Genomic DNA, 122,447 nt, shown 5'->3' on the forward strand with positions numbered 1-122,447 from the left:
AAAGCAGAGCACACCCTCAGCCCCGACCCAGGGAGGCACGGCTTCTGCTGCTTTGGTGCCAGGACACTGCCTGCCGTGCCCACCGAGTCCCTCCCACACCTCCGTCTCTCCTGTCTTCTCTCCCTTCCTTCTGCTCCTGCAGGGCTGGGGGCTTCACTACTCACTACCTCCCTCCTGCTTCCTCAGGCTCGCTCATCCAGGATGTGCCCTGACCGGACAGCCTGAGGCCTGGCCTCGGAGGGCAGCCCCACCAGCTCACCCTGCCCTCGTCAGAGCCCCAGTTTCTGTGTGCTCTGTCCTGGCCAGCCTGTCATACCTCCTTCTCAGCCTGGCCTGGCAGTCACCTGGAACTCTGCCCTGCACCCTGACTTCTCACTCACGCCCTGCCTCTGCTTGATTCAGGACCTTGGCTCCAAAGCCCAACTCCAGTCCTGCCTCCGATGACCGGGCTGGGCATCGGTCCCAGGCAGGCTGATAGGAGGACAGCTGGAGCACTGGTTTCCCGTGCAATGACAGATTGGGTCGTTGTATCACCCACGGTTTCCCTGCCCCTGGAGGATGACGGGGCCGCAAAGACAAAGAGACAACAGCAAGTGAGAGTTCACCGACTGTTTGGAAGCAAATGGAGGCAAGATGACTGATGTAATAGCACCGAAGTTTCACATAAGGGCCTGCAGAGGAAGACGGCAAGGTCAAGGGTACCCCACAGAACAGCTGACGACTCTCACAGCACTTGGAGCGGGTGGAACCACAGAAGCCTGCTATGGGAAAGAGGGGAGTGGTGGGAAGTCTTTATTCGGGGAGTTGGACCCCCAGTGAGTATCCCCTGCCATGTAGTGAGGAGACATCCCCTCCTGTCCACGGGAGGCCATGGAAAGAGTCTCTGGAGAAAACTGAGCCCAAGAGGCCCAGGCTTGGAAACGGGCTGGGAGGGCAACAGGGGGGAGGGGGGACAGACTGGGAGCACATCCAGGTCCCAGGATCAACCTGGCCAGCCCTTGGCCCCTCCCTTTGCTTCGCCCCCTCTAGCAGATGCCATCCAGGTTCCACACAGATGCCCCGGGTCCCTTGGACTCCTTCTGGATGCCCCTCCCAGGCGTCTGCTCCTTGTGCTTCCCAGGGCTTGCCTGGCAGCTCACCTGGGAGCACCGGCCTTGGGCTCCCGAAGCCACTTGATGGGCATTCGCTCAGTCCCCAGGGTGGCCCTTGGCCAGTGACTAGCTGGTGACCCAGAAACTTCCCTCTGAGCCAACTCAGCTAGAGTGAGCACAACCCCGTCACTGTGGCTTGGATCTCAAAGAGCTGAAGTGCTCCCTAAGGGCTCAAGAGCTATGGCCACCAAGGCCATCATCCCTGATCCCACATGCTTACTTCTTTATACATGTCACTTCCTCTTCTCAGGGGGCCACCTTCTCTTTTAAATTGGGTTACTTCTGACAGCAGTGAGATGATCTGTTCTGGCCCCTGTTACAGTCCAGCAGCACCTTACTAGGAGCTCATCGTACGGCTTCTCTTCTCCACGAGAGTGTCCCTTCGCTTCCCTCCGTATGTCCAGCCCGCCCCCACCCCCTTGCTGTCCCCATTCTGAAAAGCCTCCAGTGAACACCACACTCCATCTCCTAGGTCCCAGCCCAGCCCCCCAGCAAGACAGGCATACAGACAACATGCCACAGTGCTTGGCACAGGTAGCTGTTCGAGAATGATGTGTTGAGTGCATAGATACGTGGGTAGAAAGCTGCCTTTGGGGTTTCACAAGAACCATACCTTAGTTTCCCTGGTCTCTGGGGACCTTTAACCTCAGTGCCCCCTGGCTTCCAGGGCATTGCCCAAGTTGGTCTGATCACTAATGTTACCTCAATGGCACACCTTCCCCACCCCATCCTTCACTGTGGAAGTGCCCTGCACCCTCAGGGCCTCCTTCTCGTCCCACATGCCCCGAGCCCACATCCATTCCTGGCCTGGCAATCACTTGCTGCTCCCTGTCTGCCTGACATGGGCGAAAACCTCTTCCCTTGGCTCAGCCTATTGTCTGGTAGAAGAGAATACACAAATAATCACATTTAAAAGCACATTTCTAATCACGTGGCTAAGCTTCTAGAAAGTCAGGGGGTGTTACTGAAAAGCTTTGGGGGTCAGGCAGGAAGACTTGAATTTGGGACCAGTGGGGCACCTGGGTGGCTCAGTCGGTTAGGCGTCCGACTTCGGCTCAGGTCATGATCTCACGGTTTGTGGGTTCAAGTCCCGTGTGGGGCTTTGTGCTGACAGCTCGGAGCCTGGAGCCTGCTTCCGATTCTGTGTCTCCCTCTCTGTGTTCCTCCCCTGCTCGCGCTCTGTCTCTCGCTCTCAAAAATAAATAAACATCAAAAATTTTTGAATTTAGGATCAGTCCTCCCCCCCCCCCCCCGCCCCCACACACACACACTGTGGTTTCAGGTCAATAACCTCTCTGCCTCCATCAGGTCCTCAACTGGGAAATGAGAACACCTGCCTGCAGGGTTATCCTGCAGATCAAAGATAATCCATACAGGCTAAGTGCTCAGCATAACTACCGCACTGAGGGGGCCTTGAAAGTGGCAGGGGTTTTTATTACTGCTCTATTATTCCTCCTGCCATAAGAGTTGCCACACTCCCGCAGGTGGCCTCGGATGGGATGTGACCCCAGACAACCAGCCATGGGGCTGATATGCAGGCGACATCTCAATTTCAGACACTCACCAATGTCCCTATCATCGTCCCATGTCCACCTCAAACATGCACTCTTTACTTGCGGGGTGACCTTGGGCAGCTCTGGGATCCCCTCTGGGCCTCAGGTCCCTCCCCGGGAACCACAGAGTCACAATAGTGATGAGGTCTCAGAGATCCTGGACCAGGGAAGCTGTTTCTACACGGGACAGGTCTCTGCCAGTTTTCATACCAGCGCTGGGGGCCCGGAGGGTGGGCCCTCCAAGGAGGTTCAAGCGCAGAAGTCTCAGGAACGCCGACAAGGCAGCTGGGAGAACTTTGGGGCACTGTGGCCCCTGCGGTTTCCTTGTGGTTTCTGTCACTGACACACGACACGGGCTGCTGCATGAGACCCTCGGCTCTGCCTCCTGAGGTCCTCTCCCAGGACAGGACCGAGGAGCTGACGTCACCAAGAGGCCACAGGATACAGCAGGCAGTCCTGCCCCACCACGTCCCGGCTGGGAGACACTGAGCAATTGAACTCAACCCCTCTGCAAAATAAAACAAGCAATTCCTGCTGTGCAATTCTTGTTCAGGGGATTAGCAACGCGGTCTGTAGTGAGGAACACAGCACCTTGCACAAAGATGCTCAGAAACAGTAGCTGATGTTCCCTCACCCAAGAAACAGAATAACTAAGAAACAAAAGCCTCCCACGCAGGCCACAGAGTCCCCCTGATCCACCCAGAATGGGGGTCGCCTTAACTATCTCCTTCCTCTAGCGAATCCTGCCTGGACAACCCTTAGGATCCACGGGTGAAAACCAGGGGCTCACACAACCCCCAGGCAAAGGTCGCTGGCTTCTGGGAGCCAAGAAAAAATGGACACAGACTCCCCGGGGCCCAGCTTGGCGACGCTGAGGAAGGCTAGGCTGCCCAACCCCGGGGGAGGGGATGGGGTGTGCAGGTGTCCCAGCCCGGATTCCCCCGGGGGGCTGGCTTGGGAAAGGCGCAGGGCAACCCGGCAGGTGCTCACGTCCGCAGCAGGTGTCCTGACTTCACCCACCCCAAGGAAGCGGATTATGGGAGCGGCCGGGCACGACGGTGAAACTGAGCAGACAGGCCGCTCTGCGGCTAATGGGCGTGGGGGGCGGGGGTGGGGCTCACGCCCACTCACACGCGCATGCGCGCACACGCACACGCAGCCTCACCCACACGCTGACTTCGCAGTTTCCCGAGCCTCTCGGGGTTCACGGCCGCTCCTCTCTGGGGCACGAGGACGCTGGTTTCCCTGTGTATGCGCTTCCTAGCGGCAGGACTGTGTGTCGTTCGGTGGTGACTCTCCTGGTGCAGCTAGATGCCCAGAGGAGGCTTGCTGCGTGGACGGAGGGGTGGGTGACTGGGTGACCCGGGGGGATGGGGGGGGGGGGGCTGGGTTAAGGCAGTGGTGACGCCGCTCTAATGAGGAACTTTACTTAGAGACGCTCTTGGTAGTGACCGGAGACCCCCCCCTCCCAAGAGCCCCACTTCATGACCTTTTAAGCAACCGCCAAGTGACAAGCAGAATACCTAACAGTTCGCCCCCTCCTTTTCCCCTAGAAACCTTGAAGGGCACGTCTAACGTGAATATTTAGGAACATAACATTTGAATGTGGTGGGAGTGGATTTTCTCTTCTATTTCAATGAAAACGTTACGGGTTTTGCCACGCAGAAAACCGTGTGAATGTCTCAGAAGTCGTGTCATTGATTTTCACAACAGGTACCCAAATCCCCCTCCCCAAATGTTGGGAGGGCGCACGTGCTCTCTCTCTCTCCCTTTCCCTCTTCTCCCCTTGGTCACGTGTTTATAGTTGCAAAGCTGATCAGGCAGCCAGAAGCACCAAATTCTGGTCCTGGCTCCCGATCTATTAGGATGTGACTTTGGCAGCTCATTAACCACCAATGAGCCAGTTTCCTCTTCAGTTAAATATACCTGCCTCCCTGGGTTCTTATGGGAACTAAGTGAATTTAGGTTGGTTTATACTTTTCCAACTGGGCCGCAGATTCACTTGAGAAAGTTCCAGAAATGTATTGAAGGCTCATGAAGCCATAGGATAAACGTGTCCCCCCTCCAGAAGGTCAAAAGATCTGAAGAAATACTATTTCATATTAAAACAAACATGAATTTGTAATAGAGAATAGTGTTAAACAGACAGTAATTTTTAAGATTAAAAACTGGGGCTTCGAAGATACTCCACATCTGGAACTCCTGGCCCCATCTCACCCCAGCAGAGTTTCTTCCCTATTATGGGTTGAGTTGTGCCCCCCTGCTCCTGAAAGACAGGTTCTTATCCTGTGAATGGGACCTTATTTGGAATAGTAGGGTCTTCGCAGATGTAGTCCAGTTTAAGGTAAGGCCATTAAGGTGGGCCCTTAATCCAGTATGACTGGTGGCCTTATAAGAAGAGAAAATGCCATGTGAAGACAGTGACACACACGGAGAATGGCAGGGACTGGAATGACACAGTTACAGGCCACGGAGTGCCAAGGATTGACGGCCATCAGCTGGCAAGAGGCAAAAAAAGGGGTTCTGCCCAGTCTCCGAGGAAACATGACGGACAGACACCTGGATTTGGGTGGTCCAGCCTCCAGGACTGCAAGGGGTACATTTCTGTTGTTTTAAGCCGCCTGGTCTGTGGAACCTTATGACAGTAGCTCCAGGAAACTAACACCACCACCCCCCACCCCACCGACTTCAAAAAATAGGAGAAGCCCGGAGGTTGGCCAGAGGGAGCGGGCAGACCTATTAGGAAACCAGGCATCGGCCCCCATCAGCTGTGTGACCGTGGGCAAGTCATTTGACCCCTCCGAGCTCAGTTTCTGTCTCGTGTGTGTCCGGCCTGTTCGGGGCAGATGCTCTGCCTGTGTCCTTATTAATGTTTGCTGCTCCTGTCCCGCTGTTACTGTTTGTAACTGTACCGGCAGCATCCAGATCAGGCCTCACGTGGTGGCCGGGCCTCAGTGTGGCAAGTCATCCCCTTCCCGCTTGTCCTGGGGGAGGGATGGCAGGTCAGGCTTCTCCCTCAGGTGCCTGGCAGTGAGGCCACAAGGATCTCATGGCCCAAGAGCTCAGAGAAGGTACTGACCACACTCGCGGGGCCTTTTGCCTGCCTCAGCCACCAGAACGGAAACCGGCGGAGGGGGCTTCGGATCAGACCCCAGAGAAGTTTCTCGTGCGCCCTGCCCGTGGAGGCGGCAGTGAGATGTCTAGTCCACCTATAGGTGCCACCGGGTGCTGGTGCCTCCCTGTTCTCAAACCAGCCAACTACACGAGTGGGCAGGGAAGGTGTTCTGGAGGAAGTGGGGTTCAGCCAAGCCAAGGAGGGGTGGCTTCACTGATGGCATCTGTTTACTTGTGGGCGTTCTCTATCGTCACTGTACCTCAACGCAGGGCCTAGCGTGGAGTCAGTGACTGGTGAATATTTGTGGCGGTGAATGAAGCTCGGGCGAAGGAAAGGGAAGGCAATTCCTCCTGCAGGGATGGTTTCAGTGAAGTCTAAGTGGGAACAATCCAGGCATCATCAGTAGGAGCAGTGCCTGGGGGTCGGGGGGGCAGAAGGGCTGGGGGGCCGAGGGCCTTCCCCACCCCATCCTGATGGAGGCCCAGAGGCACTCTGAGACGGTGCCCCCAACACTGCCATGGCTACTGGCTAGACGAGGCCTCACTCTTGCCCTGTGGAAGGTTCTGGAAATGATCCCGCAGAAAAGGGTATCTGGGCGGCCTGGTGCTTGGCAAGGCAGCTGGCGCACGCTGTGGTGGTCTCCCAGTGGCCTTAGTCTGAGGGCAGCGTCCCCAGGGAGGCCGGCCACGTGTGGTCCTCCTCCTGGTAGGAAAGACTCCAGCTGCGTGGGCTGCGCTCTCTGCCCCGAGGATGCGTCTGAAGCCACAGCCCAGTGGCCCGTTGAGGCTTCCTGGGAATGTCTGGGCGCCATGGCAAAGGTACCACGACGAGGGTGGCGTGTGGCCTCACACGCCCGGGGACCCCCTTCCTCCAGAGACCTGGCTTGGCCCAGCCATCCCAGTGACCCCTGTGGTAAAACTTCTGGGGCCTTTGAGGCCGGAGAGCCCTGTGGCACAGTAGGTTTCCGCCCCCCCGCCCCCAACTGCCTCCTCTTCCAGATGGAGGCAGAAGGCTCTTCGGAGAGATGCGGAGAGCAGACTGGAAGTGGGTCTCCTTTTTTTCCAGACTGTTCTGGAACGAATCCCCGGTCACTTTTGCCTGGAGCCCACGCAGACCCGTGAGCCCTTCCGGCCAATCTTCATGGACTGTAGCTGGTGAACTCCATGGATGCAGGAGTTGTCTCGCAGTGGCGGTACAGCGCCCTGGTCCCTTGGGTGGCACCTCAACACGCAAGTCCTCCTGAGAGAAACCTGGGGAGTCCCGGCCGCCCCACTACCGCGCTCACTGACCATCTCTTAGGAGACCTGCAGGCGAACTTCTCATCCGTTTGGTGCTGGCCTAACAGCTCCCATGGCGGGACGTGCCTCTGACACAGACGGGTGCCTGGCGCTGTGGAAGGTGACCTTGTACCTGCCGCCGACTATCTCCCCGGCTGGGAAGGGCGGCGACCACATCAGTGATGAGGGCGCCCACGGAGGGCGGTGCCCCCAGACAGGGCCTGGAGAAGGTGCAAGGCTGCCATTCAAGTTCATAGTGTTAACAGCTGCCATTTTTTGCAACTATTAGGCGCCCAGAGTTTACATCCATATCCCCAATTCTTAGGGCATACATAATTATCTTCTTCTTTCAAATTATTTTTTAAAATGTTTTTATTTATTTTTGAGAGAGAGACAGAGCATGAGCAGGGGAGGGGCAGAGAGAGGGGGAGACACAGAATCGGAAGCAGGCTCCAGGCTCCGAGCCGTCAGCACAGAGCCCGACGCGGGGCTCGAACTCACAGACTGTGAGATCGTGACCTGAGCTGAAGCCGGACGCTCAACTGACGGAGCCACGCAGGCGCCCCAATTATCTCCTTTTTTAAAAAGATGAAAACCCGAGGCCCCAAGAAGTCAAGCGGTGTGCCCACGATGGCAGAGCTGGTCACCTCAGGCCTCTGTGGCCCCCAAGCTCACCCTCACCCGCCACACCACACTGCATCCCAGCAGAGCAGCGTTCTGCCCAGCCCCACTGGGTGGCCTCAGAGTTAGTGAGACCCTGTGGGGAGAAAGGGGAGGGAGAGTCATACATAATGTGTAGGAATAGGTCAACCGGGACCTTCCCCTTCCAAGGGCGAAAACCGTCTTTGCCTGGAAGGAGGCCCTGGGCACCCCCAGTGGGCTGTCCTGGCAGGGGTGGGGTGTCGGGACAGGCGGGATGGCAGCGTGGGTCTTCCCACCCGAGGTCCTGGGCCGCCAACCTTTAGGATCAGCCCATTGGTGGGTCAAGGGTCTACATTTGGTGCAATGAGGGCTCGCGGCCACGAGGTGGCGCCCGCACACCTCCCCCACGGCCAATCGAGCCCACTGGAATTCCACGAGGAGACTGGGGTCTCCTGGAGCCTTCCAGAACGCGCCTGGCTCAGTGAAGCCCGGGATGCATGCGGAAGGAGCCGTTAAAGCGGAGGGAGCTCTGTGAGCACTGGCAGGTGAGGAAGTGCATCTTGCAGACAGCCCCCAGCCCTGCTGGGCCCGAGCCTGGATTTGTGGGAAGGGTCTTAGTTTTAAATCACGGTTCTCTGGTTGTCACGATACCTCGTTCTTGTCATTTCACACGCCCCAATATTGTTGTTCAGAGAATACGGGTAGGTCTGTGGGCGAAACTGGAGGGACAGGTTTCTGAAGAGTCAAGCCTTAAAAGCCAGGATAAGGAGTTTCTTCAGGACTCAGAAGACACAGGGAGCCACGGAAAGGGTACGTGTGAGGGAAGGATGGAAAGAAAGAAAAGGCAGGTAGGTGACTAGGGAAGAGGCCGTGTTCTGAACTAGGGCCTTGGGCCTAGAGACTCTACCACTGCCCCTTTTTTGGAAGCTTTTGGTCTGCCCGGTGCCTTCACCATCTAGCTCCACATCCTTTTCTGGATGACCACCCAAGGACACATCCTCCCAGATCAATGCCCTGTACCAGCCCTGAGCCCAGGCTCCGTCTTCCTATCAAGGTGTATCCTCCTTATGTCCCATTCTTTCAAAACTCTGCTAAGACAGAGTGGATAAGCCCACCAGTCAGTCTGTGCCATTGTAAAAAAAACAAAAAAAAATTTTTTGTTAACGTTTATTTATTTTTGAGAGAGGGAGAGAGACAGACAGAGTGTGAGCTGAGAAGGGGCAGAGAGAGAGGGAGACACAATCCAAAGAAGGCTCCAGGCTCAGAGCTGTCAGCACAGAGCCCGTTGCGGGGCTCGAACTCACAGACCGTGAGATCATGACCTGAGCCAAAGTCCAGTGCTTAATTAACTGAGCCTCCCAGGCGCCCCCAGTATTATATTAGCAGGTGACGTGTGTGCACACAGCACTATCTGGTGACGGTAGGGGTTTTAACAGGAACCTCCTGGATTCAGTGTCCTAGTCCAAAGCAGTGACCCATCGTGAATTTCAGGCCGAATGGCAGGCCCATATTTGAAGATGACCAAGTATGGGGGGGGGGGGGAAGCCTTCTGAAGTGCCTCAAATCATATCAGAGAAATAGGCCCATTGTAATAACCAGTAAGATCAGTTTCCTTTGACTGTGGGACTTTTCTCTGGTGCTCAAGGCCGTCTCCTGCTTAATTCACAGGGACGGCAAGTTGACCGGCTGGTCTGGTATTAACATTCAGCTCTGCCCTGTCCCAGATCCCTTTACTGAAACTGGAAGGTGGCTACAGTTTGAACTCAGAGCGAGGGACCATCTTGTGGCTCAGTGAGATGAAATCAGGTATACAAGGTTCTGTGATAAACCATGACAGCCAGCTCAGAACTGTGTCTGTCTAGCTCTGAGACTGATGGTATATACACATATACACATGTATACATACCTATGCATATATATATACATGTATATATATCTGCCTTTATAAGAAGAAGTCTTACTGTTATTTGCCGTAATAGTTTCAGAAAGAGGAGCAGATTAGCTCAGTCCAGAATTACTGGCATTTGACAAAATCTAGTGAGGCCGGTGTTCTGTTGGTGAAGGATTTAACTGGGATGCTGTTAATGCTTAGCCATTGAACACTTCGAACATAATCCAGATGTAGTTTTAAAAACTGATAAATCTAGGGCGCCTGGGTGGCTCAGTTGGTTCAGAGTCTGACTCTTGGTTTTAGCTCAGGTCATGATCCCAGGGTTGTGGGTTCAAGCCCCGTGTTGGCTCAGTGCTGAGCATGGAACCTGCTTAAGACTCTCTCTCTCTCTCTCTCTCTCCCTTTGCCCCTCTCCTCAGCTCATGCACACTCTCTTTAAAATAAAATAAATAAATAGACAACACTAAAAACAGAAATCCAACTACATAAAAGCTAAAAAAGAAAGAAAAGAAGCTTTTCAATGTCGACATGACATGCTGAGGGAAAATATTTGTAATATACATCAAAGATAAAAGACTAATATGATTGACATTTGAAGAACTCTTTAACACTTGGAAGACAGACCAAAATTCCAATAGGGACCTGGGCAAAAAGACCACAAACATATAATTCACAATGAAAGAAAATGGCCCTGAAACGTATGAAAAACATGCTCGCTCATAGTGAGAGAAATACAAATGGTGACGACGCTAAGGTGGCACCGTCACCCATCAGATTGGCAAAAATTCCAAAGCTTGACAACACGCCATATTGGAGAGGCTGTGGAAGAATTGGCATTCTTGTACCTTGCGAGTGGAAATCCAACGGTAAAACCCTACGGGGACTTGACAAAACCAGACTAAATTAGACACGCATTCCCCTAGCCCAACCCATGCCCTAGCAATCCCACTTCCAGGAATTTATCCCGAACATGTGTTTCCAACACCATGAAAATATGTATGTACGTGGATATTCATTGTAATATTGTACGTAACAGCAAATTACTGGAAACTGCCCCAATGCCCATAATCTGAGACTGCATGAATTAGAAGTGGTACACCCATAAAATGGGGGGTGGTAGGCAGCTGTAAAAAATTGTGAAAGAGCCCAAAAAATTGTTACGGAATGATTTCCAAAATATATTAAGTAGAAAAAAAATAAAGGGCATATACGACATGCTATCTTTTGTGTAAGAGAAACGAGACGATATACATAAATCTGCTTATTTTTGCAAAAAAGAAACGCGGGAGAGGTAAACTAGAAACTAACAAAACAACCTAAAGGAGTCGGTGAGCATGGATTAAAAGGGGAAGGAGAGAGAAGGGTATTTCTCTGATTGCATCTTTTTTCGCATAGTTTTGACAAACTTTGGAACCTTGTTCACATGTAACATGTTCAGTAAATAAAGTCTAGTCAGTATGAATGGGGAGGTCATCTGTAAAATTGAATAAAGCCTAAACGACAAAACTAAACCACGTATCAAATGGATAACACAACCACACGCGAGAAAGAACTAATGCAAGTAACTTTGAACACAGTACTTTATATCCTCAGTCTAAACACAAAAGGAAGTGGAAAAAAGAAAATCTTGAACTTTACTTAATAATTTTGTGGCTGGTAGAGACATGAGTGGAATGATTTTGAAACAATTTCTGTGTATCTTAAGATGGAGAAAATGGGTCCATACATTGATATTGGGAGCCAGTTTTCACTGTGAGAGAAGAGACATAAGTAAGTACTGGAGAAAGGTCAGTGGGTCGTTTCCCAGGCACAAACGAAGTACCACAGACTGAGGGGCTTAAACAGTACACATCTACTGTTTCACGGTTCTGGAGGCTGGAAGTCCAAGATCAAGCTTGGGTTGGTTCCTTCTGAGGGCTGAGAGCAGGAGACCATTCCGGGTCTCTAGCCCAGCTTCCAGTGGTGTACTGGCAATTGTGGCATTCCTTGGCTTGTAGAAGCATTCCTTTCTTCACACGGTATTCTCTCTGTGTCTGTGTTGACATTTCCCCTTTATATAAGGGCGCCAGCCATATTGGATTAGGGCCCACCCTAGTGACTTCATACTAACTTGATCATCTGCAAAGAGGCTCTTTCTAACTGACGTCACATTCACTACTGGGGTTCGGCACTTCAAGCATCTTTTGGGGGGAAATAAACCCATAACAGTGGTGAAAAACTTCATGGCATTGTGTAGAGGTGTTAGAATGAGCTTACGCTTCAAGAAAAAAATAATCCATTTCCACGCTCAACTTCTATGTCACCTCTGCAGCACCAAGCACCACAACGTCCAGATCTTGGTTCTTAAATACCATTCTCCATTAAAAGGGACCAGGATTTCTTGGGGGAAGTAGGTGATTTCAGGGCTGAGAAAGGAAAAGTACAAGATGAGACAGCTTTTTGCTACGCCTGAGAGTAAAGGAAGTGATGTACAAATGATGGGGACATGTCAAAAGCTCAGTGAGCACGTCCGCTTGGAGAGGACGTCCCTGGCCAAACCTGGGACAACTTGAGCTTCAAGAAGGATGACGACAGCCATGGATGATGGCACATCGAATCAACAAGAACGCACGAGTTCTAAAAAACGAAACATACACGTAAGTTGGGGGAGATGGGAAAGCTTTTCTTTGCAGCAGAAAGACGACAGATGCAGACACACGGGAGCTCGAAAAGAAACATTTCACAACCATCACTGAATATCTGATTTGAACAAGGATTCTAAAACCATGGAGTGAAAGAGTGTTGGATACCAGATATTTACAGTCTCAAAGTATCTCTGCAGAGATTACTCAGTAACTACAAAGAGACAAACACCATGATCTTGGCCATGGAAAAGTCTGGAGGGCACCACCTTCACCAAGTGCTCGAAGTAAACATGAATACAGCAGGACGGTCTGACGTGATGTGCCTCCTGGTGTAAGGCCTGGAGAACACAATGTCAGTGAGGTAGCATTCTTGCCAAAATCATGTAATCTGAATCAAATCTTGAGGAAACGATCCCACAAATGCAAATTGAGAGACATTCTCAAAAATAGCAGGTGTGTATCCTTCAATATGTTGGTGTCATGAAAGATAAAAGCTGAGAAATATTTCCAGGTTAAGAGAACGAGATTTTTTTTTTTTTTACAGCAGCTTATAAATTTACTTTAAAATTTACCTAGAAGTATAAAAGCTCCTGGAACAGCTAAGTTAACTTTTAAAACTGAAAGGAAAGGTTGACCCTACCTGAAATTAAGACAGGCTCTAAAGCCATTTTAATAAAAATAGCACTAAACAGACCAACAGACCAAGGCAAAAGAACGGGGCAGACAGATCCCTGAATAGTTAGCAACTTAAAAGAAGAATTTGGCATCATTATCAATAGGGAAAAGATTATCTATCTATCTATCTATCTATCTATCTATGTAGGTAAATGGATTGGGAAAATTGGCTCCTCGTATAGAGAAAAAAATCGGTTCTTACCTAACGCCATATAATCTTTTCTAAAGAGAGCCTGGCAGTTTACAAGAAAAAACCCAGAAAGGCAGGCAAACATACTCTGCTAAATTCATCAGTAATCAGAGAAAAGGAAACCAGAACAACAAAATGTTGGTTTCCCACACCACAGGGCTGAATAAACCAGGTGCCGGGAAGGGGCAGGAAGTGGGGAAAGGCCCCTTATTCTGCGTGGTGAGTGTGAATTTGTGTAGCCATCCTCTGGAGTGATCTGGAAATTTTTAATTGAATTCCTTGACCTAATAATTCTAAGATTTCTTTTTTTTTTTTTTATGTTTATTTTTGAGGCAAAGACAGTGCACAAGTGGGAGAGGGACGGAGAGAGAGGGAGACACAGAATCCAAAGCAGGCTCAGGCTCTGAGCTGTCAGCACAGAGCCTGATGCGGGGCTCGAACCCGCGAATCGTGAGATCATGACCTGAGCCGAAGTCCACGACCTGAGCCCAAGTCCGCCGCTCCACTGACTAAGCCACCCAGGCACTCCTCCTTAACCTAACTGTAAATGAGATTAATCCAGTATATGACCCAGCGATTCCACCCCTCCACATGGACAAGGATGTTCTTTGTGGCCTCGTTTGTGGTGCCTTCCACGGGGAAGCTCATGATTGATTTCAGGTCTAGGTAGGTCAGACCAGATTCACAAGGAAGCAATTCAAGAAATCAGTCATGTTAAAGGACAGCATCCAACCTGAAGAAGACTCTACAGGCCAAAGATCGGGCAATCTGAGCATTAATAAGGTTGATGACTCAACTGATGAAAACAATCAGATGTGTTTATGCTCATGAGTTTGCAATGATACCAAAAGAACAAAGAAGCAAAAACAGCATTGGTTACTCCTTAGACGACACTAGGAGACTGCTGCATTATTCTGAAAGTGGATAAATAAGAAGTAAGTATGTTTCCTGCTTTTCTGGTATGAATCGTACCTCAGAGTTAAAGCAAACAGGTGACGAAGGAAAGTTTCTGTTTACATACATATTCCAACTAATAAACAAACAAGGAATGATAGAAATGAAAATATCTGTGTTGTGGCCTGAATTTTGCCTGCCCCCAAATTCACATGTTGGAGCCCTATCCCCCTGTGTGGAGATAGGGCCTCAAGGGAGGTCGTTAAGGTTAGATGAGGGCATCAAGGTGAGGCCATCATCTAACAAGGAGAGGAAGAGACGCCAGCCATTTTTCTTTTATCATGCTCAGAGAGGGAAGGCTGTGTGGGGACGCAGTGAGAAAACTGCCATCTATAAACCAAGGAGAGAGGTCTCACCGGAAACCAGCCTTGCCAGGACCTTGATCTTGGACTTCCAGTCTCCAGAACCTTAGAAAATACATTTTAGTTGTTTAAGCGACCCAGTTTGTGGTATTCTATTATGGCAGCCTGAGAAGACTAATTAATACTCCCAGTATTTTGCAACTCTTACGGAGTAACGGATCTGGGCAATGGCCATCATGGCTGACAACACCGCAAAGGAGAGAGAACCAGGTATGTGTACCTCCAAATGGTCTTCCCCAAACTAACAAAAACAAGAAAACAAAGCAAAACAACCCCGAGTCTGTAAAACTTTTAGATCGAATCAGCAATTTACAGGAAATCCAAGGGACAGAGGGACATGTGAACCAATACCACAGGAGGCAATTAGCAGAATCCAGAGTGTGGGAAATTTGACAAGATCCGGTTTCTTCCACGAAAAATTACAAGGAAAATAAAATAGAGGAGACAGCAATAGATGAGACGAGATGACAAAATATAGCAAATAATCACAATGTAGGAATCTTTAATAACAATTTAACAAAGAAAAAAAATTTCAAGTCAATCAGGGAACTATGTACATTGACTAGGTTTTTAATAACATTAAGGAATCGCTTTTTATTTTGTTTCTGTGTCACAATAGTATAGAGTTTGTTTTTTTCTAAAACGCAGTTATCTTTTAAAGACACATACTGAAATATTATGCCTGGGATATGTCTGGGATGAAATAGTATGTCTGTGATTTGGTTCAAAGTAATCTAGAGGGTTTAAGAAGTGGGAGGAGGTACAGATAGGGTTGGTCATGTACTGGCAATCGCTGAAGCTGGGTGATGGACATGTGACATGTACGGGGCTATATTATTCTACTTGTAAAAGTCTAAACATTTCTATAATAAAAACAATTTTGTATGCGGAGTATTGTCAAGCATAATAAGCAAAATGAGATTTTTTTTAATTTTTTTTTTTTTTTTTTTGCTGATCCCACTTAGGTAAGTTAAATATACACAAAACAGCACATTTAGACATTCTTTAATGTTTATTTATTATTATTTAATGTTTATTTATTTTTGAGAGAGAGAGAGAGAAAGCACGAACAGGGGAGGGGCAGAGAGAGGGAGACACAGAATCCGAAGCAGGCTCCAGGCTCTGAGCTGTCAGCACAGAGCCTGACTCAGGGCTCGAACCCATGAACTATGAGATCATGACCTGAGCCAAAGTAAGATGCTTAACTGATTGAGCCACCCAGGTGCCCCAATGTTTATTTATTTTTGAGAGAGGGAGAGAGAGAGAGAGAGAGAGAGAGAGAGAGTGCGAGTGGAGGAGGGGCAGAGAGAGGATCCAAAGCAGGCTCTGTGCTGATAGCAGAAAACCCCATGCAGGATCTGAACGCACAACCTTCAAGACCATGACCCGAGCCGACGTCGGACGCTCAACCAACTGAGCCACCAGGTACTTCAAAACAGCACACGTCTGACAAGAGCACAGAATGATAGCATCTAACATGCAACAGTAGGAAATGAGGAAAAAGGGAATTAATTAGTTTTAGTGGGTTTTTTTTTTAAGTTTTTATTTAAATCCCAGTTAGTTAACATACAGTGTAATATTAGCTTCAGGTGTATAATATAGGGATTCAACACCTACATCCAGTACAGCCGGTGATCCCGATGACAAGTGCCCTCCTTAGTCCTCACCACCTATTTCACCCATGCCCCACCCCCTCCCCTCTGGCTGAGGGATTCTTCTCTATAGTTAAGATCTGTTTCTTGATTTGTCTCTCTCTCTGTTTCTTTTCCCTTTGATCATTTGTTTCCTGAATCCCACATATGAGTGAAGTCATGTGGTGTTTGCTTTCTCTGACTTATTTCGAATCCTAAATGATGCTAGAGAGGCTATTTAGAAATTTTTTTGAATGTTTATTTATTTTTGAGAGAGAGACAGAGCTCGAGAGGGGAAGGGCCAGAGAGAGAAGGAGACACAGAATCCGAAGCAGGCTCCAGGCTCCGAGCTGTCAGCACAGAGCCCGACACGGGGCTCGAACCCACAGACCGCGAGATCATGACCTGAGCCGAAGTCGGACGCTTAACCGACAGAGCCACCCGGGCACCCCTAGAGAGGCTATTTTAAAGACTACAGATGACTGCCTACCACAGACCGAGGAGTGGATTAATGCCAAAAAGGTAAAGAGGGAAAAAGCACAAGGATACACAAAAAAATTCCTGTGGCCCCACCCCCCAGGAAGAAGCATCGTTAACGTGTTGGTGTTTCCTTTCTAGTGTTTTCTCTACACTTACAGAAAATGACCCTTTCCTTTTCGCTCATTCCCGGGCTTCAGAGACACATAGAAATGCGTCAAAATTCTGGATTGCCCATTTTCTTAGTGGTATGTTGTTGGGCAAGCTGCTTCCTCTTATCCAGTGTTAATTTTCTCATTCCGAAAAGCAGGAATGACCATAACCGGCCTCTTAAGGTGGCAGGACGATGACATCAAATTAAGGTGGCATGACGATGACATCATTGACACGAAAAGCATCTAACATCGCTGGGAACCCAGCAGCTACTCAGTAACTCCAGCCACTTTTAGCCCCCTCCAGGATCACGTGGTGGCTCCCCCAGGGACTTTGCACCCAGTCGCGAGGACAGAAGCAGGTGACAAGTATTTGTCACATCGGAAGGCACTGAGCTGTGAGAGAGCCAGGCCTGGCGGCTGGCGTTTCATCTCAAAGCATCTCCCTCTTCTGCGGGACGCAGACACCAATAAAAGACAGGCTGTCGCGCCCGCTGCGTTGTTCCCCGTGTTCTGCGCTCTCGGTTCCATGTGCGGCGACAAGAAGCTCACTTGTTGCCTTTCCGCCCCGTTCACATGGCGCTGGTGAGGCACCCCCAGAATGTCTTTTGTCATCTGCTTCGTTTTCCAGGGAAGAGTTCAAAGATGTGGGAAGTAACGGAAATACTGTGAAAAATATTGAAAAAGGCTTCCTGGCTGCAGGGAACGTGGACTCTCACTCTTCAGAACCCAAAGGCTCCCCTGCGATGTCCCGCTTTCAGAGTCTCTGTTTCATGCGAGCTGTCCCGAAGCCACCCCACGCGGTACTGTGCCATTTTCCTGACACACTATTGGGTGGCTGAGCACAGAGCTGGGGACAGGTGCCCAAACCCGCCGTGACCCCGGCGTGGCTGTGGGGCTCCCAGGCCTCTGTAGCTAAGCTGTGCCTGTGAATGTCTTCAATTCTGGTGTTTGGCACCTGTTGTTAGGAGAAGTTGTCCACTCTGTTGGCGTTTGTGAATCTGAGACTTTTAGAAGTTTCTAGAACATAGGCCTTGTGGGTCTTAAGGGCCTGCCTGACATCTGGCTATGATGTGACAGCACGAGGTCACAGAGGCAGGGGGGGCACAGGCAGGTCCCCGCAGGCAGAGCCCCCGCAGCAGGGTACAGGTTCGGGCACCAGAAAGCTGAGCTGGTAGGAGTCAGGGACTCCTCTTTCCTTCCCTCCCAGAAATCCAGAAATATCAGGATGGGCCGTGAAAGGAGCTCATTGGCATCTATTGCCTCGATCCTGTTTAGTCTTTTGTTTTTAAGTAGGCTCCACACCCAGTGCAGATTCCTACCCGGGGCTTGAACTTGTGACCTTGAGATCAACACCCGAGCTGAGATGGAGCGGGACTCTAAACTGACTGAGCCACCCAGGCATCCCAATCCTTAAAAGCGCTGATGGGGATGTTAAAATCTAAGACCCCTGGAGCTGGAAGGAAACTGGTCCAGTGTGTTCACATTGTTGATGGAGAAACTGAGGCCCAGAGCGAAGAAAGAACTTACCCAGCGACACGGGGCTCTGGTGGCAACACTGGGGCGGAATTCTGGTTTGCAACTCTGTATTTTCTCCCACATCTTGCCGCTGGAATGAACGTTCCAAGAGGTGCTGACTGTGATCTACATGTGTTCATTCCGGGCACACAAATGCTTCACCCTCTGTAGTATTCTTAGTTAGGGTCTCGAATGCAGTTCAAGGAGTTAATGCCTGCGGTTGGTTATGTGCCTTAAACTCAGGACCACCTAATCTTGGTGGCTTAAAGAGATTATATTACATATTACTATTATTTGTACATTCACTTTCAGATGTCGCCTGTTTACAAAGTACTTTTTCCTGTACGATCTTATTTAATTCTCTCAGCAAATCCACGAGGTATGTATTATGCTTTCCATCATCAGGACCTGAAGCCTTAGACAGATGAATTAGTCACTCGGCCAGTAGTGCTTGACTTCCAAGGGTCTTTCCCCCCAGCCACAGAGGCCTCGAGAGCCCAGACTCCTCTGCCGTAGGCCAGGCGAACGTCCATCCTGGAAGCAGCGGACACACTGGGCCCCCTTGTGCAAAATTGTTTTGTTTGGCCTCAGATTGTCTTAAAACATTTTAGGTCGGCCTCTTAAAGTCCAGAGACTTCTGTAAAAGTGAGAATTTCTGATTTTTTTTTTTTTTTTTAATCTTGGGGCGCCTGGGTGACTCAGTCGGTTGAGCGTCCGACGTCCGCTCAGGTCACGATCTCACGGTCCGGGAGTTCGAGCCCCACGTCGGGCTCTGTGCCGACGGCTCAGAGCCCGGAGCCTGCTTCGGATTCTGTGTCTCTCTCTCTCTCTCTGCCCCTCCCTGGCTCAGGCTGTGTCTCTCTCTGTCAAAAATAAATAAACATTAAAAAAAATTAAAAAATCTGGAGGCTCTGGCAAGACCGGAATCTTCTCTCTGTTTAGCAGGTCTTTCTTTGGTCTGTCTGTCGCTTGGTTCTCATCATTACGACTTCCACGGTTGTTTCTACCTGTAATAGAACCGTGATGGCCAATGTTTGTAAATCACTCCAGAGCTTAGAGAGCCCTGGTCCTAAACGGATGGCTCCGTCTTTCCGAGTCCGGAGAGAATCTCTTCTGAGGTCGGTCAGTAGCTGGATGTCAAGGAAGGAGACGTGCTGATTCATGCTGTGTTCCCGAACACTCGTGGAGGACCAGCGATGGCCAGGCTCTGCTTAGTGCTGAGGGGTGTGGAGTAGAGTGGGGATTCCCGCTTTCCTAGAGCAATCTCAGCCGAATCAAATAACAGCCACGTCAGCTCTAGTTCCAGTGCTAACTAGTTGTTGCTAACCAGGATGTGCCCTTGGCAAGCCACTTCTCTCTGGGGGCTTCGAGGACCCTCTGAGGAACGCGAAGCTGGACTGGACCGCTCAGGTGGCTTCCCTCCGTCTCTCCCACAACCCATCCAGTTGATAAAGGCCATGGCCGCAGAGCCATTTTCCGTGCAAATGTTGCTCCGGCCTCTAATTTCCTGTTTTTAATAACACAGAAGAGCACCCAGGGGCTGTGCTGGAGCCCAGTGATTGCTAGCCCAGTGCTAGATGGCTTATTAGGGCTCCCGAGTCCTGGGGGACAGCAACGGAAAATCAAATCTGGATGAAAATCATAGGCTCCCCGGAGGACAGACCTTGATCCGGTCCCAGTCTACTGGTGACATTTCAGGATACAAAGAGATTTTTGCTCCATTTTTGGAACAGCTGGGAGATTTAAGTCAATAGCCGTTTGGTGAGTGTCACCTCTGGTAGATAGTTCGGGGTGACTGAGCCGCAGCCTCGTAGGGGAATCAGATGCGACGTGCACCGGAAAAGCGCTTTATAGTTTACGGGGCATCGTCACGTGGTCTCCGTTAATCGTTGCTAGAGCCCTGGGAGGAATCAGAAGCTCAGAGAGGTGAAGTGATGCGCCAAGCACAGGCCAGAGAATATAATAAGAAATATATTAATATTATTTTTTTAATTTTTAAGAAAATGCTTTATTTATTTTTGAGAGAGACAGAGACAGGGTGAGAGCGGGGAAGGGGCAGAGACAGGGAGACACAGAATCCGAAGCAGGCTCCAGGCTCTGAGCTGTCAGCGCGGAGCCCGACGTGGGGCTTGAACTCACGAGCCATGAGATCAGGACCTGAGCCCAAGTCAGATGCTTGACCACCTGAGCCACCCAGGCGCCCCTTATTGTTATTCTTTATAAAAGGTTCTTGGAGGGGCGCCTGGGTGGCGCAGTCGGTTAAGCGTCCGACTTCAGCCAGGTCACGATCTCGCGGTCCGTGAGTTCGAGCCCCGCGTCAGGCTCTGGGCTGATGGCTCGGAGCCTGGAGCCTGTTTCCGATTCTGTGTCTCCCTCTCTCTCTGCCCCTCCCCCGTTCATGCTCTGTCTCTCTCTGTCCCAAAAATAAATAAAAAATGTTGGAAAAAAAAAATTAAAAAAAAAAAAAGGTTCTTGGAGGTGCTGACATTTGATACAGGTTTTAAAATGAGTATCGGGGCGCCTGGCGGGCTCAGTCAGTTAAACGTCTGATCTCATGGTTCGTGAGTTCAATCCCCCATGGGGCTCTCTGCAGTCAGTGCAGAGCCTGCTTCGGATCCTCTGTCTCCCTCTCTCCCTGCCTGTCCCCTGTTGATGCTCTCTCTCTCAAAGATAAATACACATTTAAAATGGGTATGGATTCTTTCTCCTTTTCTACCATGTGAATAAATCATTATAGATTTGGAAAGTGTAATAAAATGCAAAAAAAACCCCACCAATCTAAATGAACAAAAGATCGATAATCCTAATACATAGGTGCTGCTGCTGTAAATCGCATTCCGGTTCTCTCTTTCCATTTTTTTCTTTAGCTAGTTGAAATCATGCTCTCGATACAGTTTCGAATTGTTTTTCTCTTTGCCTTATATTTTATCACATACATTTTGAACAGGTTGAACTCCAGTAGGAAGTGAGGGTGTGTGATTAGACAATTCTGTGCTAAGAACTTGCCTGAGGAAAAGGCGTGGGACAGGAAAAGGCAGGACGTATTCAGGAAATGGGAAGTTAATTCTTCGAGGCTAACCTGGTGATTCTATGTGGAGTTGCACAGAGAGTCTACCAGAGTCTAGAGAGACCTTCAGTGTTAGATGGTGGAGAGCCTTGAAGAATTTGTATTCTCCTTAAAAAATGTTACACTATAGGGGCGCCTACAGTGGTGGCTCAGTCGGTTAGGCATCAGACATCAGCTCAGGTCGTGATCTCACAGTTCGTGGGTTCGAGCCCCGCATCGGGCTCTGTGCTGACAGCTCAGAGCCTGGGGCCTGTTTCAGATTCTGCGTCTCCCTCTCTCTCTGCCCCTCCCCTGCTCACGCTCTGTCTCTCTGGCTCTGAAGAAATGAATAAACCTTTAAAAAAAACTTAAAAAAAAAAAAGGCTACTGTGATCAGAACATGAGTGGAGGCCCTGACGCCTACTTGACCCTATAAGACACCCTGACCCCATTCTGAAAACCACTGTTGCATAATGTCATTTTTATGGTTGCGTGGTAAGAATACAGCATCATCTAGTTAATCGGCCTGCTCAGTTGTTTCCAATTTCTCCCTTTGTAAATTGATACTACATTCTTTGAGCATATCCCATAATTATTTCCCAATGAAGGTTTTTGAACACGGGTGTGACACAATCAGAGGTGTTAGTGTGAATGCCAAATACAGTAAAATCTTACTTAACTGGAATACAGTTAACCACAATCCTTAATTAGCCAATTTTCTTTTGCTCAACTTTGGGAAACATAGAGAAAACTCCCTCCCACTCTCCCTCCTTCTTTCTCAAACACACACACACACTTACATAGAGAAAAAGAGAGAGAAAATTATGAAATAGGGATAAATTTAACAAATATTTGCAATTACCATACTCTGCAAACAACAAAACATTACTGAGAGAAATTAAAGATGAATGTAAATGCTGACATATACCATATTCATGGACTGGAAGAGCCAATATTGTCAAAATGCCAATTTTTCCCCTCCTCCCACCAATGCCGATTCTCCCACAAATTGATCTGTAGATTAAACACAGTCACATGAAAAATATTAGCAGGGTTGTTTTAAAATTCAGTAAGCAAAATTTAAAATGTATGTGGACAGACACCTGGTGGCTCAGTCAGTTGAGCATCTGACTTTGGCTCAGGTCATGATATCACGGTTTGTGAGTTTGAGCCCCACATGGGGCTCTGCACAGAAAGTGCAGAGCCTGCTTGGGATTCTCTCTCTCTCTCTCTCTCTCTCTCTCTCTCTCTCTCTCTCTCCTCTCTCTCTGACCTTCCCCCACTTGTGCTTTCTCTCTCTCTCAAAATAAATAAACTTTAAAAAAAAATTTCAATGTATGTGAAAATGGGAAGTGTATAGAATAGCCAAAACAATACTGAAAAAGAGAAAAGTTGGAGGACTTACACAATCTATTTTCAAGACCTACCATAAAGCTAACAGTAATCAAGATAGTATGGTCTTGAAGTAAAGGTTGATATATAATATAGACCAATGGAACAGAATAGAAAGTCCAGAAATAGGCCCCTGCAAAAATATGGTCAACTGATTTTCTAGCAAAAATGCCAAGACAATTAAATTAGGGAAAATGATAATGTCTACAAGAAAAGGTGCTGGCATAACTGGTTGGCTACATGCACAAAAATGAACTAAAACTAGAGACTTTATTTTGAAAAAATAACAGAAAGTCTTAATCATCATTAGGCCAAAAAATTTTTTAAATAGGGCACATTTAAAAATCAATAATTTGGACCATCAAAATAAAAAATGTGTGCTTTTTAAAAAAAATATTTGAGAGAGAGAGCATGCATAAGCAGGGGAGAGGAGCACAGGAGGAGGAGGAGGAGGAGGAGGAGGAGGAGGAGGAGGAGAGAGAGAATCCCAAGCAGTCTCCACACTCAGCATGGATCCCCATGCAGGACTTGATCCGACAATCCTGGGATCATGACCTAAACTGAAATCAAGAGTCAGATGTTCAACTGACTGAGCCACCCAAGAGCCCCAAAGATGTGTGTTTTTTGAAAGCACAATTAGGAAAATGCAAAAGCAAACCACACACTGGGAGACTATGTTTGCAAACCATACATAAAATAAAGGACTTGTGTTCACGAGATATAAAGGAATTCTCACAACTCAATAATGAGACAAGATAATTAAAAGTAGGCCAAAGATTTGAGTAGACATTTTATCCAAAAATACAGATGCCAAACAAGCACATGAAAAGATGTTCAACATCATTAATCATTAGGGAAATGTCAATTTAAACCAAAACGAGATTCTACTACATACCCACTGAAATGGATAGCACTTAAAATGTTGACAAGGCCGAGTTTTGGCCACAATGTGAAGCAATCCTTTAGCATTTACTTACCAAGTTAAACATTCACTTACCATATGACTCAGAAATTCTACTCTTGGGTATTTTTCAAGTGAAATGAAAACATATGTCTGCCACAAAGATTTGTACATGAAGGCTCCTGGCAGATTTGTTCAGAGTAGCTCCCAAACTGGAAACAATCCAAAAGTCCATCAGTTGATAAATAAAGAAAATTCTATATGTAAATGGAATACTACTCAGTAATTGATAGGTATGAACTACTGATACATGCAACACCATAGATGAATCACAAAAGCATTACTAAGTGAAAAAAGCCAGATACAAATGACTCCACACTGTATGTATTTATATGAAGTTCAAGAAAAGTCCTAGAAAATGCAAATGGTGATGAGAGCAGATCAGTGATGGCTAGAGGTTTGGGGCTTAGAGATGGGAACTGACTGCCATGTTCTAAATCGCATTTTTGAGGGGCGCCTGGGTGGCTCAGTCGGTTAAGCGTCCGACTTCAGCTCAGGTCACGATCTCGCGGTCCACGAGTTCGAGCTCCGCATCGGGCTCTGGGCTGATGGCTCAGAGCCTGGAGCTTGCTTCCGATTCTGTGTCTCCTTCTCTCTCTGCCCCTCCCCCGTTCATGCTGTGTCTCTCTCTGTCTCAAAAATAAATAAACGTTAAAAAAAATTAAAAATAAATAAATCAATCGCATTTTTGATAGCGGTTGCATATACTCATGTATATTTAAAATTGGAGAATTTCATTATAAATAAATTATACTTCTACTGGCATTTGGATTCATCTTTGTTTACCTTTTTTTTTGTCATTTGTCATTCTTCCAGCCAACTTAGTAGCTTCATATTTAGGGGTTCAGAATTGCAATGTCTTCTAACGTCAAGGATAGAGTTTGTGTTTCTATTTGTTGTTTTCCTTGTTGTTTTGAGGTAATTTTGAGAGAAAAAAATGTAGGAAAATATTCCCCTCATCATCTCTCACCTTTTTTTTTTTTTTTTTTTTTTAGAGAAAGAGCGCACACGTGTGGGGGTGGGGTGGGGGTGGGTGGGGAAAGGGCAGAGGGAGAGAGAGAATCTCAAGCAGGCTCCATGCTCAGTGCAGAGTCCAACTCGGGGGTCCATCCAACAACCCTGGGATCATGACCTGAGTTGAAATCAAAAGTTGGACTGAGCCACCCAGGCACCCCTTCCCCTCATCATCTTAAACTTGGAAGTCTTATAGATGACATTTCAAACCACGGGACTGGAGCTATCCATATTTCTTAATTTATTACTTAAATTTTGAGACACTATCCTGAGTTCCCAAATGATGACTAAGGTCTGAGATATCCTATACATCCCTACTTCTTCCCCTTCCCTATCCCTCCAACATAGTTATAAAACAATTTTAGTTATATCGATAGTCAATATATACTTGATCATGACTGCACAAATGGCGTTGACTAGAGAACCAAATTAACACTGTATTCATACCAAATTTCTTATTCAGTCCTTCACTTTTACTGGAGTTACTCATTTCCTCCTTTTCTTCCCACATGCCTGATTTTCTACACATCACTGATTTTTCCTAATGTCCCAGTAAAATCTACCTCCATTTTATCAATCATGTTTCCCATCATCTCCGATAAGTCATACGCATCCGACTCCTAGAGCAGAGCCTTCCTTCCACGTTCTTCCGTTTAGACTGGACATTGTATAGGTGTCATCTGGAAATTTCCATTCGCCATCGTTGTGGGGATTCACATTGCCTCTTATGCTTTAGATCCCTTGCTTCTTAGATTCTATGGGTTCCTTTCTTGGTTTATTCCCTTGTTTTATTGGATCATTACCTCTAGTATTCTACTAAAGTTACAATGAAAGGGTACGAGGGAAGTAAATGATATTAGTTCTTGCATGTCTGAAATATTTTACCCTTATTCGATAGACAATTTGGTTGAATATAGAAATGCAGGGTGTAGATTAGAATACCGGAGGCATTGGTCCATTGTCCACTAGATTCCAGCGTGTTGTCGAGAGGTCCATAGATTCTGATTCTTTTCTTTTTCTCTCTAGAAATTTATAGCATCTTCTCTGTATCCCTGATATTCAAAAAGTTCACAGTGATGTCCCTGACTCTGAGTCTTTTTCGCTCCTTGTTCTAGCCATTTTGAGTTGGAAATTCATGCTTTAGTTCTGAGACATTTCTTTATATCATTTCCCTGCTAATTTTATCCCCTGGGCTCTCTTTCTGGCATTTCTAGCAGTTGGTTTTGAACCTTGTAGATGTTTCTTCTTGCTTTATCTTGTTTCTGCTATTTTCCTTTTCTTTCTTTCTTTCTTTCTTTCTTTCTTTCTTTCTTTCTTTCTTGTCTTCTTGTTTTATCTTCTGGAATGTTCTCCAACTTTTTTAATATTAAGTTTTTATTTTGATTCATATATTTAACTTTACAGAGGTTTTCCTTATTTTCAGGATTTTTTTTAAAGCCCTCTGGTTGTTTCATGGATACAATATCATCGTCACACTTTTCAGGGAGACTGTCAGGTTTGAAGCTGTCTGATTTCTCCCAATTCTTTTTACCACTTCTTTGTTTTCTGTCTTTCAAGTTAGAAGCTTTCCCCCACATGTGGAGGTGGCTGGCCATCCTTTCTCACTTGGCAGCTTAGAAAGCTTTTGTACATAAGCCAGACTTGGGCCCTAGGGCTTCTGCCTGATAGGACAGAGTTCAAACCAGTTCACTATGAAAAATACTAAATGGTAGTCTCTGGAATTTACACTGAGAGAAGATTCTCATCTCCTGCCAGAGGAGATGTAAAACTTGCTACTGACATTCTGGAAAAGAGGTTAAGGGCAGTATTCAGATTTTCACTCAGTTCCCCTGTTTCCAGTCTGTACTTCCTCCTACCCCACCCACCCACTCTCAAATTCCTCTTTAATTACCCCTGCCTTCTCTTCCATTTCCTTGGTCCTTGTGGACTTAACCCTTTTATGTGACTGTTATTTTAGTGGGAGCTGGGGAGAAAAGAAAGGAGACAGTGCATTGTTCAGCCTGCCCTGTGCTGTTTCAGTGATAAGGAGACTGGAATTCAGAGAGGGGTTTCCTTCTCTGTGGTATCCCATGACTCCCCAAGTCACTGCTTCTGTCTGGATCTCAATTTCCTCATCTATAAAATGGAAGAGTAGTTCTAGATGAATTTCAGAAACTTTATATTCTGGAATTGTATGTTCCGAGAAACCAGAACCCAATCTTCACAGTTATGTTGTTTGTCTTATTTATGGTGCTCCCATGATGTCCTACCAACCCCCTTTGAAGATTTCTTCTCCCCTTGTCCCGAGTCAATGGCTACAAGCAAGGCTGGCTTCATGGGGGGTGCGGCCTGTGCAGTCACACAGGACCCCGTACTCTGAAGGGCCTTGAGCTTGGTTTAATGCTCTGCTGTGGCCACCTTGAAATTCTTATTAATTTTTGAACGAGGGGCGGCACATTTTCGTTCTGTGTGGGGCCCATGGATCATGTAGGTCGTCTTGGCCATGGGATGGTCACCCGCCAGGACTCTTTCAAGGATTTTACAGAGCACAGCCAGAGCTATGGCTCTGTTGAGTTGGTTTCCTGAAAAGGAGAGAGGGGCATGGAGGGGAGGGCCCCAGGACCAGAAATGGATAAGCCAGCCCCCAACAGGTTCTGCAACTTACCTGAGATCTTATCACTCAAGAGTCTGGGAAACTCCTGAGTTATTTAAGGCAAACTCTGAGTACCTCACATAATCTTAGAACGTTGTTTTGCTTCTGTTTAATTGGGGCTGTGCCTTCTGGCTGTTGATGTCCTTTGACAAGGCAATTTTGCATCCAGAGGACTTTATTCATCCATCTACTCATTCCCTGAAGAACGCACCCACTCTGTGAGCAGGAAGAGTGAGCTCTTTGGAACAGACAGAACTGCATTAAGATTCCCGCTCTTCCTGCCACATGACCCAACTTGACCTCCCGAGCCTCAGTTTTTCTTCCTGTTTGATGAGAAGCGAATGATGGTCTCCCAGCTCAGTGATGAGGTGACCTGTGTGGTAGGCCTGGCGCAGCACCTGACACACAATGTGACCAGCAGGTGCTCATTCCTTCAGCCTTCTTCCCAGCACCAGGCAAACCACAGAAGACTTCGGCTTCGGCTGTGGACACACCAGGCCACAGCCAGGCCTTGGAGCCCCCAGAAGGTCCGTTGGTGGGGGATGTCCTAGATTCTCTCTTCCCTGCAGCAGAAGTGTTGATGGGAGCCCGAGGAGGAAGGCTCAGGCATCTGAGAAGTGTTTGCTTTCAGGACTATCCCTGTGCTTTGTGATTAACATTTAATAGGCTCCAAGAAAGCTTTGAAGTTAATAATATGTCTCCGCCCTTCCCTTTCAACCAACGATCCTCAAGTGACACGCTTATGTCTGTGATGAAATTGGGAGGCTCCTACAAGGAGCCGAGACTTGCTCTTATCTTAAAAAACAACACAAAACAAACCTTAGAAGTCTAGTTATGAAAATTAAACCCACAGAGAGGAGTGACACGGGAATGTGTCCTTAGCAATGCCTCTGCCTACCAGCTGCGCCTGTTTAGTGAGGCAGACGGGGGGAATGATCTAGTAAATGCAGCCTCATGACAGTTTATGGCATTTGTTCTCACTTTCCAACATCCAAAGCCTTGACAAAGCCTTTGCACCTCCACCATCTCATTTGTACTTTACGATCTCAGCAGTATTTCGTATTATTTAGTATTTTGGTAAAGTTATTATCCCCATACTGCGGATGAGAAAACTGAGAGCCCCAGAGAAGCGACCTGCCCAGGTCACGACGCAACACGACCCAGTAAGGCTCGGGGCCCGGATTCAAATGGATTCTCCTTACTGCAGTCTCTGCTCTGTTGCCTCCTTAAAATAGTATTTAGCGGGGCACCTGGGTGGCTCAGTCGGTTAAGCGTCCGACTCTTGCTCAGGTCACGATCTCGCGGTTTGTGGGTTCGAGCCCCGCGTCGGGCTCTGTGCCGACAGCTCAGAGCCGGCAGCCTGCTTCGGATTCCGTGTCTCCCTCTCTGCCCCTCCCCTGCTCACGCTCTGTCTCTCAAAATTAAATAAACATGAAAAAAGATTTAAAAAAGAAGAAGCTATTTCCGCACTTAGTGGAACCTGCTTAACTGAACTTTCAGCTGATGTGTGCCGGCTCCCGGTCCCTGGGCTGTTACGGAAGTCAGGGTGGGGAGTGAGGCGGTGGGACCAGCTCTACTGTGGCCACCAGGGCCCCAGAGCAGGGCCCCTGTCTGGTGGAGTGGTGGTCACATTCCCGGAATTCCCACGGCCTGGTCAGAACAGAATTCTGAAGCCCCTCAGGCTCATCGGGGGCCAGATCTGTCCCTCTCACCCACTCAAGGGCTTTGCTTGGACTTTGCCTGTAAGCTCCCCTCTCTCTCCCACCAGCCGAGATTTCATTAGCAGACAGACATGCTGCAAACGTGCCCATGTCAGCACCACCGTGTCACCCTGCACGGTCCCCCGATGCTCTGCTCTGCTTTTCAGCCAAACTCCCATGGGCCTTGTCTTTCTTTACTGTCTACTCTTTCCTCTCTGTCCTGCCTCGAACCCATGCCAACCAAACTTCCACCCTTCCCGCTTGCCTGAAATCATCTTGTCCATGACGACTCTCTTGCTGGGTCCCGAGCTAGGCTCACCCAACTCTTAATAGCCTTTGACAGTCTTCTTTCTTGAAGCCCTTTCCATGTGGCTCTGGTCACCACCATCCACTGGGTCTCCCTCTACCACCTTTGCTAGATTGTTCTGTTCCGCCTGACTTCTACCTGCGGCGGGGCCCTCGTCTCAGCCCCTGGCCCCTTTCCCCTCGTCCACTGTCTACACTCACTCCGTAGGTGTCTGCATTTAGTCCCGGGCTTTAAATCTCATGTTTACACCATGGCTCCCAAGTTCACATCCCCAGCCAGTACACCTCCCCTGAGTTCCAGACTCCTCTGTCTGACTTCCCATTCAGTATCTCCCTTGTATTTCTTTTATTATTATTACTATTTTTATTTTTAATGTTTATTTATTTATTTTGGGAGAGAGAAAAAAAGACAGAGAGAGAGGCAGAGAGAGCAGGAGAGACAGAAGCCCAAGCAGGTTCTGTGCTGTCAGTGCAGAGCCTGGTGTGGGGCTTGATCCCGTGAACTGTGAGATCATGACCTGAGCTGAAATCAAGAGAACAGTTGGATGCTTGACCAACTGAGCCACCCAGGTGCCTCTGTGTTTCTTTTTTTTTTTTTAATAAAAAAAAAAAAAAGGCTATTTATTTATTTATTTTTGAGAGGAGGGGAGGGGCAGAGAGAGAGAGAGAGAGAAAATCTGAAGCAGGTTCTGCACTGTGGGGCTGCATCCCATGAACCATGAGATCATGGCCTGAGAGAGCCAAAGGCAGATGCTTAACTGACTGAGCCACCCAGGCGCCCCACCTCTTGTATTTCTTACAGATAAATCACTGAACATGTCCCAACTCTAGGTACTCCCCGCCCCCGACCCACAAACTGATCTGCCCATAACCTTCCCAGTGAAAGGCTGTACCATGACCTCATCATCGATTTCTCTCCTTTTCTCACAACTACACCCAGTCCTTTGTTGGCTCTGCCTTCGAAGAGTATCTATTCTCCTCGCCCACTCTGGCACCCGAATCCAAGCGCTGACCCTCCCGATGAGTCCCCTCCATTCCCCCTTCTCCTCTGAGGTCCATTCCCCCACGGAGGCCTGCACAACACTTCAGAGTAAATCAGACCATGCCACTCCTCTGTTCAAGACCCTTCAGTGACTTCTCGGCACACTTAGAATTAAATTGAAATGCCTAACCATGGCCTCAGAAGGAATATTCAAAATCTCCGTAATAATATATATTACTATATACTATTAGTACCCATAATGATATATATTATACATATACCATAATAATATATATACTCATTTTCAATCATATATTCATATACAAAAGTCTATATAAATCAAAATTTGAAAATGTATTCTCTTTTGTGGCGCCCGGGTGGCACAGTTGGTTGAGCGCCCGAATCTTGATTTTGGCTCAGGTCATGATCTCACAGTTGGTGAGATCGAGCCCTGCAGTGGCCCAGTGCTGATGGTGCAGAGCCTGCTTGGGATTCTCTCTCCCTCTCTCTCTGCCCCTTCCCCCCTCGTGCATTCTCCCTCTCTCAAACTAAATGAATAAACTTTAAAAACGTGTATTCCCTTTTATCTTCTAAATAAGTCAAACTTCTGTTTATAGAATAAAACTGCCAATAAAATGATGTCAGTTATAACATAGAGCGTTCAGTGAATCAGTCTAATAATTTCTAGGTCATTTGTTGGTTTTCAGAAATTCCTGGCGTGATCTTTTGACGTGTTCTCACTAATTAAATAACACCCCTATTGGAGCTATGATTTGACAGAGGGAAGTGCATCCAACTTTTCTAATAACGTCCCCAATAAATCAGTAGCCACTAGGTTGGCTTGTAGTCTCAAATAGAGAATTTCTCTCTCTTTTTAAAAAATGGTTGTGGGGCGCCTGGGTGGCGCAGTCGGTGAAGCGTCCGACTTCAGCCGGGTCACCATCTCGCGGTCCGTGAGTTCGAGCCCCGCGTCGGGCTCTGGGCCGACGGCTCGGAGCCTGGAGCCCGTTTCCGATTCTGTGTCTCCCTCTCTCTCTGCCCCTCCCCCGTTCATGCTCTGTCTCTCTCTGTCCCAAAAAAAAAAAAAAAATGGTTGTTTATTTATTTATTTTTGAGAAAGAGAGAGAGAGAGGCAGAGAGAATCCCAAGCAGGCTCCATGCTCAGCAGGGGGCCCTATGCAGGGCTCAGCCTCATGACCATAAGATCATGACCTGAGCCTAAATCAAGAGTCAGATACTTAACCAACTGAGCCACCCAGGCGCCCCAGAGAATTTCTCTTCATAACGATATTGTTTGTGGCAATGAATTGTCTCTCAGCTGCTATACAACCAAGAACAATTATATTGAAATGTTTTCTGATCCTTACAGGGTTACCCGAGATTCTTACATATTCAAGATCTCATTATTGGCTAAGTCATGGAAATCTTTTGCCGAGCGCCATGTTCAATGACGTTGAGCCCAGTCCTTCCCAAGAGGCTTAGAGCATCGCAGCCAAAACTGCATGCTTCGTGAGGCTACTCAGTTTTGACCCCTGGCTCAGACCACGATAACCTCTCTGTTTTAGTTTTCTTGTCTGTAAAATGGGGCTGATGGCGAGTTAACACGTTTAGAATGGTGTCTGGCTCAGAAAATGGTAGATATGCATTAGCTCTCGATTTACTAAGGAAACCATGTTGTTAATGCCCTTGACTAGAAGGCGTGTGGTGGGTTTTAACAAATGGATGCCCTCAAATGAGGGTGAAATTCAGGAAGAATGGCGAAAAGTGGGAGCTACACCCTGGAATCCTCCGCCCCTTCCTTCCTCCGCGGCCTCTTCCTATTGAAGGAGTACTGCTATTCCAACAAAGCCTCAAATGCCTGGCTAGTACCCCCTACTTTACTGCCCCAGGCCATCCCCAGCTCTCTCTGAGCAAAAATTCCATGAAGGCCATCGTCCCTACAGGCAGGCGCGGGTTAAGGGGGGGAAGTACAAGGCAGCCACGACCTGCTGACCGCCCCCAGTTGATCTCCAAGGTGTCCCTTCCCTCTTCCCCCTTCTCCCTTCCCTGGTGGGAGCCAACGAAGGTAGCCAGGAGGTGGGATTACTGGGGACATCTGGTACCATGTGTCGGACAGACTGTGGCTGTAGTGCCTATACCAAACTCTGTGTCCAGGAGACCTGTGGGCAGTCAGGGCCCTGCCCGGTGCGCTCAGCCTGAGGCTTAAGGCTCTTCCTCTTACCCATTATCCTGGCCACACTGGCTTCCTTTTGTTTCTCAAACACACCAAGCTTAGTCCGGCCGCAGGGCCTTTTTCACTCTCCCTGGGATGTATTTCCCCACATCTCCGTGGCTCTCTCTGCATTCCCATCTTCGATCAACTGGCCCTTCTTCTCGGAAGACTTCCCGGCGACCCTATAAAAATTCTGTTCACCTCACCCCACCCCAGTCACCCCGTATACTTACGTGGCCTTCGAGCACGTTTCGACTCCCCAAAGTTATAACTTTGTATTTCTCTGTTTTCTATCACCGGGCCATGATAGCTATGGCAGAAATGGCAGATGACGAATACTGTTGCAAGACGTAGAAACGGCTGAAAACTTAGAAGAGACAAGAATTAGAATGACACAGGTTTGCGATTTGAAGGTTGGCTAGGCAGATGCATGAAATAGAGATATTTCTTCTTTTTATTAGTGTTTATTTTTTTAAATGTTTTATTTAGGTGGGTTTTTTTTTTTGTCTTGTTTTGTTTTGTGTTTTGACTTTGAGAGAGAGTGAGCGCAAGTGGGGTTGGGGCAGAGAGAGGGAGACCAAAGGATCTGAAGCAGGCTGTGCCCCGACAGGATGACAGCAGTGACCTGACGCGGGTCTCGAACTCACCAACCGCGAGATCATGACTGGAGTCAAAGTTGGGCACTCAGCCCACTGAGCCACCCAGGCTCCCAAAATATAGTTCTAGTGAGTCCTTGCTCATGGCAGTCACTGGATTCCACTTCAGTCATGGGACGTGGAAAGGACCGCTGGGAGGAGCCGTCTGTGGGAAGACGCATCAGAGAAGGAATGTTCTCCACAGTAGATCATGTCTTTTCTTCGAGAGCTACTTGGCCATCCAACGGTGTCCACGGAACCCCTGAAGGAGCAGCTGCTTTGACCACAATGACAGAAGAACTGGGGTGAGGCCGTGGGAGATCCACCCACCGCCCCCTTCCCCAGCAGCGAAGGCTGCAGGCAGACTGGTGAGCGTTGCTGTGGGAGGCCAAGGGCGTAGATGATTCTATACACGCGGGACCTCTCAGATGTCACGGGAGCCTCACCGTAACCTGTAATGAGCCGAATATCCACGCCAGACCTTTGTTCCACACGGAAGGCTGTTGTATATCTCGTGGCAAAATACTTAAGAGACCTGTCAGGCTCACAGATGAGTTATCTTTTCTCTTGTTAAACAAAAAGGCAAATACTCCTGCAGTGACCAGTGGCTGTCACCTGCCTGGCAGGTGTTTTTGAAATCGTGAATACACTTAATTTGTCCCTCCAGGGCAAAGGGGATGTCTCCACAAAGTAAGCAGCTGAATGGTGTGCTGACTGGCCTTATCCTCATATTTTAATCTTAGCCGTCCAGGGGGCCCCTGATGCTTTACCAGATTCCCGATTCAGCGCTCCCATGCCCCCGAGGTATTACACCTCCAGCCTCTCCTTGGACCTCCAGCAACCCTGGACTATCACACTCAGCTCACGACCTCCTTCCCGTTTCACCGGGGACAGTCAGAAGGGTCCTTCCCCCGCGTCCCCACCAGTGCCTGCCACGGGCCTTTCCTTTACGGTCCTGACACCGAGGAACCAACCGTCTATGCCAAGGCCAATCCCTCTGCCTGAGCTCCGGATCCATCCCTCTCCCCAGCTCAGGGGGAGCCCCTGAAATCGGTCCCTCTCTCCCAACATCTTAGACAAGCAGGCAAAGGAACGAAACCAAGCAAACGTCTGCCCTGACTTGACACTGCTTATCAGCAATGGCACGTTTGCTGCCATTTCTTCCACCAAGAAATGCCTCGCGAGGGTGGTCTGCACGCTCCTGCCATTCGTCCTGAACCCATCCTGTTTCAGCCCCAACACGAGCCACTCTTGTCAGGGGCCCTGATGACCCCATGTCACATCCGGTCTTCATCTTGCTGTGGTTCTCGGGGGCCTTTGACGAAGCTGATGGCTCCCACCTTTTGGACATACTTTCTTAGCTTGGCTTCCAGGGTACCATATGCTCTTGACTTTCTTCTACTTCGAGGGCATTCACCCTCAGCCTCCTTTTCCGGATCTTCCTTCTTGCTCCTCACTTCAGTGTGTTGGGGTGGTCGGGTCTCTGTCCTTGGACTTTTCTATCCACAAACCCTTGATGACTTTATCCAGGCTCCTGACTCCCGGATTCCTACTGCCAGTTATTGGCTTTCTCTGGAACTTCAAACTCACCTTTTCAACAACGTAGTCAGCACCCCCACCTGGATACTGAGTAGGCAACACTAACTTGAACATCCCAGCACACTCCTGATTCTTTCCTCCACGTTCTATCACAAGCCCATACGTGGACTTTCTATCATAAGCCCGGTCTCCAAAAATGGCAACTGCATTCCTTCGTGGGTTCACATCCAGAACTTTGCAGTCACTCTTTTCTCTCTCTCGCTCCCCACAACCGATCCATCAGGAAGACTGTGCCCTTGAAATCTACCCCAAAGTTGACTGTTTCTCCTCGGTGTCTGCACCCTCGCCCTGCCCTGAGCCCACACGTGGGCTATTTCAGTGGCCTCCCAAGTGATCTCCCTGCTCCCCTCGCCCTCTTACAACCTATCGTCCATCCCCCCCTCCCCGAGGGACCCTTCTAAACTATGGATCAGCTGCTGTCACTCTTGTGCTTTCCATCTCACTGAGAATAAAATCTGATGTCCTTCCTATAATCCACAAGATCTCATCCATGATCTGGCCTCCAACTTCTTGGCCTCTGCCACACATCTCCTTGCTTATTCAAGGGCACCTCACTGTCGCAAGGTCTTTTCCCCTGAAGGGCTGATCCCCCACATGTCTGCATGGCTCAGTATCCGCCCCCCCCCAACTTCTTTTCAACTTAAAAAAAAAGGTTATTTATTTATTTTGAGAGAGACAGAGACAGTGAGCCGGGGAGGGGCAGAGAGAGAGGGAGACAGAATCCCAAGCAGGCTCCGCACGGACAGGTTATCGATATGGGGCTCGAACTCATGAGCAGTGAGGTCAAGACCTGAGCTGAAACCAAAAGTTGGATGCTTAACTGACTGAGCCACCCAGGCGCTCCATCGCCCCACCCCCACCACTTGTTTGAAATCTTCTCTCAAATGTCACTTTTATTTGAGAAGCCTTCCCCACCACTGTCCAGAATAGCAACTCTGATCTCCAACCTTTCCGCCTGTCTATTTTCATATTCTGCTTTCTTTTTCCTCATGGAAGACTTTTTTGCCACCTGAAATATTTACTTATGTTATTATGTTTTCATAATGATTTACATATGTATTTGCTATGTGACTCTGCCAGCTACAACATAAGCTTCATGGGGTAGAGGTTCTTTCCGTCCATTGCTTTATTCTCTGTGCCTAAAACAGTCTTTGGCACATGCTAGGCACTCCTTTGTTTAAGGCATGAAAAAGTAACCATTTTTTTGGAAGACATATGTGCTATGGAGATTGCATTTTGAGAATAAATGTTTGCAGATGTTTCCACTGGTATAAAAATACTTGGTTTCTGTATCTTTGTGAGGTATCTGTTTCTGTTATGATCACCATTAAAAAGAAGTATTAAAGTAAACTGCATTTAGGACAAGAATTACAAATCTCTGTATCACATAGTGTTAAGCCAAGATTACTCTAATTACAATATTACTAATATTTTCATTGAAAGGGAAGTTATTTACATTAATAATTTATATTTTTAGCTTATTTTGATATTTATGGGTGTCCTATAATGTACATCACTAGAACAGTCCTGCATATATATAATTTATACAAAAGTATGTATCTGTATAATGGGGTTGAATGTTCAAAATCCTTTTTTTTAAAAATGTTTATTTTGAGAGAGAGAGAGAGAGAGAGAGAGAGTGTTCGAGCAGGGGGGAGGGGCAAAGGGAGAGGGAGGGAGAGAGAATCCCAACATAGGGCTCAATCCCATGAATCGTGAGATCATGACCTGAGCCGAAATCAAGTCAGGTGCTTAACCGACTGAGCCACCCAGGTGCTCCTCAAAATTATTTTCTGATAGGCTGCTGTCTCGAGGACGAGGTGTTTGGATAGGATAGGATCTGGACATGTGTTTTCGGTTCTTGTTACATAACATTCTACTTCGAGTACCAATTTCTGTAGCTTATCTATTACTGTGTAGCAAACTACCTTAGAATTTGCTGGCTTAAAAACAACCATTTTTGTTGACTCAGAATCCTGTCAGTCAGGAATTTGGCTGGGTGGTTTGCTGTTCCACCTGGCATGGGGCGGGGGTGCTGCATAGAGCTAATGACCCCTGCTAGCCTGGGGGATCCAAGAAGGCTTCACTCACATGTCTGACACTTCAGTCCTCTGTGTAGATTCTCCAATACACATGGCTCGCTTGGGCTTCCTCACAGCATGGCCGTCCCAAGTGAGTTGGACTTTTTGCCACAGCCGCTGGCTTTCAGAAAAGCACATCTGAGGAAAAGCAAAAGCCGAACAGACATCGTGTGGAATTTAGACGACATCATTGACTCAGTACTCGACTGCTCAAAGCTGGCCACGAGACCACTGCTGATTCGGGGAGCGGGGAGTTGGATCTCATCTTTTAATGGGAAGAGTGGCAAAGAACTGAAGCCCATCTGAAATCCACCACAGTCTTCCTTTGCACATCATTATTTTGTGAGATTCATTCACGTTGTCGTAGGTAGCAGGTATTCATTCTTTCTTATTGCTGTATAGTATCCCACGGTCTGATGCCATCATAATTTGCTATCGATTCTCCTCTTGGTGGACATTTGGTTGCTTGTGATTCGGGCTATTATAAAGAATGCTTAATGAAAAGACTTGTATACATCTTCTGGTGAATCTATGCACGAAGTTCTCTTGGTACATAAGAGTGGAATTGCTGAGTCTTTTATTTTTCTTAATTTTCTTAATGCTTATTTATTTTTGAGAAAGAAAGAGACAGAGGGCAAGCAGGGGAGGGGCAGAGAGAGAGGGAGACACAGAATCCAAAGCGGGCTCCAGGTCCTGAGCTGTCAGCACGGAGCCCGACGCGGGGCTGGAACTCAAGAACCGTGAGATCGTGACCTGAGCTGAAGTCGGACGCCTAATGGACTGAGTCGCCCACGTGCCCCTGGAATTGCTGTGTCTTAGCATATATTTAGCATTGCTTCCAACCAATTTTCCAAAGTATTGCTGCCAATTTATACTCCCATCAGCAATGTAGAAGAGGCCTATTTATCCAGGTTTTTGCAAAATCTCGATGCTGTCTAACTTTAGCCAGTTGCAGTAGCTCTCACTGTGGTTCTCATTTGCATTTTTCTAAGGGGTCATGATGTTGAGCACCTTTTTGTTTATTTACTGATCTCTTAACTATCCTGAAATTGTCGTGAAAGTCTTTGACCTATTTTTTAATTGGGTTGTCTACTTATTTACTTTTTACTGATTTGTAGGAATCTATTTGTTGTAGGTGTCTTTTGCTGAATTCATTCATTGAGAACACCTTTTCTCAGTCTTTGGTTCCCTTCAACAATGTCTTTCGATGAACTGAAGTTCCTAATTTTAATCAAGTCCAATTTAACAATCTTTTCTTTCACGGATAGTGCTTTTAGGATTGTGCTCTTTGGGAAATCTATCTCAAGTCAGAAAGATGTCTTCTGGTTTTTTTCCTAGAAGCTCTATGGCTTTAATCATTACACGCGGGGCTATGATACACTTCAAATTATTTTTTTGTATATGGCGTGATGTAGGGGTATTTTTTTTTATACGAAAGTTCAACTGATCATAGTTTTTATTGAAAAACTGCTTTCCCACTGAATTTTAGCAGCACCTTTGTTGTAAACCGGGTTATCTTACTTTTTTTTGGCGGGGGGGGGGGTCAGTTTCTGGACTTTCTGTTCTCTTCCATTGATCTTTTGGTCTATTATTTTTTTTAAATGTTTATTCATTTTTGAGAGAGAGAGAGAGGGAGAGAGACAGAGCATGAGCGAGGGAGGGGAAGAGAGAGGGAGACACAGAATCTGAAGCAGGCTCCAGGTTCTGAGCTGTCAGCACAGAGGCCGACGCGGGGCCCAAACCCACGAACCGTGAGATCACGACCCGAGCCGAAGTCGGCCACTCAACTGACTGAGCCACCCAGGCGCCCCTCTTTTGGTCTATTCTTGCACTACTGTTTGACTTATGTATTTTCTAACTTAAACCAACTTTACATTCCTAGAATAAACTCCACTTGGTTTTGATTTATTAAACTATTTATATATATTGCTCAGTATAACAAAGGGCTTGCATTCAATTTCCTGGTATTTTGTTTGGAATTTTTTCATCTATGTTACTGAGAGAGAATGGACTTCAATTTTTACTTTGAATATTCTTGCCGTGTTTTGATGTCAGAGTTATGCTGGCCTCATAAGATGTGCTTTTCCCATTATTTGGAAGAGTCTGTGTGAGATGGGGGCTACTTCTTTCTCTTTTTATAAACTTTATTTATTTATTTTGAGAGAGAGAGAGAAAGACAGCGCAAGGGTACACAGGGGAGGGACAGATGGGAGAGAGAGAATCCCAAGCATGCTCTGCTCTGTCAGCACAGGGCCTCACACAGGACTCAAACTCACGATCATGACCTGAGCTGAAATCAAGAGTCAGACACTTAACCGACTGAGCCTGCCAGGCGTCCCTACTATTTCTTTCTTGAACATTTGGTAGAAATTTACTACCTTTAACTCATTTGAGATTGGGGTTTTCTGTGTAAGGTTTTTTATTTATACAGCGTACCTATTTCCTGAATAAATATAGACTTGTTCAGACTTCCTATTTCTTCTACATACATTTTGGTAACTTGTATTTTTGTAGGAATTTGTCCATCTCATCAAAATTGCAAATTTATTAGCCTAGAGTTATTGGCAGAATTGAGTAGCGGTTAGTGTCGGTCCCACCGGCTGTCACTTACGTGGAATGTCACATATAGCAGCTGCCGGTGCATAATAGCACAGCTGGGGTCCTTGCGGAAATTTAGGTCCACCTTTACCAGGTGGGCTAAATGTATCTCTTTCTGATGTACACACTCTATCTTTAGATATGTCAATACCTTCCATCAAGACGTCGAATCAAATCTTGGCCCAGAGACTCCCTAGACGCTTTAAAGGTCTATTATCTCAATTCTAATTTTATTTCCCTGTTTCCTCTTCTTGGGGTTACCTCATTGTTGCCCCACAACACTACCTGGATGTAGCTCAACGTTTTTTCCAGAAATACACCCACATTCACGCTCACCTGCAGCATAAGACAGAGTCCATTCAAATTATCTGTGCCAATCTGACAGGCAAATAGGGCACCTGAGCCAGAGTTTTAAGAACTGCGCTTCTCGGGGCACCTGGGTGGCGCAGTCGGTTAAGCGTCCGACTTCAGCCAGGTCACGATCTCACGGTCCGTGAGTTCGAGCCCCGCGTCAGGCTCTGGGCTGATGGCTCGGAGCCTGGAGCCTGTTTCCGATTCTGTGTCTCCCTCTCTCTCTGCCCCTCCCCCGTTCATGCTCTGTCTCTCTCTGTCCCAAAAATAAATAAAAAACGTTGGAAAAAAAAAAAATTTAAAAAAAAAAAAAAAAAAAAAAAAAAAAAAAAAAAGAACTGCGCTTCTCTGTTCGAACACTCCTTTAATTCTTACAGTCTATGACAACATCTTCCAAAGGGCTGGCTTTGCTCAAAACAATTTTCTGGTAAGGAATGGCTGGAAAAATCTGTGACTCGTTTCTGTGCAACCACACGCCCGAAGTCTCCAATCAAGATATGTCATGTGTTTAAACTACTTTGCGTATACATGAAAATCTTACAAAATCATTCATCCATTCAACAAATATTTATTGATCACATTCTATGAGCTGAGTACTGTTCTAGGCCCTGGATACACGGCAATAACAAAAAGACAAAGATTCCTGATCTCATATTTAGTTCAATACGTTAACTATTTAGTTGAGCATTCGGTGCTGCCCTCTTGTTCTAACAGTTCAACATTTGAAATCAGGGCTGATCTAGAAAATAAGAGGCTTATGGTCTAGCTGTTCATACGACGACCCTTAATGCTCTAACGATAGGTAAGATTTTTCAGAAAGAGTCTGAAGCTGCACAGAGCCAAGCCTGGCAAATGCCACGGGTGACACAACCGGACAGAACATTTGTGCGGTGCCATGAAAAAATGACGAGATGGGCTGCGCCACTGGCCTGGGAGTCTCTGGAAGGCAGGGAGTCTGTCTTGTTTAGCTCTTATTTCCCAATTGCTGGCGCAGTGCCCGGCAGCTAGTGGGTGTTTAACAACTTTGTGAAATAAGTGAACTGCCAGGGAAGTAAGGAGCGAGTGAATAAAGAGCCGCCTGCTTGGTGATCTCCTCTGGTCTCATGACTTTAAATACCATCTAGACAGAGAGCGCTGCCGAGTGTATGTCTCCAGTCCAGGAGTAGCCTGTGAATGCTACAAACTGCCTTCTCATCCTCCCTGGATGTCTTACCGGCATCTCTAACTTGATAGGTCCAGAATCCAACTCCGGGCTCCTTTCTACCCCGCTCCCAAACTGTTCCGCCCACGGTCTGCCCCTACTCAGTCAATGATGGCTTCACCCTTCTAGCTGCAGGTCAAAAGTCTTGAAGTCACCCTTGACTTTTTTCTTTCTGTTACCGCCCACTTCCTGACCTTCAAGATATCCTATGTCTACCTTCAAAATCTGTATTTCCAGAATTTTAGCACTTCTCACTGTCTCCACTGCTTTTACCTGGTTCAAGCTACCCTCCTCTCTTGTCTGGATTAAGACTCTCCTGACTTGCCTCTCAACTTCTACCTTTGCCCCCATCGGTGTTTTCTCCCCGGAAGGCTCAGACTGATCTGTCAAACATTAAGTCAGATCGCGTAACTCCTCCAACCGCTCCCAAGTAAAATGCTTGCTTAATGCTCATCCTTAGTAGGGGTGCTCGGGTGGCTCCGTTGGTTAAGCCTCCGACTTCAGCTCAGGTCAGGCTCTCAGGATTCGGGAGTTCGAGCCCCGCGTGGGGCTCTGTGCTGAGCCCTCAGAGCCTGGAGCCTGCTTGGGATTCTGGGTCTCCGTCTCTGCCCCTCCCCTGCTTGCGTTCTGTCTCGCTCTGTCTCGGTCTCAAAAATAACCATTAAAAAAATATACAGACTAACACTTAGTATCGAACTCTTACAGAGGAGGAAACTGAGGCACAGAAAACGGTGATTGAATCCGGGTCTACCGCGAAAACGTGTTCTTCCCTCCAGAACCCCAGGCCTCTCCCGTGCAAAGCCAGCGCGGAGCGGAGACCCGGGAGCGCTCCGAGTCCACGCTGGGGACCGTCGGCCGCGCCACCGCCTCCCTCGCCGCGCGCAGCGGGAAGACGGTTCTGCCGCGAGCGGAGCGGGACGGAATCGGCTCGGTGTGAGGCACCGCCCCGTTTCTTCCCGGTCGGCTCGGGTTACGACGACTAGGAGAGGAATGCGGTCTGGGAGGGGGCCGCGGGGCTGGCGGAGCTTCCCTCCCGGAGCCGGCGGGGACCTCCCCGCAGCCCCAGGCGCCCGGAATGCAAAGCCGCGGTCTCGGTTTCCGCCCGGCGGGCTCCGCCCGGCGCTCCCGGAAGCCGCGCTCGCTGCCCGGGTAACGGGCCCCGCGGCGCCGCGATGGACCTGGAGGAGGCGGTGAGGGAGCCGGGCGCCCTGGGGGCGCGACGGCGGGGCGGGAGGGGAGGGAGGCCGAGGGAAGCGGCTGGAGGACGCCGACCGGCCGTGGGGGCGGCCGCTGGCGGGAGGAGGGCGGGCGGAAGGCTGCGGGGCGGGGCAAGGGATGGGGCTGGCGGGCCCGGGGTGCGGCTGGCGTTTCTGGCCCCGTGAGGTCGCGGCTGAAGGGAGGGCGGGGCGTTAGTCCGTAGGGGTGTGTTTCCGGGGGAGGCCGAAGCTGTGGGGCTTGTGGCGGTGGCCACCCACGTGGCGCGTCCCCTGTCGGCGGGGCCACCCACGGGTTCTCCTTGCTGGCGGGGTGGGCGTGGGAAGGGTCGGGGTTGGCACCCGCCGGCTCCTCCGTAACCCCCGCCGGTGTCTCTGGGAATCCTCGCCGCCGGCTGGGTGAGGGATTCCAAATTCGGGTTCGGGCCGCGCCGAGGTGATGCCGCTTTTCAGTACGGGGCCATTGCAAACTTTACCGACTTGTTGAAATGATTTCGGCGTTCATTTCTAACACGCCACATGAAATGCTGCACCCTTTGGCCCTACTGAAGGAGCATTCGGTAGTTAGATCGACGACAAGGTCAAAGACCTAAACGCTGGGGCTCAGGAATTTAGTGCCAGTGTATGTATGGACGGAAGCACCATGTGGTAGACGGGCTTAGTCGTTATAGATGCTCAATAAATGGTTATTGAATGATGGATGGTTAACGTCTGTAAATGCCAGGTGAATGAAATTGATCATTAACTCACCATTATAATTGATCATTACAACTCACCACTAACCTGTATTTGCCATGAGTAGGGATCCTGTTTTGCTCACCACTGAATCCCCAGCACCTAGTTAAATGCCTAGGACGTGCATGGGTAATACTCCTTATATTGCTGAATGAATAAATCGGAACTTGAAACAACCCCAATAGAAATCTGGTTCTCTTGTCATCTGTGTTTTTGGTGTCACGGAGGACGTTGCAAATGGCCTGCTATTTCTTCTTCTTCTTCTTCTTCTTCTTCTTTTTTTTTTTTTTTTTTTTTTACATTTATTTATTTTTGAGAGAGTGAGACGGTGCGCGAGTGGGGGAGGGGCAGAGGGCGAGAAGGAGACACAGAATCAGGAGCAAGCTCCAGGCTCTGAGCTGTCAGCACAGAGCCCCACGGGCTTGAACTCAGGAGCCCTGAGATCATGACCTGAGCTGAAGTGGCACGCTCAACCAACTGAGCCACCCAGGGGCCCCTATTTCTATTTTTAAAGTCTTTTCTTAAATCTTAATCTTGTCGTCTTTTTTCCTCGCAGCACTTTCAAGGAGTTTTATTTACTCATCTTTTTTAACATTTTACCCCATCACCTTTTCTTCTTTTTCTCCCCTCCCCCACTGCATATTTTAGAAACTTTTAAAAATAACTTAATTCCATTTCAAACTGTCCAAAAGACTGAACGGCTCTTCTTCTTATAGATAATCTCTCTGATATATTTTTTTATTGTCTATGATTTTTTTTTAATCTATAGGGTAAAATCCAGGGAACCTTCTTTGTAGAAATGCAATGTGGTGAATATGATTTGATAGTAACCCCTTTTCTATCTGCTCCTATAGAAAGAATTCAAAGAAAGGTGCACTCAGTGTGCTGCTGTCTCTTGGGGTCTTACTGATGAAGGCAAATATTACTGCACTTCTTGCCACAACGTTACAGAAGTAAGTAACAGACATCATTTATGCGTTTGCCAATGTTTTGAAAATTGCAGTTTTAGCCTGTTATGTGGCATAGTGCCCAAGTAATTGATCGCTTTTTGTCACTCCTGCCGTGGGCAGATTCCAAGAATGTTAATCTTCACTGCTTCTACATGAGTTAAGGAACGTGTAAATCACACTTAGGATGGGTTTTTGAAATGATGTTGGGCCTCATTTACAAGTGATGTCATGATTCAGACTGTGTTGTGTAAGGGAAAATAATTAAGATTGTACTTAGAAGGTGACGCATTTCTTCTTAATACTTCTGTAAGAGTGTTTAATGTGTTCTAGCTTTGAGGTTTGGAAGATGGAATGTTAGACTGAGTACCGTTGGGAATATTGAATATGCTTCATTCTCATTTTACCTCTGTTTAATACCTTACAGATTTGCAAAGTGTTTTCTTATCCACTATTTCATTTTCTCCTAATATTCATTTTCACCTGTGAGATATACTATTATGGTCCCTGATGGGGCAAGTGGGGCTCACGAGCTGAGTGAGTGTGCCCAAGTCGCACAAGTCTAAAGTGTTGAGCCCGGACGTGAACCCGAGTCTTCTGACTACAGTGTTCCTTTTACCCCATCGCACCTGCCTCTGACGCTAGAGACCGTCATGCTGTCCTGTGTAACGTTGGTCAGTGAGGCCTCTTCACACTGTGAGTGCAACGTCCTGTTCTAGTTACCACACGTTCGGGCCACTGTAACCAAAATGATCAAAGGTGTGGGCAGTCTGCCCCTGGACAGGCCAAACGTGCCAGGACTCCTCTCGGGAAGAGGATTTGCTTCAAGTCCACAGAGCTGGGGAGGAGCAAATATGACCTTCACCATATAGACTTAAGAAAGGCAGATTTGAGACCGAGAAAAGTAACCGTGTAGACTTCTGCTTTGGGCCAAGATGGAGGAACAGGGACCGGATTTATCTTCCTACCTTAAACAGCTAAAAACTTGGGCAAAATCTGTAAAGCAACTAAAAAAAACTTTTTCCCTTGAGGAAGGTGGCTAATTTACCTTGTAGCTCACCCAAGAGCTTTTCTTTTTTCTTTTTGTTTAAGTTTATGTTTTTATTTTGAGAGAGAGAGAAAGCAAGCACGGGAGGAGCAGAGAGAGAGGAAGAGAGAGAACCCCAAGTAGGCTCCTCACTGTCCGCGCAGAGCCCGATGCACGGCTCGTACCCACAGACCGTGAGATCATGACCTGAGCTGAAACCAAGAGTCGGACGCTTAACCGACTGAACCACCCAGGCGCCCCCTCAAGAGCTTTTCTTTTTTTTTTTTTTTTTTTTTTTTTTTTTAAATTTTTTTTTCAACATTTTTAATTTATTTTGGGACAGAGAGAGACAGAGCATGAACGGGGGAGGGGCAGAGAGAGAGGGAGACACAGAATCGGAAACAGGCTCCAGGCTCCGAGCCATCAGCCCAGAGCCTGACGCGGGGCTCGAACTCACGGACCGTGAGATCGTGACCTGGCTGAAGTCGGACGCTTAACCGACTGCGCCACCCAGGCGCCCCCTCAAGAGCTTTTCTTGAAGCAATCATTGTTTTCCAGTATGCAGCTGAAGTTCTTATGCCTGCTTCCCATTTAAGTCACATGGAACAGCTAAAAAAAATGCTAGCTCAGTGAAATTTGGGGAGGGGGTGGATACGTGTTATTATCTTGGTGGTGGCGATGGTTTTGTGAAGATGTTTATACGTGTATCTCTGCGTGTAGTTACACATGCATATACGGATGTGAACACGTCAACTCATTCACTTTAAACAGATGCAGTGTGATACTCTTTGCTCGGGTGCACGGAAGGCACTAGCAGTTTTACTCACCGTTGTTTCTGCAGTGGCCGTGCAAATGTCAACACAGCGAAAGAAGATTGCATCTAATTGGACAGTTCGTCACTGGCAGATGAAGTCAGCGTGCTATTTTCGTAGAAATTAAACTCCATTAAACTAATTGCGTCTTTTATTTCTGTCTTTAATAATGTTCCTATTTGATTCTGTCTGATAAAACCTGTAGTTACTTTAACTTGAAAGATCCTAATAACCTCTACACCATCTAGTTCTACATTTGAAAGACAACCTGTGTAGAGTAACTTGTCAAGAACGTAGCATTGTTTTGTTTTGTTTTGTTTTAATGTTTATTTGAGAGAGAGAGACAGAGCATGCGCGGGGGAGGGGCAGAGAGAGAGGGAGACACAGAATCCGAAGCGGGCCCCAGGCTCTGAGCCGTCGGCCCAGAGCCCGACGCGGGGCTCGGCTCATACGCAGGAACCCGTGAGATCATAACCTGAGCTTAAGTCAGACGCTTGCCCTTAACAGACAGAGCGACCCAGGCGCTCCTCCCTGCCTACTTCTTATAAGTTGGACCTGTCTTTGTAGGGTAACTGCTTTGGTATGTATTCTGGTGGATCTTTGTTTTCAGTGTGGCCAACCCAGTCCACTAATACTGCTTCGAATGTGGTTTCTCTGACTACAGGAAATACATTCCCCAAATCCTATCGTTAAAGGTGTTCCTTTTACTCTTAGTGAAGGCTGCCGATAAACTTCATTCCAATCTCTAAGTTTAGAGACATATATAAATGTTGCCTTTTGGTTAAAAATCTTCACCTTTCTCCCATGATTAAGACTTAATGCTTTTATGTTTTGGTTGTGAGAAAGGCAGAATCTTAGGTACCAGCCCTTGAGAGCACTTGGAGTCGAAGACTATGGGATGAGTTATACTCACCATTTATGCTACTCACTATTTATCACGCTAAAATTCTGTACGTTTGAGTAAAAATAAAAAGTAGTACTTTTATAATTTCAGAAATGAAAGCTGTATTATTCAAACACGTAGAACAGCAGGATGAAACAAATCTGTATGCAGTGTAGGCATTGCTGGTTACAACAAATACAGCTCTCTTCATTCCAGAGCGTGTTTGGATGGAGGAGAAAAGGAAGTTTGACTTTAGGTTTCATTTGAAAAAATTAGAAAGTGATTTAAAATAAAAGTTTATTAATTGGACAGACTTTTATTTAGCGTTTATTGTGTTCCAGGTACTGTTTTAAGTAGTGAAAAAATCTGGAATGAAAAAGCAACATAAAGGTTAACCAAAATCTTACAGTTGACATAATTTTCCCGAAATGTTACTGTCCTGGGTCCTGGCGCTCCCAGTTTGGTTCATTATGCTTCCCAGAGATGCTTGGAAATACATTTAGGGAGATGTAAAACCATCTTTTTCATGGTCTGTCTGTTTCCTGCAGAGATCAAAGGAAGTCATAAACACTGGGGCTATTCCTAATACTAAAATACAAGCCATCAACCGGGGACTTAAAAGAAAAAGAAAACTTGGTAAGCCCTTTCTTCATATGTGCTTAGAGATGTGGGATGGAATTTTAAATGGATTTTAGACAAGTTGCCAGAGTTGTAAATGGCTCGTCCAAAGTGGAATTAAAGTGGGTAATTGTTGATGGTAAAATCGGAAGTAAATGTCTTAAAAGCATATCCTGTTTTTATCCTTATTGTTGTGAGTTGGTTTTCCAGTGGAGCAGCTATTTTTTTTTTAACTTTATTTTTTATTTTTTAATTTTTTTTTTTTAAATTTACATCCAAGTTAGTTAGCATATAGTGAAGCAATGATTTCAGGAGTAGATTCCTTAATGCCCCTGACCCATTTAGCCCATCCCCCCTCCCACAACCCCTCCAGTAACCCTGTTTGTCCTCCATATTTATGAGTCTCTTCCGTTTTGTCCCCCTCCCTGTTTTTATATTATTTTTGTTTCCCTTCCCTTATGTTCCTGTTTTGTCTCTTAAAGTCCTCATAGGAGTGAGGTCATATGATGTTTGTCTTTCTCTGACTGACTAATTTCACTCAGCATAATACCCTCCAGTTCCATCCACGTAGTTGCAAATGGCAAGATTTCATCCTCTTTGATTGCCGAGTCATACTCCATTGTATATACAGACCACACCTTCTTTATCCATTCATCCATCGATGGACATCTGGGCTCTTTCCATACTTTGGCTATTGTTGATAGCGCTGCTATAAACATAGGGGTACATGTGTCCCTTCGAAACAGCACACCCGTATCCCTTGGATAAACGCCTAGTAGTGCGATTGCTGGGTCGTAGGGCAGTTCTATTTTTAGTTTTTTTGAGGAACCTCCATCCTGTTTTCCAGAGTGGCTGCACCAGCTTGCATTGCCACCAACAATGCAAAAGAGATCCTCTCTCTCCACATCCTCGCCAACATCTGTTGTTGCCTGAGTTGTTAATGTTAGCCATTCTGACAGGGGTAACCAGTGGAGGAACTATTGTGCAAAAAAGGATAATGGAGTGTATTTCTTCTTATCTGTTGGCATATGTTTCTCTGTTCTATGTCATGTATTGTGAATATGATTTTCTGTGCTTTTAAAGAGAAATGCTTATTTTCTGAAATGACTCAACTATGAAATTGTCAGGATAGGTGAGTTAAACATAATATCCATCTTTTAGAAATCCATTTCTCACGCTGAATTTTGAACACACCCTTCTAAAATAGGAACATCATTTTCCTTAAAATAGTCTCAACATGGGTGTGCATTGAAAGGTGACCTATTTCATTAATCTAGTGAGTATATATAATTAACCATTACTGAGAAGAATCTGAGGTAAAGTCTGATGCTTTAATTTTTTTAAATTTATTTATTTATTTTGAGACAGAGAGTGAGAGAGAGCGAGTGTGTGCGCTTACGAGCAGGGGAGGGGCAGAGAGAGGGAGAGAGAGAGAATCCCAAGCAGGCTCCACACTGTCAGCACAGAGCCCGACAGGTGGCTGAATCCCACCAACTGTGAGATCATGACCTGAGCTGAAATCAACAGTCAGACACTTGACCCCCTGAGCCACCTGAGTGCCCCAAGTCTGATGCTTTTTATTTCTGTGACTACCCAGGGCCAGATTCTCCAATATGAAACCAGGCTAATGGTAACAGTGGATTCTTGTACACTGTTGTAAGGTAGCTTTAAGGACACACACCCATGAAATGTAGATGTGTAAATATTCGTGAAACGTCTATATGAAATACATTGATATTCTTAGATGAATAACAGACAGAATGCCTAAATGCTAACTCATGTTTCTGTTTTACCTTTAATAGTGACTGTTTTGGGGCGCCTGGGTGGCGCAGTCGGTTAAGCGTCCGACTTCAGCCAGGTCACGATCTCGCGGTCCGTGAGTTCGAGCCCCGCGTCAGGCTCTGGGCTGATGGCTCGGAGCCTGGAGCCTGTTTCCGATTCTGTGTCTCCCTCTCTCTCTGCCCCTCCCCCGTTCATGCTCTGTCTCTCTCTGTCCCAAAAATAAATAAAAAATGTTGAAAAATAGTGACTTTTTATTAGGCTAAAAGCTGATTAATTTTAGTTAAATTTTATTACAATAAAACTTGATTAATCTGTATTTTACTTAAGTAGATAAAGTGTATAGTTTAGGGGTGCCTGGATGGCTCCATCAGTTAAGGGTCCGACTCTGGATCTCAGCTCAGGTCTTGATCTCAGGGTTGTGAGTTCAAGCCCCACACTGAGCTCTATGCTGGGCATGAAGCCTACTTAAAAAAAAAAAAAATATGTATAGTTTAAACTTAAATTGCTGCAGGAGATTTAAATGCTTCAAATTAGGTGTCAAGTGTCTTCTATTCAGCTTCTTTGACCCAACATAGTTTCTTCATCAGTAAAATGAGAATGGGAATACCATTTGTTCTATAAAATAGGAACTCAGAATTTAAATACGACTTTACCATTTTGTAAGAATGCGCACGTGTTCAGCTTTAAGAGCTTAAACCCCCTCAGTTTCAGAATGCATCAAAATTAGAGGCTTTCTCTCTTACTCATATACAACCCAAGACCCTTTCCAGAAATTGGGTTAGTCAACAGGGTGGGGAGTAGGAGTCCTGTGACATCCTGCGGGGAGAGGGGAGCCTGGAGTCCTAGTAACAGACTTCATAAACTATGTGTATAAGGTGCCGATAACATGTTTTCCATAGAGTTGGGATATTTGTCCAGCAGAGAGGAGTAAAACATTAGGGTCTTAACCGATTTTAATATTTTCTTTAACTGGTAGTTCTGTTTAAACATGTAGCTCTGTCTGCTGTGGAGGCAGATTTCTTCACAATCTCTTAGGGTTGTTTTGAGCATTAAAGAAAATAATATATTTCAAATATTCAGCACATACCTGGTGCCAAGGCAGGGTTCAGGAAGTATTTGTTTCCTTGCTTCCATTTTCTCCCTGCAACCTGTAACTGTCTCCAGAAAAGCAGAATGCCATCGAGCACTGTATTTTCTTAGAATGTTCTTAGTGCACTCTCTGTACTCCTAGACCTTCGCATCTTGGCTTTTGTTCATTCATTCTCCAAATACCCACCGTTCCCTTTGTGACCGGGACAGAGGCCTGGAGAAGCCAAGGCTGAGTGTCGAACATTCTTTCCTTTCGGATTCTGCCGGGTATTGTCCAGTACAGTACCTTTTGGGGTTCAGTATATACTTTTAAAGCTTATTTCATTTTTTAATATGTTGACTATTCGTTTTTCTGCCTTTTCCATGAGTATTTCAGAAAAATTGTAGATAACTTAAAATATTTAAAATCTGATGAATTATAAAAACGGGGTTTAGCTTTAGCACTTAGTACGTATTTGCCAGATTGGAAACGAGAGAGTATTCCTACTCAGGTATACAAAAAAATTCCAGCTGTAATGTGTAAAACCTAGTTGTAATTATGTGGTAGCCTGTAGTAAATAGGAGTGCACATGTCTGAAGCATGTTATTTGTTGTTTAGAGAGAGGCTGGGATTGGTATGTGTGTGAAGGTTTTCAGCACATACTTTATCAACAAGCGGAAGCCTTAAAGACCCTTGGAGTGGGCCCAGAACTAAAGGTGAGTCCATTTGTGTCTAGAGGCTAGCTTTATGCTTCGTTTGAATAACAGTAGGATTTGGAGGGAAACTATGGAGAAAAGTAGGGCTATCAGTAATGACACTAGGGCTACTGAAAGAATCATTTTTTCTGATGTTTTTTCTTTAATCTTTTTATTAGGCCAATAATTTCCAAAGTGTGCTCTACAGAACATAAATAAGCAATGCATCCAAAAGAAAATAAAAAAGGTTTTAGTCTTCAGAGGCACCTGGGTGGCTCAGTCAGTCGAGCGTCTGACTCTTGGTTTTGGCTCAGGTCATGATCTCGTGGTTTTGTGAGTTCAAGCTCCACGTCGGGCTCTGCACTGACAGTGCAGAGCTTGCTTGGGATTCTCTCTGTCCCTCGCTCTCTGCCCCTCCCCCACTTGCACTGTCTCTGTCTCTCTCAAATAAATAAACTTAAAAGGAAAGGTTTTAGTCTTCAATATTAAATATTAATATATTTAAATATAAACATATTTAGTTTCAGCATTTAGGAAACATTGGGTTAAATAAAGTAAAACAAATAACCTTGCAGACTTTTTGGTGCCTTCTCTGTGTTACGTGATTGTTTAATTTCCAAGGGGAAGTAGTCTGTGGCATTCACAATTTGAGAAAATCCTCTAGTGTGTGTATCTGTCAGGACTTGAGTTTCAGAATGCATTTTGGGGAGTGATGCATTAAAACAGTGCTTCTCAAACTTGAATGCGTACCAGAATCACCTGGAAGGCTGATTAAAACACAGACTGCCGAACCTCATTCTAGCGTTTCCAATTCAGTAGGTCTGGAGTAGGGCCCAAAATTTGCATTTCTTTTCTTTTCTTTTTTCTTTTTAATGTTTATTTATTTATTTTGAGAGAGAGAGAGAGAGAGAGAGAGAATGCACACAAGTGGGGGAAGGGCAGAGAGGGGGAGAGAGAGAATCCCAAGTGCAGAACCCCACGAGGTGCCCCCGGAATTTGCATTTCTTACAAGTTCCCAGGTGACACTGATGGTCCTGGGACCACACTTGGACCTGCTGTTCCTCCAGAGTACCACAATCCCTACGGTTACGTGAATTTCACGTTTCTTCATCTGGTTGAAGCCATTTCAGGAATTCTTTAAAAAGCCAGTTATTTAGCAACAAGCAGTTATTATACACTTGCTTCGTGCCCGTTACTGGAAACCAGGTACTAAGAGATGCAGCCTAGTTGGAGAGAGCGTGTCACCCATGTGGCATGAGTAAACATGAAATGGTGGAGGGACGCCTGGGTGGCTCAGTCGATCGAGCACCCGACTCGCTTGATTTCAGCTCGGGTCATGATCTCACGGTTTGGTTTGTGAGATCAAGCCCCACCTTGGGCTCTGAGCCTGCTTGGGATTCCCTCTCTCCCTCTGTCTCTGCCCTTCCCCTGCTTGCACTCTCTTTCTCTCTCAAAATAAATAAACTTTAAAAAAAGAATGAAACTTAAAAAAAAAAATGAAACGATAGAATGCTGTGCTCATAAATGACATTAAGGGCAAAAAGAGAAGGGAGAAAGATCAATGTGGACTGAAGTCACCAAGGAAGGATTTGTAGAGGAGCCTTCGCTGTTCAAACCAGTGTTTGAGGCAAGCCAAAAAGAATGCCCTCTAGATCAGTTTGTAGCCTAAAAGGACCCTGGGCCTACCCTGAAAAGTATTATAGGAATTACAAATCCAAAAACACGAGAGACCAGATGGCATCCATGGCGGTCATTAAATTAGGGAAGATTGCTGGTAGTCTGGGGGTTTGGGAATCTGGTTTCTTTCAAGCCATCCTCTGTATAAATGCTTTCAATTTATAGTTGCATATAGTTATACCAAATAGATACAGTAGGGTTTACTCCTATATAGTTTTCTACCCACTTCATTGGGGTTAATCCTGAAAACAGTTTGTCTGAAATTAGCCAATGAGCATAACCCGTTAGACCTGACCATTTAAATGGCATAGGAACGGCATCACTCTAAGAACACAGGCTCTGGAATCAAAACTGACTCCAAGTCCTATTCATGGTTTTTCCACTTAGTGGTTGGGTCATCTTGGCCAATTTACTCAGTTTCTGTAGCGGTAAAATGGAGATAATGGCTGTCTTGCAGTGTTGTATCAGAGCTAACGGATGCCTCATGCCTAGTAGGTGCTGAATAAAAGAGAAGTTGTTTTGTTTTGTTTGTCCTGTTTTATTTTACTTCTGCCTGGACCCAATAGCCGCTCTGCTTCTAACCAGAAGTGTAGTCACGTAGAAGTTGCTTGCTTTCTCTCATTCTTTTTTTCTTTTTTAATTTTTTTAATGTTTATTTATTTTTGAGAGAGAGTCAGAATGCGAGCGGGAAGGGGCAGAGAGAGAGGGAGACCCAGAATTGGAAGCAGGCTCCAGGCTCCGAGCTGTCAGCACAGAGTCCGACGCGGGGCTCGAACCCACGAACCGTGAGATCATGACCTGAGCCGAAGTCGGATGCTTCACCAACTTGGGCCTCCCAGGTGCCCCTCTCTGATTCTTAATTTACTTAACCTGTGAAAGGAGGGGGTCAACTAGGTGACCTTTACAGAATTAGTCTCTTCTTTCTCTGAGATCAAAGATAATGAAGAATTTATTCAGTGTTTGCCGTATACCTGCCATATACTGATACACAGATTTTGTGATGATCGTTCTTTTTCAAGAAAGTAGGTAAGGAAGGTAAGAACACGTTTGAATGGAGGGCAGTATGTGAAGTACATGTGGTAGAGATGTACCGGTGTGTTTGGCGTGACCTGAATTACCACTCACTTCCCTTCTACCTTAGAATGAAGTTCTACATAATTTTTGGAAGCGCTACCTTCAGAAGAGCAAGCAGGCCTATTGTAAAAACCCAGTTTGTAGAAGAAAAGTTACGGTAAGTCACAAGTCTGAAACGCAGGATTAAAAGACATTTCTAGTATGAGGTAGAGATGAAAACAGGTTCAGCCTCATCTGGATTTATGATGTTTGTCAGAGAATCGTCAGTGAAGATGTTTCTGTTATAGTCCAGAAGGACAAGGTCACTGATCTAGACATTGGAATTAATTTGGATTTCTTATCTGACTAGTTGAAACAAAGAAATTTGTAGTTAAGTTCTAAGTAGAAGTTTAAGCAATTTCTTTTAAGAAATTTGATTTGTATTTCCCTAATGATGAGCGATGTTGGGCATCTTTTCATGTGTCTGTTTGCCATCTGGATGTCTTCTTTGGAAAAATGTCTATTCATGTCTTCTGCCCATTTCTTCACGGGATTATTTGTTTTTTGGGTGTTGAGTTTGGAAAGTTCTTTATAGATTTTGGATACTAGCCCTTTATCTGATATGTCACCTGCAAATATCTTCTCCCATTCTGTAGGTTGCCTTATAGTTTTGTTGATTATTTCCTTTGCTGTGCAGAAGCTTTTTATCTTGATGAGGTCCTAATAGTTCATTTTTGCTTTTATTTCCCTTGCCTTAGGAGACATGAACAGACAATACTTTTTTTTTTTTAATGGTCATTTATTTTTGAGAGAGAGAGAGAGAGAGAGGGGAGTGGGCACGAGCAGGGGAGGGGCAGAGAGAGAGGAAGAGAGGGAATCCCAAACATGTTCCGCACTGTCAGAGCAGAGCCTGATGTGGGGCTCGAACTCATGAACCATCAGATCATGACCTGAGCTGAGATCAAGAGTCAGATGCTTAACTAACTGAGCCACTCATGTGTCCCCGGACAATACTTTTTAATGATAGAGTTATGGAACATTATCTTCTCTTGATTCAGGAGGCAGATGCTTCTCAAGAAAAGCAAAAGATACTATGTGGTTCTATGGTGACACTTTGAAAGAGAAAAGAAAGAACCATCCAGACTATTAAGAACCTGATCTTTAGAATTACACAACTAAAGTATTTGTTGGTTATATTTGTACACTGGGGTTTTATCTACTACATAGAAAATTTGAATCAGAACCTGGAATTCTCTCTGACATTTTAATATGTTTAGGGGAACTTAAGATATTTATTTATTTCTGATTTTTTAAAAATATAATTTATTGTCAAATTGGTTTCCATACGACACCCAGTGCTCATCCCAACAAGTCCCCTCCTCCCTGCCCATCGCCCACTTTCCCCTCCCCCCCACCCCCCATCTACCTTAGTTGGTTCTCAGTCCTTAAGACTCTCTTACGGTTTGCTTTAACTTAAGGTATTTAAAAAGGTTTAGGGTGCCTGGGTGGCACCCAACTCTTGATCTCGGCTCAGGTCATGATCTCACAGTTTGTGGGTTCAAACCCCATGTGTCAGGCTTTGCGCTGATAGCACAGAACCTGCTTTCGTTTCTCTGTCTCCCTCTGTCTCTGCCCCTCCCCCGCTCGTGCTCTCTCCCTCTCGAAAATAAACAAACATAAAAAAATAGATATTGTAAAAACTTTTGTTAACTTGACTAAACACCTGTCTAAAGTCTAAAGTAATATTCTCTTCACAGTAAAATCTTCTTGGTGAGTAAATAAGTGTATGCAGAATTTTAACCTGATATGCAAGTTGGTGTATAATTTTTACTGAAGAGTATACCTATTTTGAATATACTCGATTTTGAAAGGAAAAAGGACCAAGTACTTTTAAGTGAGAAGCTTAGTCTCCTCAAATATTCAGTAATTGCTTCATGCTTCGAATGTGACTGTGCCAAGAATAGTAAGAGGAGTGCATCTGAATCCTGGCTTCACTACTTGTGACTTGTGTGATCTTGGGCAAGATAAGCGACTTAAAACTTCCAGAAAAAGCAAACAAGCAATTGCATAAATCAGGGTAAGGGAAATACCAAAGGGGGTGGCAGGAAAGGGTGCTATTTGAGATGGAGTGATCGGGGAAGGCCACCCCTCCCTGATGAGGAATCGTAGGTGAGAGTAAGCCATGAGGATATCTAGGGGAAGAAATGCAGAATTTCAGGACTGACTCAGACCTACTGAGTCAGAGTCTACATTTCAACACGTTTCCTAGGTGCTTCTTACACACACGAAGGTTTGAAAAGCCCTCTTCCAGATTAAGACCTGATGGTGGCTGGGATCAAGTTGTAGCAATGGAAATGATAAGTGGTAAGATCCTAGATAAACTCTGGAATAGAGTCGACCGAATTTCCTGATGGATTGGATGTGGGGTGTGAGAGAAAGAGAAGAGTCATCAAGGATGACTTAAGTTTGGAGCTTAAGCAGTTGGAAGGAAGGAGTTACCGTCAACTGAAATTACAGGTGGAACAGGAAAATCAGTAGTTCAGTTGGGGACGTGTGACGTTTGCGACAGCTATTAGACATCCAAGAGGAAACTGCAGGTACTGTTAGATTTATAAGCCTTCAATTCAGAAGAGAGGTCTAGGCTGGAGATATAAATTTGGACGTTCTCTCTCTCTTTTTTTTTTAATGTTTATTCATTTTTGAAAGACAGAGAGAGACACAGCACAAGCAGGAGCGGGGTGGAGAGAGAGGGGAACACAGAATCTAAAGATGGCTCCAGGCTCCGAGCTGTCAGCACAGAGCCCGACGCGGGGCTCAAACGCACAAACTGCAAGATCATGACCTGAGCCGAAGCCGGACGCTCAAACGACTGAGCCACCCAGGTTCCCCCGGATGTTCTCAATATGTATTACAATCATCAAATCTAAAATGCCATTATTTGGAAGATGCGCCGTTATTTTACATATCCCCGAGAAAGAAAATAATTCTGTAAATCAAACTGTGACATGCCATTGGTGGTAAGAAACACCCTGATGCCAGGGATATTAAAACATGGGGAAGGGAAGAGCATTTTGGAATCAAAAACAATATAGTAGGTAGTATTTAAAACCACAAGACCAGATGATATCATCGAGGAGTAAAGACAGAGAAAGGAACCAAGGACTGAGCTCTGGCCCGCTCTAGGGTTAAGATGTTTGGGATAAAAGCAACATCAACAAAGAAGTCTGAGGACGAACTGGTAAATTAGGAGGAAGGTTGGAGAGTGAGGGGGCATTCTGGAAATGAAAGAACAAAGAGTTTCAAGAAGAGGGGAGTGATCAACTGTGAGAAATACTGCTGCCTGGCCAGGAAGGAAGAGGGCAAAAAATTGATGAGTAGAGTAGCGGGACCACAAGTTTGATTAGAATGCCGTATAAAAGGGGTTCCTGGCTGGCTCAGTCTGTGGAGTATGCAGCTCTTGGTCTTGGGGTTGTGAGTTCAAGCACCACGTTGGGTGGAGAGATTACTCAAAAATAAAATCTTCAGGGGTGCCTGGGTGGCTCGGTAAGTTAAGTGGCGGACTCTTGGTTTTGGTCAGGTCATGATCTCATGGTCGTGGATCGAGCCTCACATCAGGCTCCACTCTCTCTCCCTCTTCCCTCTGCCCCTCCCTCCCTCAAAAAAAAGATGTTTAAAAATGACAAGAATGAGGTGTAAGATAGACTTGGAAGAGAGAAATTGGAGACAGTGAGTCTGGATAACTCTTCCAAGACATTTAGCTGCAAAGTGTAAAGAATTTATGTTGTAGATGGAATCCAGGAAAGGGGTGTGTGTGTGTGTGTGTGTGTGTGTGTGTGTGTGTGTGTTTTTAAGTGGGATAAATGATAGCGTATTTGTGTACTGATAGGAATGATACAGGAGAGAAGAAATTTTCAATGGAGAGAGAGACAGTAGAAATGAGGGATAATCTTTGAGTAGATGGGGTGGAATTGGGTGCCCAGAGGGAGAAGCTGCCTTTTTAGATGGGAGCTTGGATAGTTTGCCAGAAGAATCAGATAGAGAGTCAAGTTCCTGGCAGATGGTCGCCTGCATACGATTGTGGACATTGTCTTCTGATTGCTTTGGTTTTCTCAGTGAGTCCATGCTTATCTGCCAGTTTCATTGTGTACCTTGTCTCATGCTTGCCTGTAGAGAGGGGAAATACTAACAGAGGACACAAGCATCTCATCCCTGATTGATTGATTGATTGATTGATTGGTTGATTTTACTTTATTGTCTTGTGAGTGTCCTTAACATGAGTCTTACCTCTTCTTCCTAAGATTGAGTCTCTTGGTCTGCACAACTGATAATGTGGCCTTTTGAGTGTGACCAGTGTCCCCAAGGTAATGTCAGCTGATGAGGCCTTTTTGTAGCCAGCCACATTTCAACAATACGTGTGTGAAAAATTAAACAACCGTCTGAGATAGTGTATCCTTGTCAGTTAAGTGTTATAAGTAGTAAAGTGCCACAGGAATTCAGGGAGTCAAGAACTCTTCGGAAGAAGAATTGGTCGGGAGACAGCATGATAGAGTAAATAACAGATTGGAGAGGTAGAGAAGAAAGGACAGTCCAGGGAGGAGAAATGGCATTCTCGTAGATGCAAAGCGAAAATTCCCAGGTGGGCTCAGTGAAGATAAGCCAGCATTGTGCGTGGGGTCATTATGGACGCGCCCAGTGGTGTAGCTGCTAGAGCTGCAAGGGAGATGTTGGTCACAGGGAGAAGGAAGCCTGCGTGTCTGCTGGCAACCTGTTTCCTTGCTTAGCCTCGTCTGCAGCCCTTCTCCGGGAGCCCCGCCAGGAGCCGCTAGGGGACACCTGGTGGAGGGTGAGGTCGTTTGGTCTTCGGAACCTGGCACATGGTTGCAGTTCTCTGGAGTAGTTTGCCTTCGGTGTTCCAGATGGGCAGGACTTGGTTAAGCTCGTGGGAATTAACTGCATTTTCAGTTCCTGTGTAATAATTTTATGTATATTATTTTGCAAATAGGTATTAGAAGATAACCAAAGTCATTCAGACTGGGAGAGCGAGCCTGAGCTGCTGAGTGACTTCAGCTGCCCTTCTTTTGTTGAAAGTGGAACAGAGTCTCAGCCTGATGGCCTTGCTCAGAAGCCTTTCCCCATCAGCAAAGCATCCCAATCAGGTAAAAGTGAGAATCAGACTACCTAGAATTTTAAAGCTGGTAATGTACCCTAAAAATAATTTAGTTCAGGGGCACCTGGGTGGCTCAGTCAGTGAAGCTCCCGACTTCAGCTCAGGTCATGATCTCACAGTCCGTGAGTTCAAGCCCCGTGTAGGGCTCTGTGTTGATAGCTCAGAGCCTGCAGCTTGCTTCAGATTCTGTGTCTCCCCCTCCTTCTGCCCCTCCCCAGCTCACTCGCTCTCTCTCTCTCTCTCTCTCAAAAATAAATAAATATAAAAAAAAAATTTTAGTCCAGGGGCACCTGGGTGGCTCAGTCAGTTAAGCATCTGACTTCGGTTCAGGTCATGATCTCACAGTTCGTGAGTTCAAGCCCCCAATCGAGCTCCGTGCTGACAGTGCAGAGTCTGCTTGGGATTCTCTCTCCCTCTCTCTGTCTTTCACTCCCCCGCTCTCGCTCCCTCGCTCTCTCACTCTCTCTCTCAAAATAAAATAAAACTTAAAAAAATAATTTAGTCCAATCTTTTTGTATTTCAAGAAAAGGAATGTGGCCTAGCAAGAAGCAATGACTTGGTAAATCATATGGCTAGGAGAAAGGTAAATTAAATGAAATCTTAGGGCAGTTTTTTAAAAAGGTACATTGTCTCCACATGAATATTTTTATGTGATTTTTATTTATTAAAAATTTTTAAGTTTGTTTGTTTGTTTGTTTATTTATTTATTTATTTATTTATTTATTTATTTATTTTGAGAGAGACAGAGCATGAGTGGGGTAGGGGCAGAGAGAGAGGGAAAATCTTAAGCAGGCGCCTCAGTGTCAGCGCAGAGCCTGATGCAGGGGTCGAACTCACAAAACTGTGAGATCATGACCTGAGCCAAAATTAAGAGTAGGACGCCTGAGCCACCCAGGCGCCCCTTTGTGTCATTTTTAAAGGGTGTTGAACAATGAGTGGATCCGGAAAGAACGAAGCTCAATAAAGATCATGTACGTGTGGGCTCAGAATTTCCAAAGAAAAGTTGCAGCAGAGAAATGATAGATCTTAGCGAAGTGATAAGATTGGTAAGAGTCAAAGATGATATATCCGACTTCTAATCATAGACTGAAGCAAAATTTATCGTATCGTGTGTGAGTTTCACTTTCTGATTTAATTCCATAATTTAAAATAGATAAGGAGTATATTTAAGGTAACAGGTATAGACCTTCCCCAACACATTTATTCATGATTTTAATTGTTTCTACACTACACTAAAAAAATAATAATAATAATAATAAAATAAACATGGTGGAAAACAGACCTCAGAGAACGGACCAGGCTCTTATTGTAGATTCCTAGAATCTTGATGTGTGCTGACAGAGTTCTTTGGGAGATTGCTTCCAAATCGTCTGGTGTTAGGGATTGTGGAAGTGGGGCCTGAACTCCACTGTCCCCAGGACTAGGTCTGAAGTCATCTAAGCCTTTTAGAGTACCATGATTGTTTCCCTATGTCTTTTTTATTTAAAAAACAATTTTTTTAATGTTCATTATTTACTTTTGAGAGAGAGACAGAGCACGAGCAGGGGAGGGGCAGAGAGAGAGGGAGATACAGAATGTGAAGCAGGCTCCAGGCTCTGAGCTGTCAGCACAGAGCCCGATGTGGGGCTCGAACTTACGAACTGTGGGATCATGACCCGAGCTGAAGTAGGACGTTTAACCGACTGAGCCACCTAGGTGCCCCAGATTGTTTCTCTATGTTAAGAGTTTTTGTTTTGGTGTTTGCTTTTAGTAAATGGTGATCCTTAGAGCTTTATTTTAGTTTCTACATGTAAAGTGACTACTAATACAACCTTTATTTCACAACTATGAAATACAGAGCGTCACAAAGAAAATCATCAGTTATTGTGCCATCCAAAACCAAACTACTTTGCTGTAGATCATTCCAGAAAGTTTTTTATTCATGTATACATAGGGAGAAAGGGAGATGTAGTATTTTGTTTTTGTGAAAGTGTAAACTATTTCTACATTCTTTAAATTTTTAATCAAAATTCTATATGCATGTAATTCAAATAGATTTATAATGCTTGATATGAAAAAAATTGTAGTCTGTTATTCCCCTACATGTGCTGTTCCCAAGAGACATTCATTTTCAGCTCTTCTGCAACCTCCATATTGCAAAAAAAAAAAAAAGTTTATTTTTGAGAGAGAGAGAGAGTGCGTGAGCAGGGGAGGGGCAGAGAGAGAGGGAGTCACAGAATTTGAAGTAGGCTCCAGGCTTTGAGCTGTCAGCACAGAGCCCGATGGGGGGCTTGAACTCACCAACCGTGAAATTATGATCTGAGCCGAAGTCAGATGCTTCACCGACTGAGCCACCCAGGCGCCCCTGTGACCTCCATATCTCTATACCATATGCTTATAGTATGACATCTTGATTTCTGCTTTTGGACGTTAGCTGTTAAATTCCAACTACAGAAGATAAATCTTGGCTCTTTCACGGCTCTCTCGCTGTACCTTCCCCATGTAGTCACCAGCGCACGATCGTGCATTTCTTTTTCTCTGTCTTCCAATACGATTATAATTTTTTCCTAGCCCAGCATTTAGTGTGAGCTATGTAACTTGCTATGATTATACTTTTCATAGACCCTTTGGTTTTCTCCGAGTTGATAATTGTCTTGTCACTTGCTTAGTTTTCTATTTACTTACTACTAATCTATAATTTATTATTAGTGTATCTCCACACTTCCTCCAAGTTCTGAAAATCTCTCAATTTCTTAGATATTCTACCAATTTCCTCTTCAGAAGAAGTCTTGGTGGAGCTTCTGACCCACCCTAATCTACAATGAAATATCCCTAAACGTATGGCATGGCTGTCTTTGGGATCTCTTTACCACCATCCTGAAGATGCTCTCACCTTTTGTTAAGTTCCGTACTTCCTTGACCCTATTTCATCTTTCCTGGTTTACTCCCTTGTTTTTGTGGAGCATCTTTTCTTATTTTCCTGAGGATATTGATATGATAAGTGATAATATTTGACCTTGACTTGTTTTGTCCTCTGCTTCTTGTATTCCAGGTTTTCCTCAAATATTTATGAGGCTAACGTGGCTGGTCTTCTTAAGAATGGAGACTGAAAGGGGCGCCTGGGTGGCTCAGTCGGTTAAGTACCCGGCTTTGTCTCAGGTTATGATCTCACGGTTCATGAGTTCGAGCCCCACATGGGGCTCTGTGCTGACAGTCAAAGCTTGGAGCCTGCTTCAGATTCTGTATCTCTCTCTCTCTCTCTCTCTCTGCCCCTCCCCTGCTTGCTCTCTCTCTCTCTCTCTCTCAAATAATAAATAAGAACATTAAAAAAAATTTTTTTTAAAGAGACTGAAAAATTGAGTGAAAGCCTCGTATCCATAGTGAGTTTTGCTAGTCGCACTGTGCGTGATCTAGCTGGATTATTTTCTTAGCGGGCCTCCAGCATTATGATCTTTAAATCTTTTCCCCCTGAGCTGATAGGATTTTCAAGAGAAATCTCTTTGAGTCATCTGTTTGAGGGTGTAATCCTGGCTGTTCTAGGAACTGGGTGGGAAGAAGGCCTGAGAGGAATGTGGGGTGGGGGCGGGGGCTGTCTCAGTACTCAATATGTACACTTGCACTTCATCCTGCTGTTTTTCATAATATCCTGCTCTCAACTGTATGTATGACTGGTATATGCCCTATTCCAGAGACCCTTCATTTTACTCTTTCCAGAGAAGAAACTTCACAATTTTCCGCCCAGATTGGGAAGGCGCAGGCATTTGCCAGATGGGGTTGGCGTATGACTCTGAGCGTCTGACTGCTTCTCAATCAGACTTTCAAGTAATCTTTCTGGTGTTAGACCTACCTTCACCCGGTTTCCAAGATTTAACCGATTCTGGAGCTTTCTTTAGAGGTCCCCAGGGAAAAGTTACATCGGTTTATGGTTTCCCTATGGCTGGTTTTGAATCCAGCTTTCTCGACGCTGCCAGGGCAGTAATCACCTGTCCATATGCTTTCCAGCTTTTACAGTTTTATTGCTGGGGCACCTAGGTGGCTCAGTCGGTTAAGCGTCGACTCTTAACTTTGGCTCAGGTCATGATCTCATGGTTCGTGAGTTCGAGCCCCACATCGGGCTCCATGCTGACGGTGCAGAGTCCACTTGGGATTCTCTCTCTCTCTCGACCTCTCCCCCGCTCATGAGCTCTTTTTCTCTCTCAAAACTAAATAAACTTTATTTATTAAAAATATATATATTTTTAAGTTTATTTTATTTTGAGAGCGAGAGCAACGGGGTAGGGGAGAGAGAGAGAGAGAGAGAGAGGAGAGAGAGAGCATCCCAAGCAGACACCGCCCTGTCAGCACAGAACCGGAGGCAGGGCTCGAACTCATGAACCGGGAGATACGACTTGGGCTGAAATCAAGAGTCGAGCACTTAACTGACTGAGCTGCCCAACAGCTGGTCTAGGGACTCTACCTTGAGAACCATCGACAGAAGCATTAAGTAAATTGGCATGCAGTATTCCATTGCCTGGAATTAAATTTCTATTCGCGTCACTTAGGTGGTTTTTTCAATTTTTTTTTTTTTTTTAAACGTTCATTTATTTTTGAGACAGAGAGAGGCAGAGCATGAATGGGGGAGGGCCTGAGAGAGAGGGAGACACAGAATCGGAAGCAGGCTCCAGTCTCTGAGCTGTCAGCACAGAGCCCGACGTGGGGCTCGAACTCACGGACCGTGAGATCATGACCCGAGCCGAAGTCGGACGCTTAACCGACCAAGCCACCCAGGCGCCCCGATGGTTTTTAATTTGCTTCATATTATAGACGGTCCTGCCACAACGTGCCCTGACCTTGAGTCTTTGCATGTTCTAAAAATCATTTCACTAGGATGACAGTCTTGAACTGCTGGCCTGTTTGCCACCAAATAGTTATTGGGTTCCTCCTTTGTGCTAGGGCCTGCTCGAGGCCCTGGGGACCCGGTGACAAGCAAGGTCAGCCACCTGCTTAGATTGTAGTGGGAGGAGCTGGAAAATAAATGCACACATTCATTAAAAAGTTCAGTTACTGATAAATGCTATGAGGAGAGGATTTATAGGAGCTGGAAAAAAGGATTTTGAGGAGTAATTTGGAGAGTTTTATCCAAGAAAGTGGGGTTTTGGGGGGTCGTTCTTAGTCCTGCTTTCTACTTACCCTCCTTCCAGCTTTAAACACCAGCTGCATCATGACGGCTCGGAAATTTCTCTCTCGAGGTTCTTCTCTGAACTACAGATTTTTATGCTCATCTGCCTACTCAACATCTCCATTTGTGCAGTTAGTAGGGCCTTCATTTAACACGTGTAATTCTGAAACCTTAATTTTCTTTCATCAAACTTGCACTTCTGCCGCCTTCCTTGTCTCAGTAGATGGCATTTCCGTTCTCCTGTTGCTCAGGCCCAAACTCTGAGAATCATCCTTGTCTTCTCTTTTTCTCTCATACTTCGTGTTCAGTCCATCAACAAATTCTTCTGACTCTGCCTTCAAAATATGTCCGGATTCCCACCACTTCTCACCACCTGCCGTGCTGTTGTCCCAGCCCAAGTGCCCGTCATCTCTGTCCTGGCTGGTGTGACCTGTGTCCACTCCTGCCCTCCGACAGCTCCGTTCTTCGTACGGCAGCCGGAGAGAGCTTTTTAGACACATGAATGGGATCAGGTGGTTTTTCTGTTTGAAACTCTCCAGAAACTCCTCATAATACTCAGAATAATGTCCAAAATACAAAACGTGACCTATCAAGCCCTGCGTGATATTTAAAAAAATATTTTTAAGTGTATATTTATTTATTTTGAGAGAGAGAGAGAGAGAGCGAGATCAAGCAGGGGAGGGGCAGAGAGAGAGGGAGACAGAGAATCCGCTCCTGACAGCGTGGAACCCCGATAGGGGGCTCGAACTCAAAAACCGTGAGATCATCATGACCTGAGCCAAAATCAAGAGCCAGGCACTTCACCAGCTGAGCCACCCAGGTGCCCCTATCGCTTTCTTCCTTATCATTTCCTACCACTTTCCCTTCACGCGGGGTGCTCTCGCCACACTGGCTTCCTTGCTGCTCCTTTGAGTTCACTCCTGCTGATGAACGCAGTGTTCTTCCTGAGCTCCTCAAGACTTCCTGTCTGAATGTATTCACGTCGCCGCTCAGATGCCACCTTCCCCCAGAGGTTTCTTCCACCATCCATGTAAAGTAGCACCTGTCTCTTGTCTTCCCATCACTTTGTATGCCCCTGCATTGCCATTTTCCTGTGTGGCCCTTACCACCGTCTGTCAGTTGCATTTTTTTTTTTTTCTCCTTAATAACCGTCTCCCGTTGCTAGAATGTTAAGTTCCAAGTGATGTGCGACCCTGTTCACTGTTCATTCCCCGGACCTAGAACAGGGGCACAAAGAATGAGACGAGGGAGTGTTGAAGGAAGGAGCGAGGACAGATAAATTCCTGTGGGGAAGGGTGCCTGGAGGATGGGAGTGGGCGGAGGTGCTGTCCTGGCTGGTATTGCGGAGAGCCCCTCACACAAAAGGGACACGTAGCTTGGGGCCTGGACCAAAGCACTTCCACACTGTTTGCTTTGCTTTGCTCTGCTCTGTAATTGTTTTTCCTTTTACTTATCTGAAAAATTGTTCCAGTTCACTATGAAAACATTCAGGCAGGTCAAGTCCCTCTTTAGAATCTCAGCCCATCCCACTCCCATAAAGAACCAACAATTGTTAACCTTTTTAGCCAATTTTCTCTAAACCATCATTGCTCTTTTTTGCCAGTTGCTCTTTGCAAAGATCGTATCAATGATAATTTGATTTTAAGATATTGAAAATGCCTCTTCGGATTTTTTTGTGGTTTTTCTTCTTTGGCTGTCCAAATAGTTATTTGCTCTTAAAAAAAAAAAATCTCCATTTATCTCTTAAGAAACAGCTTCCATCTGTTCTGGATCTCTTGATGGAGTGGAATATTCACTACGAAAGGAGAAGGGGGTCGTAAAGATGACGGTGCCGAGGACACTTGCCTTCTGCTACCTGTCACTGCTGTGGCAGAGAGAGACAGTTACTCTCTCAGATCTTTTGAGGTAAGCCGGGCCTCTCGTACGATGATGTCTTTGCTGATTATCTGTGCGAACGGGGGGGAGGTGGGGGGGGGACAGCCTTTGGATATCTTGAATTTGTCAAGGAGGCTTCAATTGAGGAAGAGAACGGAAAGATTGGGTAGCCTGGGTTCCAATTCTGAACTGTAACCCTCCCTGGGCCGGTGGCTCATCTCCTGGGTTTCTTGCTTTATATAAGTGAAATAATGGTATTTACCTTACTCGGTGTGTTGGAAAATTGATTATCTACTGTGAGTAGAATGCTTTGAAGATGAAAAGTAACACTTAAGTACCTGAGTAGTGGTATTAAGTATTTTGCATTTCTAAGAGAGAAGATGAACAGAAGACCTTGATGTTGGCGAATATGGTTACTAGTAGTTACCCCGACGCATACATTGGTGCCGTCAAAAGCTAAAATACAGGTTGTCTGTGTTTATAAGATAAATTGAAAACAAAACTATTAGGAAAACCTGTCAGTAGATGGCCAGTATTTACAGTTTTCAAGATAATTTACAGTGTTTTGTAGTTAATGAGTAAATTAGGGCATTGTGTGTAAGCCTTTCTCATTAAATAGAGGATGTGCCAAAATCATTAGCGTGTTAATATCTCTCTTGCTTTATATATATATTCTATTTTTTTTTAAATGTTTATTTATTTTTTTTGAGGTGGAGAGAGAGACAGCAGGAGCAGGGGAGGGGCAGAGAGAGAGGGAGACACAGAATCCGAAGCAGGCTCCGGGCTCTGAGCTGTCAACACAGAGCCCGATGCGGGGTTGGAACTCACGGACCGCGAGATCATGACCTGATCCGAAGCTGGACGCTTAACCGACCGAGCCACCCAGGCACCCCCTATATGTATATTCTAAACAATAGCATTAGGTTTAATCCGTGTGTAGAGTGATTTTAAGAGCATAGATTTAGAACCAGACTCCTGGGTTTGAATCCTGGCTATGCCACTTATATGTGACCTTGAGTAAATTATTAAATTTTCTTTGCCTCTGTTTCATCACTGGTGAAGCGGAGCTAATAATAATAATATCTACCTCACAGAGTTGTAACCACTTCCAGTAATGAGCAGTCCACGAAAAGCACTCACCACAGTGCCTGGCACATAGTAAGAACTCAATGCTAGTTATCATTGTTTCGTTGTCTTCATCACCATCATCGGTACTAGGCCCTTTGATTAAATAAAATGCCTCCAGTAAATGATGATAGTGCCTTTGAGTTTGTCCACATCAACCAAATAACAAGGCTTTTCTCAGGGGTGATTAACTCTGCATGCAGATAGTCCATTATTCAGTGAATTTTACTGTTAAGTTAAAAACCTCACCTTGCTCCATATGCCTTCACTGGGTGATCTCATCTTCTCTCAAGGCTTTAATTACCATCTATATGATGATGACGCCGCCCAAATTTATATCTGCAGCCCAGACTTGTCTAGTGAGGGTCAGACCCGTCTATTCATACATACAGTTGCCTGTTGGACACTACTGGGGTGTCTTTACGGTATCTCACAATCAGCATGGCGGAAAGAGTTTCGTCTTTCATTCAGCTCTCTCTCCATGTTTTCTTCCTTCGTAAATACCATGCACCCCGTTTCTTCCTATCCAGAAACCTCAGATTCCTCGACTCTTTCCTTTCTCCACGTCTGCAGTCAGTCATTACATCCTGTCAGTCATACTTGAAACCACATTTCTCCCCATCCCCTCTGGAATCCACCTGGATTACTTAGCAACCTCCCAAGGGGATCCCGTGTCTACAGTCTCTCTATTTTCCTTTCGATAACCCAGAAACAACAATCAAATCACGTCGCTAGAGTTGGATGAAGGGGCTGTCCAACTACCCACTTGGGTAAAGGAGCTGTCCAACTACCCAGTTGGATAAAGGGGCTGTCCAGCTACCCAGTTGAGTAAAGGGGCTGTCCGGCTACCCAGGGCAATCTATAAGGGAGTAACAAGACTGCTAGAGATCTCACAAGATGTAGAAAATAGTACTCACCGGTAATTCTTCTTAGGGAGAATATTATATGTGTTTGGAAGGATGGGGGCAAGATCCTACACATTTGTCTCTCTCCCTCTCCCTCCTTCTTTCTCCCTCCTCCCTCCCCTCCCTTAAAGGAGATTTCTGAAGTACCTTCAAGGAGATTGGATCTAGTTGGCTGGAGGGCTTTTATTTTGCTCTGTGGGACATACAAATTTGGGAACCGAGCCTAATTACCTGGGGCAACAGGAAGGGAGATAGTTACCACTGATCCTCTTTCTCTATTTTTCTCAGAGAAGGAGCTCCAAGTCACAGGTTCTCAAAGTGTGGTCCCTTGACCAGCAGCAACAGCATCACCTGAGAACTTGTTAGGGATGCAAATTCTAACCAAATTCTAACCCATTCTAACCTTCTGGATCAGAAACTCTGGGGGTAGGGCCTGGTAGCCTCTGTTTTAATAAGCCATCCTGGGGAGTCTCATGGATGCTAAAGCTGGAGAACTACTGCCAAACTTGGAAAAGTATTTAAAGAACATTGATTTGAAGGAAATACATTACTAGCCTGGCCGCAGTACCCGTATTTCTTATACTCGTCCTACGTGTCACTGCTTGGTTTAATCCTTTAGCAGCATCCATAGTCCTTAGAATAAATTCATAAATCTTAAGGCAGCCTTTAAAGAAGCCTGCCTACTACCCCAGCGATAACAATAGTAATAAAAATAGCCAACGTGCATTCATTCCACAAATATTTATTGAATACCTACTCGACGTAGGGGTTATTCTAGAGTCTAGACCCTTGAATTACAGTTGTGAGCCATACAGAACAAGTTCCTGCTCTCGTGAAGTTCAAGACCAGAGGAGGAAACAGATGAGCTTTGAAATAAATGAAAAATGATGAGTGAAGTGCTGTGTGGAAGATTGCAGTCAGATGATGGCTACTGTAGACTGGCCATGAGGGAAGGCCTCACTGAGAAGCACTTTGAATGGGAGCAGAGCAGCAGTGAGTATCAGAAATGCTAGAACTCCAGGTCGAGGGAGGTCGTCAGTGCCAAGGCCCAAAGCAAGAGCACGGTCTGTGTGATTAAGGAGCAGAGGAGGCCCGTGGGATGGGAGTAAGAATTTGAAGGAGTCGTAGGAGGGTGAGGACAGGGAGATAATAAGCAGGGACCAGATCTTTGTAAGCCAGGGTAGGAGTTTGGGTTTTATTTTCATTGAGGTATAATTCACATACAATAACGTTCACCCTTTTAAATGTGCAATTCAGGGGTTTTGAGTATATTTACAAGGTTGTGCAACCATCACCTCCATTTCCAGAGGATAATCGTCACTCTAGAAGGAAACCCCACACTCACTAAGAATTTGGCTTTTAAGTGTGATAGCAGGCCCCTGGAAGATTTTAGCAGGGGAGACGTTTTCTGACCGTTCGGGCAGCTCTGAGGAAAATGGATTCTAGGTAGGCAGAGGTGGAAGCAGAGGGACTGGGAGATCTTGTGCTATATTTCAAGCAAGAGACAGTGGTTTGGATTAGGGTGGTGGCAGCAGAAATGGAACAAGGTGCATGGGCTCCGGATGTTTTGCAGGTGGACCCGGCTTAACGCCGATGCATTACTTCTTAAATGATCTGTGATGGAGAACCAATTTGTTAAATTTCCAACCTGTCACAGATTAAAACTTTTGGAAAATACCACCTCCCAATTATAAACAGAGACTCTGTTTTCAGGGAACGTGGTCAGGAGGGGCATGTGGGAGGCTTTTGGTCTCTGGCAATTCCTCTGTCAGCTTCCTGGATTGATTCAGACTCTTTTTTTGGAAAAGTTCTATATTTTTCTAAAAGAAAAAAAATTAAAAACCCACAAAACTTGGAAAGAGGTCATGAGCAGCACTCTTATAAATGGTGAAGATTGTTAAAACCCCAGATGGCCAAAACCTGCTCTGTGTGGATGTCTCTGTTTCCCCTGGTCAGGTTTATATTCCTTCCTGTGCTCCTACAGCACTGCGCGTGTGCCTCTGTAGGGCACTGCGGCACTGTCTGTACTGGCTCATCCACAGCCATCTGTCTGTCCTGCTAGGACCATGGTGGGGGCTCTTCAGGTCTTATTCCCTCTGAACTAATCCTCACCTGGGGCTGTCGTAAATGTATTATCCCATAGCGGGGATGACTACATAAATTAAGAATATATTCACATCATGGAATACTACATAGTTATAAAAATGATAAGCATGTAATATGCCCTGTATATAAAAAACCAAGAATGTAGTTCCAAAATAATTGAATACCGATCACTATGCACAAACACTTTTTGTAAATGAAAGAAATGAAGGAACAATAGGTGAGGGTGGTTTTCCCTATAGGGCTGCTCCAAAGAAGCCTGCTTTATCATTAAACTCCACAAAACACCATTTTTTAAAATGTGTATTTGTTTTTGAGAGAGAGAGAGAGAAAGAAAGAGAACACGAGTGGGGGAGGGGCAGAGAGAGGGGGAGACATTGAATCCGAAGCAGGCTCCGAGCTGTCAGCACAGAGCCCGACGTGGGGCTCGAACCCATGAACCGTGGGATCATGACCTGAGCCAAAGTCAGACGCTCAACCGACTGAGCCACCCAGGCACCCCCACAAAGCACCGTTTTTACATACTACTTAATTCTCAACTTTCAGTAGACTAAAAAGTTAAATCACATTTTCAATCTGAAACTAAAGTTGAATCAATATTCTTTAACACATAAAAGGCTAAAAACTAGATGTCAGGTTAGCTCTAGCAACAGCAGAGACTTTGACCCAGAACATTTGTATACTAGTTTATTCCTGTCTTTATCTTATTTTCCTTAACCATTTTCCCATTTTAAAAGTCTAACAGATGCATACGTATATATGGCCCAGGTTGCAAGACCCCAGGCCTCACTCTGCGTTCTTCCCTGCTTTAGTTTTCTCCTTACCATCTTTTCCTACTTGACAGACTGTAGATCCCATTTGTTTGTTTTGTTTGTCCTCTCTTTTCACGGGACATAAAACTCCTCGGGAACAAGCGTATTTTCCTGTTTTGTTCATTGCTGTGTGCCCACAGCCTCGAATAGTGCTGGGTTTTAGTTCTCGATAAATTTCTGTTGAATTAATGAATGAATTGTAAATAAATATGTGTGTGTATTTATATACATATATAGGTGCGATTTTCTTCAACTCAATAATTTACTCAAGATATTTGGTCAGCTACCGGGTACTGGACGTTGGGGTGGAGTGATAAGCAAATGGGCAAGGTCCCTTCCCTTAATTATTTCCAGTGGCAGGTCCTGGTGACAGGAGGGTAGACAAGGGAGCTGTTCTAATGAGGAAAATGGGCCCAGGAAGGTCTCCCTGAGGAAGTGATTTAAAAGAGCAGATGCTGGGGTGCCCGGGTGGCTCAGTCGGTTGAATGTCCGACTTCAGCTCAGGTCATGATCTCACAGCTCCTGAGTTCGAGCCCTGTGTCGCGCGCTGTGCTGACAGTTCAGAGCCTGGAGCCTGCTTCCGATTCTGGGTCTCCCTCCCTCTCTCTCTCTGTCTTCTCCCGCTCATGCTGTCTCCCTCTGTCTCTCAAAAATAAACAAACATTTAAAAAAAAAACGTAAAAGAGCAGATGCTAATCCTGTGAGGGGAGCGAGGGGTAGAAGGATGCCGTGTCTGCAAGCCTGGTGGTGAGTTGACAAGTAGGACGCATACTTCTTAGAAAGACTTAATCTATTTAGAAGCTTAAGATATCATTAGATAATTGGCTAAATGCTTTCTCCACACGTGGGCACAGAGAATCGTTGATATTTTCAGATTGATCATCTTGTGGCAGAAACGACGTTCTCAACTGAGTCTTACCTTGCCTTTGAAATACGATGTTTTCGGCCCTTTTGTCTACTTTGCGAAATCAGTACATACTCCTTACTGAAGCTTTCTTTTCCAAAATACAGATTTGTTGAAGAGGGACATATTCCTTACATAAATGCTTTTCAGCATTTTCCAGAAGAGATGAAATTATATGGGCGTGACAAAGGAATCTTTGCTATAGAGGCAAGTTACTTTCTTTTTTTACTTGCTGGTCACTAATAAGACACAAAAACAGTATGGTGATTTGTATTCCTTTCCTGACTTACTATTTGGTGTCGGGAGTTTTTTAAAAAGTGGCATCTAGTTTTTGTTCTGCCCGTTTGTCATAATTTATTTTCCTCACGTGGTTTCTTCTAATCCTTTAGGGTATCCTGAAAAGACAGCTATAGTGTGAGGTGTGCATACTGCCAATGGGTATATTGTTAAGACTGAACTTTACAAGTGTTATGTAGAGACCTTTAGGTAATCTCAAGTTAAAAAAATGTTTTTTGTTATTTGCATACTATGTTGCTTTTGAGAAAAAGAGAAGAAAGTTATTATCTTGTTTCAAGAGGTGCAATTTCCAGTCCTTTGCTTATTAGTCTTTTTCTAGATCCGTCTTCAGATGTCTCCGGTGGAAGGGCTTCTGTCCCTTTAATTAGCAGTCTGTATCACTGTTTATAGTGCTCAGATTATCTTCTCTTTGTTCTTCATCAGAAGGTTTGCGGGATCCTAACTATAACTATTATCCTCTGTTCACCCGCTTAAGGAATGATTGTTATAGCCTTCCCAGCCTTCGCCACCTTACATCGTCTGTGGTTTCATTCAAGAGACATTTGTGATCCTTACTAAACCCCTGCATAAGTCTGGTTCACTGTCATCCCAATTTTACATCTCAGCAAACAGCTCGGGGAGACAGAACGAATGCCAAGGCCATACAGTCGGCAGTGTCTGGCTTGGAGCTACCGAACTTGCAGCCTCTTCCTCACTGTGTCATCTTGGGCTCTGTTCGCCTGCCGCTCTGCCCTCCTTTTTACGCTGGTTCTTCAAAACGCTGAAGTAGGTGCTATGAAAACACAATTATATAAGGTACTGATTTTGAAGCGTTGAGCCAGAAGTGAATGGATGATCGGAAATGCAGATAAACGAGCTTGCACAAGACCGTAACATTTTACATCTGCATTGAATTTAGAATATTGGTCACTACGAGTGATCTGCAGGGAACATTAGAGTTTTAAACCAGAAACGGCTCCACTTTCAGAACCAGTTGTGCAGGAGCAGGTCCTGTAGATTTAAAGAGAGGAAGCAAGTTTGGAGGCGGGTTCCCCGTGTTGCCTCTGTGTCGTCACCGTTTATTCCATCTCCGGGAGAGAGGAGACGAGTCCCTCGTACACTTGGACTTGCGGTGGTGTGCGTCCACGGGCAGCACAAGGAAGGAGGGTTTGGTTGCAGCCAGCACTGAACCTGGAAGAGACAAAGAAGAAATAATAATAGTGGTAGCACTTATTATGTACCAGGCCCCGTTTTACATATTTTATGAACTCCTTGATTATTCAGGCCAATCCTGTGGAGTACATATCATTATTACCCTGATTTTACAGATGAGGAAACTGAGGCACAGAGCTATTAGGCAACTTGCCTGGCACTCTCACTCTGACCGTAGTCCAGCATGGCCAAGGCAGCCTTAGTTTGGAGCGAGACAAATGTGGGACCCCGCCACGCAGGGAGCATTGGATGAGAAGCGGGGACAGGAAGTGGAAGTAGGTCATCGAGGCAGCGAAGAAGCTCCGGACTGGTTACCAAAACCGAGAGGTGGCCCTGTGGCGGAGATGGCACCCGAAAGCGGAAGGCAGGGGATAGGGGGTCTGACGGGAGGATGATCTGGGCTGGAAGTGCCCGTGTGGGTCACGTGTCCTGGCACGAAGCACAGGCTGGCCGGCCAGAGTGGCCTTCCTGAGAGATGGATCTTTATGAAAAGGCACGTTAGTCTGTTTCTCCGATTGGGCAGGGTTGTGATCACGTATTTTTATTTTTAATTTAAACAAATTTTAAATTTGAGTACAGTTGACGTACGGTGTGACATTAGTGTCAGGTATGCAGCGTGGTGATTCGGCACGTCTGTCCATTTCGCGGTGCTCACCGCAAGCGTAGCCGCCGTCTGTCACCATACGGCGCTATCACATTTTTTCTTAACGTTTATTTTTGAGAGAGACAGAGACAGAGCTTGAGCGGGGGAGGGGCAGAGAGAGAGGGAGACACAGAACCCGAAGCAGGCTCCAGGCTCGAGCTGTCAGCACAGAGCCCCATGCGGGGCTCGAACTCACGGACCGTGAGGCCATGACCTGAGCCGAAGTCAGAGGCCCAACCGACTGAGCCATCCGGGCGCCCCGTTACAGCACCATTACAATATCACCGGCTGTAGTCCCTATGCTGTACGTTTTCTTCCTGTGACTTATTCATTCCGTGACTGGAGGGTTGTGGTAATTTATTTAGAGGACTGGGGACAAGAGGACACATCCTGTTTTTCCAGTCCGCACTCCGGACCCCAGCTAATTTGCCAGAGGTGTGGTGGAGCGGCTGAACTTGAGTAAAGTCAGGGAGATATTTACAAAGTAGAAGATGTTCCTACCACCTTAGGAGCCCTGTTTGTCTCAAGTTTTTGGTTTCAGAACTAGCCTGCACTCAAGGTTGATGGGTTTTTCATCTTTTGTTGTTGTTGTTGTTGTTAACGTTTATTTATTTTTGAGAGAGAGAGAACACAAGCAGGGGAGGGGCAGAGAGGGAGGGAGACAGAATCCGAGCTGTCAGCACAGAGCCCAGCGTGGGACTTGCACCCACGAACCTCAGGTCATGATCTCACAGTTCACGGGTTTGAGCCCCGTGTCAGGCTCTGAGCTGTCAGAGCCTGCTTTGGATTCTGTGTCTCTGTGCCCCTCTCCTGCTTGTTCTCTCTGTCTCTCACTCAAAAGTAAATAAATAAACATCAAAAAAATAATTGATTTGAAAATCTGTATAATTCGTTAATTAGTAATTTCAAATTTAACTCCTAAAAAATTGTTCATGGTTAGTTATCTGAGCTTCGTTCAAGTGTTCCACTGAAAGGAAAAGACATTTAGCTCGGTAATTCTCAGTCTGTGTCTTTATATTTGTGTGGTTTTTCTAGAGGGACCAATGGAACTCAGCATTTTTGCATTAATCGCCCCAGTGTAGTCTTGGGTAATAAAAAATTATCTCTCTCTTTCCCTCCCTTCTTTCCACCTACCCCCCGCTTCTCCCCTCCTTCCCCTTCCTCTCCCTTTCTGTCTCGTCTTCCTTAATCTTCAGTATGTTCTGTGTCTTACATTCTAACTGACTGGGCTTTAACCTGATTTCTCAGAACCATTCACCACTCAAGTTATATCGATAATTTTGCTTGGTTGAGGTTATTTGTACTTTTTGCTAGTGCCTAAAATTATTTACTTGTATTTAACTCCCTAACCACATCGTAAGCTTCTTAGAAATAGACACTGGGATCTTTTATATGGATCATGAAATATTAAAACTGGAGGGAAATTTATAGATCACTTAGTCCACTTTTCTTAGTTTTTCAATAAGGAAACAGGCCTAAGAAAAGATGTGATTTGGGAATAAGTAAACACCTACTTCATTAGGGTTTTCGTGAGGATTATTTGACATAATATATTCAAGGTGCAGGTGAATCACAGACGTCGAAATGGACACACCTTCTAGGTCTCAGGATGGAAAAGCTTTTCCTCTGAGGAGAAGATGAAGAGTTATCCTCACGCTACTGGGCGGGAAAAAATGTATCATTTTTGGAAATTAAAATTTTCATCTTAAAACTCTGTTAAAAATAAATAAAACAAAACCCACTTTGAATATGCACATTTCTACGTTTTCTGAAAGGAGGTGCCAGGAAGTTCATGGATATGATTCTTGCTTTTCAGTATAGTGTTTTCTAATTTTGGTTACCATAAATGCAGCTTCTTACAGAGGATATTGCTTCCTGGGCTGAGTTTATATGCTTGGGAGTGGTGGCTAACCAGTAATTTCCTTTTGAATTTAGAAATTTGGTTTCACTTTATACTCACAGAGACACTCAAACTTCACTCCATAAAAAATAATTATTTTGAAAAATATATACCTTGTCCTTTCGAATAATAATAGATCCCCTTGTTGCCAAATGTGTAAATGACTGCAAGAGTGACATAGGGCACACAGTCAAGAAACTGCTGTTGTCGTAGCCAGTGTGGCTTACGTTTCCCAGAAGACCGGCTTAAGCCTTTAGCTAAGAGTGGCTTTGCCCTCATAGGCAGTGGGGGGAAGGATTGCCTGCGACTGTTAGAGCCACGTTTATATCTGCTGGTGATTCGGGTTTTCAGCCTGAAATATTATGTTCTCACTATTGTATCAAATCTAGACTGTTCTCTGCGCCTCTTAAGTTTTTATAATTTGAGACTTAATAAATATTTTGTAAATTAAGAAGCAAAATGAGGGGCTCCTGGGTGGCTCACTCAGTTAAGGGTCTAACTTAAGGCTCAGGTCATGATCTCACGGTTCGTGGGTTCGAGCCCCATGTCCGACTCTGTGCTGACAGCTCAGAGCCCGGAGCCTGCTTCAGATTCTGTGTCTCCCTCTCTCTCTTCCCCATCCCCCACTCGCTTCTGTCTCTCTCTCAAAAAATAAACATTAAAAAAAATTTTTTTAAAAGAAGCAAAATGAGTTAATGTTTACTTGCGTGTTTTACTTTTACTCTGAGACTAATTTTTGCTCATCCTATCAGTTACCGTGAGAGGCGTATTTAAATCTAAAACCACGATGACCACCTTTTCTTTCATGTTCTATCAGTTTTTGCTTCAAGTATTTTGGAGCTCAGGTACTAGGTGCATAACAACTAGGATATTTTGCCTTGACGAATTGACTCTTTTCACTATGTAACGTCCTTTCTCCCACCCCTCCCACTCCTGATAATAATTGCTTTCATATCTACCTTGTTGAGTGTTAATATAGCCAGTTCAATTTTTTAAAAAAATTATTTGCCTAATATATCTTAAACAAATTTTTTAACCTCTCTACATCTTTATTTTTAAAGTGGCTTCTGGGGCACCTGGGTGGCTCAGTCAGTTAAGCACCCGACTTCGGCTCAGGTCATGATCTTGCGTGGTTTGTGGGTTTGAGCCCTGTGTCAGTCTCTGCGCTGACAGCTCGGAGCCTGGAGCCTGCTTTGGATTCTGTCTCTCCCTGTCTCTCTACCCCTGCCCTGCTCACGCTCTGTCTCTCTCTCTCTCTCTCAGAAATAAATATTAAAAACAAACAAACAAACAAATAAATAAATAAATAAAGTGGCTTCTTGGGGAGTGCCTGGATGGGTCACTTGGTTGGGCATCCAGCTCTTTATCCAGGCTCAGGTCATGATCACACAGTTGTGGGATTGAGCCCTACATCTGGCCCTGTGCTGAGCCTGGAGCCAGGTTAGGAGTCTCTCCCTCCCTCTTCTGCTGCCCCTCCCCTGCTTGTGCGCGCGCTCTCTCTCTCTCTCTCCCTCCCATGCACGGTCATGCCTGCTGGCGCTTTAAAAAAAAAACAACTTAAAGCGGCTTCCCGGTAGACAGTATGTGGTGGTCTTGATTTTTTTTTATGTAGTCTGATATTCTCTGCCTTATAATTACATGTTTTTAAAATAATTCTATGTTTAGACCGTTGACGTTTAATGTAATTATAAACATGATTGGGTTTAAATCTACTATCTTGCTGTTATTTGTCCCAGCTAGTTTTTATTTTTTTCCTTGTTCTCCTGCCTTCTTTGAACTGACTTTTTTTTTTTTTTTTTTTTATGATTCTATTCTCCACCATCAGTGTATTAACTGTAGCTCTGTGGGCTTTGTATGTGTGAGATTGTTCTAGAACTCCTAATACTCATCTTCAGCTTCTCACAGTCCACCTCAAGGACGAGTGCACTGCTACATGTGTTGAACTTCCCTGCTCCCATTCTCTGGTGTCCAGCATACTTTCTTATTTTAAGTTTATTTATTTATTTTGAGAGAGAGCGAGTGCTGGAGGGGCAGAGAGAGAGAGAGAGGGAGAGAGAGGATCCCAAGCAGGCTCTGCACTGTCAGCACAGAGCCTGACGCAGGGCTCGATCCCATGAACCGTGACCTGAGCCAAAACCAAGAGTTGGTTGCTTAACCAGCTGAGACCCCCCAGGCGCCCCCGTGTTTTCATTTCCTGTGCGTGTATACCCAGAAATGGAATTGACGGATCATATGGTAGTTATAGTTTTAGCTTTTCGAGGAACCTCCGTGCTATTTTTCTTAGTGGCTGCACCAAATTACATTCCCACCAACAGTGCACAAGTGTTCCCTTTTCTTCCACAATCTCGCCAACATTTGTTACCTCGTCTTTTTGATAGTAACCATTCTAACAGGTGTGAGGTGACGTCTCCTTGTGGTTTTAGTTTGTATTAGTTTTAGTTTGATGATTAGTGATGTTGAGCACCTGTTCATGTACCTGGTGTTCACTGGTATATCTTCTTTGGAAAAATGTCTATTCAGTTCCTCTGCTCCCTTTTTAATCAGATTTTTTTGTTTATGCTATGAAAGTATGTGAGTTCTTTATATTTTTTTGGATATTAACCCCTCATCAGATACAGGATTTGCAAATATTTTTTCCCCATTCCATAGCTCGCCTTTTCACTTTGTTGGTGGTTACCTTTGTTGTGTAGAAGCTTCTTAGTTTAATGTAGTCCTACTTGTTTATTTTTGCACTTTTTTTTTTTTTTTTTTTTGGAGGGGTTTGTCAAACCCAAAAAATCATTGCCAAGATTGAAGTCAAAGAGCTTACCCCTTATGTTTTCTTCTAGGAGCTTCATGATTTCAGGTCTTAAATTTAAGTCTTTCATCCATTTTGAGTTGAGTTTTGTGTATGGCGTTAAATAGTGGTCCAGTTTCCTTCTTTTGCATGTGGCTTTCCAATTTTCCCAACACCATTTATTGAAGACACTGTCCTTTCCCCATAGATATTCTTGGCTCCTTTGTTGTAAATTAATTGACCGTATGTGCACGGGTTTATTTCTGGGCCCTCTATTCTGTTCCTTTGATGTGTGTGTCTGTCTTTATGCCAATACCGTACTGTTTTGATTACTATAGTTTTGTTACATAGTTTGAAATCAGAACGCGTGATGCCTTCAGCTTTGTTCTTATTTCTAAAGATTGTTTTTGCCTATTTGGGATCTTGTGTGGCTCCATACAAATTTTAGGATTGTTTTTTTCTATTTCAGTGAAAAATGACATTGGAATTTTGATACGAATTGCATTAAATCTGTAGATTGCTTTGGGTATATGGACATTTTGACGGTAGTGATCCTTCTACCCCACTTGCACAGAATATCTTTCCATTTACTTGTGTCTTCAATTTCTTTCATCAGTGTCTTATAGTTTTCAGTGTACAGAACTCGTTTCTTTCTGATGGTTTTCTGTTAGTGTATAGAAGCACAACTGTTTTTCATATATTGATTTTGTATCCTGCAATTTACTGAATTTCTTTACTCATTCTAATAGTTTTTTGGTGGAAGCTTTAGGGTTTTCTATATATAGTACCATGTCGTCTGCAAATAGAGGTGGCTTTACTTCTTCCTTTCTGATCTGATGCAATTTCTTTCTTTTTCCTGCCTAATTGTTTTAGCTAGGACTTCTAATATAATGTGAAATAGAAGTGGTGAGAGCGGGCATCCTTGTCTTGTTCCTGATCTTAGAGGAAAAGGTTTTAGCTTTTCATCGTTGAGTATGCCGTTAGCTGTGGGTTTGTCATATATAGGCCTGCCTGATTTCTGATTCTTGTCTTTTCTATTCTTTATGTAATGTGTCTTTTTTCCTCTAGCTGCTTTTTAAGATTTTCTTTTTATCACTTTTTTTCATCAGTTGGATTACGATGTGCCTTGGCGTGGTTTTCTTTATGTTTCTTATGCTTGAGGTTCATTGACCTTAGATCTGTGGGTGTATAGTTTGCATCAAATTTGGAATTTTTTCCTTCATTATTTCTTTACATATTTTTTTCTGCCCTCCCCTTGATTTTTTTCTTGGATGCTAGTTCCATGTTAGACCACTTAATATTGTCCACAGCTCACTAAGGCTTCTGGCTCTTGGTCTATTTGTTTGTTTGGTTTTTCTATCTTCTTTCCCAGTGTGTTTGTTTTGGATATGGTCATGTCTCCAAATTCCCTGATCTTTACTTCTTGAATGTCTAATCTGCTGTTAAACCCAATGAGTGTGGCTCTGATTTCAGAACCTTCTTATTTTCATTTCTAGAAATTTCACTTTAGTTTTGTTTTTTCCATTTCCCTTGTTATGCTTGTTTTCTTTTACGTCCTTGAGTATATCGCCAGTATTTATAGTAGATATTTTAAGGTTCTTGTCTACTTATTCTATTGTCTCTGTTATTGCTGGGTCTGTTTCTATTGATTGGTTTGTCTCTTGATTATGTGTCATATTTTCCTTCTTTTCATGCCTGGTAACTTTTGACTGGATGCAGACATTGTGAATTTTATGTTGTTGAATACTGGATCTTTGTTTTGGTGTATAATTAGGTAATTTAGAGATCAGTTTGATCCTTTAGAAGCTTGTTTTTAAGCTTTTTCTTTGCTGGTCTAAGGCCTTTATTCTGGGACTAACCTAACCCTGCTACTATGGTATACTCCCTCAGAAAGTTCTATCCAATACTCCCAGTATTATGAAGTCTTCCTACGCAGCCGGTGCCTTGTATGAGCTCTGGGAATTATTTGGATTCATTGGAAAAAATCCAGTGATTTCTCCCCCGACACCCTTCCATCCCCGCCCCACCGGCCTTGGGTTTTTCCTCACACATGCATGAATCAGCACTCAGCCAAAGACTTGAGAGGACCTCTTTGCAGATCTCCAGAGTTCTCTCTGTGTGTGGTTTTATCCTCGCTGGTACTCTGCCTGCAAATTATCGCCACCTCAGCTTTCGGGAGCACCGGTCTCTGTCTCCTCAACTCGGCAAGACCACAGGGCTCTGTCTCACTCCCCACTCCCTGCACCACAGCTTGGAGACCGCCTCTAGGCAGTGAACCGGGCCTTTCACTTCTCTTCTTTCAGGGATTATAGTCCTATGCTTCTTGTGTCCATTGCCTGAAACTGTTATTTCATGGATTTTTCTACTTCCATGTTTATGGTGGAAAGTCAATTCCCATTGTATTTAATCCTTGGTGAGGGGAAATGGAAGTATGCCAGATACTAATCTGTAGACATTTACAAGTAGACTCAGTAGTCAAATGTGTTTTAGATGAGCGTTACCTAAAAAAATTCTTACTTGAATGCCTAAAGTATCTCACTGCTCATTCATTCAAATTAAAATTATAATTTCTATTCATGAATGTTATGACTAGTATGATCTTTGTTTAAAATTTTCACCCAGCTGGACTGTGTTATTGGAAGGTCACGGTTATAGGCTTTTGTTGACACAAAATACTTGCCCTAGAAATAATCTCTTTTGTTGACTGTTTTTAAGTTACTCTTGAGTGAGGGGACGGGGTAAGATAGGGGAGTAATTTCTTAGAGATGTTGGTGGAAAGTGTAAACATAAACATAATATGAGATTATGTCTTGGTAGCAATAACCATTGTACTTTGCCTTTTTTGTTCATATTGAGAATATTTTTTTGGAAAACTTTTTATTTTGGAAGAATTTTAGATTTACAGAAAAGTTGCAAAAATAAAAATAGTACAAAGAACACCCGTGTATCCTCAACTGCTGTTAACATTTTATCCCACTTGTTCTATCATTTGTGCTGTTCTCACTGTCTGTCTAGCTACCTATCTATGCAATTTTATATCTGAATCATTGAGGGTAAGTTATATCTATCATGGCCCATTACCCCTAAATATTTTAGTGTATATTTTCTAAGAAGAGAGATATTCTTTTACATAACTACAATTTAGTTAACTCTTCATTTTTCTAAGAACTGAACCAGACAATATGTCACGGTTTATTTATTTGTTTTTATTTTTTATTTGTTTTTAATTTTTTTAATGTTTATTTATATTAAAGAGAGACAGAGTGTGAGCAGGGGAAGGGTAGAGAGACAGAGACAGAATGTGAAGCAAGCTGCAGGCTCCAAGCTGTCAGCACAGAGCCCGACGCGGGGCTCGAACTCGTAAGCAGTGAGATCATGACCTGAGCCGAAGTCTGATGTTTCACTGACTGAGCCACCCAGGCACCCCACTAGTTCTTTATTTAAAAAAAAATTTTTTTAATGTTTATTTATTTGTTTATTTTTGAGCAAGAGAGAGCAAGCATGAAAGGGGGAGGGGCAGAGAGCGAGGTTGAGAGAGAGAATCCCAAGCGGGCTCCGTGCTGTCAGCACAGAACCTGATGTGGGGCTCAATCCCACAGCATAATCACGACCTGAGCCAAAATCAAGAAACGCTTAACCAACTAAGCCACCCAAGCACCCTGTGCTTGGCTAGTTCTTTATTGATGGAGTTTTGTATTTGGTGATAAAAGGCTAAAGAAGGCAGCTAGGTAATGAAAAAAACAAAGCAAGCAAAACTAGAAACAATCTAAATGTCAACAGGAAAATGGATAAAAAGTGACAGTCACACACTGGTATATTAAATAGCTACAGCCACAAGCAACATGAATGAATGTAAAGAACATTCTATTGAGTATCAAAGGCAAGATTCGGAACACTACACATAGTGTGATGCCATTTGCACTAAGTCAAAAAGAAGGTAAAATAAATATATTTATTTAAGTATGTTTGTGTGTATGATATTACTTTTTTAAAAAGTAAGTTTGAGGGGCGCCTGGGTGGCTCCGTCGGTTAGGCGTCCGACTTCCGCTCAGGTCACGATCTCGCGGTCCGTGGGTTCGAGCCCCGCGTCGGGCTCTGTGCCGACGGCTCGGAGCCCGGAGCCCGCTTCGGATTCTGCGTCTCCCTCTCTCTCTGCCCCTCCCCACTCGCTCTGTCTCTCTCTCTCTCTCTCTCTCTCTCTCAAAAATAAATAAAGCTTAAAAAAAATTGAAAAAAAAAGTAAGTTTGTGATGAGCAGCTTCAGGATACTGGTTATGCCTCTAGAGGGAGGGGAGGCAGTGGAAGCGAAGGGAAGGAATGTACTGGTGGATACAACGGTGTTGGTGGTTTTCTAGTTCTTAAGTCAGGTAGTGGATTCATGGGTGTTCTTTTTATTATCAGGCTTCCAGATTACAAATGTGTTACATGTATCCTTTTGAATTTTTCAGATTTTAAAGGCAGCTGGAGGGTTGTCCAAATAGAATTTCTCAAACAGGAATAAAAGGCAATCTGGGATACGTGGGTTTGTTCGTACGTGTCCTGCATCCCCGACTGTTCTCTGAGCCATATTTAATGCTTCTATTATTTGTTATCCGTAAGCCCTAATATAATTCCGTATACATGGTAAGGATTCAGTCTTTGTTTATTGACTAAATGATTTGAGATAGCTAAAACCGGAATACGTTTAAATACTTTATTTTCAGGGGATTTCAAATTGACCTGTTGGGGAGTTTTTTCCACCCAAGTAGGAAACTTTCAGATGTATTTATTACATAAAATATGAGGAGGCCATTAAATAGTGGCATTTGGTGAAAAAAAAAATAAGAAAGCATTCTACTAATGTTTTAGCAATAAGTGTATGACGGACATAACTTTGATGTATAAACAAGGACATCGAAAATGCCAGTTATGGGTGTGTCAGTATCACTCATGAAAACCAGTGCGTGAGATAAATAATCTTACCGGTTAATTCGTGCTATTCACCAATATACTGAAACCAATAATGAATTACTTTGGTCAGAAAAGACATGTGTGAGGCTACACCGAGGACCCTTCTCTTTGGAAAGTCATCCTTCATGTTTGCTGTGTGAAACTAGTGACTTACGTGGATTATCTGTGATTTAGTTTGATCCTCGGCCGGTACCCCCGGTACCCAGCATGCTTGGCCCAGGTCTCCCCTCATCGCTAGTTCCCAGGAGAAGAGAAATGGTACCCAGGTTTTACACGTCGGGTGTAAGGTCGGTCTGCTGTAGAAATAATCACATAACCCTTCCAGAATCAAACTGAAATAATTTTGGGATCCTCTACTCTTCAGAATACTGGCTTTTTAACCTTCTTTAGTACACATATGTGAAATTTGAACATTAGCTGCTTTGCAGCAATCAGGAGAATATTTGGAGAACAGACACATCTTAAGAAGGAGGACTCCAACAGGTTTTCCCCTGCTCTCATCCTGGGCCCATAACAGATTGCTATTTTCCATTTACTTGGCGAGCCCTCACTGGTTATCGGTTCATAAATTTGTATTTGTTCGTAAGGCCTGTCTTTGTGCAAGTTGACGACACATTTCTAAAATAGTCCCATCCCCCAGACCAAGACCCTGTTTCACATAAAGTAATGTGTTCACCACAAACTTCCAGACTAGACTCTGAACAGAAAAAAGTCTCTTACGTTAGTACATGGTAGATTTACAACCACTTAGCAGACTAAAAATGCAAAGTGAACCGTTTTGTGAATCATATTACCCGTGGAAATCATTTCAGCCTTCCTCCTTCAACGATATGTTCCTGCGTTTGTCGTTACTTCTGACATTACTTTTATTTCTTATTAGTGTTTCTCTGTAATGGAAAGTCTTGTTTTAAGTTTGGATTAACAGGTGCATGTAGCATTAGCTTTTTCTCGGCTGAATCTTTGCTTCAAAACAACCATAATAAGTAAGGGTGAGGCACTGTGCTCTTTTTTTCTTTTTTTTTTTTTTTTAATAGCGAAGCAGGAAGTTCACCTCTGACAGGGTATTGTAATCAGGTTTATCACCAGAGCCTGCTGTTGGGTAACAGAAACTCTAGCTTGTCCTTACCTGTCTGGAGGCATTGCTTCATGAAGGAAAATAAACTCACTGGAATATTTGTGAAATTTAATAAAATGCTTTCCCAGGCACTTTGTTTTTAGCGCATGCTAGAAGAGTTTCTAATAGCTTTGTGGCCTTTTAAAAAACATATTAACCTTGCGATTTCTTATTCTTGTAATTGAGTGAATTTGTATCCCTCTGGAAGCCCTACGTAGCACAATTGCTATACCTTTGAGATGCATCTTCGGCCACGTCTGGCAATACGTCGCATTCCCTCTCTCCTGTCCCCTCCTTTTTCAAGAAAAAGGGGGCAGGTTTGGGATGTCTTCAGATGACTGTCTATTTAATTGACGGACAGCTTTTCTTCATTGTACGCTTTGCCTTTGCTCACAAAAGTGCATTCACTGTTCCATGGTATGTTGAAACTTTGCAATGGAAATGGCTTTTGGTTAACAAAGGAAGCATTTTCCTTCGTCCTTCCACGTCTCCAGTAAGTCTTGGCCTCCTTCGGCAGCTGTACCTCCACCGCAACGACAAAAGGTGCGATTGTTCTAGGAGATGGCGTTGGAGATAATACCAGTGTTTTGTGTGTGGGCTGCCGGGACTGTTTCTTCTTCTGTGTTTGGTTTTGTTTTGTTTTTGTTATTCTAGACAGTTGAGCACACCTTAAACACAAACCACCACTCCCCAAAAGAGCTTTAAAGACCCTTAAACCTTCAACCTAGGTGACCTCTTTTTCTCCATTAAGTTGTTCCGTTGGCCTTTAAGTGGGCCCCTATGTCCCCACAATGACAAATCTGGCGGAACTCAAACCAGGGGGAGCAGAATCCAGAACCCAGAGACGGTCGATGTGGTTTGTTTTCTTTCTCCGAGCCGGAGACTTGGAGCACCTGACTCTTCCTGCCGTCACCCTCGCTGAAGGGCAAAGCTCAGAAGAGGTTAAGGTGTGCGAGTTAAGTTTTAGTGTTTCACACCGTCTCCTTTTGCGGAGTTGTGATTCCCAACTCCAGGTAGACAGGCTTTTCCTCTTATTTACTCAATAAATTTAGAGATAACCTCCTCCTCCTTTTTCTGCTTCTGCCTCTTCTGCTCTATGTTTGACTTCCGTTTCTGGAGCACGGTGCTGATTCAAAGCATTGTTTACTTCTAGAAAAAGTCTCTCAGCTCTCCCGGTGGAATAAGCTAAACCGTAGTCTCTTCCAGGGACACCCTCTCGAGGCAGAGCCCCAAATAATCAGACCGCCGCTTGAACTGGAGCTGGGCCTAGACACACCTGTCTCTGTTACACTGTTTATTCTGCAGAGGACTTGGAGACAGTAGGGTGGTCCATCTTTTCTGCACTGCTTTTCCTTATTTTTCTAGATGTTAAACCCACAGACCGGTCTCTACACAGAGAGTATGCCATACCCATGTTCTTCTGCTGTGCTCCTTGACAGTGTTTCTAAATCCTCTCAAGAATTAGGCATTTCGTCATCCCTCGCTAGACTCAGCAAGAAGGGATAGGGAGGAAACTGGAAATTCGTTCTGAAGTACATCTCCAGTATTTTGAATGTTGATCAGCAACATTCTGATCCTCTCTCTGAATGAGTAGAAAGAAGAGATGTAATGCGAGTTCAGCCAGACCCACTGAGCGGCACTTTGCCAAGATGATTCATCCTGCCTCCGAGCTGTCTTAACACCCTTTGTGAGACTAGGTCCCCGTTGGTTGGAGGAGGGAAAGGACCGCCCAGAGCTGTCAGACACTCCTGGAGCGGCTCCAGATGCAGGCGTTCGGGTCTTCCAGCTTCCCCCTAGCTCCGCGCACCCCCTCGCTCTGTAGGCCACAGGTAGCTCTCGGGATTGCTTGTGCAATCTTTGTTAGAAGAAGAATCTGGCGGGTTTCAGTGCAGCCGAAGGGCTCAGGGGAGTGTAAGAAGAACAGGTGTTCTCAGTTTCCCTCGCTCCCACTCCTTCCAGAGTCACTGCTGCCACACAGCGTGGACCGAGGCCAGCGGAGGCTTTCTTTTGTTCCTGACCTCCCACGATATCCTGACCGGCCCTGGGATTCGTGGGCGCACTGCTCTTTTCAAGCTTGTGGGGGAACGCCATCCGAGGCACTCTTCCAGGCTGCAGGAAGGATCAGGGTGGAAAACCACTGCATTTTATTATTTGGGGGGGTGGGGGGGGCGGGGTGCCTAAGAATATCCTGGCGAACTTGTGCAAAGTACAGATTCTTTGGGGTGCCTGGCTGGCTCAGTTGGTGGAGCGTCGTGACTCTTGATCTCGGGGTTGTAGGTTCAAGTTTCATGTTGGGTGCAGATTACTAAAAAAATAAAATCTTGACAAAAGGTAATAAAATAAAGCACAAGATTCTTTGGATGTCAGAGATCGATTCATTAAGTCTTCTGTGGGCTGAGGACAGTGGGATGGGAACAAACAGGTTTCACTGTGGTCTCATTCTCTAAAACAGTGCCGTGGAGCCGGGCTTCCAGCCTTCCGCCTAAGGTTCTTTGCTGAGCCAGCCGCGCAGGCCCCGCCAACTGGCTTTAGTTGCAGTGGGAGCAGACGGCTGTATGGGGAGGCTAGTCCACGGCCCAGCCCTGCAGGGACTTCGTGTGTCTTTGGAGGCAAAGGGGAGCATTCTGATCCTTTTGATGGCGTCCTCTGGGACAGCAATGGCGTGCAGTGGCCACGTTCAGTTCTAATCTTCCCTCGTTTGAGACGCTGAGAAGACCGTCCCTTTCCGTATTCTACTAGAACCGTTAAGTGATCATTTTTAGATAGAGATTCTGCTACCGTATTTTCTTTTTGCTCTGTAAATTTTGTCTTCAGGGTAAGGCAGACCCATACCTTAGTGTTACACATCTAATAATTACAGCTTCATAAACTCACCCATGTAGGGTTCTATTGTTAAGGTATTTTATTGTTAAGGTATTTTAAAATAAAGGTAGAAAATAGCAAGTGGTAATAGATTTTGAATGTAGATTTTATATATATTGATTTTTTTTAATCTTCAACTTTCTAATTCTAATTATGACCTCTCTAATATGTTGTGTTTTTGTTTTGTTTTGTTTTTTTCCTTTAGACAGATGTTATTTAGGTTCCTTTTTTATACTTCTTAAAAATTGTAGGGGCATCTGGGTGGCCGAGTTGGTTAAGCATCTGACTTTTAATTTCGGCTCAGGTCATGAATTCTCAGTTCGGGAGATCGAGCCCCGTGTTGGGCTCCGCATTAATAATGTGGAGCCTGCTTGGGATTCTCTCTCTCTCTCTCTCTCTCTCTCTCTCTCTCTCTCTTTCTCTCTCTCTCTGCCCCTCCCTCACTTGTGCTCCGTCTCTTGCTCTCAAAATAAATAAATAAACGTTAAAAAATGCTTCAAAATTATAAAAAAAAAATACAATTGTGGCACCAATAACTTAAAACTTACCACTTAAACCATTTTTAAGTGTGCAGTTCAGCGGAACGAAGTACACTCACATTGCGACGCGCCCACCACCATCCCCGTCTCCGGACCTTTCTCATCTTTACAAGCTGAAGCTCTGCCCCCATTAAACTCCAGCTCCCCACTGCACCCTGCCCCCCAGCCCCAGTTAGGGTGGGTAGAGAGCCACTGTTCTGTACTCTGCCTCTCTGGATTTGACTCTTCTAGTACTGTGCGGAAGTGAAGTAATACAGTATTTGTCTTTTTATGTTTGACTTATGTCACATGGGAGAGTGTTTTTAAGGTATATCCAAGTGGTAGCGTGTGTCAGAGATGAAAATTTCTTTAACAAAAAAAATTTTTTAATGTTTCTATTTATTTTTGAGACAGAGAGACAGAGCGTGAGCAGGGGAGGGGCAGAGAGAGAGGGAGACACAGAATCGGAAACCGGCTCCGGGCTCTGAGCGGTCAGCACAGAGCCCGACGCGGGGCTCGAACTCACAGACCGTGAGATCGTGACCTGAGCCGAAGGCGGACACTTAACCGACTGAGCCACCCAGGTGCCCCTTAATTTTTTAGCGTGTATTCATTTTTGAGAGACAGACACAGCGTGAGTGGGGGAGGGGTAGAGAGAGAAGGAGACACAGACTCTGAAGCAGGCTCCAGGCTCTGAGCTGTCGTCACAGAGCCCCACGTGGGGCTCGAACTCACGGACGGCGAGATCACGACCAGAGCCGAAGTCGGACTCTTAACCGACTGAGCCACCCAGGCGTCCTGCTTTTTAAGGCTAAATAATATTACATTTTGTTTATCCATTCATCCTTGGACGTTTGAGTTGTTTTCACCTTTGGCTGTAGTGAATAATGCTGCTGTGAATGTTAGCGTGTGAATATCTGTTAGAGTCCCTGCTTTCAGTTCTTTTGAGACATCTACACAGAAACGCAATTGCCGTTATCATATGGTAATTCTATGTGTAATTTTTTAGACTACTGTAATATGTTTTTGAATATTTATTTTTTTCTTATGAAAGAAATACATTCAGAATGATTAAAAGAAATGTAGAAAACAATGAAATGTATAAAGAAGGCAATAAAAATCACCCACAATCCAATTTCTCACGGATGCCATTAACATTTATATTAGTTGTCTTATTTAATGTGTATTAACATATTTGCAAAATTAGGATTGAAGACTACATACAAATTTCTTTCTTGCTTTTTTCAACATTTTTTTTTTTTTTTTTTTTTTTGGGACAGAGAGAGACAGAGCATGAACGGGGGAGGGGCAGAGAGAGAGGGAGACACAGAATCAGAAACAGACTCCAAGCCATCAGCCCAGAGCCTGACGCGGGGCTCGAACTCACGGACCGCGAGATCGTGACCTGACTGAAGTCGGACGCTTAACCGACTGCGCCACCCAGGCACCCCTCTTTCTTGCTTTTTTAAACTCAGTATTGCACTGTGAATATTTTCCTAAGTCATGGAACAGCCTATGAAAAAAGCTTTTAAAAAGCCTTTTTAATAGCTGCTTTTTAATAGCTGCTTAATATGTATGCATGGAACGTATATCTAACATAGATGTCCATTAATAAGGAAATGTTGGATTCACAGGGGAATACTTTCCAGTGACTTAAATTGATGTTTTCAAAGGCTATCTCATGATATTAGAAAATACACACAAAATATAACGTTAGGTGAAAATTTAGGAGACAAAACTTATACAGCTAATTCGGTTTGTGCAAAGGTTCTCAGACAGATGGGAGCTTAGCCTAAGAGCAAGGTAAACCATTAGATTTTAGTAGAGGAGTGACATGTCAGATTTCATTTTGAAATATCACTCTTGCTGCTAGTTTCAAAGAGATAAAAGCGGATATGGAGATACCGTTTGGTTGAGAGCCCAGACTGGGGTGATGGAGGCTTAGAGGAGGGTAGTGGTTATGGAAGGGATGGGGACGAGCAGCATTCCAGACCCAGCCTTGAGGCAAAGAGTCTGTGTGCACGTGGTGTGTAAGAAATGGAACTGTCAAGGACGAGTTCCAAATGTTGGGTTTTTGTGGCTTGGTAAGGGATACCAATGGAGGACTAAAAGTAGGGGTATGGAAGAGAAATAACTCAGTTTGGAGCGTGTATGTTTGACACAGTGGAAAGATACTCAAGTGGAGTTGTCAAAGACGCTGTCGAATTGAAATCCCGGTGTTATAAATGTGAATATGCCCCAAAGGGCTGAGAGAAAAGTCCTCCAACATCCTAACAGTGGCTTTCCCTAAGTTATGAGCATTTTTTATTGTCTTTATTATAGTATTTTATATTTCATAACTTTTCTGTAATGAGCACGTATTATTTTTATAATCAAATTTAAGTGTTACTAGAATACATTCATGGCATTATTTATAGTAGTGTAAAAATTGGAAACGACCTATGTGTGTAACAGTTGTAGAAGATTGGTAAACATTAAGTGGAAGGATGCTGAAGACCGTCTAGCCGCCTTTTGAAAAAAGCTTTTCCGTGTTAGCCAAAAAGGAAAAGTCTGTTTAAAAATAAATGAAACACTTGAAAGTGAAGTCTACCCTACGGAATGGAGATTAGGAGAATCTAGAATCAATTGTAAACTATAATATAAATCTGTAGATTTGCATTATTAATAATTATTTTACCCTCTGTTCATAGGTGAAAGAGTGGTAGCCTATTTGTCACCAGATACTTAGTTTGACCTACCAGCTTTTAGCGTGGACATTTGAAAATATATTGGGTCTTCTTAGCTTCCCAGATTGCTTTTCATTAAGGACCTTACAGTCATGAACTTATCGTACATGATACTAGTCATGAATTTATCATACATCAAATTGGTTTTTTGAGATGATTTTTTTTCTAAGGGGAACATTCAGTGCTCTGGTGTTTATTTTGTTTGCAGATAAAAATGCTTAATTCTACATCCTGCCTGCATTATTTAAAAGGATTAGAATTGCCGGGGTGCCTGGGTGGCTCAGTCGGTTGGGCGGCCGACTTCGGCTCAGGTCATGATCTCGAGGTCCGTGAGTTCGAGCCCCATGTCGGGCTCTGTGCTGACAGCTCAGAGCCCGGAGCCTGTTTCAGATTCTGTGTCTCCCTCTCGCTGACCCTCCCCTGTTCATGCTCTGTCTCTCTCTGTCTCAAAAATAAATAAAACGTTAAAAAAAAAAAAATTTTAAGGGATTAGAATTGCCATAAATCTTGTCGGTAATGTTAAAACTGTCTTAACTTGAAAAGATACTTCAAGTCTCGTGCAAAACGAAGCAACTGTTCTAAATGAAGTAATTTTATGAAGAAAAAAGACCAGTTCATCTCGAAGGTCAATGAGAATTTGATTTCCTTTTTTCTCTTTTAAATTCACAGATTAGAATACAATGTACAATATTTCGGTGTACAAGTAGAATCACTCTATCTCAACATTTGAAAAAAACTGAAAAGGCAGCACTGCTACCGGGAGAAGCAGCATTACTCACACCTCTGAAACTCCACCCTTGTGTTCACTCTAGTCGTTCCCCCCGCCCCCACTCCAGAGTGATCACTGTCCTGACTTCTCACTCCGTAGGAGCTTGGTGCCGAGTTGCTGGGTTCTGCACTTTATATGCATGGATCATTCTCTACTGCGCCTGGCTTCTTTCCTTTAACGTGATGTCTTGAAGATTCATCCAGGTCGTTGCAGGCAGAGCGTTCATTGCCTTGCTGCAAAGTGCTCCTTTATGAGACTATATCAAAATTTACTTGTCGTTAATGGTATTTGGGTAGTTTCCAGCTTAGGGCTTTTGAAAATAGCATTATTGAGAATGTTCTGGCACGTGTCTTTATGTGGACATCATGTACATTTCTGTTGGGGATATGTAGCTAGGAATGGAGTTGCTTCACCAAAGAATGTGCACATGTTCAACTTTAACACTGCCAACCAGGTTGCCAAAATGTTTGTCTTTAGCAGGGTCCTACCATATCAGAAATGTTAGTTTCTCTGAAATTCCATAAGCCTTAAAAAAAAAAAATCTTACTTGAGTTACTTGATAACTTTCTATTTTTATACTGTGGTTATTTTCACACACCTTTCACACACCTTTCTGGGTTATAAACTCCTTGAAGGCATTGTTTTATTCATCTCCACCTTTCCCAAAGTACCTCGCATAGACTCTAGATGTAACATTTTTTATGTGAATGGATGAGTAAATGAGGCAAAGTTATATGTAGTGTTAATTTCAAAGATGTTTATAAATGGCAAAAATAAAAATAGCATACCAATTAAACTACGGGGGTGATCTGAAAGTGAACAGCATACATTTCTTAATAATAGCTCATAGATTTTCCTGAATTCTATAAGAGAATCTTACATGCAGTTATATGGGAGAAGTTGAGTTGTGCATTTTTACCTATTAGACTTAAGCCCTGGTATTACCGGCCACGCAGAAGCATGTGAACGTAGTGAAACAGTAAGCTAAACTTGGTAGCCATGACTTTGAAGGTGAATGAGAGGGTGTGGTGAGGAGGCGTGGGAGGGAGGTCGTGCAGCAGAGCAGACACGATGGCTCTGTAACTCCAGTTTGCGTCACAGCTTTGTCCCTTCCCCCAGGTTCTTCTGTGACTGGCAAGAAGTAAGGATTTCTCTCTGTCATGGGGAAGGCCAGGAGGAGTTTTATGAGCCAAATGGAATTTTAGTGGCCTTTTTATTTAGCGTTATTACTGTTTTAAACTGCTAAGAGGATAGTAAGGATTTATGGGTGTTTTCCTCTTAATGCTTTTCTCCACATTCCAAATTTTATTCGGTGAATACGTATTACTTTTAAAATCAGAAAATATTTCCTAAAAGGAATTTATGTTGCAAAAGTTGCTACCTTGATTATCTTTTATTTCAGTCTTGGCCTACCTATGAGGATATCTATAAAAAAATGATTGAAATGGCCAAATTCTTAGATTTGCCACGTTTTCCAGACATAACTGAAGACTGCTATCTTCATCCAAACATCTTGTGTATGAAATACTTGATGGAAGTCAATCTCCCTGGTAAGTGCGTGGGGTATGTGGTGAGGAAGCTGTTATCGAGTTGTAGAATTATAATGAACAAAATACGGAATCCTCTCGAATCACTGACTATTAGAGCCACCTGACAGGGTCCATAGTAACATGAAGCTTAATTTCACAATCCTTTCTTAAAATATTTCAGACCACGTAACAAGGTTAAAAGGACATTGTTCAGAAATTAAAGAGTTCTGTTTTGATATGAGGGATATGCTTGGTTTTACAGTAAGTTTGCTGAGTGCGATTAAAGTAACAAACGTTTCAATATGTGTTATTAATGACCTAGGTGCCCCCCTCCCGAAAAAAGAAGACAATGCTTTGTCATTTACGTGAAGCATGATTATTACACAATGAATTCTAATTTAAAAAAATCCCAGAAGCTCACCTATGGTAATGTTTTTATTGTTTGGTAACATAATGCTATTTCCAGTCCCTAAAACAAACGGAGATCAGTCTGGTAGGATCCCAGTGAACTCTCTGAGGCAATGAAACACAAATGTGAAGACAGCCTCGGTAGACCTTGTTCACAATATACCGAGACACAGGTAGCTCGATGGAATCTGCCAATGGAATCCATTCCTGAATTTCTTGCTAAACTAGAAATGTGAGAAATTCAGGACTTATGTTCTTAAGAGAAAATACAAACATGGTGTGCCTATCCTATTGCTTGAGCAATATAAAAAATGTGATTGAATATAGTTTTTAAATGGGGAAGGAAAATGCATATGTTCACGAACCAAGCAATATTCAAAATTGTGTAGTGTAATTTTCACGGTAAAAATAAATATAAATATGTCATAACATAATATATGCACGAATGTTACACCAGGTAATAGAAGGAATACAGGGGCTTACCAAAATGTAACTGACACAGGTCGGCTCATGGCAAGCGTCTGGTTCATGGGCTTGCTGTTGGATAGAGAGGGAAATAAAGTCAAGAGGAAATGGCGACTGAATGCATGCATCAAATTGCAATTTAATTCATTACAATTTATTATGCTCTTATAAATAACAGCTATTCTGCTTAAATTAGTTAAAGTAGAATGTTGCATATCTTATGTACTTAGCGAGTAAAGAAATTTGTTTAGTAACAGTGTTTTCAAAGTATGTTCACTTGTACTATCTTACTTAATCTCAGTTTATCCTCCCATAACCCATTTTACAAATGAGGAAGTGACTAATCCAGAGTCACAAAGGTAATGATCGGAAAGCCTAAATATATAGGCCCTAGCTAGGCCGTCTGGTTTCAAGTGCCACATTATTCAGCTTCGAATGATAGGTGAAGGCTAAACTGAACATATAATGTCTTTGGGAAAGCAGTACATCAAGTTCAATATGCATCGAACCTTCTAGCGTGCTAGCCAGCGTGTCAGCCAGCGAGTGAGCGTATACTTGTAGAGAAGCGCTTGGTCTTATAAGGGAGTTAGTTTCAAGTAAGTGACAAATTGCTGTAGAAACACAGACAAGAAACCTGTATGAAACGATAGAAAACTAGTGTGTGGCTGTGAGCTAGGTACCAGAATGTGCCCTATAAATGGTAGATGTCTTAGGAAGCCCAAATAGGAAAAGCTACGCCTTGCCAGGATTCTGCCATCAGTGTTTCTGCACAGATATCATTTTTGCGTTTCTTTTCTTCACAAAATGTGTGCCTCTGAGTTCTAGCATCGTACCGCGTCTTAAGATGATAACACTTGTCTTACAGAGGTACAGTTTAGCGTGGTCGAGTTAGGCAAAGAATTTATTTCACATTTTGCTGTTTTGCTCTTCAACAGATGAAATGAATGATTTAACCTGCCAAGTGGTAAAAATGACTGGAGTAGGAGAAGTGGATTTTCTGACATTTGACCCCATAGCTAAAATGGCAAAAACCGTTAAATATGATGTACAAGCTGTCGCCGTTATCGTAGTAGTATTGAAACTGCTCTTTTTATTGGATGACAATTTAGAATGGTAAGTGTATATCGATTTTATGAGGAAAAAATCGTACTGTTTTTACCTAATTGTCAGAGGTAAAGGATTCCATATATTATCTGCACAGAAAATAGAGCCTCTCAGTTGTTGTAGAACACGGGCTAGTAGCAACAATTACTTCTTACAAGAATTTTGACTCAACCCGTTGTCAGAGATTTCATTCTACCTTAGAAGTTATTTGCCTTGCGTTTTCTTGCTATTTTGAGGTAGATACACATGTTCTCATTGCTTCACTGATTCTGGACTTTAAATCATCACACACAGACCCTAAAGAATCTTGTAGTGCTTTATCTGTATTGCCTGTAGGCTCCTGGCGCTGTGTGTCTTCAAAGATCATTTCGGAGAGTAAAGGAATCTTGAAGTGTCCCCCCTCCCGAATGCCCGTAAACAATGGCAGGGCGTGTAGGGATTTGCTTCTCCATTCAAAGTTGGCATCGGTGTCAAGTACTATTCTACACTTTTCTTTTCTTTAAGAAGAATTCGAAATGCAACCGTCTTCAAAGAAGTGATTTCTCAATGAATTGACTTGCTTATTGGTGTTTCCAGGTCTCTGTCTAATACCGCTGAGAAATATAATGAAAACAACAAAGAAGGTACTTAACTTTTTATCATTCAACTTCAAAGTGGTTGCAAGTGATGGATTAAAAGAAGCAAGAGATGTAAGGAAGAAACTTTGAAAAATATGCAAGGACACACATATACACACATGTGTACAAATTGTACCTTACGCCAGAATTATTTCTTCATATAATTATCTAATTATACATCTAGGCTACTAAACTTCAGTGATTTCCTACTGTGTGTAAACACCAGCCAGCTTTTTTAGTCCCAGCTTCTCCTCACTAGAGCGCCAAGACGCTGGCACTTCTGGGACTGTGCCATCTGTTCTAACACCTCAGCCTTTGCTCACCCTGGTCCTTCCACCTGAAATGTTTTCCTTCCTACCCCCCTCCTCCCCCAACCCCTGGCAAAGCCACCTTTATTCTCCAAAATTCTACCTTCCCTTCACACCCGCTCGTGACCTCACCACTCCCCAAATCGGAACTTACCATTCCTGCCCAACCGCTCCCGAACAAACTTCTGTTGGAGGTTTTGCACAGTGGACTAGAGCTGGTGGACAAGGTATGTGCAGCCCTGGTGGATGGCCAGGACCTGTAAAGTGCTAAGAAAAGCTGGCAGGGAGTAAGGGCAACGTAAACCATAGCAAGATAGAGAGGTAGATTGTGAGCTCCCAGAGGGAAGGACCACGTCTTTCTTTCTTTCTTCTCTTTTTTAAATGTATCTTTAGTGCCTAACACAGTGTCTGGCCTGGGAGCAATTCAGTGAAGTTTGGAAAATATATGAATTCTTAAATTCAACTCTAGTTTCTTAGTTCCCTCACTAGGATTTATGTTCATTGGTTTCTTTAAAAAAAAATTTCAGCTTTATTATTGGGTTATAATTGACATATAAGATTGTAAGATATTTAAAGCGTGTATCATGGTGATTTGATATTTGTTGGCACTGTGAACGGATTCTCTCATCTGGTTAATTAACACATGTATCACCTCACATTTTAATCCTGTGTGTGTGTGTGTGTGTGTGTGTGTGTGTGTGTGTGTGACAGAGAGAGAGAGAGAGAACATTTAAGTCCTATTCCCTTAACAGATTTCCATGATGCAATACAGTGTAATCAACTACACTCACCATGTTTTACATTAGATTTTCAGACCTTATTTATCTTAGAGCCAAAACTTTGTACCCTTTTACCAACCTGTCCCCATCTCCCACCCCCAGCCCCTGGAAACTACTTTTCTACTCTGTTTCTAAGAGTTTGACCTTCCCCCCCCCCACCCCAATATTGCACATACATTGTTTTAGGAGCTTGGATTTAACGGTAAAAATCAGTTCGTGAGTTCTTTCCAGAATATGTGCAGAATACTTCTTTCTGTACATTGCTTCATGTCAGTTTCGACACAGAGTGGAAGGTTGAACAAAATGTCTTCTAATGTCCCTTCTCAGGCTAAAGGGCCATCATAGACTGTGTAGACATTTAGAGTAAACAGAGGGCTCTGATATATCATCTGCCCTGTGATGCTCCAGATAAATCCCTGCTGTCAGCGGGGCGAGTGTCACCGTCCCCACTCTCTCTGCTTCCCTGCTGTCCACCGTCCCCTGCCTCCCCACATTATTGATGAGGAACTTGAGGTTTAACGAAGTTGTGGCTTATTTAAGTTCACAGAACTTTATGTTGTATGAATCACTATAGTTTTCCCCTGTCCTTGTAGCTATTTTGGTAATTCCTGCTCCTCTGTGGCAATATGGTCTATGATGCCATATTGAATTCAGTGATGATGATACTGGCCATTTGAAAAGATTCTTAGGTACACATTGAAGGAGACTGTCTTCATTAGAAAATATATAAACAAATTCAGCCTTGGGGCACCTGGATGGCTCAGTCACAAAAGAGCATGCAACTCTTGATCTCAAAGTCGTGAGTTCGAGCCCCATGTTGGGTGTTAGAGACACTAAAATAATCTTCCTTTCCTTTCTTCTGATTCCCTCACTCTATAATCCTCTTTTCTGATTTACCTTTAATTTTATTTTTTTTTCCCTCTGAAATCATCCCATCCCCCCATGTGGATTGAGTAAAAGAGTGAGGAGTGAATTCTTATATTCGACTACATTCAATTCTGTTGTCTCTCTAACCGCGACGTCTTGAGCACACACTCATCCCAGCTATTCAGTACAATCCCCTTTCTTACTTATCTCTAGATTCTCTGGATTCGGATTCAGATTGGGAAGAACAGGAATAGGAACTGATGAAACTGGAAGTCCAGAGTCAACTATTACAGTGCCATTTCGCACATTTATCAGTCATTTGTTCCTTAATTCGAAAGTATTCACAGACATATCGGAGCCTCACCGTGTGCCGGACGCTATGCTGGGTGTTGGGTTGGGAAGAAGAGTCATGATTGTAGTGACAGCTAAAATATGTCCTCTCTTCTTAAGGAGATGATAGTCAAATGTAGGAGAAACAGGCATATACAGAGATGGTTTTAGTATAATCTAGTTAGGGCCACAATACAGGTAGGAACTTAGTGACGGATTGCTCAGGAATCATGTGGGAGTACAGACACAGTGGCTCCTTAATCCCCAAAAGGTTGACTCCATAGTGTTTGTTTGTGCCAATGAATGAAGACTCAAATGAACAAGGTATGTGGTTATAATGTGACTTATTTGGTTACTAATCATGGATTTCATTTCTTTCAGATAAGCCATGGTTTGATTTCAGAAAATGGTACCAAGTTATGAAGAAATCTATTGATGAGAAAAAACAAGAATGGGAGGAAGCCAGGGCAAAGTATGTTATCTCTTCTAGTTCTAGATTTACCTACTTGATTTCTAAGTCCGTTACCTTCTATTTGAAAGCTGAAGTTTCATTAGTTAGACTCATCAGCACTGTGACATTTTTTCTAGAAATACTCGCCCATATATCCTAATCAACTTTGTCTTTTGTGTTCCTATTAACTCGACTCCAGATTTTATTTGGATGTCACCAGTGTTTCCATTAATGTCCTCTTTCTAACCTGGGATCCAATCCAGAGCACCACATTGTACTCAGTTATTAATTTTTTATAATTTGCATGAGTCTCACCTCCATTTCTAATATTCCTCCTCCTTCCCCTTTCTCGAAGTTGAACATTTTTCATCTGCTTTCCAGTATCACAAAGACTACAAATATCAGTCTGACACAGGCAGTTGGAATATTCCCCCAAATAAAAATCCCCACAAAAAGCAAAACAGAAGAAAACTGAAAGAGAAGATATTTAATTCAGTCGGTCTCGCCATTTGACTCTGAACCCTCGTTCTGATGTAGGTTCACTGCGATAGAGTGGAAAGAGCATAGCCGTAGAGACGGACAGTGCTGGGTTTGAATCCTGATTGCGTACAGACTAGTTGTGTGACCGTGGGCAAGTTACTTAATTTTTTAGCCTTGGTGCACTGAAATTTGGATCGCTTGTAAATTTTCGTAGACATTATATTTTATATAACATAGAGTACATTTCTGTTGATCTCTGGTTTGAAGAGTTTTATATCGATTCTAAGAACTTTGAGTCTTTACAAGACTTTGAAGAAAAAATTAATGTCTGTGTATTGTATGTAAATTGAGAATAACCCTCATTTGATCAACTAATTTTGTATACTTTGAGAAAAATAAAGGCTCCTCAAATGAGTTAAAATGAGAATTCATTCAACTCCAGGTTCCTCATCAATGAAATAGGGATAATAATGCCTGCTTTGTGCTCTAAGACCTAAATTTCACTTTTCACAGGTAGAATTTTTCATAGGTAGAATTTTTCATCTACATTTGAGAGAGCTTTTAGGTAGAGAAACAGACTTGTGGAGCTGAATGAGGCCCTGTGGGGAGGAGGATCCTTGCCAGAAAGGGGAGAGGTGTAGCAATTTCTCGAGATTCAGGTTTGACACAGTGATGGAAGAGAAGAGGTAGGGCGGGAACTTCTTCTGACAGCCTGTGGGGACCCAGGAAACTGGGTCCTTCCTCTTCCTTGTCAGAGAAGGAAGGTCTCCTGAGTCGTTGGGTCTCAGCAGGTAAAATACTAGCAGCAAGAACAGGAGTTTGTTCCGTTGTCTCAGGTTATGTTGGAGAACCAGACGTCGGGCCTTTTATGGTGCCAGCAGGCCGACCTGACTGATCCTGAGAGGCTAGGTATTCAGGGGCCATGCCACTTGGCGTCTCGGTGGTAACTAGGCATGCATTAGCTCAAACCAGGCACCGACTCACACTTCAGACATAGCTGTTAGAACCCCAGCTGATATTTCAGCGTTCAATTGCACATCAAAGACTTGCTGACTTTTAGCTACTCTAGGGGAGAATTTACTGACCAAAGAGAGGATGTCTGTTTTCAAAATGGCATCTTCAAAATGGCTGGGAGAACAGTGCCCAGGGAAGAGACTGTCCAGGGGATCTGTTACCAAAATCCTTCTTCATAGAGTAGGTGCTCTGAGCTAAGTGAATCACTACTGACCAGTGCTTGGGCACACAGCCCCTGTGTGTGCAATCTGTTACCTGTCTGTTTCACCCTACCCCACCTCTATTGTTGATGTAAATTTGTAATTTTTTTCTCCCGTTATTCTGAACATCATCTTCCACGTTGTCAGAGGAATGTTAAAGTGTCTCCTGTAGCTAAGTATAGCTCACTATGTATGAGATCATGAAAAACATTAATAAACAGTAGTTGAAAGCCTAATCACAGCTTAAGAGTTTGTCTTCATGACTTCCAGTTGTTACAGAAGATGCTGGGAAGAACATGGAGGAAAATTTAAAAGCATGTGCAGAAAATCTTTGCAGCCTTTTGGGTGAGGCACAATTCCATAGATATGATAACAGAAGTGTGATCTATAAAAGAAAGAAATTCTAAGTTGGACTTCATCAGAAGAAAGAATATCTATCCTCAAAAGACACTGTTAAGAGAATGAGAAGCGATACGGTGGGAGAAAATATGTGCACATCACATACCTGATAAAAGATTTGTATCTAGAATAATATTAAGCATTCTCATACAGTAAGAAAACAGACAAAAAACCCAATTTTTTTAAATGGACAAAAGATTTGAATTTCACTACATACTTCACTAAAGAAGATGTATGGGGCCCCTGGGTGGCTCAATCAGTTAAGCATCTGACTCTTCATTTTGGCTCAGGTCATGATCTTATGGTTTATGAGTTCAAGCCCCATGTTGGGTTCTGCACTGAGAACAAAGAGCTAGCTTGGGATTCTCTGTCTCCCTCTGTCTCTGCCCCTTCCCCCTATGCACGCACATGGGGTCTCTCTCTCTCTCTCTCTCTCTCTCTCTCTCTCTCTCTCTCACACTTTCAAAAATAAATAAACATTAAAAAAAAGAAGCAGCAGCTGACCTTATTTAAAAAAAAATTTTAAAGATGTATGAAATGATGCTCAATATCATTAGTTAATAGGGAAATGCAAATTAAAACCACAACAAGATATCATTACACACCAGTTAGAATGGCCAAAAACAAAGCGACATGAACAAAAAAGACCATACCAAATGTGGGAATTCAAAATGGTTCAGCCATTTTGGAAGTTTGACTGTTTCTCATAATGTTAAACATACATTTAAACATTAATAACACTATGTAGTAATTTCACTCTTACATATTTACCCAAGTGAAATGACAACTTCACGTAAAAATCACCGTTCGAATGTTTGTACGGGTTCCATTCACAATGGCCAAAAAGTGGCAACAACCCAAATGCCCTCCAGCAGGTGAATGGATAAACCGAGCGGAATATGTCTGTACAATGAGATACTGTTCGGCAGTGAAAGGAACAGACTTCGGATGCATCCACAATACGAATGACTGAAATGCATCATGCTGAATAAAAGTCCCCAAAGGTGACATGTGGCATGATTCCCTTTATATGGCATTCTGGGAAAGGCTAAATTCGAGAGATGGAAAAACATCAGTAGTGGCTTGAGATCAGGGATGTGAGAGCGTGAGGAGGGGTTGTCTGTGAAGAGGCACGGGAGACGTTGGGTTGACAGGCCTGCTCTGTATACTCACCATGGTGGTCGTTACGCCGCTGTGTGTGTGTGTGTCTGAGCCGGCCGACCTGTACACTGAGCTGTGGGGGAGGGGGGGTATGTAAATTATACCTTAGGTTTTAATAGTTGGGAAATAGAATGGGAAGACTGGTGGGAAGGATATAGGATTCCTACAGAAAACATTAGGACTTTGTGACGTGCCTCTGTTTTTTGTAGCTTTTATAGTTTGGGGAAGAGGTAAGCAAAGTACAAATTTAAAGAAGGCGTGTTTAGACAGTTAAAATGTCATTTTACATCACTTTTCCCATTTTCTAGGCGTATGACCTCAAGGAAATAATGCCTTCTTGATTATAGCACAATTGCTACCTGTAGAGGCATTTATTATAAATGCATAAGAAAATCTATCTAGATTAGGTATCACAAGGAATTTTTTTCTTAATTTTTTAATGTTTATTTATTTTGGGTGGGGAGAGGGGCAGAGAGAGAGGGAGACACAGCATCCGAAGCAGGTTCCAGGCTCTGAGCTATCAGCACAGAGCCCAATGCAGGGCTCGAACTCACGAACCGTGAGATCGTGACCTGAGCCAAAGTCAGACGCTCAACCTACTGAGCCACCCAGGCACCCCCACAAGGAATTTTTAATAGCGGGTTTATCCACTGATTGGGATTAAAGCATTTAGGAAACTTCTTTATTATTTTCCCCCCTGAGTACATTGTTAACGCTTATTATTTAAGAAAATAAATAACAAAAAAGATATTTGAAAGAATCACAAACTTGTTTCCCTTAAGTTTCAGTGACAAGCTCTCGGATATATTTTAAACGTATGGTTCACTAAAATTTAGTTCGTACATAATTTTCAGGAAAACTGTCACTTATCAGCATCGATTGCATCACTACATCAGAAGCTTGGTGCTGACTGTTTACCTCGTATGAGTTACCAGAATCAGGACACCTCTGATTTAATCCTCAGCAAAAGGGCAATTGGCCAAGGCACAAAGAACAGTTGTTTCTTAGGTGGTTTCACTTAATGAGAACAGACAGCAAGAGAATTTTATGGTGAAGGAAACCATTTCTACATTTTTATATAATTCATAGCTTCTTCAGGACCTTATGACACCTGGGAGAGTTTGGGGATGAGCACGTCATTCTGTTGGCTTGCTGTCACCTTCAGCGCTCCTCACTTACATCTATGACATAAGTGCTACAGACCCGTGTCAGTAGGTCATTCCAAGGCAGAGGTACGACACTGAACAGCAGGAATTTCAGAGATCGCTTCAGAGAAACTTTTCTGAACTGTGTTTAGGTCCATTTCTTCTCCATCGTACTCCGCATATTTTTCTGTGTTGTGCAGGTATCTGTGGAAAAGTGAAAAGCCACTCTACCACTCATCCATTGACAGAGCAGTGGCATTTAAAAGAAGAGGTGAGTTGCGGTTTCTGTTAATGCCCCATAGCATCACCATGTAGAAAAGCTAAATATCTTGACTTGAAAAGGGCGTGCCTAGGGGTGCCTGGCTGGCTCAGTCAGAAGAGCATGCTACTCTTGATATGGGGGTCGTAAGTTTGAGCCCCACTTTGGGAGTAGAGATTGCGTTAAATAAATAAAAATAGTTAAAAAAAAAAGTGAGTGCCGAAGGAACTTTTTTTTTACTTCTTCAACAAGCGTTTCAATGCACATCCAAAGAAACATCATCATCTGCAAGAAATCTCCATGGGAATCTATTTCAGGAACGTTGCATTTTTTAAAACAGAACTTAAGTTCCCACCAAAATCTGAAATCCTATCTTTCTATGACACTCAGAACTCTTTGGTTTGGAGAATTGCCTTTAGGTTGTCTTGTTAATTCCCCACCCCCCCCCCCAATTGTGGTAAAAATACATAATATAAAATTTACCATTTTAGTCTTTTTTAAGTAGTTCCCCAGTGTCCCTCATCCAGTCTGTTTCCCTTATTGTTTTCGCCTTTCATTATCTTGGTGCGTTTATCAAAACTCAGAAACCGGGGCGCCTGGGTGGCACAGTCGGTTAAGCGTCCGGCTTCAGCCAGGTCACGATCTCGCGGTCCGTGAGTTCGAGCCCCGTGTCAGGCTCTGGGCTGATGGCTCGGAGCCTGGAGCCTGTTTCCGATTCTGTGTCTCCCTCTCTCTCTGCCCCTCCCCCGTTCATGCTCTGTCTCTCTCTGTCCCAAAAATAAATAAAAAACGTTGAAAAAAAAATTAAAAAAAAAACAAAAAACAAAAAAAAAACTCAGAAACCGACGTTAGTACGTTACTAACAAGTAAACTACAGGCAGTATCTGTGATTTAACATTAGTTTTCATTTTATTCCTTTCCTTTTTTTCCTCCCATTTCCAGAAATGGTGGTGGATCTACAAAAACAATTTAGCACATTGGTTGATTCAACACCAACTGTTGGAAGAAAAAAGCCTTCAAGTTTTCAGTTCAACTGGGCTGAAGGAGACGCGGCTAGAACCTGTTTCCACGGACACAGCCTCCAGGGGATCCTGAAGAACAAAGGCCAGTCACTGACAACCAAGAACTCACTCTACTGGCTAAGTACCCAGAAATTCTGTAGAAGGTATGTGATGCTTTTAAAAAATCAAAGGATAAAAAAAAAAATCAGGAAATCCCTCGTTTGGCATGAAGCAGTATTCTTTTCTAATTCAAAAAGTCACCTAAAATTAGAGGTGTCGTGAGGACCAGATAGGTCATTTGTTGGAATTAGAAGATGTTGGGCGGGGCACCTGGGTGGCTCAGTTGGTTAACCTTCTGATGTCAGCTCAGGTCACGATCTCACAGTCTGTGGGTTCGAGCCCCGCATCGGGCTCCATGCTGACAGCTCAGAGCCTGGAACCTGCTTCGGATTCTGTGTCTCCCCCTCTCTCTGCCCCTCCCCTGCTCATGCTCTGTTTCTCTCCATCTCTGAAAAATGAATAAACGTTAAAAAAATTAAAAAAAAAAAAAAAGAAGAAGATGATGTTGGGCTTAGAATCAAGAAAATTGGAATTAATGCATTGAGTCCCGTTTAAGAGTTTTAGGGATGGAGGTGTTAACTCACTTTACTGCGATAATCCTTTCACGACATGTACGTCGCACGCTTTGAACTTAACATACGTCGTGTCGATACTATCTCAACAAAGCTGAAAAGAGTTTTAGGATATAAAGACTTTTTTCGTTGTGACTTTGTATTTTTACACCAAGCTCATCTGATACTAATCTCAGTCTTGATGCATAGAAACCGTCTGTCCGGCAGTCTCCCCGTAAAGAGGATGTGCCAGTGCAGCCGGCTGTCCGTTCCCTGGCTCTGCTCTGCCCACAGCGAGCAGGTCACTTCCCGCTCTACGGCTCTGTTGCCCCAGTTGCAAAACCAGCGTTTGATCGAGTGGGGGGGGGCTCACGTCCTTCTGTTTTTCCCGTGGCACAAACAGCGCGTGATGCCGATCTTTGCCCTCTTCTCGAAACCTCCACGGGCTCCCCTCTCACTCACAGGAAAGTCCGAAGACCCTCCAGAGCTCTCTGACCTTCCCTGCTTCCCTCCTTTTCTCCGTGTTCACTGCCTTTGCTCACGCCGGCCTCCTCGCCGTTGCTCGAGCTGGCCAAGCACCCTCCTCCCGCCGGCCTTTGCACCTGTTGTGCCCCCAGCCCGGAGTGGCCTTCCTCCATGTGTCCTCAAGGGCTCCCTTCTGTCAGGTGTTTGCTGCAGTTTCTCTTCACCAGCCTGTCTAAACTAGCACCAGCTACCCCCCACCCCCCCCACACACACCTCATCACCCCCTATTCCCCTTGCCTATTTTTTCTTTCTTATAGCTTCTGTCACTATTGACTAGATTGTTATTATATTTGCTTACTTGCCTGCCTTCTCACACTAGAATAGACTGTAAGGTCCTTGAGTGCAGGGACTCTGTCTTAATGAATTAATGAAAGCCCCCAGAGGCTAAAACGGGGCCTAGGTGCTCGCCAATTATTCGTTGAATGAATGAGTGGAAAATAGAGATGAGAATTAAATGAGATGTTTGGTGTCTGGCACCTAGTAAATCTCAGTAAATGATAACTATGATCATTGTTTTCAGTAAACCTAACTTTCTGTTAAAGAGTTTCTCTTCCTAAGTTGAGTGTCAGTCAAAGGTAAGTAAACTGTAGAAAATCCAAAAGTAAATAACAAAATGAAGTCATCTGCATTCAAATTTACTACTTAAGAAAGGCTGAGCAGAGTCTCGAATGACTGGGGTGCCGCCGTCTTAGCAGCAACAGGGAAATGCTGGAATCCCGACCCCCGGGTCAGCTCCGTGTCTGAGGTGATACATTCCTTTGCAGTGGTCAGCGCAAGGACTCTTTCAGGTTTTCAGATTTCATCAAAAGGAAGAGAAAAGGTCGTAGTCCCGGCCAGTAAGGAGCCCCCGCGTGAGACCAGTACGTTAGGAAGTGGTGATCTGGCGCCCTTCTGTCTCGTCCACCTGCAGGGTCAGTCCCGAGGGAGGGAGGGAGGCGCTCATTGTACCTTTATGCTTTTCCCGTAGTGCAGTCAGTGTATTTCTAGACGTTCTTCACAGATGTCATACGGTGATAGAAGACAGTTACAAAGAGACCTTGGCATAGTCAGAGTTGAAACAGCGGAGATTTTTTTTCTCTCTGCGTCAACTGTTAAGGCTAAAAATTATAACCTATAGACGAAGCATCAGTGATACCGTGACTTTATGCGCCAAAATTCTGTCAACCTTGCCTATTTCGACCATAGCCTAGAACCAGAGGGTGAGCAAAAAAGGCTTCAGCGAACCAATAAAAACGCCCCAGGGTCCAGGACTAGAGCTGATGCACTTTTCTCAGAAAGCCCCTCGGCCCCTCGCTCACAGCCTGCTTACTCTGCCTTCGGGTGTATTTCTGTCAGGCCGAGTTGTCTGATTTCCAAACTCCGCATCGTCAAAAGAAACAAAGTAGGAGGGACACCGACAAGGGCTGTGCCGATAATCATCTTGACAGCAAATGTAAGTGACACCCACCCGGTAAACAGTAGAGGAGCCGGCATCAGAAGCAGAGGCAGACAGAAGAATTCAAATGACAGCGGTCTGCAGTTCATTCATGACACACAGTCCAGTCCCTCCACGCCACAAGATAAGCCTGATGGGGTCTCCGCTTGAACACAGAGCAAGACCCACATGCCGTGTGCATTCTCTTTGGGTTTGTTTTTCTTAGCTGTATTTTCTTGTATTTTTACAGCAAAAATGGACAGCCGGTAACAATATAATTGTAAAGGCTAAAACACATTATATCGAACGTGCTCTGTTTAAGATACCCGAGTCACGTATCATTCGGTTTTAAAAGGTGTCCGTACAAAATGGTTAAAATGAAGTGTTCCGATGCTGAGGAGAGCAGATCTTCAGCTGCATAGAGAATTTTGTCACACGGAAGACTCACGTCTGTAAAATCTCGTGCGAACTCTCAGGCCTGGAGGACTAGGCAAGGAGGACAAGAGCACCTCTCGACGAGAGGCCGTTTATCCTTCTTACCTGAGGCGGAGCCAGCCGTCTTCATGAATCAAAATGCCCCTCATACTCCTCAGTTGCCACAAGTGCCCGTCTGTAAGTAGGCCAGTTGCTGGCAGTTAGCTCGGTCTGAAGGCCTGTTGGAGGCACTGGCTAATCAGGTGTCTGCCCTTGACCTCCCTGAGACGAGCCGGTGGTTCCTCTCCCCTTCCGCAGGAAGAGGAACAGCCATGGTATTTCAAGTTGCCACCCATGGGAAATGGAGAGGCTTTGGATGTGCACACAAACACACACACACACACACACTTTTTTTTTTTTTTTTTTTGCTCCCACAAAAATCTTATTTGAATTTAGAATTTTTTATTTTAGAGGCATCCGGTTAGGGTTTCAGTTAAGCATCCAACTTTGACTCTGGTCATGACTTAACCGTTCATGAGTTCAAGCCCCGTATCAGGTTCTGTGCTGACAGCTCGGAGCCTGGACCCTGCTTCGGATTCTGTGTCTCCCTCTCTCTCTGCCCCTCTCCCCTTCACGCTATGTCTGTCTGCCTGTCTGTCTGTCTCTCTCTCAAAAATAAGTAAATATTTTAAAAACTTTTTAAAATAAATAAAAATTTTAATTTTAACTAGTATTTTAAACTATAGTAAAAAAAAAAAGTACTCAAATATGTCACATGCCAAATTTGAACCTATTTCAGACCATCAAAACATTAACTCGTGTTAGCAGGTTTATTTTTGTATGTATACAGACTTGCGAAACTATTCTTTTTGCAGACATTTGAACTTCTTTCAAGGAAGCTCTCATGAGGAAGTTCAAATGTACCTTTACACTGACTGCCCCCTCTTTTAAATGTAAACCTGTGCTTCATCCCTTCACATAAAATTGTTTGTGTAAGCATATTCTTACAGCATCCATTTGCCACACTCATTTATTTTCCGTGTCAGAGATCAAGGAACATCAGTTGGCCCTTGTTCTTCTCACAGCAGAATACTTGGCAATAACAAACTGTTGTATGTTATATTCAGTTTGATGGCTTATAACTCTAGGATAGTTTTCTGAGTTTGTGATAAAGAATATAATCCTTCGAAGGTATTTCTAGGGATTCAGCTTAAAAATAAAAGCCCTTATGGGAGCAGATAATTTGTATGCCTTTTGTTATCTTTCTGGTATAGAGGTAGAGCCTCCCAAGGTAACAACCCTTTTGGTTAAACTGTTTGTCTGAAAGAATCTCTCTTAAAATAACTGAAATTTAAAAGAAAAGAGGGCACCATTTTGTGAGAATTCATGTAAATGGCTTATATTTGATTTCTGTTAAACCAATCAATGAATAGTTGAGGCTTTTAAATTTCCTCTTAGTGAATATGGTAGGAGGTTGGCTTTGTTGTATATCATCATTCGAGTAGTCTTCAGACTTTAAGTGAAAACAAAAATCAATTTCAAAGGAGTATAGTGGAAGTGAACATTTTTGAGCCCCTGCTATGTGCCAACCATAGGGTTAAGTGCTTAATATATGTTCTCATTCAATGCTTTTGTCTACTCTCGGCGGCAGGCACTGGTATCTTTTCCTATTTTACAGGTCAGAGAACCAAGTATAGTTGTCCGTAGTCACAACTGACGGGGGCAGAGTTTTGTGGGGCAAACATTAACTTTCAGGAGCCGAGGATCATCTATGTTAGATAAATCCTAAAAGCGCATATCCTGTGTATGTTGTTTACTTGTTTTTTAAGCTTCTTATTATGGAAAATGTCAAGTATATTAAAAAATAGAGAGACTAGTTTAATGAACCCTCCTCCCTGTACCTGTCATTCGGCTTTAACTGCCGTTAGCATGACTGGACTTGCTTCACCCACGCCGACTCCCTCCTCACCCCCACCCCCAGATTATCTGGAAGCATATCTCAAATGTCATAATATTTTTAAAAACAAAACCATATAGCATTAATCAGACATTTAAAAACGAATAGTAATTCTGTAATACTATCAAACATGCAGCCAATGTTTTTTAAAATTTTTAATAGAATTCAATCCAAATAAGGTCTATACACTGCAAATAGCCAAGGTGTTCCTTAAGTGTTTTCGTTTATAAATTCCCCTTGTATGCCTATTTTTTTTTTTTTTTTTTTTTTTTACCCCTTGCAGGGAAAAATTACTTGTTGAAGAACGCAGGCCTTTTGTTCTGTATAATTTCCCATAGCCTGCATTTTGCTGATCACGGCCCCTGAGACTAGTTCGTCTGTGCCCTGGATTGCCTACACCTTGGTATAGTTAGAGACGGAGAGTTAGAGTGAGTTAGAGGTCCGTAATTAGAGATTTGGTGGTAGTTGGAGATTTGCTCAGATTCAGGTTCTACTACTTTTTAAGATAAGCTAAATTGCTTTGTACACTCTTGTTTCTGTAATAGGCACAAGATTGCGGGCTACGTTATCAAGGCTGGTGTCTTATTTTGGGTGGGGATTAGGGATTATTTATTTTCTTTTATTTTAAAAAATACGCCCAGAATCCCTTCCTGTGTGCCGTTGTTTGCCTCGAGCCGGATAAGGAGAGCAGTCCACCTGGGACGGAAGGACGTCTGGGAGAGGAATTGTGAGGCCTGGCTCTGGGGCGTCCAGTACCCTGGCCTGGTAGCAATGGGTGGTGCTGACCTCTTGTCCTCTAAAATTAAGGAGATTTGCCAGTGTTCCAAGTTTCCTCCCAACTCAGAGTACTGTTTTAAGCCGAACCGCATATACTTGCTAGGTTGTTTAGTGGATGTGTCAGGGATAGGTGCATACATTTCCAAATGGCCATTTTGAGATAACTTCTTCCTTTTTCTTCCCTTTCCAGCTATTGTAAACATGTGACGACCTATGAAGAATCAAATTTTTCTCTGAGTTATCAGTTTATAATAAACCTCTTCGCCTTCCTGCTAAGAATAAAGACCTCTTTTCTCCATGAAGAAGTGAGCTTAATTGAAAAGAGACTTTTCAAAACAAAATACGGGAAAACGAAAAAGAAATCTTCAAGATCCAGGAAAGGGAGAAAATACTGAGAAAGATGAAATCGAAACTCTCTTGGGAAAATATCTCAATAGTGACAATAATGTCAAATTATAATATTCCAGAGAATCGCGGAAAGTAGAATTTTATTACATATACATGCTTACATAGACACACATATGTAGCCAATGTGCTTATAAAAACATGTATTGGAAAACAAGTGAACTCTGTATTATTTTTTAAATTATGAATGTTCCTTGACAAAATTAAAATAAGTTTTATAAATAATACCTGGAAATTTGTATTCATTGTGTTTTAAAGCTAAATTTGCTTTCCGAACTAGATCGCTTCCTTATTCTTTATGCCCCAGAGGAAATCCCGGATGGATCAAAGATCCAAACGTCATAACCTTTACATCCACATATACGTTACAGTGTTAGAAGTAAACGAGTATAGCTGTCTGGATGATCTTGGAGTGCAGAAGGACTTTCTGAGCATGCCCCAAAACCAGAAGCCAAAAGGGAAAGACTACAAAGCCACAGGCAAATGGCACGTTAGGAAAATATATTTGCAGCACATGACGGACACAGGACTAATTTCTTTAATGTATCAATAGCTCTTGCAAAGCAACAGAAAAAAGGCAAACTGAGCAAGAGGTATGAAAAGATAGCTTTCTGGAAAAAAGAAATACAAAGGCCAAGCCAAAAAATGATAGGATACTCCACCCCGGTCACATTAAAGAAATACAAATTAAAATAGATACTATTTCCCACATGTTAGATTGCCAAAGATTTATAAAGGTTTCGACTATCTGGTGAGGATATTGGAAAGTCAGGCATTCTTGTTCACAGGTTATTCATGCAATGCTGAGCAACTCCTGTGTTCCGGGCATATTCCAGGCACTGAAGATAACAGCATTAAGCAAGGTCCCTGCCTTGAAGGATCTTCTACTCTAATTGGGTGGGGGCAGGTAGTAACCAAATATATAATAGTTGGGCTAAGGAAATACGATGAAGAAAAAGCAAGGCAAGGGTGATAAGGGTGGGCCTTTTTATCAAAGGAGATTGAGGAAGGCCCCTGGGAGGTGACCTTGAGCAGAGATCAACTGCTATGCAGTACAACCAATGGCCTAAGCCATGGAGCTTAATAACCTTCCAGGGGAAGGTTATTCCAGGCAGAGGAAATGTGCAAAGGCTCTGAGGCAGGGGTATGCTTGATGGATTCAAGGAATACCCTGTGGTCCGGGGCAGCTGGAATGTTATGGTTGAAAGGGAGATTAATAGCACATGAAATGGAAGAATTTGCATTCAAGGCCCTGGTAAGGGCTTTGGGTTTTATCCCAAAGGTGTCATAGGAAGCCATTAGAAAATGTTGAGCAAAAGAATGATGTGATCAAACCTGTGTCCTAGAAGGCCGGCTTTGCCCTGTGGTGAATACACGGTGCAGAGGCAGAGGTCTCATTAGAGCCTACTGTCCTTGTTGGGGCCACGGCGGTGGTGGGGACTACAGACGATGTGGAATGGCGAGAAGGGATTAGATCCCAGATACAGTTTAAGTATGAACTAATAAGGATGTGGTGATAGATTGGTTGTGGGTGTGAGAAATCAAAATACCCAATCTTTTTTTTCCCGAGTAGCTAATTAAGGTACCATTTATCAAGGTGGGGCTCCTTTAATTTCCTCCTGTTCCCCCTGTGTGTGAGGGAAGTTAACCGCTGGGTTAGAAGGTTGTGGGACTAGCCAAACACACTGTACCTGACATTGAATAGATGAGGTTGACAGCAGTTTATGGATCGTATGTACTTACCACCCGGGAGAGGACGCAGCACACAACATAGGGACAAGGCGGGGGGGGGGGGGGGGGGGGGGGGCACGCTTGGGAACGGGGAGCAACCGGGGAGCGTGGGAGGCAGGCTCTGCAGTATCAGGGAGAAGGAGTGACCCCTGGTTCCTGCCCGAGGGTGTCATTGGCTTATTTGAATAATCCGATGGGCAGCGGGGAGCTCAAACCTGGTACTCAGCAGCCCCTTGGTCTTCTTCATGAGGTGTGTTTGATTAGGGGACCTGATCCACGGAGCAGAGTAGGGAGGGGAAGTTGCAGTTAGGCCACTTGGGGCCCTCCCAGTTTCACCAGATGTCAGGACACCACATGGGATTGGGCCTTAATTTTAGGCCGCATACCACAGGGGAACTCAGAAGAGGGGGGATCGGGAAATCTGTTCTGTTTGGGGCACGTTGAGTTTGAGATGCTGATCAGACACTGGAGACATGTCAAAGGACGAAGCTGGGGGGCGGTCTGTGGTTCAGAGGTCTGGGGTCATGGCAATGTAGGAAAACACCAGAATATAAGTAATATTTAAAAATTGCGGGGCCAGATGGGATCTCCTAGAGGGTTTGTATAGATAGAGCTCTCCATGGATGCTGTTTGCAGTTCAGCAAGTTCCCTTCTACTCCTAGATTGCAGAATTTGTTTTTTTTTTTAATCAGGAACTAATGTTGGTCTTTTTTTTTTCAGATGCTTTTCCTGCAACTTTGAGATAATGGTACATTTTCTTTTTTTTTTTAATTCTTGTTTTATTTTTTGTCTACTTGATTCTTTTTTTTTTTTTTAGGTTTATATATTTTGGGGGAGAGAGAGAATCCCAAGCAGGCTCTGTGCTATAAGCACGGAGCCTGACACGGGGCTTGAACCCACGAACCGTGAGATCATGACCTGAGCCAAAGTCAGATGCTTAACTGACTGAGCCGCCCAGGCGTCCCCATTTTCTCTTTCTTAGCCAGTTAATGTGGTTTCACATTTGAAATTCAATTGAGTTTCAAATGTGAAACCAACCTTGCATTCCTAGTATAAACCCCACTTGGTCATGATCTCTCATCCATTTTACATATTGTTGAATTTATTTTGCTGAACTATTAAGAGGTTTTGCATCTGTGTTCTTAGGAAATGTTGTTCAGTAGCTTTCTTTTCTCCACTGCCAGAAAGAAGATTCATGGATATTTCTGTAAATTTATTTCAATAAAAATGTCTTGCGTATCTACACAGTGGTTCTCAAAGTGGGATCCTTGGACCAACAACATTGACATCACCTGGAAACTTATTAGAAATGCAGAAGTCCAGGGGCGCCTGGGTGGCTCAGTCGGTTAAGCGTCCGACTTCAGCTCAGGTCACGATCTCGCGATCTGTGACTTCAAGCCCCGCGCCGGGCTCTGGGCTGATGGCTCAGAGCCCGGAGCCTGCTTCGGATTCTGTGTCTCCCTCTCTCTCTGACCCTCCCCCGTTCATGCTCTGTCTCTCTCTCTGTCTCAAAAATAAATAAACGTTAAAAACAAAAATCTAAAAAAGAAAAAAAGAAATGCAGAAGTCCAGGCCCTATCCCTGACCTGCCGATTTGTAAACTCGGCGTGGAGCCCTCCAGGTGATTCCGTGCACACTAATGTGAGAACCACAGGTGTATCACGTATCGGTAAAGTTCAAAAATAAATGACAGGGAATGAGAGGTAAGCAAACGCTTTTAGGCTACAATGAACAGAATCCTTAACTGTTAAATCAGAGGTAATTTTTTTTTCTTTTAACACCTCATGAAAGCTCTGGAAGTAAGTGGTTCCAGATTTGGTTCAGGGGCCCAGCAATCCCATCAGGGACCCAGACCGTTTGCGCTCGGGTGGTTCGAAGCATGGTGGCCTTTTGTTCTCCAGCTTGCTACTTCAGGGTCACAAGATGGATGCTACAATTCCACACAGACAAATCCTGGTACAAAGAGGCAATATGACTAAACACTTTCTCAAGAATCTCTCTGGGGGAGAAAACCTTTTCTCGAAGCCCCCTGGTAGAGTGTTCTTTACGTCCATTGGCCAGAACTGCACCATGACTAGCAAAGGGGGATAGGATTACCATGACTGGTTTAGATGACCGTGACGCATTCGTACCTTCCCTGGGATTAAGGGTCTTTCTTTAATACTTGAGCAAAATTAGGGTACTATTAACAGAGAAAGGTCGGGGGAGCGGGCTGTCTGTTGCATTCCTACCTTCCCCAGGATTAAGGATCTTTCTTTAACATTTGAGCAAACTTTGGGTGCTATTAACAGGGAAAGGTGGGGGGACTGTCTGTTGACAGGCAATGAGCAATATCTCATTGCGGTCTTTTCTCTCAAGTTCAAAGTCCTCACATCTTATATGTGCAAACTATGATGCTAGGGTATTACGAGTAAACTAATTCCTAACATCGGTTGATCATGTACCACCAGGACATTCTGTGAGATACTTTAGAACTATTAGCATCCAGCTTTGTTCTAGTCTTAGAGAATGACCTAATAGTAAATGCTTGCATAAGGTCTGTTACATGCCAGATGTTTTTCTAAATGCCCCGTATTTTTTCATTAAAATTAATAAATAAGTTATTAATAAATGAGTTATTAGTTAAATTAATTATTAGTTATCAGTTATTAGTTAAATTAATAAATGAGTTATTAGTTTATCCCTCACAACAACTACATGATGTGGGTACTATTATTCCATTTTACAGACGGGGAACCTGAGACATGGGGGAGGTTTGAATACCTTGCCCAAAGTCACACAGACATCTAGAATAAATTGCTGAACTACACTGTCTCTCCTGAGACTTAAACAGCTTTTGCTTCCCCAAAGCTTACAGTATTAGCAGAGCCTAATTTTTTTTTATTAAGATTTTTATTTTTAGGTCATCGCTATGCCCAACATGGGACTCGAACTCACCATCCTGAGATGAAAAGTTGCGCGCCCCACCGAGACAGCCAGGCGCCCCAACAGAGTCAAAATGTATTTGGCCACATTCAATACACAAAAATTATGCCACTTGATTTTATTTTCTGTAACTTTTCCCTCGTCTCCATCCTGTTGGGTAGGGCTGGAGGGCAGCAAAGATACAGCTTTGGATCTTTAGTCTTACCAATTAAGGACATCTTCGTCTCTTCAGGGTTAAAACGATCACTTTGGGATAAATATTTAGTAAAGTGATCAGGGCTGTTTTACCAATCTGTCCCCTTCCCTAGATGGCCTCTGGGTTCAAGGGTGAGATGGAGAAAGAGCCCCACCCTACGTGTGTCCTCAAGGTCCTTGCCAGCTCTCTGATGCAGATGGTCGTGGGTGCTGATCACTCCGCTCAGCTCCCACAGGCTCGGGGTGTCCACGAGGAACGACAGCCCTCAGCTCCCCCAGCTGCCTCCCATGTTCTGGCGGGGAGAGCAAAGGTGCCTCTGGACCCCTTCCACGCTCAGGCGTGCCTTAGTACAGTGGGTGCCCCTTGGAGTGGGCGGCCATTACTTCTCTGCTGCAGTCCCCCCACATGGGCACAGGACACCCTGGAGGTGGTCTCCTCAAGGCCTAGCTCTGTTTGAATACTTGCCTCAGCTATTTCCAAACTAGAAAGGTACGCGGTTATGAAATAAGGCAGAAGTAGGCAAAGTGCCATATGGATGTCATAGAGCCCAGTAGGGGTGCCTGGGTGGCTCAGCCGGTTGGGCGTCTGACTACTGCTCAGGTCACGATCTCACGGCTCGTGGGTTCGAGCCCTGCGTCGGGCTCTGTGCTGACAGCTCGGAGCCTGGAGCCTGCTTCAGATTCTGTGTCTCCCTCTCTCTCTGCCCATCCCCACTCATGCTCTGTCTCTCTCTGTCGCAAAAATAAATACACATTAAAAAAAAAAAAATTCAAATAGAGCCCAGTAGGAGCATAGAGGAACTCACAGCTGGCAGGGGCAGCATGGAAGGGCTGGGTGCCCAGGAAGGGGTGCCCAGTTCTCAGGCTACCCCCACCTGGAGCAGGAATCAGGTTTTTCATCTCCTTTCAGGGGAAGCAATAAATTATTTTGCCAGTAGGCAGACTTGTGATACTTGTCGATTTGGGCGGAATCTCTTTTATGAACAAAACTTATTTTATGTTTTTTTTAAAAATTAAATACCTTACCACTACAGTGAAATATAATTTTGGGGGCGCCTGGGTGGCGCAGTCGGTTAAGCGTCCGACTTCAGCCAGGTCGCGATCTCGCGGTCTGTGAGTTCGAGCCCCGCGTCAGGCTCTGGGCTGATGGCTCGGAGCCTGGAGCCTGTTTCCGATTCTGTGTCTCCCTCTCTCTCTGCCCCTCCCCCGTTCATGCTCTGTCTCTCTCTGTCCCAAAAATAAATAAAAAACGTTGAAAAAAAAATCTTATAAAAAAAGAAATATAATTTTGCAGATGAGGTGACCACCCTAAAGGGAAATAAAACCAAGTGAAATTTCACGTGGTCTCATCTCCAGCAACGATTGTGACAGTGAGAAATCAGACACTTCCAGGGGGTGAAAATAGAATGCAATAGGTACTTCTGGAAAGAAAAAAAAAAAAGGCTTTAAATTGTTTTGTCTGTCAGTGATCCGTCTAAGCTCATAGCCATGCAAATATAGCATATATGTACTGAAGTTGAGTGAATTTCCTGTTCTTCGTTGTCGGGAGTATCAAACTTGGATCATCAGAACATCGTGGAAAACAGCTGCGAGTATATTTATTCCCCACCTACCTACCTGTTTTCTCATTTACTATATTGAGATAAATCTATCCATCCATATCTGTAGCGATTAAAAGTTTGATCTAGGGGCGCCTGGGTGGCTCAGTCGGTTAAGCGTCCGACTTCAGCTCAGGTCACGATCTCGCGGTCCGTGAGTTCGAGCCCCACGTCGGGCTCTGTGCTGACGGCTCAGAGCCTGGAGCCCGTTTCGGATTCTGTGTCTCCCTCTCTCTGCCCCTCCCCCGTTCATGCTCTGTCTCTCTCTGTCTCAAAAATAAATAAACGTTAAAAAAAAATTTTTTTTAAAGTTTGATCTAGAAGATTAACATAAAAAAACCTCTAAAGTTTTTTAATTAACAAATTAATTCAGGGAGGTGCGATGAGGATCTTTTCTCCTGAGAATATAGAACATTGACCTAAATATTTTGTTAATCTACAAGGATATCACAAATTTTGAACATACATTTTTGGTTTGGGTTACTTATTTATTTATTTATTATTTAATGTTTTTTATTATTTTTAATTTAATTTTATCTTTTATTTACATCCAAATTAGTTAGCATATAGTGCAATAATGATTTCAGGAGTAGATTCCTTAATGCCCCTTACCCATTTGGCCCATGCTCCCTCCCTTGGTTTGGGTATTTAAAAAAAAAAAAATGTAATGTTTATTTAATTTTGAGAGAGGACAGAGTGCTAGCAGGGACAAGGCAAAGAGAGAGTGAGACACAGAATCCGAAGCAGGCTCCAGGCTCTGAGCTGTCGGCACAGAGCCCGACGCGGGGCTCGAACCCACAGACCGTGAGATCATGACCTGAGCTGAAGGCGGAGGCTTAAATGAGCCACCCAGGTACCCCAGGGTTTGTTTTTTTTAACCCTTCAAAAAACGTGGATTTCTTCAGGCAGTTTGGAATTCTGGGTTAGACTTGAAAGGAGAAAGGGCTCTTCTGCCTGCCAGATTTGGCCCCTCTTACATTGGGTAAAGCGACATCATCATGGGGAAGTAACGTTGTTTATTTATCTCACCAAAGGGCAGTAATTCTCTGGGGGCACAACAGCCGTGTCATTGCCACACGAAAGTGGATGGAGCCTTCTATAGCCCAGAGGAAGGAGGAGAGCCCAGGGCCGGGGCCAGCAGGGGCAGCACGTTTACCCCGGGGAGAGTGTGTAGTTCTTTGTTAGCCCTTTGGGTTGTTTTTTGTTTTTTTTTTTTTTCCTCCATTGGCACAAAGCCGAGAAAAAAAAGCACTATTAATTCAACCCTGTATTTACACAGAAAGCTATACTGCTTAGGGGAGAAGGCGCATTATTTCCAAGACTTAAGGAAAACTTTGAGTAGAATTTCCAAAGTTCTGTGAATTATTATACACTGCAGCGAGTTAAAAGTGTGTGTTTTCATGTTGGGCATATAGCCAGTGACATTTTTTTTTTTTTCCATTTACAGTGCCTCTGTATTCTTGAAAGCTGAGTAAGTTCACACCGTATGAAGTCTCTCACAAAATGTTTTCGAGAAGCTCTCAGGGTACGTTCCCTTGTTCCGTGTCCTTGTGAAGTATTTAAGCATAAAGTGATGCTAGTGCCAGACTTACCTAATAATGCGCCATGACTTGAGGAGGACTTACAAAAGAGCGCTTTTATTGACTTTATAAATTAAGAACCTGGTATTTCTCAGCTCACTTGGCCTTTTGCCCTTCTGCTACAATTATTTCCTTCTAGAACGATTAGTGCATGTTTTATGGATATTTGCGTTGAACTGGGTGACTCACAGATATTTCCAAAAGAATTTTTAAGTTAGAATGCCACTTAAATGTAATTACCTTTTGTCACCATTGTTGTCCACATTAATTCAGATTCAGTGATGAAGTTAAACATTACCTAAAATGAAAAAGGTGGTCTCTGAATTTAACTCCAGGGCCAGAAGTAGGAAAAATGTGTCCTTTACCACGTTGGAGGAGAAGAAAATGCCATAAACATGTTCATCTATTTTTACCTTTCTCTCCTTAGAAATTCACACCGGGACAAAATCCACACCAGGGAAGGTCTCCTCCGCCTGGGGTCCTCGGTCACCTTGCTTGGGCCCTGTCTCCCCCCCACTCACCGCTTGGCCATGATGCCAAAACACCTTGCACATGTCAACCCCTCTCCACGCCTCCCTGTCTACCCACCGAGTTTCTCCAAGGGCAGCCCAGGGATCTGCGTCTGATCAAGTTCAGACCCTTCCCGACTCCCCTGCCTGCCCCCCTCCTCACCACAGCCCGAGGGTCAGAGCAGGTGGGGTGGCCCCAGAGCCTGCCTTTCATCACCTGGCACCCCCCGGCCCCCTCTCTGTTCTCCCACCTGGTCCCTGCCTCCCAGCCCCCAGCTCGCTCTGTCCCTCAGACTGATTTCATCCTCCCTCCGTCTGAAAGGGCCCTCGGGTCCTTCCACAACGTCAGGGAGGGGTCTTCTCGCTCCTCGGGACCCACAGCACATCCTCTGTCTGAAACCTACTTCCGCACGTGTCCTATTGTCCGAGCCAGGCGGTGAGCCTCTGACACTGGGGGCCATTTCTCATGCTCCGTCTAGAACCCTACATTCCACGGATGTTCAGGAGACGCCTCCGATGGAAGGAGTGATGGGAAAAAGGGAAAAGGTCGCGAAAACCTTCCTACTTTCTCATCAGCTATGCACCGCAAGGATCCCCGCTTCACTATCGCACCTGGTTGTCTGCCTTGCAAATGTTGGTTTGGAACCAAATAGAAGCGTTTTTATTTTTTTTAGGAGTTTCGTTATTTATTTTGAGAGAGAGAGCACAGGAGGGGCAGAGAGAGAGGGAGAGAATCCCAAGCAGAGCCCGGCACGGGGTGGGGACGGGGGCCCAACAGGGGGCTCGAACCCACACACCATGAGATCATGACCGGAGCCGACATCAAGAGTCAGACCCTTAAGCGGGTGAGCCACCCAGGTGCCCCCGAAGCATTTTTAAAACAGAAGGGGAAAATGGGCACCTCTTTTGCTCAAGGTGTACCTGTGGCCATACCACAGATAGCACGTGTCTCCGGAGTGCTCAGAATATTCCAGGCCGTGGTCTCAGCAATTTACACGAACCACCTCTACTAATCCCCTGACCGGTCCCATGATGCAGTACTGTGTTATTCGACAAATAAAGACATTGAGAAGTTCTTTTTTTTTTTTTTTTTTTAATGTGTATTCATTTTAGAGAGAGAGAGAGAGACAGAGAGGGAAGGGCAGAGAGAGAGGGAGACACAGAACTCAAAGCAGGCTCCGGGCCCCGCACTATCAGCACAGAGCCCAACTCGGGGCTCCAACTCACGAACCCCAAGATCACGACCTGAGCCAAAGTCGGACTCTTGACCGACTGAGCCCCCCGGGCGCCCCAAAGCCATCGAGAAGTTCTAATGCCAGGCACTCTAGCTCCGGAATGTGAGGGCTTCACCAGCTTCCAGCCCCGCCTCACAGAGCTCCAAGCCCTGGTGATGTCAGCGTGGAATCAGAGGAGCCCGAGAGCTACCACGAAGACGAAAACATTGGTTTATGACTGGTGTGTTTCCTCACCACCCCCTCCTCCAAAACCTCTGCCCCAAACCTCTTTGGCCTCCTTGCTCCCCGGCTGTCAGTGACATCACCATTCACCTAATCACCTAAGCAATAAATCGCCAACTCCTCCCAATCTGTCATCCAACATCTCCGTCACCCAGCCCTGGCGGTTCCTCCACCAAGGACCTCTCTGGCCGGTCTCCAATCCTCTGATGACATAGTCGCTGCCCAGCCCCGGTCCTCATCACCACCCTCCCGGTGGGTGCAAAACCACTCTCCTTTCCAAGCATCTGTCCCGCCCCTGCCAAGTATTTCCGCCAAAACAGATCTGATGCCACTCGGAGACTCGGCACCCTACGATGGCTTCTGTTGACAACAGCCTGATAGCTTAGTCTGGGAGGCCCGTGAGAGTGTGGCTCCCTCCAGTGCAAGCGAGGGGTCCCTGGACAGCCATGACATCTCACACCTCGGGGCCTCTGCCCGTGCTGTGTTCCCTGCCGGAAATGCCCTCCCTTGTCTCAGAAGACCCCTTATTCGTTCTTTACGACCCTGCTCAAATGCCACCCCCCACCTTTCCCCACCTCAGCTCTCCCGGGCAGAATCCGTCCTCCCCAAAGCACACGACACACACCTCCATCAGGGCATCTACAACATCTGTGCTGACGTTCCCGGGTCTCCAGGAGGAGCGACTTGTGCACCAGACCGCGAGTTAGTCGTGAGTACGTGCACCCGCGGGCTGGGTAGGAGATTTTTGAGGGGAGGAAACTACAGCTCTTATGTGAAAAATAGAGCTCACAAGGATTAAAAATATGCAGGTGACAATGCCAAAGAGGAGCCGTGTGTAGGAGACGTCCCGCATCTAATCTGTAATCATGAGGCTCGTTCAACTGACTTCTACCTGCCACCCACCAGAGACTTGTTAGGACCCCTCTTCTTTGGCCTTTTCAATACAGTGCCGGTGCATCTGTTTTGCTTTATTAAGGATCCCATGCCTTTTTAAAAAAAAAAAATTTTTTAACGTGCATTTATTTTTGAGAGAGAAAGAGAGAGCATGAGCCAAGAGGGGCAGAGAGAGAGGGAAACACAGAATCTCAAGCAGGTTCCAGGCTCCGAGCTGTCAGCACAGAGCCTGATGCGGGGCTCGAACCCACGAACCGTGAGATCATGACTTGAGCCGAAGTCCGGTGCTCAACCGACTGAGCCACCCAGGCGCCCCTGGGATCACATGCCTTTGAGGAAGCACTTTTTGTGTTTTGCTCGCTCCGTGTAGGTGTTAAAAGCCAGCCCTCTGATCTCCCGTCTCAGAGTAGTGTCCCCATCTGCTGATCCCCACAATGGCCCCAGAGTAGGGTCACCTGGGAGTTTTGTGATGCCCTGAGGAGCTTTTACTGAGAGGACGAGGAACTTAATTCCATCTTTCCTTCCTACCGAGGGAGGACAATCTCTCTCTCTCTTGTAGTGGTAGAATGTGGTGAGATGCTACAATTTTAAGTGGATAGTTTATAACGAAGGCGTTTTACCACTCATAACCTTTTCTTCAGGGAGTAAAGTATGCAAATGTGAGCCGGCCAGCCGAGGACAGGCCTTCCTTCCCCTCCCGAGCCTGGAGCGCTTTCTGGAGAAGGCCGCAAAGCATGATGGCTCCCCGCCCCACTCGGCGTTAGTCACAGGCAAGGGCGGTTTACCGAAGGGTAAGGCCAGTGTTTCCAAGCCGAGGGCTTTCTGGCAGCTGTGGTGCAATGTTGAGCCTTCACTGGAATGATCGATCTCCATGAAGCCAGAGGAAAAGAATGTGAGATATCTGGGTTCCAGTTGCCAGCAAGAGGGTGACACCCAGCCTGACATCACTCTTCTGCCTCCATTCAGAAACGGGGAGAGAGTCTGGATCAAGGCCCAGGTATTTAACAAGACTCACCTGAGACTGCAGTCATGCTGGCAGAACAGGCAGACATGGAAGGGAAGGGGCGAAGCCTCCCTGAACAGGCGCATTCAGGGCAATGCCACGAAGGACCTCTGAAAACAGAGCGTCGGATACCGAAAAGCGGAGAGAGGGTTCTGCGAGCCCCCATGTTGTCTAAGTTTGAGGATCAATTTAGGGAATAATCCAGACCGATCCTGGAAGCCAGAGGCTGTCACCAGAAGCCCCAGCCATGGCTCTGCCGCATTTAAAGTGTCCAGGCTGCTTTATAATGGGGCCACAGGCTGCACCCAGAATATCAGGCAGAAATGCTCTCATATCGGGACCACGTAGAAGGGAAAGTGCGGGATTTGGAAACAAGGGTCTGGGTTCGAGTCCCAAAATTCCCGAGTAGGAGACTCTAAAAACATCACTTGATCTCTCTGGACCTTGCTTCTTCATCTACAAGGTGGGCATAACCCTGTCTACCTCAAAGGCTGGTTTTAAGTCAAAGGAGCTCAGGTATGTGATCGATGAGTACTGCCCAAAGAAGGCTAATGTCCTCACCATCCTGAATAACAATTATCAATACTATATAATATGCTTATTGCTATGCTAGATGATGAGGTTTTTAAAATATATATGAGATACAGTTTCTGTCCATTAAGCGGCTTATATAATACGGTGAGGGACAATGGGAAGTCGGGACGTTTAATATTTATTGAATTCCAAT

General features: G+C 44.6%; 1 protein-coding gene across 4 annotated transcripts; it reads left to right on the forward strand.

Annotated features, from left to right (window-relative positions):
• Nucleotides 1-41,983: 41,983 nt before the first annotated feature.
• TAF1B (TATA-box binding protein associated factor, RNA polymerase I subunit B) lies at nt 41,984-110,053 on the forward strand. 4 transcript variants are annotated; one of them, XM_058682514.1, is made up of 15 exons: nt 41,984-42,112; nt 43,726-43,824; nt 47,089-47,176; nt 50,628-50,725; nt 53,523-53,612; nt 58,437-58,590; nt 65,487-65,643; nt 71,570-71,669; nt 92,611-92,758; nt 94,546-94,723; nt 95,291-95,337; nt 97,997-98,087; nt 102,666-102,736; nt 103,667-103,889; nt 109,614-110,053. In XM_058682514.1, exons 1-15 carry the CDS (start codon nt 42,095-42,097, stop codon nt 109,816-109,818), a joined length of 1,767 nt encoding a protein of 588 aa, XP_058538497.1. In that variant the 5' UTR covers nt 41,984-42,094; the 3' UTR covers nt 109,819-110,053. The 4 variants fall into 4 exon arrangements, with proteins under 4 accessions (XP_058538497.1, XP_058538495.1, XP_058538499.1 ...); XM_058682512.1 differs by lacking the exon at nt 41,984-42,112 and adding an exon at nt 42,751-42,860; XM_058682516.1 differs by lacking the exons at nt 41,984-42,112; nt 43,726-43,824; nt 50,628-50,725 and having other exon boundaries at nt 47,151-47,176.
• Nucleotides 110,054-122,447: the final 12,394 nt, after the last annotated feature.

The sequence above is a fragment of the Neofelis nebulosa genome, chromosome 9, assembly GCF_028018385.1.
Source record: "Neofelis nebulosa isolate mNeoNeb1 chromosome 9, mNeoNeb1.pri, whole genome shotgun sequence".
NCBI lineage: Eukaryota > Metazoa > Chordata > Mammalia > Carnivora > Felidae > Neofelis > Neofelis nebulosa.

Excerpts from the sequence above, each read along its gene's own strand:
- TAF1B (XM_058682512.1), top strand. The coding sequence starts at position 42,837 with ATGGTTAACGTCTGTAAATGCCAG. Across the intron at positions 42,861-43,725 it reads TTAACGTCTGTAAATGCCAG|AAAGAATTCAAAGAAAGGTG; the intron begins GTGAATGAAATT and ends CTGCTCCTATAG. Across the intron at positions 103,890-109,613 it reads ACCCAGAAATTCTGTAGAAG|CTATTGTAAACATGTGACGA; the intron begins GTATGTGATGCT and ends TTCCCTTTCCAG.